The sequence below is a fragment of the Sabethes cyaneus genome, chromosome 3 (genome assembly GCF_943734655.1).
Source record: "Sabethes cyaneus chromosome 3, idSabCyanKW18_F2, whole genome shotgun sequence".
Taxonomy (NCBI): Eukaryota; Metazoa; Arthropoda; class Insecta; order Diptera; family Culicidae; genus Sabethes; species Sabethes cyaneus.
This window is the reverse complement of record NC_071355.1, coordinates 185,527,170-185,647,139: the sequence shown is the minus strand read 5'-3', so window position 1 is coordinate 185,647,139 and position 119,970 is coordinate 185,527,170. Positions and strand designations below refer to the sequence as shown.

General features: G+C 38.6%; 8 protein-coding genes and 1 long non-coding RNA gene across 14 annotated transcripts; 3 read left to right on the top strand and 6 right to left on the bottom strand.

The window, feature by feature from the left end:
• Positions 1-17,905: 17,905 nt before the first annotated feature.
• LOC128741940 (peroxisomal acyl-coenzyme A oxidase 3) lies at positions 17,906-24,303 on the bottom strand. 2 transcript variants are annotated; one of them, XM_053838074.1, is made up of 6 exons: positions 24,209-24,303; positions 23,152-23,247; positions 19,313-20,253; positions 18,661-19,254; positions 18,452-18,606; positions 17,906-18,390 (listed from the first exon to the last, which is right to left on the bottom strand). In XM_053838074.1, the coding sequence occupies exons 2-6, from the start codon at positions 23,175-23,177 to the stop codon at positions 17,992-17,994; spliced, it is 2,115 nt and encodes a 704-aa protein (XP_053694049.1). In that variant the 5' UTR covers positions 23,178-23,247; positions 24,209-24,303; the 3' UTR covers positions 17,906-17,991. The 2 variants fall into 2 exon arrangements, with proteins under 2 accessions (XP_053694049.1, XP_053694048.1); XM_053838073.1 differs by lacking the exon at positions 24,209-24,303 and having other exon boundaries at positions 23,152-23,470.
• Positions 24,304-28,572: 4,269 nt separating this feature from the next.
• On the bottom strand, positions 28,573-52,318 carry LOC128744665 (choline/ethanolamine kinase). Of its 3 annotated transcripts, none has more exons than XM_053841831.1 (8): positions 50,753-52,318; positions 37,254-37,505; positions 31,944-32,096; positions 31,485-31,861; positions 31,235-31,321; positions 30,896-31,157; positions 30,212-30,385; positions 28,573-29,812 (listed from the first exon to the last, which is right to left on the bottom strand). In XM_053841831.1, exons 1-8 carry the CDS (start codon positions 50,774-50,776, stop codon positions 29,714-29,716), a joined length of 1,428 nt encoding a protein of 475 aa, XP_053697806.1. In that variant the 5' UTR covers positions 50,777-52,318; the 3' UTR covers positions 28,573-29,713. The 3 variants fall into 3 exon arrangements, with proteins under 3 accessions (XP_053697806.1, XP_053697805.1, XP_053697807.1); XM_053841830.1 differs by having other exon boundaries at positions 31,235-31,396; positions 50,753-52,317; XM_053841832.1 differs by having other exon boundaries at positions 31,235-31,318; positions 50,753-52,317.
• A 2,041-nt stretch (positions 52,319-54,359) lies between these two features.
• On the bottom strand, positions 54,360-56,691 carry LOC128743289 (zinc finger protein 69 homolog). Its single transcript, XM_053839837.1, has 2 exons — positions 56,455-56,691; positions 54,360-56,396 (listed from the first exon to the last, which is right to left on the bottom strand). The coding sequence occupies exons 1-2, from the start codon at positions 56,581-56,583 to the stop codon at positions 54,525-54,527; spliced, it is 2,001 nt and encodes a 666-aa protein (XP_053695812.1). The 5' UTR covers positions 56,584-56,691; the 3' UTR covers positions 54,360-54,524.
• A 647-nt stretch (positions 56,692-57,338) lies between these two features.
• Positions 57,339-58,854, top strand: LOC128743383 (glutamic acid-rich protein). Its single transcript, XM_053839946.1, has 5 exons — positions 57,339-57,479; positions 57,566-57,694; positions 57,753-57,938; positions 57,991-58,323; positions 58,395-58,854. The coding sequence occupies exons 2-5, from the start codon at positions 57,584-57,586 to the stop codon at positions 58,701-58,703; spliced, it is 939 nt and encodes a 312-aa protein (XP_053695921.1). The 5' UTR covers positions 57,339-57,479; positions 57,566-57,583; the 3' UTR covers positions 58,704-58,854.
• A 1,630-nt stretch (positions 58,855-60,484) lies between these two features.
• Positions 60,485-62,900, bottom strand: LOC128743051 (zinc finger protein 808-like). Of its 2 annotated transcripts, XM_053839564.1 has the most exons (3): positions 62,741-62,900; positions 62,543-62,676; positions 60,485-62,472 (listed from the first exon to the last, which is right to left on the bottom strand). In XM_053839564.1, the coding sequence occupies exons 1-3, from the start codon at positions 62,855-62,857 to the stop codon at positions 60,921-60,923; spliced, it is 1,803 nt and encodes a 600-aa protein (XP_053695539.1). In that variant the 5' UTR covers positions 62,858-62,900; the 3' UTR covers positions 60,485-60,920. The 2 variants fall into 2 exon arrangements, with proteins under 2 accessions (XP_053695539.1, XP_053695540.1); XM_053839565.1 differs by lacking the exon at positions 62,543-62,676 and having other exon boundaries at positions 62,741-62,842.
• A 1,709-nt stretch (positions 62,901-64,609) lies between these two features.
• Positions 64,610-67,743, top strand: LOC128742404 (protein SDA1 homolog). Its single transcript, XM_053838754.1, has 3 exons — positions 64,610-64,851; positions 65,595-66,424; positions 66,481-67,743. The coding sequence occupies exons 1-3, from the start codon at positions 64,660-64,662 to the stop codon at positions 67,721-67,723; spliced, it is 2,265 nt and encodes a 754-aa protein (XP_053694729.1). The 5' UTR covers positions 64,610-64,659; the 3' UTR covers positions 67,724-67,743.
• Positions 67,744-69,774: 2,031 nt separating this feature from the next.
• On the top strand, positions 69,775-73,066 carry LOC128741470 (RING finger protein 10). Of its 2 annotated transcripts, none has more exons than XM_053837310.1 (6): positions 69,775-70,275; positions 70,337-71,494; positions 71,562-71,966; positions 72,024-72,178; positions 72,244-72,360; positions 72,420-73,066. In XM_053837310.1, the coding sequence occupies exons 1-6, from the start codon at positions 70,203-70,205 to the stop codon at positions 72,843-72,845; spliced, it is 2,334 nt and encodes a 777-aa protein (XP_053693285.1). In that variant the 5' UTR covers positions 69,775-70,202; the 3' UTR covers positions 72,846-73,066. The 2 variants fall into 2 exon arrangements, with proteins under 2 accessions (XP_053693285.1, XP_053693284.1); XM_053837309.1 differs by having other exon boundaries at positions 71,559-71,966.
• Positions 73,067-80,568: 7,502 nt separating this feature from the next.
• Positions 80,569-81,547, bottom strand: LOC128743837 (uncharacterized). Its single transcript, XR_008412326.1, has 3 exons — positions 81,482-81,547; positions 81,135-81,421; positions 80,569-81,073 (listed from the first exon to the last, which is right to left on the bottom strand). It is a non-coding gene; the product is annotated as an uncharacterized LOC128743837 (long non-coding RNA).
• A 4,152-nt stretch (positions 81,548-85,699) lies between these two features.
• On the bottom strand, positions 85,700-92,585 carry LOC128740338 (adenylyl cyclase-associated protein 1). The gene is made up of 7 exons (XM_053835876.1): positions 92,248-92,585; positions 90,715-91,375; positions 90,441-90,636; positions 87,520-87,877; positions 87,075-87,454; positions 86,868-87,014; positions 85,700-86,809 (listed from the first exon to the last, which is right to left on the bottom strand). Exons 1-7 carry the CDS (start codon positions 92,318-92,320, stop codon positions 86,726-86,728), a joined length of 1,899 nt encoding a protein of 632 aa, XP_053691851.1. The 5' UTR covers positions 92,321-92,585; the 3' UTR covers positions 85,700-86,725.
• Between the last annotated feature and the right edge of the window lie 27,385 nt (positions 92,586-119,970).

Here is a 119,970-nt window from a genome sequence, read left to right as displayed (position 1 = left end):
GGCCGATTAGATTGAAAACTACGGGCTTTCGGGTGCAACTTGATTCAAAATCAAAATTGAAATTGGACTAGAAATTGTACTTGGAACTGGTTGAAGGAATTTTTGATCCTGCATGGATTCGAATACGCCTGGAACTAGAAATTAACGTTGGAATTTAACGCTACACAGGGCATTTAATTAGACTTGAATTTGGACTAATTTGGGCTTGAAGCTTTTCTACAAATTGGTCTGGAAATTTTATTTGAAATTGGAATGGTATTAAACTTGGAACTTAATTTGAAATCAAAGTTGAAATCTAACTTAAAATCGAAGTTGTAATTAAAATCCAAATTGAATTTAAGTTTGGATTAAAATTGTACTTGAAATTGGACATAAATTGGATTTGAAATAAACTTCAGATTAGACTTGGAATTACATTTGAAATTAGACTTCAAATTGTTAAAATTTGATTCAAAATTGGAATTAAATTAAACTTGAAATTCTGTTTCTGTTTCTGTTTGCAGCACGAGATGGGGCAGTTAAAGCCAAATCTGTCCACCTTCTCTCAGGAAGGTGGTTTTGATAATGATGAAAGAGTCCTTGCGGACAACGCTAGCGCCATAATGCGTTGGTGATTGATAATTGTAATTGTATAAGCAATAACAATGAATGTACTTATCTTGATCTTCTCCTACCTTTTGTTTATTCGCTTCTCTGCCTGTGTTAGTCTTGACGAATAATTCATCATGTGGCACATCAAATCACATTAGCTTGATAAAAAAAACACTAATGAAAGTACAACGGAAAAATTTTGGAGTCCTAATTACCATTTCACCATTGGTTCCGGACTATCCGGTATCCGGTATTTGGGGACATTTTTGGATTGCATGAAACAAATGAAACTGTTTTACTTCCATCAGTCTTATTTTATTAAGCCGATGTGATTTAATATGTCGCATTATGAGTTATCCAAAAATACAAAAATGTCCCCAAAAACTGGGTACCGGATGTTCCAGGACCGATGCTGATGTGGTCATTTGCCTTCAAAATATCTTTATTATACTTTCAATATATACTTTTATACTTTTTTGCTGTGCCTTTCCTAGATGTTGCTGAAAGCTGAAACTCCACCAAAATGCTAGTTTTCCAAAGTTAGGAAAAGTCAGAAAATTTAAAGTCTCTAGCTCGTTTCGTTACTGAGTATCAAGTTTTGTTAATATGCCGATGGGTCGAAAACGACCCCAATGCACTAGGAAGGTTAATATCTACTTTGTTTAAGTAAATACATACATGACACGTATCTAAAAACACAAAAAATGAAGTTAAACTTTTTAAAATTGATTAGGAACTTGATCGAATCGTTGTGGTAGTAGCAATAGTTGCGCTACTGTTCATTATTAATGCATATTTTCGTCACCGTAGCATTTTAAATAAAACAATTACGTTCATTATTAAAAACAAGTTCTTAGGAGTATTGGTAGTTAGACTACACCATTTAAAATTAAAGCATTACTTGCTAAAATGCTGATTTTCTAAAATCTTACGCAACTATAGGCGCAGTTGAAGCGCACAATTATAGGCGCTCATTTCTATAGTTGCGCTACAATGTTTTTCCACCTAGCAACCTAGCAATGTACACGGAATAACACAATTAAAGGAACACCAAACTTAATTAAGGAAACATTAGCGCAACTATTGGTACAATATAAATTGAATCGGAAAATTCATTTCTTTTCTTTATAAAGCTTCTCGTATAATGAAATCAATTGTCTTGCGGGTTGTGACAAATACCTTGTGTTTGAGAAATTTATATCCCACAAGCATTAATTGAAGCATATACCTCAATAAACAAGAAAAAACAAATTACATTGTGCTTGGCTACGCGACTAATGGATCAACTACTCCTATGTTGATGCATATATTGTTACCTGGTATTTTCCACCTGCCACACAGTAATATTCAAATGTGGGTGTGTGCACTGACTCGCCTATACAACAAGAAGCAATGTGAAATTGTGGTAATTGTCATCCATGTGAGTAAAAGGTTGGCTATACTTGTACAGATTTAATTTTTTATTAATCCTCAACTATGATGACTAGCTTGCATTTTTAAATTTTTAGCAAAGAAAACTCACTTGTAACTTACTTAAGAGTATTTTATATTTGACTAAAGCACGAAAGCACTAGTTCGTCGGAATACGCGACACGTCGGCTTTGTTGATTAACAGAACTTTGTGCCATTAGATCTACGCTGTGAAAGATTGATCTCTTGATCTCTTGAAAGATTGACGGATCAGAGTCCGACGAACCCCTTCGGCGTTTTAAACTTCTCTCCTCGTAATTGCAATTTTCTTCACTGCTACTATGCACCTCTACCGGTGACGAAGCGGTGTTTGCTGAAATTCTCTTCTTGTATGGTCCTCTTTGTTTTCGGCGTTGTTTCGGTTTGACGACTGGTGGCTGGTCGGTCATTCCGGGAAGCAATGACTTTTCGAGAATTTTTGCCTGCTGATTTAACGCATATAAAGCGGGCGTCATATGATAATCCAAAACATTGCACGACCTCGGTCCCGGAAACGTGGTTGACGCGGTGTTCATCCTCACTTGGTAATAGGGATTATTCACAAATATCGATGGATCCTGGTGATACGTGTATTCCGTTGAATAACTGTATTGTTGCTGAGAGTATATGTCCGGAGAAAGTACTCTTGGTCCGTATCCCTGTTGGCAATCCATTTCGTCTATGTACATTGATACTTTTTGTTAGCAACTTCTGACACTACGATGTTAACAGTATGTTAGCCAAAGCTTGAATACCGTTTTCCTTTACTGACCCTTATTATTATACCTCAAATGAGTGAACCTACCTGTTCTAAAGACTTGTGGGGGATTGGCTACCGACCCTATTTCTCACTGTAAAAGCACGTTTTTAAATTTTGGCATTGGCTGTAAAGCACAGGTAACAGTGCATTTTTTTGAATACAGAGGCAGTAATAAATGATAAAGTTGTATAGAATGAACTCTAAATAACAAACGATTTATTAAGTCTCGCGTTCACCCGACGTCTGATGAGCATTACTTATCGGACTGACATTGTTAGTTAATCTGTTAATCTGTTCTGGTAATCAATTGAGAGTTCTCAGTTATCACAATTGTTTTTTACTCGTTTGACAATAGGTTTGCTGTTTTTATTACGCTTACTCTGTCGAGCAGAATGCTGTCTGTGAGAGTGTCTATTGTTATAATCTGTTTGCACTTTCTACCTCGCCGATAATTCGGTCAAAAGGGGGCGATTCGCCGTTTTTTATCCAGGCACTCAACGTGGTAGTTAACGACCTGAAATCGGCACAGTTTTTTTACTGTGATTCTTTTTTATCAGATTCTTTTTCACCAGATCTCCCTCCCCCTGGTCTTGCTACCTCGTTCGCTTTACCCCTCTTCATCTTGTTCCTACCGAATTTGATGCGAAAACTATTTTTGCAGAATAGTTATCCGGCGTTCTGCAACATGTCCTGCCCAACGTATCCGTCCAGCTTTAATCACTTGCTGAATACTGGGTTCGTTGTAGAGACACGCGAGCTCGTGGTTCATTATTCGCCTCCATGCACCGTTGTCTTGCACGCCGCCAAAAATGGTTCTTAGCACCCGCCGTTCGAAAACTACGAATGCTCGTAGAACCTACCTAGCAGTGTCCACGTTTCGGACCGGAAAGGACAACCGGTTTAATTAGCGTATTGCACAGTGCGCACGCAAGTGTTTGTGGAGTCCGTAGTAGGCCCGACTTCCGCTGATAATATGCCTTTTAATCACACGTTGTCCTCTGTTGCCAGTGAGCCAAGGTATACGAACTCGTCGCCTACCTCATCCCCGTCGATTACCACGGTACTGCCCAAGCGGGTCCTGTCGCGATAAGTCTGTTCATACTTATAAAAGACGAATTTATGGATGCGGTTAGGATTGGACTGTTTTGTGTTCTGCTGCAAAAAATTATATGATTGCAATATCACTTTTTGAACATAGGCATCACTTTGAGCGCAGAAATGTTTCTAAAAACGCACCGATTTTTTCACCTCAGTAGGAAAATGTAGGGGAACTGTGGGTAAGACGAACAGGGTGGGTAAGACGGACAGGTGGTTGATTCTACCAGTTAAGCATTAAAATTCGTAAATGTTTTGATGGGCATCCAACCATATTGCTATCTCATGATGTCTGAACGTTCCCATCATCATTTAGAACTTTGAAATTTTGATAAAATACAGAAAAACTAAAACTTGGAAGCGATTCTGCGTTTGGATGTAACTTTTTTGCCATCGAAATTAAGCTTTTTGAGTGGTTCAATTCTAAAATGTTACCCATAACATGAAATATTTCGATTTAATACCTTTTCAAGTAACGTCAGCATTGAAAAAATATGTAATTTTATTGCATATGAAAAATTGTGAACGTTTTAAAAAAATGTATAATGATGGGGTGAAATGGACAACTGCTAGTGTGGGTAAGATGGTCAGTGAACATATTATAACAAAATGTTTGATTTTGCTTTTTAGTAATATCTCATGCATATAAATGAAAATTTAACTGGCAAATGTGGACCCCAAATAAATTAGCAGCGGTTAGACATGAAATAGATTTTGAAATGCTGGTTCATATTGCCGCAGTCAACAATTTTCGATTGGCTGCCACTGGTGGGAGGGGGTGGACTGCCCCCTTCACTTTTTGCACGCTAAACCACCATATTTTACGTATTCAATTTGTTAAGGGTCAAAAATAATAATATGCTCTCAGTTGAGGGGATTTACAATACCAGTCCATCTTACCCCCACACATTGTCCGTTTCACCCGCAGCACTAAAAAAGTTCACTTTTTTGGACCATTTTTAATATTCAAAATACATATTGAAAAACATTTTTTACTAAATATTTCACTAGCTGCTTTTGAAAACAATATATTGAACTGAAGTAAACTGTATTTAGGTTTTATAAATCATAAGTTCTCTGTATTATATTAGCTGTTCTTCTTAACCTGTTCGTCTTACCCACAGTTCCCCTAATATTAGATTTGCTAAAAAACTCAGATTTGCAAGAGAATTTTAGAAATCAGTGTCGAACAGTATTACCTAGTTTAGGCTTTATGATATGATATGATATGATATGATATGATATGATATGATATGATATGATATGATATGATATGATATGATATGATATGATATGATATGATATGATATGATATGATATGATATGATATGATATGATATGATATGATATGATATGATATGATATGATATGATATGATATGATATGATATGATATGATATGATATGATATGATATGATATGATATGATATGATATGATATGACATGATATGATATGATATGATATGATATGATATGACATGATATGATATGATATGATATGATATGATATGATATGATGTGATATGAAATGATATGATGATGACGATGATTATGATGGTCCGCCACTCATGCCCGTTCTTGTTTCTCCCTCATTTACGTTCTTGGACTATTTCTAGAATTAGAGTGACTATATACAGAGTGGCGACATGTCATCCCAAATGTATGCAATGCGGTTTTTCCAAGGTTTTTCTTTCTTTTTCCTGCATACGCGTTGGATAGGTCGTCAGCTCGATTGGAATGACACTGACAGATAATTATCATTCCAATTTTGACATTGTCGCCACTCTGTATATAGTCACTCTATCTAGAATAAGTCTTATCCCCATACGTATAGGCGCTTTAAAGGGTTGTACCGCACCCTGATTCGCGTTGCTTCAGCTAAATTTGTTATAGGCGATGCAGAGATATTTATTCTGGCATCATCATCAAGAACAAATGTCATTACAGAAAGTTTCTACATACAACATGAACTCACAAAATAAATATATAATTAATATGTTTGGACACTGTCGAATGGTTCCTGAATAGGGACTTTGTTGCATGGTAAACTTTAAAAAATAATAAACTCTTTCATTCTCCTTCTACTGGCTGACAAATGTTTAACAAAAGATTAGGGATTGCCCATTCGTTTAAAAGATAATTTCATTAATCGTAGGTGTCGATTAAAGATTTTGTGTGAGAAAAACCAAATCAAAAGGAGGATAAAAGAGTGGACTTAGATCTACTTAGTAGATCTAGCGAAACAACGAGGAAGTGAGAAATATGTTCTATTTAAATTTAATCTATTAAAATTAGTGTAGTAGAATTAAATGAAATAATTTTCTCACTTCCTCGTTGATTATACTACAGTGTTTAATTGAAATTGTATAAACTGTCTTAATAAAAAAATTCAATTACGCGCTAAGCCTTAATTTTCATCAAAAGAATTTTATTTGCTTTTTAATTAGGCTTTCAACCGGTGGTTGGTTCTTCCCAATCAAAAGAATAGAAATGTTCGAAACTTAAGACAGTAGTGTTTAAAGTTTGGATCAAACCATAAATGTTTTCGAATTATGAATACATATTAACGTTACCTGTTTGTTCGTTGCGCATAATTGTGACACGTTGTTTACCAGATTGATGAAGATAGTTTCGAAAAAATCTACCCTTCCGTATTTTTTTTTACGTAAACAAACGGCTTTTGGATTGGACGGAGAAGCTATTCTTGAAAACGTTTACCAAATCAAGTTGGATCAAAGACTGGTTCGACTGGTTGCAACAAGAGTTATTTAATGTTACGCGTGATGTTTGCAAACATGTGTTATTCTGATTTTGACAAGCTATTGCTTTGGCTATATCAAGGCTATATCAACATGAAAAGTAGCAGTGATATTTAGCAGACATCTAAGACTGTATTAAATCTCCATTGTTCCCTTTTCAATACCAGCTGAGTAATTGGAAAAATATAGCTTAAAATCAAATACAAAAACCATAGTTTTTTACCTCAGCCGGATTATTTTCTTACTTGATGATAGCCGCTGCCTAGCTTTATTTCTTTATTTGACTTTCAAATTCAGGCAGTTATTTTTTTCGAAAACCAACAACTTCATTTCTTCACAGTTGTATAAGAATTTTAAGCTATATTAGGTTTGCCGTAGCCGACGACGACGAAATAGAGAACAATCGGGTTCCGCCTTAATCTAAACGGCTCCAGCAGTATACCCAACAGACGAGAGAGAAATAATCCTTGGCCCGTTGCCGCCCCGAAAATGCTGTGGAAACGTTAAGCAAATATAAGCAGGATTATCCCGGTACGAAAAAGCGGCCAATGTTTACAGGAAAAATTAACTCTTTAAACCAAGAGGATAACAGCTCTTTAGGTCCGCACTGCAATTAGTCTCGTCGCAGCAACTTGGATGTAACGCCCCCTTCAAATTCAGAGAATCGAGACTGCTAGATACATTCGTACACAGGTAGCGAGACTGACTTATGCAGATTACTAGTTTTTATTAGCACTAGGTAGTAGAATTAGAACCTAAGTAGGAGTGTGCTGTAAAAATGAAAGACAATATACACGGTTGTAGGCATGTCTTGCAGTGACAAAGGACTTTCCAGTATTAGTTGTTGCCATGTCAGCCGTTTTCCCTTAGACATTTGAACACAGGTAATACCGTGCGTACGATTAAGACCAATTGTAAATACAAACTTTCAAGTGTGTCCTACCTCACCATTTACCGAGCATGTAGTTGTCGAAATTTTTTTCCGGTTTTGTTAAACTATAGGATGCCTCGTTCATCAGGGTGAAATTGAGGATGAGGAACATTTCTAGAGCAACATGTTGAAAGGGCCTATGTGCAAATGAGAGATTCTCTTCGCGTCTCCTCTCTTTTGCTTATTACACCTATGCCAATGCACTTGAATGGATTAATTTGGCATGAAATGGTTGAAATGGTTGCTGGCGTTATTTGCTAGCTATTGGTTATGAATAATTGTAATGGAATGCTTCTATGTCGCCGTGGCAAACATAAGAGAGGAGACACAAAGAGCATCTCTCATTTGCACATAGGCCCTTGTTGCGCGAGATATAATAATCCCACTGTAAATTATGCTTTATTCTCCCATGGTTGTGCCCATTTCCATGGCCCGCCCAGGTAGCTTCGGGGTACGATGCTGACCTGACAAGCCAGTCGTTGTATGTTCGAATCTCGACTGGGAGGTGCTGCTATGGAGTCAGCAGGATCGTTGCACTAGCCTCGTAATTGTCCTGTACTCTAATAGCCGACTGCGAAGTCTGTCGATAAAAAAGGGTCAAGTTCTCAACAGGACATTTATATCCATGGCTTTGCTTTTTAATTTAGGTATGAGGAAAACTTTTTAGTAATTTACAAGTAATAGTAATTTTAAGTAATTTTTTTTTTAATTTTACCTTTCGATTTCAAAAATAATGAAAAGGTCATAATAATTCTATTATAAAAATAATTATAAATAAATTTTATTTTTTACCATCTTAAAAATCTTTGTTGTTGTAGAAGTAAAGGATATAGGGCATTGCATAGTATTTTCGGTGTGCTTCGAACTATAGGAACTACTCGTGCCCAGTAAATAAACTTTATGTGCCAAACAGTTATCATTTATGTGCTTTTAACTTCAGTGTCTGTTTTCAAGGAAGCCTGCAAGTCGTAGGCGAAATACGTATCTGTTGTGAATAAAATATACATAGTAGAATTAAATTGGATCAGTTTTCTTTTTATTTAATTTTAGGTTTCGTATTCTACTAAGACGCTCCAAAAATTTCAGGTACAAGAATGTTTGGTTTTTTTCATGAAAAGTACACTGTGCTGCTAAAAAAATTAAGTTCCTTAGCAAACACATCCTTACGAATCATAATCGAAGATCACATTTGCTACATTTGTACTGCTACCGACATTGCTAATTGCAAGGAAAATTGTCCAATCAATAAGTGCGCAATCGCTCATAAAAGCTCTATTTTAGCTTAAATCGTTTCGGTCTCTTCGGCGCACTTATTGCTTGGAATGTAATGAAAAGGTGCACCAAAGATACCGAAAAGATTTAATGTCAAATAGCACTTTTATAAGCGATTGCGAACTTTGGATGGTAGAAATTTTCTTGCAAGCTGTAATATTATTATAAAAAAATTCTTCTGATCTACTTCTGATCAGCTCTATTCGGAATTACTAATAAAATTAAGAATCGGTTAATCCCAATAAGATATAACGAGATGTGGAAGAAGACGACATTTTTGATAACATTAGTATCCAAAAATCAGTAATGAACGTCATACTATCCAGAACAAACCGCACCAAATAATAGAGATTGCTGACATTTATCTTACGCACAGTTCGCCGTGTATACGTATATTGCTGTTGCAGTTGAAAACCGTAATAATCGACTCGCGACATTCGCTTTTATTCTTGTTCTGTGTGTCGCAACTACGTCGCACGTGGTGCGCTGTGATCGCACATTGATGCGCTATACAGCGCACCACGTGCGACGTAGTTGCGACACACAGAACAAGAATGAAACCGAATGTCGCGAGTCGATTATTACAGTTTTCAACTGCAACAGCAATACGCGATTTATTTATCGCGAATTTTTTTTCCATAGCGAAATCATTTACCGATGCACACAAACCACCAATCAGTCACACACTAGCAACCCTTATTGGGGTTTGTTTTTTTGAAGTTTGGCGTCACACGTTGAACTTGATTGATCGATTTTCGATTCCACTAACACCATGATGAAATTTCTTCATTGCACGTTGCCGTTGCCACACGTGTATATGCCTCATCCTATTGTTCTGATGCCCGCACATGGCATACATTGTTTTCATAATAAAAGGCTGTTAGAAACACGAAGAACCGTAGGAAAACTGAACTGTCTAAAATTAGTAAGAATTAACGTTGGATTTGATCATTAAAAAAGAAAACAAAGACCGAGAACCTGATTTTGAGGACTACATTCAAAGTGAAGGTTTCAGAATAAGTTTTCAGAGTATCCACGCGGAAATATCGTTTTGTGGCGCCGGTCCCGATCTGCAATAAAGTGCACCGTAAATATGGGTAAGCCGGATCGCGTTGTTTTAGCTCGCATTGCAGGTGATGCAAAGAGGCTAACCGTTAATTCTGTTTGCGAAATAAACAACGGCATTTGCAAGGTGGACTTTGATCGATTGATCAGGCAACGTTTGGCGGAAATCAATTGTGTGAAGCCGGAACCGGACGTCGAACTACCTACGAACTACGGAGATTATTTTGTTGCTGTGCAACCGCCGAAGATCGAGAGTGAAGAGTTGCCTGAGCAAAAATTTTCCATTTTCAGAAACGTTGATCTGATGGCACAAAGCTCACAGCGTTAAACGTTTGGATGACGTTGAATATCCACCTATTGTTGACTAGTTGTTAAATGAAGCTAATATTCAAAATAAAATATCTTTTCGTTATTTTTTCATAACTTGCAATATCGTTGCAACATATAGCATTTCGAGATATGTAAGCGTTTAAGTACAATCTTACAATATTCTAAATAACTTGAATTTCAACAAAATTTGACTAGGGCTACTTTGTTAGCAGACCTGCAAACAGAGTCAGTTACAAAAATTCTTTTTATTTATCGCCTTCCGATAATAGCCTTTACTTATGTAACATCCAAATTTGTTGTCAGTTCAAGCCTTCCTGGTGGTTTGTTTGATAAACAGTCAAAGATGTCTCATTTCATCACTCTGTATTTTGATGTTTATATTTAGCATTTAGTTTATAAGCAGCATTTGTTATGATTAACTCATCAGTTCTATTATTTATGAGCCTTATCCAGCTCATATAACAATAAATACTTGTATATTTTGACTCATCTTTTATACTTCTTTATTCATATTCACCTGCGCCTGTACATATTTTGCTTCGTTTAAATTGTTCTCAACATGTTCTCTTATTTTTCGAATTACCGCATAATCTTTCTGTGCAACAGATGCATATATCATATCAAATACTTTCTCTTCCGTTTGATATAAGCCATCATTTGCGATTTTCTTGTATTATGTAAGCTCATCGGCTTTAAACTATAGGGGAACTCTGGGTAAGACGAACGGGGTGGGTAAGACGGACTGGTGGTTGATTCTACCAAAGCATTAAAATTCGTAAATCTTTTAATGTGCAACCAAGTTCACTTTTTCAGACCATTTTTAATACTCAAAATACACATTAAAAAACATTTTTTGTTAAATATTTCACTAGCTGCTTTTGAAAACAATATATTGAACTGAAGTAAACTGTATTTAGGGTTTATAAATCATAAGTTCTCTGTATTATATGAGCTGTTCTTCTTAACCTGGTCGTCTTACCCACAGTTCCCCTATGCTTTAACCAATGCAGACCAATTAACCAATGAACTTTTTAACAAAGCCTTGAAGAACGACGTTTACGTTCTAACACTTGACCCTTCTTTATCGACAGACTTTGCAGCTGGCTGTTAGAATACAGGACAATTACGGGGATAGTGCAGCACCGTTCAGCCGAGATGCGAACATACGACTAATGGCTTGTTAGACCAGCATCGTACCTCGAAGCTATCTGGGAGCAGAACTTAGAATAAATAGGAATGAGTTTGTTCAAGAATTTAGAGTTGAGGCGATATTCGGAAATAAGATCAACTCCTAACAAGGGTGGTGATTTTAGATGCGTAGAAACAACCCATACAAACGCGCACACACACACACACGCACACGCACACACACACACACACACACATATACATATATTCAATAGTGCATTTTTGTAAACAATTGCAATTTTTTCAAAGTTGGAACTTTTTTTTCTCGATTTCTTTTACTTTAAAATATTTGTTGATCTTTCTCGAAGAAGCATGCAAAATTTGGAAATGGATAGGGCGTATATATATATACGCCGCGCGCGCAAAAATACAACCACACATACAGGCATATACATCTTGCTGATGACTCATACATTCTTAACTATGTGACCATCCCCAGAGAATTTAAGCGAAACTTATATCTGGGTTGCGCTTACACTAATTAAGTAAAATTAACGCTTGTATGTCTATGAAAAGACGGCTTTGCAATAAGATTCTTTAACACTACAAAATTGAACGTCGCTTACCAACAAGAACAATCCATGTGCTCTACTTTAGATGCCATAAAAATTTTAATTGTCAAATTTCTTTTTGTACAAACATGAACCTTAATTACTCCTCAAAGCAATAAAAAACTCAATCTGTACATGGACAAAGGACTGCAAATTTTTGTTCAACCTTTCATAATGGTTTTCGTAAACAAACCCCGCCCTATTTTACTGGACGGTGCATACCTGAGATTGTAAAAAGTCGTCTCCGATCAGTCGCTGATAGAGAGTCGTTTTATGATTTGTTTATGTAGACTTTTGCAAAATGTTTTGTTTTTTTACAACCGAGGCGACAGTACTGTATTCGAAATATACTTAAGCATGATAATGGTTGTAAAAAGTGTGTTTTTTGACAAAGGAGTGTAATATTTGTAGCTGAACTGTGCCAATTTTTTTACTTCTATAACAACATATTTTTAGTGCAAGCTCGCATCTTTTAGCTTCAGCAAACTACGTTTGTATTTGTATTCATATTTTTCGCTGCAAGAACTATGGGTTGGGTTTGTGAGTTTTATTTATCTTGGATCATATCTTGAACACATTTTAAATCCATTAAATAATGGCTGTGACAAACTTTAAACTAGTTTTAGTTTGAATTATCACAATAAGATAGACTAACTTTACCATTTGCTTGAAATGAAACTTTCGCGCAAAACACACAATAAAATCGTTCGCACAATTTGAAAACTAAAACTTAGTTTCTTCCACAGACATGTGCTCTACATCGGAAGCCATTGAAATGTCCCATTTTGAAGTCCTTTCTTTACAACCATTATAGCAATTGCACTTCAAAACAAAAAAACCTCAATTCGTGTATAGACAAAAGAAATTGCAAACATTGTTCTATCTTTCCTAATGGTTTTCATAAACAAACTCCGCCTTATTTTGCTCGACGAAGCTTACCTGGGATTGTAAACAGTATACTTGGCTGAGGATATGTTTTATGGTTTGTTTATGTAGACTTTTGCTAGAGCTTTTGTTTTTTTACTACAAAGGCGACAGCAGTATTTTTTAAACACAATTAGGGATCCCAATATAATGATTATAAAAAAGGTTCTCATGCTCTTGTTGTGACAAAGACAGTAGTGAGTAATGTGTTTTTCTTATACCCAAAACGGCAAGCGGCCGTTCTGCGTGCGTGTAACTAAATTGTACTTCGTTTCATTAGATTCGCGTACATTTGAAGCATAGTAACGATCTGAGGGCCCAAATCAGTTTAGACATTGTTCTATCGGCGACTATTGTTCAAAATTCAGTAAACCATGGTAATTTCAGTAATTTCATGGCATTTTTCTTAATTGAGCCCTTGAAGGGTCTCAGAATTCATGAAATTTGGCATATAATGATAGTTTATGGACTTATTAATTAGCTAGCTTTAAAAAAACTCGAGGCTTCCTATTTTCCCAGAAAATAGAAACTTTTCCCATTTTCAAAAGTTGCATTGCTCTTGATCCAAGCGTTGTAGAACAATTTTTTTTATGAAAATACAAGATAATTAAAAACCTGAATTAATCCACCTAGCGGGGTGACCTGAAAAATAAAAAAAAAAATAAGAAAACCTATCCAATATAATTCTACTATGTGTATTTTATTCAATGACAGATACGTATTTCGCCTACGACTTGCAGGCTTCCAACTCTCCAGGCTTTCGAACTCTTCGAAAACAGACACTGAGGAAGCCTGCAAGTCGTAGGCGAAATACGTATCTGTCATTAAATAAAATACACATAGTAGAATTAAATTGGATAAGTTTTCTTATTTTTTATTTTTAGGTTTCGTATTCTACTAAGACGCTCCAAAAACTTCAGTCAATCGGGGTGACCTGGCCTTTCTACTGTAACAATATTTTTTTTTAAATTTCACATGATCATTTATAATTAGATGACTATATAAAATATGACTATATTTTCAAATATCAGGTATCAAAATCGTTATTTAACAGTAAGAACGTACTGCGTGCAACAATTATATTTTGTTTCCTGGGGTGTGTAATTATTTGTAAGCGTCATTTAATTTACTTTATTTATATTTAGTTTTATATTATTTACATAAAATTTTGTAAACCCGAATGAATATAAAAGCCATGGATATAAACGTTCTTAAGAACTTGGCCCTTCTTTATCGACAGACTTCGCAGCCGGTTATTAGAGTACAATGGCGGCGCTAGTGTAACGATCCTATTGACTCTATAGCAACACCGCCCAGTAGAGATTCGAACTTGGCTTGCTAGACTAGCAGAATGAATACATGTAGAAAGTTAGAAATTAAAAAAAACGAGAAGAAATCAAAGAAATAGTGCAAAAGCAGCGCCACAAACATGCTTGAGCATGGAAAAAATGACCGTTTTCTCAACGCTAGTCTTTTTTGGTGGCATGAGCGGTCCCAGCTAAATTTGAATTTTGTATAAATTTATATGGGAAAATCAACTTATTAGCATTTTCAAATCTAGACGCCTCTATATATGCTTTACTTTAATTTACTCATCCCAACTTAGATTCATAGGCATGCTAAAAGAAAACAACAGATTTCTCTCAAATACTAGCTCCAAAGTTTATGAAACTTTGTCCACAGATCTTGGTCTGCGGATCAACCATCCAGTAATTTTCCTTATTGCCAGAATCCTGAGATATACCGAGATAAAGCCAACGTTCTACAGTCGTTGTACAAAATATAACAGCGTGAGTATTTTTTCTTAAAAATAAAAAATAAGAAAACTTATCCAATTTAATTCTACTATGTGTATTTTATTCACGACAGATACGTATTTCGCCTACGACTTGCAGGCTTCCTCAGTGTCTGTTTTCGAACTTCAAAACGAAGAATCGCTGTAGAAAACTAACCATTGGGTATTTTCTCTTAAAAACTTTAGTAGAAGTAGTTTAGAGTATATTGTTTACACTTTATTGTTTACATTGAAAATTGGAAAAAATGGCGTCACCCGAAAAGCTACGTCGCAAATTTATTTTGCCCAAGCACCTGGAAAACCGTCAACTCTCTCATCACGAATGATGAGACTTACGTCAAGGCGGAGTTCCGGCAGCTTCCGGGGCTAGTGTACTTCACCGCCTAGCACAAGTTTGAAGTTCCGAAGGAAGTAAGGATGCAGAAACTTTCAAAGTTTGCCCAGAAATACACGATTTGGCAAGCGGTCTGCTCATGTGGCAAACGGACTGCACCGTTCGTGACTACCCGGACTGTAAACAGTCCGGCAGATCTACCTCAAGGAGTGTCTACAGAAGCGTTTGGTTACTCTGTTGACGCAACACGAGGGCCCTATGGTCTTCTGGCCGGATCTAGCTTCGTGCCACTGTTCAAAAGATGTATTGGAGTGGTACGAAGCCAACGGGGTCACTTTCGTACCCAAGCACATGAAACCCTCCCCCAACGCACCGGAACGAAGGCATATCGAAAAATACTGGGGTATTTTCAAGCAGACATTACGGATACATCCCAAGGAGGTCAAACCTGCGGAAGACATGAAGAAAAAGTGGGGTTCCGTACAGATGAAGCTGCAGCCAGGTTGTACAAAACTTTTTGAGTGGAATTAAGCGTTAGGTGCGAGCATACGGTTATGGTATTGAAATAAATGAAACAAATATGCCAAAAGCTTACTAATGGGTTATATGTTGTTGTCTTAAAGTTTGAAAAGGATCGGTCAATTAGGTAATTTTCTACAGCGTTTCTTCTGTGGTGCAATTTGATGTGGGACACCCTTTACATTAAATCCCCCTAAGATCCCCCTAAGTTACGTCAATATTGGATAACAAACGTCAGCTAGCGTAAAACAGTAGAAAAATATAATATTTTCATCAGAGGGATTTTGAAAAAAATGGAAAAGTGTAATACACTTGGCACAGTAAAGCAAAAACGGAAGTGGAAGGCTTCGTAAGACCTCAGTTTATACAGATCGCGTTATTCGACGTGCAGCTCGGTCAGATCCTGACAACTCTTGCACAGAAATCCAGAAACACTTAAGTCTCAACAACAGCAGCATAATTGTAAGCAACCGACTTCAAGAAGCGGGGTTACATAGCTGATTCGTATGAAGGAACATCTGATAAGAAACGTCAATATTAGAAAACGCCAGGATTTCGCTAAAAAGTATGCTTCCCTGCCTACTAGCTATTAGACGACAATCGTTTGGACTAACGAGAGAAAGTTTGAACTGAAAACACCAAGAGGCGTCAGCAAACATGTTATCTGAAGTCAGAACGTCTGGAATCCAAATTTACTCAAACAACAGTTAAGCACGGAGGAGGATCGCTACTTGCTTCTCCTGAAGCGGGCTTGGTAATATTGTCAGGATTGATGTTAAGAATGTTAGGTGAATCATACGCGAAGATCTTGGAGGAAAACTTGAAGCCATCACTCAGAAAAATGAATTTGAGTAAGCATGCTTTCCGAAAGAATAACGACCGTAAACACACGTCGAGGATTGTAAGCACTATTTCTCATCGAAAAATAAGAAAATGCTCGATTGGCCTCTCCAGTCACCAGATCTCAACTCCATTGAGCATCTGTGGATAATACTGGATAACAAAATTCCTGTGAATTCCGGAGAAATCTGAACGATTTCTAGTATGGTATTCAAGCAGGATGGGATGCGATTCATCAACAAATGCTGCAAGCAGCGGGGTGCTATCCTTATCTTAACGAACGGTGTTTGACAGTCGACTTAACGAAGGGCGCTATTTGCAGGAAATAGCGCCCGTCTGACAGGTAAATTTGCTGCCAACCTTGTTGAGATGTGCTGAGGATGTTGGCAACAAAAACATGGCACCCATCGCAAGCCCCTGTGTTTGACAGTCGACTTAACGAAGGGCGCTATTTGCAGGAAATGCAGGAAATAGCGCCCGTCTGACAGGTAAATTTGCTGCCAACCTTGTTGAGATGTGCTGAGGATGTTGGCAACAAAAACATGGCACCCATCGCAAGCCCCTGGCTGCAAGTATCCGTCACAAAAGTATACCTAAACAGCTCATGGCAGTTAAGTTTGAAAAATGAGTCATTTTGAAAAAGTCAAAAAATTAAATAGTTATCGCGGATGTAAATATTATTGTTATATATCATTTTAAAACTGATATTTTAGCCTATTAAAAAATGAAATGAAAACAAATTTAAACTCAATGTGGTGCGCCATAGGCTACTTATAATAAAAATGAAATTTTCACAAACTTTAATCAAAAAAACAACTCTTGTCGCCTCTTGTCGCAGCAATTTCTAACAGTGCGTCTGAAAGCTCGAAGTATGTTGTATCAAAACATGAATTGAAAGTTTGCTATAATTTGACGTTTTCCGAAAAAAAAATAATTTTAAAATTGTCATATTTTTAGCAAGTCTTTGAAATTTTAAGTACTCTTTCAACAAATTTGATTGTCTTTGTTACTAAATTTATTTAGTACCTGAAGAGAGTTTCAATGACAAAATGGGAGAATCCCCGCGTGAAAGAACAAATTTTTTTGTCAAGCAAATATTTATATTGGTAACATTTGATCATTTTTCCCCAAATCACCCATACTTAGTTCTTATATGTTTAAATCATTTCTTTTGTTACAAATATAATCTAGAATCAATTTGAAACTAAAAAATAATTTTGGCCAAAAATCGCAATTTTCCGACTAGTGTGCATTGGTTTAATTAACCATGTAGTACTTAATTGGGGCACAGTCTTATAATAATCCAACTTAACTCCTTCAATGGGTATGAGCAATTCGTAAACTGAGCTGTTTAGTCAACTACAATAGACAATCTTCAAAACTATTGCAGTGGCATTTTGAACTCAGTGCAGTGCCCTTCTGCCACACAAAAAATGAGTGAATTCAGGTAAATTCAATTATAAAAATGATAAACCAGAAACTGTATAAAAATATTTATCCAAGTTTATTCTTTCCTCCGATTTAACCAATAACCAAACATACATTAAACAATAACCAGTTCAAATGACTCTCACCACATGGGCAGTTGTTATAACTTAGCCTTAATATATTCCCTATAAACGGCATCCATCCACCATTTGGGCCGTTCCAAGGCTTCCGGCGCCTGTAGAATGGCGGACTCCATGTGCTTATAAACTTCACCGTCGCTCATACCTAGCGGGGAATTCAATACAAAATCAGGCGGTGCCACAGCATCAACTAGCGAAATGGCTTCAGTCTTTATCAGTGGCAACAGCACGAGGTAACCCTGTTGCAGCAGATTGAGTGCATTCGGAACTTTGCTGAAATAACCACCTTGGTAGAAACTTCCGGTATACTTGAGTACTACGTTGGCACCGTACAGAGAAACCAAGCGTGTCAGAGCCACTTTCTCCGCTCCTTCTTCAAGATTTTTGAGGAACTTATCCGCTACGAATAACATTAGTCGCTGCAAAGATTAAAGCAACATATTAAATTCTTCATTTTGCTGTTCTGTAGCTAATTTTTACCTCTCCGTATGCTATGGACAAAGTTCTAGCATAGAAAGTTTGTATATCATTTCTTGAATCAAAGGAAGATTTTCCGTTTTGTTTGAATGCCACAAGTTTATTGTGAGTTTCCTCTAACAGGTATGCGACCAACCAATCCATTGCCTTGAGCAGACCTGAAACTCAACTGTTATTACTAACAAACAATAATATAAAAGCATTGTTCAAACCTTGAATCTCAACTGCGTCGCTCGGAGTTTTCCACGTTGCTTTAGATTTTTGTATATTCACAGTATCTTTAAGAAATGCTACAGTTCCAAGTGGTGACACTTCTGCAAACTTTTCATAGCCCTTGGATCTAATGTTCAGTATCCAGTTGGAAGTTTGCTGTATGAGCACATTATTTTCACCTTCATAGGTGCAGTTAGGATCGTTGTCATTTCGCAGTTCTCCTATCGTCGACAATTTAAGAAATCCATGGCCGCCGCATGCTTCTCGGCATTCTTGAATACCATCTCTAGCGGCCCACGTGCAAACCGGCTTGGCAGCCGATGACAGCGCGTGGATTTCCATTCCCAATAGCTCGTTTCGCTCACCTTGCATGATTGATTTAATGAAAGCGTCACCGTAGACTTTTGAAAGCCATAGGGTGAAAATCTTAAGTGTGAAGGCAGTTGCTAGATGAGGAAACAATCGATACTGTTGCGATTGATACTCGAGAACGGGATACTCCTCCGAGCTGTCGTCCGGACCGAACTGCTTTCGACTGGCAGAATATCGAGTCGCAATACTGATGGCCTTTGTTAAATACAGATTTGCGATTCCTATAGACATATATAACAATTTAGGTTCTATAGAAAATGCTTATTGAAATTTTCTTACCGCAAATTCCAACTCTCCCACCGGAGAGGGCTGCTAGTGATGCACCGAAACGTCTACTCTCATCCTTATAGGGCGACACGAACTCACCATCTTCAGTAACATCTCCAGTTTTGGCAAGCAAGTAATCCCTTGGAATCCGATAGTTTCGGAACATGACGAAACCGTTGTCTACACCATGCAAACCAGCTTTCTCTCCAAGATCACCGACAATTACTCCAGGATAAGCATTCAATGTTTTCGTATCTCTAATTGGAACTACAAACGCATTTAAGCCATGATGTTTTCCGTCTTCGGTGTACAACTGTGCGTAGCAAACCATATGTGTACAGGTTTTTCCCAAATTTCCAATCCAGCATTTGGCAGCTTCAAAATCTGGCGTGTTCAACACGTATTCCTTGTTTTTGGTATCGTAAGTAGCTGTTGTGCGCATTCCCTTAGCGTTGGTTCCATGTGAAATTTCTGTTAATCCAAAAGCTCCCAAGATCTCTCCTCGCTGGTTTTGCTCAATGAGATGCGTCAGACGACCAACATCAAGTGCTTGAATGACAGCGGAAAACATACCGAATCCCAGCGATAGTTTGATCACAAAACTTGGTTCATATGCCATCAGCACGTGATTGAAAAAACCCATAAAATCCGGTCGCTCGAGTAGTTTATCGATACCGAATAAATTTGCATCATGCATCACGTACATCCGTTTCGTTGCCAAATGTCGACTTTCATCCATCGTAAGCGTACGGTTGGGACGAGTAAACAGTGGGTGGTTCTGAATGAAATCCCAAGCCTTGTGTTGCAGCTCTAGAGAAGCCTCATCGTTTAATGCTAGCCTAACCTTACGCCAGTCGATGGTCGCTTGTTGGCGGTATTTGGCCAGCGGGCCACTACTTGGCATCTTGGGGAAGTAGTCGGCATTATTAAGCAAATCAGCGTGCTTGGAAGGCCTGTTGATTGAAGGAATATAAAAGTTCGATTCAATTCGGTATTTTAAGGTTGTTATGTTTCAGGCAATTGTTTTCTCTATTCTACTCTGATGTAACCTCAATCAAGTTAAGGTTCGGATTAAATATCTAAGCTTAAATAACACCATAATAGATCTAAATACTGGTCGCAGTGCTTCCGCCTGTTATAAACAATGCCCAAAAACCTAGGACATCTACTACTTTACACGCAATGGTCCTTCCACTTACTTACTTGGTTGGCCTTACGTCTTATGACAAGACCTGCGTAACGTAATTTCTCTTCTAATTCGGTCATGGTCTCCAGCTCCACAGGCAACCAGTGCTCGCCAGACATCACTTCACCCGGTTTTGCCACTTTGCTCGCTCGTCTTTTTCCTTCCGGATTCAATGCAAAAACCATTTTTGCAGGATAGTTTCCCGGCATTCTAGCAATATGTAATGCTCTTCCACAGACACAAATGTTCTTTCGACGGCATCGAAGGTTCGGCAAAACAGATAAATGGACTGGATTCCCCGCATGTTGATCGCCGCTCGTCCCTTAACACCTTCAAGCGCAATGTTAAATAGCAGGCAGGAAAGATCACCTCCTTGCCGAAGTCCCCTTCAAGATTCGAATGGCTCCCACAATCCACCCGAAATTCTCACACAGCACTGGATCCCATCTATCGTTGCCATGATAAGTCTAGTAAGGAATCCGCGGCACCCTCGTGTGGCATACGTCCTAATCAAATATATACACATCTTCAATGTAAATAAGCCTTCGATATTGGTAACGGATGTTACTATCGAAGAAAGCATACTTATGCAATAAACGGACGGCAGGACAGTCAGTTCGATTTCTACTCCCAAAGTTGATACTTGAGTTTAGTTTGTCTTTGAAGAAGCCAAGTTTATTTTCTAGTTTCTACCTTTTTCTTGGATCTGCTCCTCAGGTGAGTTCGCAAGTTTCCTGGCGATTTTACCCCAATTGTTACTAGTATAGCTAGTCCAAAAGGACTGATTTATTCTGACTGTTTAGCCAGAACACTTTTACATTTGTTTGCTCAATATTTAGGAGTGTATTTTGTGATCAAGTTACTTCGGAGGATCTGCAGGGTAAAAATTGGTCCGTCTCAGACCGACCCTCAATGAAACCGGTCTGATAACTTCTCGAGAATTTATTGACTGTTGGCGACAATCGATGGGAGTAGACTTGGGAAAGCACTTTCAAGATAGTTCTCAAAATCCAGCTTTTCTAGTAGATAAGGCAAATAACCTCGTAATTCTCCTCCTCCTCCTCAATTTTAACAATCAATTAATTGGTAGACAGCTGGTCAACTTGTCCGGGTCCATTTGGATAAGTTCTGCTCCAGTCCTTTCCTGCTGCTTTGCTGTTCAGTCACTGAATGCCTTCTTCAACTTCACTTATCGATATGGGACGGTACATCTACGTTGCCTGCTGCACCAACAAAGGCACTTCCTTCACTATCGCGGTTTTCCACGTGCACGCCATTCAGGTTTTCACCATAGTGGTGCTTCCACCTTTCGCTCAGCGCAAGGTCGTCGAAATACTTTTTGCACATTTCGGCCCGCGTTACAATGCCCTTGCGAGACTCGTTATCTTTGATAGAACTTTCGCGTATTATGAAAACCGTATTATGTATCAGCTGTTAGAGTTCCTCGCACTCCCGGAAGAGTCGGATTTACCGCTTCCGCTTTTGTTTGTATCGCTCCTTATTTTGACGGAAGGCTCTACGCAGCATTAGTATTTGCGCTGCGTTATTCTCATCCAATATTTTCTGGCACTTTTAATCTAACTCGGTTCATTACAATAGACCAAAGAAGAGGCAGAATTTGTGTCTAAAATTAACTCAGCCCGCCAGTGTTGGTGGAGTTTGCAATACGTCGCCTGTTTAATAAGAGGTTTGTGGAATCTTCCTTTTGTTCAGTCCGCTGTTGTTCAAACCTTCATCACTACCTGCGATCTACAGGGACTGGCAGGAGAAGTGGACTCGAAACCGGTTGTAATCGGCTCCGATTATAGTTTGGTTCGATCCGTGGACCCCCAACTTGGATAAAAAGGAGCGGTACACAACTTCTTAAGTGTTGACCCTCCGTTGACTGTAAAAAACTACCGTTACCGTAAAAAATTAAGTCTGGCTGTTTTCGTTCGTTTGCGGATCTGCGCTGAACCGTCTAATCACCGGTTTAAATTCCTCCTCCTGACCAACCCGAGCATTACAGTCCCCGATGATAATTTTGGCATCGTGTCTTGGGCAGCGTTCGTGTTCACGCTACAACTGCGCGTAAAATTCGTCTTTGCAATCATCGGTACTTCCAAGATAAAGGCTGTGCACGTTAATTATACTAATATTAAAGAATAGGCCCTTAATTCTTAATGGTCATTAAAAAACTTAATATTAATTGCTCAGTAAACGTTCACGATAGCATCGCACATCTGTATCATAGCAACAATATAGCAATTTTCATTATAGTCTAGATTTCACAATTTTAAAAATCAAATGCTTGCGTTATAGACGCGGCAGCATGTTAAAGGTAAGATTACGTTTAACAGGTTTTTGCGACGGGACTTGTACTTAAATCTAAATTTGAACTTATACTTGGGTTTGGCTTAGGAATTAAACTTCAACTTGAACTTGCATTTAGTGCAACTTTGCATTGCGATTGATAAATAATGAGAATCCTAAAATAAATTTGACAACTATCAATACCCGCTTTCACTCTTACCCCACCGCACACCAATAAACGAACACAACCAAACGAAACGATGTTATTCTAAGTGAATTCTGTTTATCATCGGCTTTGATGTTACGAACTAGGCGATTCAATTAATATTCATTCACCTCAAACCATGAACTATTATTGTATTGAAATACTTACTGGTTGATAGTGTTAAACTCGACCATGACGTTGTTTTCCTCTGCTTCTCGCTCTGAATTAACCGATGAACACAGCTTTCGCACTTGTACCAACCTCCTGCAAGTGTAATAGCCGCCGATTAGCTGAACTTTGCTTTTACTGATAACGCGTCTAATGTTATCTCGATTAGTTGCTATTTCTTTTATCAAAATTCTTAAAACCATTGATATAAGATTGTGCTAAGCTTGGTAACAAGACTGAAAATAATAAACCTAATACGCTATTGCACTGGATCAGTCTGCTGAATGAAATACAATGAGAACAAATGAAAGCGTATTCGCGATGATGACGGAGTTAAAGCAACTCGTCATTCCCCACACTACAATTCAAAACATGGTGAGTGAAAATGAACGGAATTTGCTATCACTATCGCTCTATAGTGAAATCTCGTAAAGAACAGGAGAAAGAAAGAAAAAAGTAAAGCTCGAAGCATCGTTCATTGAGTCGTCGTACTACACAGTAGGTACAGGCAATATTCAACAGTGAAATCTTCCTCCCTCATTACATAGTTTGGTTATGTATCTCCGAAATCTTCGCATTTCTAATGTTGAGGTTTTTAATGTTTTTGTTTGTATGATATAAAGAAACCTGAATTTTGTTTTAATCCGTTATAAACAAGTTCGATATTAAGTTAGGAAGGATTAACTGTAGCTGATAATGGCAAAAATGTAATGAACCTAATGAATGAATACCAAAGTGATTTTTTCTTTAATTGTTGCAGCTTTAGCATAGGTATCGTTCTGATGTTCAAACCCGATATTGTTATAGTTTTTCGCGCACTTTTTAAAATGAAATAGGGTTGCTTGTCTATCATTATTAACTATGATCTTTCCAGCGGATCAGAGAAATAATTGTTTGTAATTATCTCACAGCATCGCTATTAAACTGTACTGCTTTCGTTGAAAAATGTATACATATTCAATATTTTCGTATCCGACTTACTTACCCTCACAGAACATTAACCATTATAGCAAAAATAAGTATCGATAAGTTTAGGGTTAAATTCCCTCGTAATTACCTTTGGAATAAGTTACCGTATATTTGATGTATTATCTAAGTATGACTAGCATTTGTTGAACTTAAACTCGTGACCTCCACGTCCAAACGGAACCAGCTCAAAAGCTTAACTACTGAGGTAACAACGAAAGCCGCAACTTCATTTCACGATGAATGATGCGCTGAGTGAAAAGAGGTAAAACGAACTCTAATAAATTTGCTAATTTTAATATAGTGTCGGTTCATGAGCGCGTGTTTAACTATACTTGTTTGTTTGACATATTCTATGCAATAACATAAAATTTTGAACAATTATTACGCTTTCTTCTCGCTTGCCATACTGTTTTTGAGTTAGTGTACCTGCAGGAAACGTGAAACATTCTACCAGTTTTCTTAGGAAACTCCAGGAAAAAGTAAACTCCAAGTGCCGCGCAAAATCCAATAGAGGATAACTAGTCTAACTGGCATTTAATACAAGATGCACTCTGTGCTGCGGCTTGAATAATTATTATTCGACTTTGCTGGATCATCTATCAATTTCTAACAAAAACATACTCGTATGTGGATATACATCTTAAAGTTTATCACCCTCTCAGCCCCATTAACAGCTTTATCGTACACTTATATAGTTTTTAGGATCAAAATTGGTAATAACAACTATCATAAGAGTGTAACAGTTACTCAGGAGCTCTTCAAGATTTCAATTTCTCGCTGAATCTTGTGCAGATCGAGGATTAATGCTCGGTTGTCTATCATCCACTCGTGATACTTCGTGATGAAATTCTATTCCATATTCTTGCATAGGTGAGCGATCCTTAGCATCTGCTTAATTTTCTCATAGAGCTTTTCATATCATTGACACGAAACAGGCTTTCTGACACCTGACTGGCTCTTCCTATTCGTCCTATCTGTGCTTGTCCAAATACAGGTAGTCCGCACATGGACGATTTTTCTCCGCCTTCACATTCCCTATCATAGGTACCGGTCGTTGCTGCTGAACCTACGAAAAATGCCTCCATTTGCGAGGATACCTCTATATAAGACTATTTTTAATTTCAAGACGTTGCACAGTGCGTTGAGCCATAGACAAAAATCGTTTTTCACTTTTTTTTAATCGAGTATACTAAGTATTTAAAATTGTTTATAGATGCCTTCTGCTATATAAACAAGTATTAGTTTGCTTGGGAAAGCGCCACAACCACTATTACAAGCGTTCAAACTGTCAAGTTACAGAGTGGATTGTACTTAAAAATTTTGCTTTGATTTTTGAAGGTTATTCATCACGCTCGTAAAAGTTTCATAGTTTGTGTAATCAAAATCTTTAAAATGGAGAATAACAATCAAGGTTAGTAGAATAAATTTTGGTTATAGAAGGAATTCATTTTGACCTCACTCCTAAAAAATCGTCCCATAGAAACGACATAGATATTGTCCTTCAAAAAAACAGAACGCCAACTTTGATTACTGATTTAAAAAATGTTCCACCGAGTTCCAAGCTAAAATATACACAGAATAATTGTTCAAAGTGTCTTCTACAAGATCGAACAGGTTTTAGCTGCAACTACCTGCAACTCTGCAAGATATTTCAATATTTGTAGATCAACGTCAAGCACTGTTAAACCGTCAGATTTCCGTTGATTCTACTATATTATGTTATCCCTGTTAAAAGAAATCACTGTTTATGAAGCTTTGTACTATTACTGTTCAAAATTAAACTCAAAGCGATTTTATTTCATATAGCGAGTAAATATTTCTTTAAAAAAAACTAATAAAGTTAATACCGGCTGCCGTTTTTTCCCGTTTCTCGGGTTGATAATAATGACGAATAATCAATGATAATGATTTTCCTGCTGGAAATTCGTTTCGTGGATCTAATAAAAGGTTTTCAAAAATTGCCCAACCAAAACAGAACGTCGAGCTGCAGACATTGTCTCAAATTATGCCACAGAAAATTATTAATTACTTTTCCGTTACGGCTGAGAATGGTAAAAAAGAGTTAAGTGTTACTTAAACACTAGCTCTGTTCACAGATATTGATTTGTTAGTGCGAAAGTATATTTTGCTTAGAAATGCTTAAACGTCTTCCATAAACATAGCTTTCCAAGCTTTCATGCACTGAAGAAAAACTTTCGATTACCGAAATTGCAGCCAAGGTTGATCTTCGAGTGCTGCTTAATCTAACACTAGATGGCATTGCTGAATTTACTAGTGTTTCCAGTACAAATGCCGCTTTCACAAATAACTTTGGTAGTTATATAGCCGACGGCAACCCATATAATGATGAAAAACTTTTGCAATGCTTGCGTAAAAATTTGGCGTTTGGGTCATTTTTGCCGTTATATAAATATTTTGAGCCATTTAAGCAAATACTAGCTTCGATTATCACAAACTACTTTTTTCATTACAAAATGTTAAAAAATTGCTTGATAAAATGTCTAAAATTAGCAGTTTTGATTTTTGTCCCGCAGTCCCATACGTTCAACGCACTGTGCGTTGTCTTATATCAAAGTTGTCTAATATCGAATTATGATTTTATCACATTTTTTTGTATTGCAAGTTAAAATTTCATTTTGTGCTGGATGTTTTCATTTTTATTTATTTAGTTATGACAATTTGGGTTTTTACTTTCGTTTGTTTTGATTCGGGCTATAATTTCTATGTTAGCGTTTTTATTGCACGCAATGCGGAACAAATAATCAAACATAGCAAACAAATTAACCAAAAAAAATCAGATTTGGCTAACTTGTCCAATATTCCAATATACCAGTCCACCATTTTCTTCTGCATATCTAATTAGAATTTCTATTTCATACAACACATCTTTATCAGAAGCACCTATGATTTCATTTCTTTGAAAATTATTCCCGGACATTTTGGTTATTGTTATTAAATTTCTTCCATCGTACCTTGTTTCATCAGTAATGAACGGATTAAGAATGCTTTCTGCGATTCCATCGTGTTGCAGTAATTCGTACTCCGCGCTTTTCTCATCAATTCGTTCAATTTTTCAATCAATTTTTCCGATTTAGCTCTCATCCTCCCCCTCTATACTGCTAATGGAAGAGCATTTTTGTCGATCTTGTCTAGATTATACAAAGAATTCCACGATTTTTCGATTGAATCTTCAACTGCCACTTCCCATACTTTTACGATCTGAAAAAGCGCATCCCTAATGTTAATTTTTGCTAACGTGGTCTTTTCAAATGTATTTCAAAGTTGTCATCGAAGTAGAAGCGGCGAAAATGCAAGGAGTTAGGTAATCGAATGCCTAGAAAGCAAAGACGAGCGCTGATTTGGGAAATTTCAAAGCACAAGTTGTGTTAGATTGGACCGAAAAGCAAAATCCGAAAAGAAGGTGAAGCTGAAGGTGGTTGTTTGTGAAAAATTGAAGAATTTTATACCTTGGTTGATCGGCAGTGGGCTCTGGAAGACTGTAAAACAAAATAGAACGGGAAAAGCAGCTACAGACTGAAAAGTGACCCTTTTGTAGTTTATGAATCAATGAGCCAGGAAATTTATCAAAAGGCGTACCGTGCCAGCACCATATTCAAGACAGTTGCTGATTTTTCTTAAATATCGACAAAACTCCAGCTATTTAAATCACATTAGTGATATGAAGTCATCACATGTAATTATTAAATTGTTTAACAAGATAGAATTTGGTCGATATTTAAGAAAAATTTGCAAATATCCAGAATTAGCCACTATCTTAACTATGGTGCTGGCACGGTACCTTCAGAAGAAGGTTGTATTGTCTTCTCCAGGAACAGTATGAAGTATTGCTTTTTCAAGCCCAACTTGATAAGCTTTCTCTATTCAAACTCGGTCAAAGACTGGTATGGTACAACAAATAACAACATCAAGGCTGTGCATTTTTCTGGAGAATCAAAAATCCGTTGCGTTTTGTTGCATTTTATTAAACAATTAGATAAAATAGTCGCATTTAGAGCTTATAAAAGTCTGATCGTATGCATAGTATCATTTAGAAATGGAGTTTCGTAGTTATTTGAATATATAAGCATTAAGCCGCTTGATGTTTCACTTTTTGTGTACTAAAGTTAAGAACAGCATATGGAGCAATTCTCGATAAAGTTTTCTTATAATGATGTTACCTTCTCCCGGAATTTATATGATAGTAAACAAATTTTCACAAAAGAAAATCTCATCTCCGATATTTCCTACAGCGGAAATTTTATATTAAAGTACGCATATAATGTTAAAATACATTTCTTTGAAAGAAAAAATAGTCTTGAAAAAATGAAACGATGGTTCTACAATTGATGAAGGGACGGTAGGGGAAAGAAATGAAAATTTTTTTTTTTTTTTTTTTTTTTTTTTTTTTAAAAAAAAAAAAAAAAAAAAAAAAATTTTCATTTCTTTCCCCTACCGTCCCTTCATCAATTGTAGAACCATCGTTTCAAAAAAATATTAATATATGTATGACCTCATTCCAAGGTCAAGACTAAAATCTTGAGATTAGTCTAGTCTTGAAAAACTTATCTAACTAAAATTTTGTTACAAAACAAAAAAATACATGAATCTAGATTTTGTCGACTTTTAGTATCAAATATTAGTATAACAATTGCAATTTTTATTCTCGACCTATCATAAATTTTGGCTTTCTCCGTTGATTTCATCACATATCATTCCGTTAATCTCTTGTCTCATTAGCTTAATTTACCATGAATAAACTTTAAGGTCAAATTGCCGATATGTGTTGGGTCAGATTTTTTTCTTACATTTATATCGAGATTTAATATACTTATCGCATTTCTACTGCAACGCTTGCTTTTACATAAGACATTAATTTTGTATCAATCGGTATGCTTCCGTTCGCAATCTCACAGCTAAATTTGATTAAAATCTAACTACGATCAGTCAAACCTACACCGTATGTTTTTTCTAGTCTTTGTTTTACCGCAATACGATAACATTTAAACTTTAATAAAAATTACAGCCCTGCAATTTTAGCTTCGGATTTTCATCAACCACCAAGAAACGAACGAAAACATTCACACTTAAACGGTTTTTTTGTTTCTGGTATTTATTACATAAATTTAAAACGCAAAAAAACTTGCGGGAGAGTATCCCACTAATTTTATTTAAATTTAAAAGTAATATTGTATAAATAGTCGTTGCAGCTTGATGGTTGGTGGACTTGCAATCAGTGCTCTACACTGGAAATGCAGCTAAATATGAATAATAAGGGAGCACATTTGCTAAATTACCACGGGAAGTACGTTATGCTAGCCAATATTAATCCATAGTTAGTCGGTAATACTGGTACACATAGTCATGGTTCGTCTAGGAAAATGTCTCCACTTGGTGCTTCAATAGCTTCTTAGGTGTCAATATAAGGAATACTCTTGTTCACTACATCGGTTGACGTGCTCGGTTTTGTGCTGTCAAATAAGCCGATTTCTTTTTTCGTTCAATAAGTGCAAACGGGTGTAGTCTTTAAGTACGCCGTGGGATGTTTTTAAATTCGTAGTGTCCAACGGTGTGGATTTCTAAGCTCAAGAGGGTTTTACGGATTTCCATGTGGCAAATTTCCTGTATTATTTGTCAGCTCCGAGTACAATTTCTTACTCTGAACGTATTGATTCAGCCGACAAATGGCGTATTCCTGTGGAAAGTATATGAGTTTGAATAAAACATCAAAAAAATTGACTTAGGACTACATTCTACAGGATAACAGGTAGATAATCTAAAAATGCGAGTCACGAAATGCGGTTAGTTTTTGAACGTAAATATCCCGTAGATTTCTCAATCGATTTTCAATATTTCTACCCCAAGCAATTGAAAGACCTTTTACGCATCTACGGTGCACTATTGAAGGATTGCCAACTGTCATGTCACGTCTTTGATTAGAGAAAAACGAGATGTTTTATTATCATGCTCTTTGTTTTTGTGACTGGTTGTCTTGCGTCAAAATCGTGAAATGTTTTTTCGTATTCAACATTTTATAGCAAAACCCCATCTGTCGTAGTTCTACGTTTCATATCGTATCGAGAACCATACTTACCCAGTATCCAAATTCTATCTCCTGATACACGTTTACTACGGCCCAAAGGCTCCAAAACAGGTGTGAAGCCATTGTAAAGCATTTCACCTCCTGGTCGATGTCTGCTAAGTCCTGAATTGTTGGCGGGGGTCCTCCCGGGTACGACTGGGCTAAATATTCTGCAGTGAACTTATCCTTAATAAAATGATTAACAATTTGATAAAAACAATTAGTCGCATTCAGTGTCTAGTATGTATAGCAAAGGAAATGTGAATTTTGTTTTTCTTGCAAACAATACAATGCTTCACACAGCAGGTCTAAAAAAAGAAAAGAGAATAATTACTTGAGCTCTCGCAAATGATGTGAATGGTCGAAACAAAAAGCAAAGACCTAACCAAGCGACAACCTAATTGTTTTTCCTTTTGGCGGCCCCTTCTTTGCTACATACACCGAGGTGTATACTGGACTGAGTTCCGTAATGTACTCAACCCGTGCAAAGGCTATCAGGTGACATCAAACATTGATGACGCAAGGGAGAAGGCGCATTTATGGTTTGTGTGACTAAGAAATCTGCACTGTAAAAGGCATTATGATGTAGATCAACGACAATTCTATGATTCATGATGTTTTGATGTCTATTGTAGTAAAAGAACAAGTTCTCAAAAAAACTGTTCTTCTACCATCAGATCCATGTTACACACACACCTTTTGTTCCTTGGTAGGATATTGCTCTGGCTTGTGGTAGAAATATGGTGCTTCAGGCTTAGTGTAGTCGAATGTCCACTCGAGGAAATGGTTTGCCAAATCAAATCCGCGGTAATTGTAGGCACAGTATTCAAAATCTATGATCATCAGTTGCGGTTCACCATCGCAGGGCTGTTCCGAAAGCGCCTGTGAAGTTCCGCTCAGTACGGAATCCCTCGTGCTGTCGAGCTCGTTTTCAAAGTTATCATCCAGGGATCGTTTCCTGTAAGAATGTATAGGATAGAGAGAATAACAAATTACAAATCTTTAAAATGTTAAATTTCACATTGCTGGACTCACCTAGAGTTTTGACCCGAAACGTTCTCCGAACTTCCATTGCCCAAGGATGCACTACTGCCGTTATTACTATTCGAATCGGTTTGGCTGCTAGTGGAATTGGAAATTAGTATTGAGCTAAAATGCGAGTCTAACTGCGCGGATTCGTCAAATTGATCCATGGTGCTGAAAATTTTGAGTAGCTTGTTATAATCTAATGATACAGGCGGGTGCAACCAATAGCGGGTATTATCGGAGCAACTAAAAGTCTTACCAAAAACTATCCATCGATGTTGCTGAAGGAGTGTAATCCTCTCTGAGCAGGATATTACCTTCCTGTAGATCGTTGTGAGAAAACACCACCGGATAATCCTCGGCATCCACTACGGATTTAAGCCATTCCACTTCGGCGCGCAGGTCAAGCTGGGTGATGATTTCAGCGCCGGAAATTTGTTTATTTCCGTTCATTTGATCCTTCTTAAAATCCCTCAGCGTAGTTTCGGCAGACTTCAGCCATCGGTTCATAGTATTCCACAGCCAGGTTGGTTCTTTTGAAACCGGTATGTCCAAGTTATGAACGGCGGCCATTTTCTCTGCTATTTTGAGCGAAATTTTCGTATCACTCAGTTCAGAGGTCAATAACGAACGCGCCTGGTTGTGTTGGTTGGTAAAGAGTAAATTTTTAATAATTCAAAGCACAACATAAGTTGAAATTTACAAAACTACTACCTACCGGTATGTATTGCTCTATTCTACCGCCTGGAAAAATACCATGCAGCTTTGGACCCAATTTGCGTTCACTTAGGAGCGTAAAAACAACCGATTCAGTGAGCATTGTTTCTAGAGCGTGTTCACCATGCGTTTGTCCGTAAATGCGCAGGAGAACCTGAAAATAAATCATAGTTTACTATTGTGATTTGATTATCGGTGATAGTTGATAATGAATCATTCGTATCAGTGCCAACTGGTTTAGAAAGATGTTCAATCGGTCCATGACACTTAATCCAAGGTGAATGAGTAAATATTTTCTTTTCCGTTGTATACGTTGCGCCAACATATTTTCTTTTTATACACTTGAGTGAATAAGCACGAGTTTCTTACAAGGTGCCGTGCAATTAAAGAACACCCGTTTACAAATTTAGTTTTTTGGGATATTATAATGCTAAACATGAAAATCATACCCAATTTGGGGTCTTACATTATCTCAGAAAACTCCAAAGGGAAGATTTTCTCAGAAATCTAGGAATATTGTTATCTGAAAAAAGTTTTCGTTCCGTTTAGAAACCGTTTTTTGTTGTTCTTGAGTTATGGCTGAAAATTTTTGCTTTGCTCAACATGTCCTGAACATGTTTACCTAATTCAAAAATTCATATCTTATAAACTAGGCATCGCAAAGCAACTTTTTTATGACAATGTAAACAAAATGATTTTTGAAATGAATATACAACCACCTTCCAGTTAATCTCGAGGTACAATGCTGGTCTAACAAGCCAGTCGTCGCATGTTCGGACTGAGTGAGACTGTAAGAATCAATAGTATATTAAATACCTGCATCGTAGTCAATAGGCCCGCAATTGTCCCTGTACTCTAACAGCTGAGTGCGAAATCTTCGAAACATTCGAACAGAAGGTTAAGTTCCAAGAACGGTCTGTAGCACCTAGGCTTTTACTATCTGACAATGCAGTAAAATTTGTATTCTCAAGTAATTAGTCCTAGAAATTTATCGTTTCGAAAAAATATAGGCATTGGAGTTTTCAAAATTTCAAATTTTTTTTACAAAGGGTGATTTATGTATTTTGGACAGGCGTTACGCGTACGCTATTTTGGTCATTTCGATTTGAGTTTGCTGTAAATGTCCAAAATAGCTTGCGCGTTACGCCTGTCCACAATACATAAATCACCCTAATTCAATAAGGCTAATAATAATAATAAATATTCATAAAAATATAATTTATCCCTATCAAAATAATCACCAAAGGCGATAGCGAAAAATCACAAATATTTTTTTCACGAATAAAAACAAGTAATAAATCGATTAAAAGAATTACAACGATAGTGACAATATCAGCAATAACCTATGGACCTACCAATGCGTTACTATCATTGGACAGAGTAATTGTCGTATCATTTCAGTTCACTTTAATTTGTTGCTTCACAAGCATCAAATCACTGCACGTCGTTGCATTCGTACATCTTTTAGAGATTAGCGGTTATAATACTTACAAGAGACATGTGATTCATTTTAATTCAAGTATCACCTATATCGTACCATAGCTACGGCCGTATTACGTAATATGGGCGGGTACATTATAACGCAAAAAAAAATCCCCGGCATGTTGTGATAAGGAAACTAAACACCCAAACCCCTTGGGCTTAGACGTCTTTTCAAGACTTGACCCTTCTTTATCCACAGGCTTCGCAGCCGGCTGTTGGAGTACAAGACACTTATGGGGCTAGCGCAACGATACTACGGACTCCCTTTTTGAAGCACTGCCCAGCCGAGATTCGAACATACGACAAGCATCGTATCTTGAAGCTAACTGGGCGGCAAAATTTAGAATAAATAGGAATGAGTTTGGACAAGAATTTAGAGTCGAGGCGACATTCGGAAATAAGATCAACTTCTAACACGAATACTGAAACATCTTTTTACATTCTTTTTAGAGGATTGGGCCTTCTTAGAAGAATATCCTATAAGATCGTGATTTTGATATGCAAACGATGCTTCCAGCGACGTCCGTTTGTGACAACCAGTGCTTTGCTCTTAGCTGCGCTCACTCCGTTGTTACCAATTCGCGTTGACGAACGTAAGCTGCTGCCACCTCAAAAAGTTTACTGTAGGGGTGAAGCGGAATACGAATTTCTTAAAGAGCGCAAGAGATCGAAACATTTTGGCAGATTTTCACCCACACGTACATACGGGCATTTCTATGAGTGTGCAAGAGATCGTTTAATGCCGTCAACGCGAATCGGCAACAAATTATAAATCTGCATTAATTATCCTGACTAATCCTGGCGCGCAAGAACCAAGTTAGTCGACGTAGAATTGCACATCATCGGCATCGGCGTAATTCGAACCGAACAGTACTTCGATACTGTCAATAGGTCATTGATATGGCAGTAGAATAGTAAAGGACCGAGTGCTGAGCCTTGAGGTACACCGCATTGTACTTCCACACTACGGAAACAGCAATCATCCACAAAACACAGTATGGCTTCTTTGATACAGGTACGTTTCTATCACGCTTTTGGTAACGGAATAAGTTATTAAGTTTCTTTTTTTTTAACTAAACTAAGTTTTGATGGAACTTATCCAAAATCTGAAATCGGCTATATGGCCTGGCCTCTGAGAGGCATGAGATAATCGCCAATCGCTAATTTGTCGAGTGCTGACGTTTTTGTGATATGCAATATGACCAATATTGCCGATGTTAAAATATCTCCTTATGGGAGCCGGTTTCAGATTCTTGGTATCCCCCTGGATCGGGATGGCGCATACCACGGCTCCTTACTGCAGCTAAGTAACTGAAATAACAACAGTCGATGATCTGTTTAAAAAAATCAACAGGTTTCATACAAATTTCAAACATATGACAAAATTTCCAAAGAAAGCATGCCGCGGCCGCAAGGAACAACGGAATAATTCCGGGATTATGTGACATGTAGTCACGATCTGTAAGAATTATGAAAATAGAAACAATTTTCGAAAGAATTTCCAAATTTGGTGAAAAAATATTAAAAGATAAAAAAGTTACGGCCATTCACTAAAATTTTGCGGAGATAAAATGATCTTAGAGGGGTTGAATAGATATATAATGCATGGAACAACTAACGGTAAGATTATCTTACGGCGTTAGACTTGATGTCCCAGACTGAGGTCACGACTTCTCAGTAATGCCCTTGTTGAAAAGATAAACTGTGCAACGATTATGTTACGGTGTTCTTCAACTCACGGTTTTTGGTCTGCAGATATTGGTCACGGATTCTGGTGCTGAACTCACGGATGTACGTGAAATTAGCTAAGAATGTACGACTGAAGTTTTTGGAGCACCTTACTGGAATACAAAACCTGAAATTAAAGAAAAGAAAAAACTTTTTCCGATTAAATTCCACTTCCATGACTTGCAGTGTCCACAAGTTCGAAAACAGACACTGATAAAGTTTGCAAGTCGTAGGCGAAATACATATCTGTCACGAATAAATATTAATAGTGGAATTTAATCGGGAAAAGTTTTTTCTTTTCTTTAATTACAAGTAAGAATGTACGATTTACTAGAGCTAGAGCTGGATTGAACTTGCAGGGACCATAGTATCGCAGGGATTATAGTAGCAAGTTTCTCTGAAGCTCTGCTACCCAAAAAACGATTCAGGTAGAGGAACTGTGGGTAAAACTGACACCCTAACAATTCTCACAGATATCCAATATTTTTATTCGATTATCGACTAATAAATCTTACAAAATTTTAATTTAATTCTTCGTTCCACGAGGTCTGTTAGATACCTATTTTGAATGCTTTTGATTTAGGGTTTATTTCTAATTCCCGTCGTAGTAAGTAAAGCCATTCTAATTTCCATCATTTGTTGGATGGATTTAATGTAGGTATACTCCAAAAGTTCTTGTGCTGATTTGACTAAAATACACTTACCTTCCGTGAACTTTTGAATCACTGAAAAGCGATTATTAAAGCATATTTTTTGATATTACGCAACTGACTTTATTTCTTAAATTCGTCGTACCGTTTTAAAATCCGTCCATCAAAATTTTTCATCGTCCGAACTAAAAATCACAACAATGCTTACGAAGCTAACGCGCATGTATTTGTGTAGGAAGGCATGACAAATATTATTCTGCAAAATTTCTGCAGGTCAGGCAAGTTTTCCTGGTTGTAGAATAATGACAATGCCGGGTGAGTTATTTTCATGTATGAATGACGGAAATTGAAACGATTAGTCGACATTTTCTTCTTCGTCGCATGAAAAAACGTAGGAAATTTGGCTGTTAGGAATTCTTTAATGAAAAATGGCATTTAAATAAATCTCAGCTCACTTTAATTGATCGCGTATGATAGTCAACAAACTAAAATATTAGGGAATAACTAGTTTTGCATTGTGTATCATTAAAATCGTTGATATTTTTAATAGTTTGTGTTGGATAGGACGGGAATAGGCAATTACGACGAAGCAGCAACATACCCTATTATAAAAAAGAAATCTGTTTCGTCAGGCGTAACAAACAGCAGTGCGGATAAAACACGGAAAGGAATGCACATTTCATGCACTTTTTTAATGTGTGCCTTAGAGAATTCCATGGAATCGTTCGGGTTTATGACCGATCATGTGCTGTCGTTAATTGGTAGAATCTTTTCATCCAATGTTGTTCTACGATGCTTGGTTTAATAGTAAAGAATGTTCAAAATAAGCAATGTCCAAAGAATTGGAAACTTCCTTTTAAAGTTCTCTAGAAAAATAAAAGACACAAATTTCTTAAATATTGTTTTCGTTCGTAAGGATCGTAGCAACTGGCCCTGCAATTGTCCTGCACTCTAACAGCTGGCTGCGAAGTCTGTCGTGTAAAAACAGAAGGTCAAGTTTCGATAACGGAATGTAGCACACCAAGGCTCGTAAGTATATTTACTATGCACAAGTACAAAATTTCATGAAATTCCGGTACCCTTCGTCCTAAAGCTGTGCGAAAATTTCGAAAACTGCCCATACGTATCATCTCGGTCTGTATGACAACAAAAAAAACACTTTTTTGTCCCAAGGCATATGAGGCATTTAAGCATTTACAATTTTTCTGTTGACTATTTACGCTGAAGCAACCGAAGCATTGTGCAATATGCAACGCCCGAATTACACACTCACGGACTATAGTTAGCTATAGCTAATATCTGGGGCCGTGCAATTCACTTGGCACAAAAATGATATACTTTTTTTTTTGTTTTTCGCGTTAACATTTTCACCGTTTTCTCACCATGCACACCGCACTGCAGTAGAGTGCTAGAATTTTTTTGGCATTATCCAAAATTAAAACATAACTCACCTCTTTCGGTTCCAACATGCTCGAGTAGCTATTTTTCCTATGACGTTTGCAACTGCTGCCCGAAAAGGAGGCTCGAGCGGATCCACCCTTGTGCTGCTCCGGAAGGCTGACGTAATAGAGAAAATTGGAAAGGCCGCCACTGATTCGCTTCATCTGCAGTTCCTCGGCCGGAATGGTTTTCCATGCCCCGGTCAGGTAGTCGCGGCAGATTCGGGCAGCAATATCACGCATTTCGGTTGGCGACCTGGACGCCTTGGGGAAGATTTTGGATAAAAATTTGCAAATTATTAGTAACTTGTTAATGATTGTTGCAATGCAATGAGAAACGTACTCGTATTTTGTTAGTACTCTAATATATATCACTCGATTAAAATTTCTAGCAGGTCCTTGGTAAGGATTAGGGATCTATTTGTGTTAGAAAAGTTACGAAAGGAGTACGATATAAATACTATTAGCGCACGGTGTGTGCTGTGTGTTCTATGCGACGTATTCGTGAAATGAATGTCCACACAAGGAATAAAAATCAATACGCAACTGTTGTTTTTGCTATGGTTGTGTGTTGCTAAGAAGAGTATTGTATTAGGCATCAAAAATTTAAAAAGCTGTTTAATTTTTTGATAATCAAAAGAATAAACATTGTATATTTTTGCATGCATGCAAAGATTTAAATTATAATGAATATATTAAATCCAACAAGAAACCTGTTCAATTGTTGACACAAAATTAAACACGCAATAATGCAACAAAGGAAAAAAACAGTCATTTTATTATCAGATGGTTCCGGTTTGAATAGAGCGCAGATAAGCTTGGCCATAAACAATTCAAAGGTTTCTTCAATCCTTTACCAAATAAGCATATTGGAATACGAGTCTTTCTGCTGTTGTTTACAATCTGCCGCAGTTGACAATCGACAAAACAAACACGCATGCGTCCACCAGGCTTGTTTTCATCCTCAATTTTCTGTGCACCCATTCAGTTACATATTTTGATGAACATAAAACATAAGTTTTAAAGATATTCAGTTTGACGCAGTTCTATTTTTAGTTTGTGTAACGAAGTTGTCAAATAATTAGAAATATCATTAACAGAATGAATAAAAATAGAAAGTCTTGATGGGTTACATCATATGCAAATACTCAATTTTTATTCCAGCATGCTGAACGTGTAACTATTAGAAAAAAGCAGATAAAAATTCTTAATCATTTCTATGCATTACGAAGCAATAACGTTAGTAACATACCAGAAAGGAAGGGCGAAAAGAATGTTACGGCTAAGTCACATGTACCTGTTGCAAAAATTCACAAAATAAATATCGCACTAATTAGATTTTGTGGTCGATTGTTTGGCGTTTGAGATAGGCGAGACCAACAGGTTTATTTGCTGCTGTGACAGTTTACTGTAAAAAAGAGATTTTCTCGTCTTCCAGAGTATGCACTTGATGGAAAATTTTGTTTGGGCGTAATGATATTGTGGGTGGCCGTTATGTGCTGGTGCATGTGCTGGTAAGTCAATGACGCTATCGACATTAAAATTGTTTGCTACACTGTAACTTTAAAACCACTGAAATGATTACATCAAACTGGACCTAGATTTTTCTATGAATGAATTTTTACGACGGGGCATGACCGCTCATTAGTTTTTCGCCAATAACTTAGAAATAACAATAAATAGGGTTACGGACCCGCTTCGTCATACGTAACACGATCCAGACTTTATTGCGAGTTTTTATAAGAATTAATCCACAAGTACTCAAGTTTTTTACACCAGATAAATCTAACACATCTTGCCTGTATATGTATACCCATTTAGCCTGAAAAAATGTTTCAGTGGAACAATATTTCATGCTCCTGCGGGAGTTCGTCATACGCAAATTCGCTTCGTCATAAGTAAGATTTCTTTCGTATTCTTTGAGCCGTGTCCAAGAGCTACCCAACTACTATAAAAAGAGTGGAAATAGTTTGAATGACAGCTCAAAATTTCAAGTAGTTACTCTTCGTTATACTCAAAATTGGTAGAAAAGCCAAGAGGACTTCTATTTTTTTAACGAATATTGTAAAATAGTAATTTTCTAACATAATCTATTCCTCGATAGCGAAGAGACAATCCATAAATATCAATAACAGGTTGGTTTGACTGTAATTCGCATCAAAATTGGTTATAATGCTGGTTTCTCGTCGATATGTCTGGAAAGTAGATGAAAACCCGCCGTAGACGAACCCATCCAGCACCCTACTGTCGTTGAATTTTTATTGTAAATCGGACAAAATCTGTACGATAATTATGAAAAATGCAAAAAATACAATATACACAATAATTCGTATCCTGATGACTTGAACTTCCTCATATAGTGATGAAATATAGCAAAACAAACTTTTGAGAAGTCAAACCTAAACAGGAATGGTGACTGGGGCTAACCAGCAGCAACATACACTGGAGTCTTTTTTTACACGGTTTGTTTTTTTCGATTACTCAAGAACGGTACAATTTAGGGACCATTTACAAAATACGTGACGAATGTCGGGCCTCTCCCAAACGTATTGAGAAATAAATGAATGGTCCCTAAATAGCCCCGTTCTCAATATTCGAAAAAACAACTCGTGTAAAAAAAGTACTCGAGTGTACGCCAACAAAAAATTTTGCCTATTAAGCGCTTGTTCATTAAATATTGGCTATATAACGGGTGAATAATCTAGTATTCAAATAGAATGTTCGTTGGGGTACGTAACGGGAATTGCAAAAAAAGTCGGCGATTTTATTCGACGCCAATCGGGATAATTTTCCAATAGTTTTTTATGAAACTCAAAAATTATTTGAAACAATACGCTAAACTGTATGAGGGGAAAAACCAACGAACGGAAATACCCATGAATGACACATTGCTTGTTATTCAACTGATTATGCAATCTCTCGTTTCTACTTATGCAACGCTGCACTTAAAAATGCAAAGGACGCTCTTATGCAGCTACCAGCTACAATTAAAATGAATCATTCGGGAATCACAATTTGTATTCACACATTTGCGACGCTGTACATATAATTCCTTGTTATCATTTTACAATATTTACCAGAATAAGCCAGATAAGCTTAATATTCTTGCTGACTATGACATTATTATCGTTACGAAATTGCAGATTATAAATACACGTCACAAGTGAAGGTCGAGACCACTTTGTGTCAACTCGCAGATTTTCGAAGGCGTGACATCAAGAATACGGTTATAGTTTGCTGCCTTTTTGAACTTGTAATATTTGAATCTGGACATGCTGGTTCTTACATGAACTAAAATGCTATATTTGTTCGAACAAAAACAAACAAAAATTTCGTCAAAAATTCCTGAATATAAATCTAATTGAGGCAGATATACAAATGAAAGCAAGCGAAATAGTAGCATTAGGTATCATTGCAGTTTCAAAAGGATAAGAAAAAGAGTGGGCTATAGTTACCTCAAAAATGTGTTCCATCAGAAGCTATCAAAATAGTTAATCGAAAAACAAAATCAACATTAGAAAGTTTGCCATTTTGTTCTGTGTAAGTATTTGTTTAAAAAGACCGTGGTTTGCAAATAGGTATATAACACAATTGAATCCACTTAATGATGGGAACAAACCATTGGCGGAACTAGGGGGGGGCTAGGGAGGCTAAGCCCTCCCTAGAAAAGATTTAGCCCCCCCTAGAAAAGTTGACTAAGTTTTTTAATTTTGGAAAAACCAATAGTTAGATAACTATAGGTACGAAAAACTTCAGAGTAAAGTTTATTTGCATGACTGTTATAAGATTCCAGGCATTAATGTGCATTAAATTTTAATATGCCGACGAAATAAAACGGTTGAAAAAAATTCCGGGGGCTATAGCTCCCCCTAGAAATGAGCGCTAGTTCCGCCAATGGAACAAACATATTCTTTTGTTGTTGAATCCAGTTCAACAGTTCCTCAACAAGTTACTGAGCGGAACTTACGATGTTTGTCACCCAATTAGCGTTCTGTTGCAATATTTATCGCGAAAAAAACCGATTCCCAGCTGAATCTACCGAAAAGAGACAAGTCTGCTTACATCCACTCTAATGTTAAGAAAACTCTATATACGCTGTATTTCTGTAATCTGATCAAAATGTGTCCTTCAACAAAGTTGTTGACAACCCGTGTTGACTAAATGTTAGAGAAAAAATTCCAGTTAAAATAACAAATGAAACTTCTTTTTTGTTTTGTATTACACATTTCTTAAAATGCAAGATCTACACTCAAAATATTCTGCACATAACTAATGGTAAATTTCCATATGAAATTCTAGATGATTATCATGTGCCGCATATAAACACAATCCGCCTAGAAATACACATAGAAATTATACGGATATGAATAGTATGTGCAATTATACACATATACGCATATGAATAGTATGTGCAAAAGTTTTGCGTACCCATAAATTATAACTGTGTGGCATATAAAGTTCATTGACTAGGCACATTGCAAAAATCTATGTGTGGGACACATAGAAACTATACGAAACGTTTTCTCAGTGTAGAAGTTCTGAATTCAGCGATACGATACCAGTGGGTGTTTCCTGTCGACCGGCTGCCCAAGACCATAAGATAAATGGTTTAGTCTAGGCAGAATGGGGCTTATTCTGCGAGGCGAGTGACCTACGAAGCCAAATTTTGCTAGGCGATCATTTGCGTTTACTTCGGTGTAATGAGAATCGAGTTGCATGTCGTGAAAATCTCGTCTTAAAACTCTAACGTAATTCGATTTGACTTGACTTAGGTGACAACGATTTAAAATTTACCTTGTGCCGTCACTCTTCTCTCGCAATAAGCACCATTAAATAATTATGCATCATTCGCGGACCACAATTTGCGTTTACATCTTTGCGAGTATGTACATGTGGGGTGCAGTAATTCTTTTACGATGGCTGCAAGCAAAGATAAGCTTGAAAATTCTTGCTCATTGGGGTCATCGCTGTTGTGATGAAATTGCAGATTGCAAATGAATGTTACGAGTGGAGGCCCATAATCGCCAACTTGGTCACATGCAATCGTTACAAACACTTACATACACATAACTGATATTACCGTCCGCGAAGGCATTATGTTAGCTTAGATCAGGATGTCACGCCGTTTGTGCTAACTACTAAAAATAGAGCAATATCTTATTCAACAAAATTGTAGATAATCATTCGTTCTACAAATGACGGATTTCCCACCAACTCGTCTATGGCGCTGGCAGTACCCTCTCAGAATTTTATGAAACTTTGTGTGTGTAAATAAGTACCTTGCATACTCAGTTTTAGTCCAGACTAACTTTTGGAAAGGGCTCAATTTTTTTCTCTTTTTTAATATGACGCGACAATTATATGACCTACAAAAAATTACCTGCGGGTAACTTTTTTAGAAAATATCCTGAATTTTCATAAAAAGCATGGGTTTGAGCCGTCTGCCTCCAAAGAAAAAGGTCGGTAGACCTAAGCACGGGTCATTGCCATTGCACATGTCTTACCTATCTTTCTTCTAGCCTTTACCCGAATCGGGTTTCGCACACTACACTTCGCACGTTGGCTAACTATCTGCTGAGAAATTTAAAAAGAACTTTAGCATCGAACAAACTTCCCTAGCACTATGCCTGCTACCTGTTATGTAGCTGATTCGGAACCGCGCACAATCACTTCCACTTAACTTGACGGTTGGGAATGAAGTGATTGCAAATTTCGTCCTCAGATAAAATAAGGAATCTATGTACTTGTGGAAGTAGGTATACCTGGCCGAAAACTCTTCAGGACTGCTCGTTAACTCGATCTTTCAGATCGAAGCCTTTCCTTTTCTCAACTTGACTCGAACGGATCCTTTTGAACTCGCGCTCGAAGCAATCTCATTCGGGCCACGTTATATATTTTGCTTCGCCTACCTAACGGTTCCATCGACACGGACACATTCTGGCGGCTATTAGCCTGGACAAACACCCAACCCGTAAATTTAGGAGTGGTGAATATTGCATTTAATCGAAGATTCCAGAATTCAAGACTGGGCATAGTAGAAGGTTCGCATATACACAGCAAAGGATGATACTGCTAATGCCATCTCTTATCCCAAGGGAGTTACTACTGCTTGTAAGTATTAGTGATCGCAATCATCTGAAAGAATGTAGAGTAAGGAGGGGTAAAAGTACGATGCGGGTAAAAGTGCGATTCAATGATTTATCAGTGCGGATTCCGAGTAAATTGACTACATTGGCATGGATGGGTGAGTACTTTGACAGCTTAAATCCATCATAAACATTTGTTGTTTACGAATCATAGTTGCTGAGTTATGGGTAAAAGTTATTTTAGAACGGTTTTGATGTAATATTTCGTTGTACGGCAAATACGATATCAACAGGAGGATATTACTTATTCACAAATTGTAGCAGCGTTTTACATCACTCAGATATCTCTCTTGAAATTGCGGTGAGAAGAATTTACAAAATATATGTTGCTTTTCCATAATTTAATCAAACCCCGTCAAGCGCCTAGCGGGGCAAAAGTTCGATTTATTGACGGGGTAAAAGGTCGATTCATGGATCGAGAATCTAACTCATTTTACTGACGGGACGACGACACTATGCAAGTCCTTGCGACTTGCAAGGTACTGCGGGCGACGCTGTTCGTCCGTCAGCGTTATAGCCGCAATTCTCAACGGGGTTGTTCGGGGAAAGGAGTTCTAGTTCTATCACGAAGCGAAAAAATTCGTTTGTTTCAAACGAAATTTTTATAACAACCTAAAAATATTTTTGTTTCGAAACGAAATTCTATTTGAATCAAGAAAATAACAGTTTCGCTTTTCCATAATTTAATCAAACCCCGTCAAGCGCCTAGCCGAGTAAAGGTGCGATTCACGGACGGGGCAAAAATGTATAGCTTATATACAGCTTTTGGCACTATATTACAGATACTAGAAATGGAAGATCTGCAGAAAACTGTGCTCTACAGATGTTGGTCGAAGGAAAACAAACGTTTGGGAAAGTTTCGATCTGTCGGAGGCTGCAATACACCAGCGGAAAATAGAAAAGGTGTAAATTGAGAATATTCCTTACCGAAACATACCGCAGATTGACGATATTATGGTTTTGTTAGCTACTGCTGTGCTAATTTCATGGATTCGAGCTTCGCACTTTTGCCCCGAGGTAATCGAACTTTTACCCCGCTAGTGGGGTAAAAGTGCGAATCGGCACTTTTTCAGAAGAATGAAGAATTTATTTTCAATAACACTACTATTCCAGATGATTTATAGTTGAATGTAAAGACATTGAGTAGCTGCATCACTATAAAATATATTTTGTTGTTGTTCTTCTTTATATCACGCGAAAATTGATGACAACTTCAAACATCGCACTTATGCCCCGCCCTACTCTATGCGTGTGATGTTTATGTACGATGTCTTAGAATGATGTCAGTTAGAGTGATGGCACATATACAACCTAAAAGTTACCACCGTCATCCGTAGAGGGCGTACTGGCCCTGTCCGTCGAAATCGGACAGAATGGCCAGTCTTGAGTTCTGTAGATTTCGTCAAAAAATTATCTTCTTGAAAAATTATTTGTTTAATAAACCAACAAATTGCATGAAAACAACATGCAAACTTTTGTACTAATAATGGGTAAATGAACAAAGACAAATAGAAACCGATTGAGGGTTAAACCCCAATTGACCAACCAAAAAATCAACGCAATCTCAACCGCACTTATCTTATAATTGAAAAGATTCCAGTTTTTTTATTTTTTTCTGAAAGTTTAAGTTTTTTTCAATAACATATCAAAATTTCAGAAACATTTTTTTTTGTGTTTTGGAGATATGTAGGGGAGAGTAGTCAACAGTGAGACAACAGGAACAGTGAGTCAACGGGAATAGCTACGTCATAAAACATTCAAGATCCATGATATTTTCATGCAAAGTCAGGTTTGTGAACCTACATTGCATAATGTAGTTTGAGAAAAATTTGTTGATTTTTTAGCATATTTTTCAACAAAAGCTAGTTTTAGGGGGGTCAAAGTAAATTGTGTTGCAATCATTTTCAAGTGATTTTCAACAACAAAATACATATAAGATTTAAATTAAAATTACTGCATGGTATCACATACTAATAAGAGTAAATATTTGAAAAAAAAATGACAATCGAATTGTTTGCTAACTCCGCTAGTTCACTATTTTTCATAAAACATTCCTATCGGCAACGGTGAGACACAGAGTCGTGGGTGACACTGAGACATAGCTTTTTCCATGCAAATTTTTTAGAAATTTTTTTTTTGTGTTCAATTGCAAATCAATCCATAAGAATTGACTGGAAATGAATTCTGAAGTGTAAGTTAAAAGTCAGATGTCCAGGATTTGTCCTTTATGTGAGCATAAATGTATATGTGAAAATAATCGGAATTTTCAATCATACCCATAATAATGTATGCTTTATAGATACAATAAACAATACGACATAATAAACATGTTCTTTATTATCCAAAAATATGGTTTAAATCGATTTCAAATTACTGTCTCAGTATGCAATACTCGTTGTCTCACTCTTCCCACCTATTGGTTAACAGTGAGACAAAAATACATCTCCACGTTTGTGATTGTAACTAATTTAGCTTATAACCAAAACAACTGAAACGTTTTTTCAAGTAACTAGAAGGACACACCTTTCAAATAGATTAACCTTTACGTCCCCGACATCAAAAATGAAGGTACTTTCAGTTACACTTTTGGCTCTATCTCATCTGATTTTCAATCGATTTTTATGCAACTAGTCTTAAAAGAACCACATTGGATTGGCCTTTAATGAAAAAATATGCTGGTAAATTTTGGTTTCATTTTCCCGGAGATATTCCAGATCGCGGTGGGATTTTTTTTGACGTCATAAGTAGCAGATGAAATAAAACTGGAAATCTACTTAACTGACTGCGCAAAAGTTATCCATTTTATTTGTAGTCACTAATAATGACTTTTACGCTACCCTGTAGAGCGCTGACTTATGCCCCACACTTCAGAACATCCGTTGTAGGTTCTACCGGAACTCAAAAGTGGCCATTTGGAATTCTCTTCAGAAATATGGCAAATGGGGTATCAAATGACAGGATTTTTCAACACGAGCTCTTTAGAGGACATTTGTATGTATTTTGAGCCGATCTGGACATTCCGGCACATCCGGCATCAGTTCTACCGGAACTCAAAAGTGGCCATTTGGAATTCTCTCCGGAAATATGGCAAATGGGGTATCAAATGACAGGACTTTTCAACACGAGCTCTTTAGGGGACATTTGGATGTATTTTGAGCCGATCTGAGTATTCCGGAACATCCGGCATCGGTTCTACCGGAACGCAAAAATAGTCATTTGGAATTCTCTTTGAAAATATGGCAAATGAGGTGCCAAATGACAGGATTTTTCAACACGAGCTCTATAGAGGACATTTCGATGTATTTTGAGCCGATCTGGACATTCCGGTACATCCGGTATCGGTTCTGCCGGAACTCAAAAGTGGCCATTTAGAATTCTCTCCGGGAATATGGCAAATGGGGTATCAAATGACAGGATTTTTCAAGGAGAGCTCTTTAGTGGACATTTGAATGTATTTTGAGCCGATCTGGACATTCCGGTACATCCGGCATCCGTTCTGCCAGAAACCAAAAGTGGCTAATTGGAATTCTCTTCGAAGATATGGCAAATGGGGTGTCAATAGACAGAATTTTTCTACGCGAGCTCTTTAGTGGACATTTCGATGTATTTCGAGCCGATCTGGGCATTCCGGAACATCCCGCGTCGGTTCTACCGGAACTCAAAAATGGTCATTTGGAGTTCTCTTTGAAAATATGGCAAATGGGGTATCAAATGATAGGATTTTTCAAGGAGAGCTCTTTAGTGGACATTTGGCTGTATTTTGAGCCGAACTTGGCATTCCGAAACATCCGGAATTGGTTCTACCGGAAGTCAAAAGTGGTCATTTGGAATTCTCTTCGAAAATATGGCAAATGGAGTATCAAATCACTGAAAAGGAAAACTAAGTCTTTTTTGAACCTCCTCCTTGCCAATGGCCGCCCCCAAACTTTTCCCTATTGTCATCCCTGCCAGTTTTACATCTGCTACCGGTCCGGAAATTCGCGTAATGCCGTAGAAACAAACGTTTGAAACCCTTTCTTTTTCAAACCAAACAATTTTGTAATGTGAAAATGTCTAGATCGGTTCAGAATCCATCCGAATGTCCACTAAAGAGCTCGTGTTGAAAAGTCCTGTCATTTGATACCCCATTTGCCATATTTCCGGAGAGCATTCCAAATGGCCACTTTTGAGTTCCGGTAGAACCGACAACGGATGTTCTGAAGTGTGGGGCATAAGTCAGCGCTCTACAGGGTAGCGTAAAAGTCATTATTAGTGACTACAAATAAAATGGATAACTTTTGCGCAGTCAGTTAAGTAGATTTCCAGTTTTATTTCATCTGCTACTTATGACGTCAAAAAAAATCCCACCGCGATCTGGAATATCTCCGGGAAAATGAAACCAGAATTTACCAGCATATTTTTTCATTAAAGGCCAATCCAATGTGGTTCTTTTAAGACTAGTTGCATAAAAATCGATTGAAAATCAGATGAGATAGAGCCAAAAGTGTAACTGAAAGTACCTTCATTTTTGATGTCGGGGACGTAAAGGTTAAAGAGCGCGCTGGTAGCTATCATCAAAAAAAAATTAAAATTTTTGGAAAAAAAGTGTCTCACTGTAGACGTCTCTCCCCTACTAATTTTAAAAATATAATCTCGATTATTTTTAGAACCACCCTACCTCACTAGGGGGTACCCTAAAGCGCAAAATAAAAAATGCTGATCTCTAAGCTCTAATCTAATCTCACACTAACACAGCCAATTTTTGAAAGCATCCTGGGAAATGACGATTGCCTGAATCAATTATTTTTCTTGTCAACGCCAGGCCAACTGCGCAGCATGTACCGCAGAGAGAATTCCAAGGAATCAAATGAAACCTGAACTAATACCTAATTCCATTAAACTCCTTGAAATCAAGGTGAAGGCAGAAAGCGTGGACCTCCCGTACCAAACGCTTCCGATATACATAGAAAATGATTTATTTACAGTCGTTGGGAATATCTTTGCTAATAATGGTTAAGTGATATTGCGAACCCTCAGGGATGAGCCAGAAGCCCGGCTGCAATTGGCCTAGGATATAGCCTTATTTCGCTCTGTGAAAATAGATTAGTCTGCCAAATATATTAGTTTAAATCATATAGCACTTAAATATAAAGTCGTGTGGTTCACTGGTTGCCTAAAACTGCAGTTGTAAAGTTAGGAACTGAAAATCACACGACCCCGCACCTCCTAGCTTGGCTACTCAATTAGGTATACAAATTATACAATTTACGATTATTTATAACCAGAAGATTGCCATTTCTAACTAATGATTTAGCACAGAAACAGGCGTTATGTGAAAATTCGATAATCAATTAACCATTCCCTCAAAGGATAAACTTCTCAAAAAACTACAAAACTTAACCTATACTTTGAGTACATCCGAAAAATTCAATTTACGCCATTTAATTAAATTGGTGGTAGCACGAAGTTTACCCGGTCAGCTGCTTTTGAAATATAATTAAATACAAAACCTAAATGCTAAATCAATCCAACAAAACAAAACTGAAAACATTTAAGTGACGTTGTCGATTACTTAGAAAATCAGGGAAAGCCTGGTAAGGTCAGGGTAATTTGTTTCAACCTGGAAAAGTCAGGGAATTTCAGAAATTTTTGGCATTGTAAGAAAATATACTAAAAGTCGCAATCATTATACTTATGACAACACATCAAAATATAAAAACTGTAATCGACTTACAACCTTTATCTTTCACAATTAACAAACTACTCGTAAAATAAAATACGTTTTCGTTGAAGTGGTGTGCAAGCGTTTCCAAACATTTTAAGGGTCAACAGGAAAATTACGATTACGTATATCAGTTGCAGCCTATTATATTGTTTAAGCTTACGAATCTGTTGACGTCGGCAAGATTAAAGTTTACTCACTAATGAGCTAACCTTGTAAGTCATAACCAAGGTAGCTTCCGATAAAATTACAAAGTAATTTAATATTTATCTTATTACTAGCTGACCCGACAAACTTCGTATTGCCACAAATTAAACTGTGTTGTACATAAATCGTGAATCTCGGATGACCTTTGTCACAATCTTGAGTTTTGCAAGTTTCTGAGGAGCTCATGGGTGATTTAATATACAAATTTTTCCCACAGTAATGTAGAAAACAACTCTCCCTATTGCTTAGCCGTCTCGCCCTGAATCATCTAGTATTACTATTGGTAGTTTTTGGTGCTCTTGTTATTGGCTTATGTTTTATGGTACAGTAAAATTTCTCGAGTTCGATTAGTTTTTGAGTTAAGCAAAAATTTCTGTTTTATTTGTATGAGAGTCCTTATCCCCCTACCACAGGGTTGAGGGGTCTGAAACCATCATAAAAAAATTCCTGCTTCCAAAACCCCCTCATGCCAAATTTGGTTCCATTTGCTTGATTAGTTCTGGAGTAATGAAAAAATTGTATTTCATTTATATGAGAGCCCCCCTCTTAATGGGGGAAGGGGTCATAATTCCCCTCCTAAATAGGAGAGAGGTCTCAATTCACCATAGAAAAAATTCTTCTAAGGAACATGCCGACAGACAGAAATCCATTTTTATAGGTATAGATTACATTTTTATGCGTACCTTCCCAATCTTGGTACAAGTTTCTGAATGGTGCAATAAAGCAAGTTGAATGGGATTCCCAAAGTTTTCTTGATTACAACCAAAACTAATGGACTTGTCATCCAGGTAGAGACTTATTGCTGCCATCGATTCGCTCTTTCCCCGAGGCGCAGCCGTTACTACATTATTGCGCACGTATAGGTAACAAGGCAGAACCTACATTATGCATTGCTTGAAAACCTGCTTAGCTGACTGGCTGGATTTTATCGTCATAATCAGTTGCTTTGAAACAATAAGTTTGCGGAATGGCACATCAATATTTTGCGACGCAACAGCAACACCTGCGCTGTATGGTGAAGGATGTTTGGTTGTTTACAATAATATAGTAGTATTTTGATTTTATTACTATAAAATAAAAATCATAAAATGCCATATATTTGAAACATCCAACATTTAATAAGAAAAATACGTATATTTTCAACTAAAAATAAGTTAAAATTAAAAATAAGTTGTATAAAATCAATTTAATAAAACATTAAATCTAAAAAACTCAAGATTTTCGTATCGTTATAAAATGTACTTGCTCATTATTTTGATTTACTATTTAACTAACTTTCCTAAATGATTTATCGGAAGCCAAACATATTTCGGTTGACGTCAAAAGCACCAACGACGATTAATACGTAATGAGTGAAGCCGATGCTTATCCTTGAGATTTTTTTCTTTAAGATTTCATTGAAAAATAACCAATTGCATGTCATAGAATTCTCAAGATTGATAGATAACTGGACTTACCTTCATCAGCATTGAATGATGCATTGTAGATCCTGATGGAGAACGTTTCTCTGAACAGTATTCGAATCTTGACTTTTTATTATCAGTGAACGATTACCGGATGATAACAAAGGAGAATGGAATTCTTTGTTGCTAACCTACTATCACAGAATTCTCGTGTGCTTTCGAGATTGCGTCCGGGCTTAGAGTTCGCGAAAATGATAACTTTTTGGCACAATCTATTTTCGTTAAAATTCAACCTATTTTTCATTTACAACTATGAACGCAGTATGCGCTGAACCTTGTGTGATGCGCGAAATCCACACGCAATCGATTGCTAGTCGCGATATGATCCACCGCGCGACGTTTTAAGTTTTCTAGCAATACCCACTAGTATTTTTATACGTTTCTTGCTCTTTCGTGCAATAATGCAAGGAGAATCACTTGAGAGAAAACTCGCATAAGAGCTATGCAATCCTACTTTAGCTTAACGCACAACCAACCACCAAGTGTTAACGACGACAGCTTTGAACCAACTGGTCAGCCGAATGCACAAGGCGTACATCCCCGTCCCCGGTGAACATTCGACGCTGTTTACAGGTTACTACACCACTACAATCCAACGGAGCGGTCGAGCGACAACAAGAAGCACCACATGGCCCAGCCGTGGAGTGCATAGTGATACGTGGAAAATAAATAAATCTCCGCTCAGTTTTCCCGCTGAAAAATTGTATGTAGTGGTGCAATGATAACCATGGAAAATAGCAGTGCTGGCAAAAGAAAGCTTCGTTGAATTAGTATGTAACATTGAATGTTAAATCTAAAACGTAGGGTGTTTGTGGAGGATGCTTTTTAAAAGAAATTAATTTTTTTTGGCGCAGAATTACTCGTTAAGGGAAGTTATGGCGATAAAATGAAAATCTAAAAATGCAATCATCACAAAAACCAGTCAGATCAGGTCGATTTCTGAAAAAATGTGTTAATATTCTCTCGTCCCAAAAGGTAAAAAAGTTTTTGCTTTGTTTGAATCTAGGCAAATTTGATGTCCTGAAAGTAAAAGAAACCGTTCTGTTGAAGTGTGCAATTATTTCGTCCATTTGATCAGTTGTACCGATATGCTATTAGAATTTATTCAAACTAAAATCTAGCTTTAAACCGCAGACGATTGATTAATAACTTTTCGCATCTGCATTGTTATCCCAGAACACTTGCTAGATGCATTTAGCCTTAGTTTCAATTGAACTTTAGCTAGTCGGTTCACTGGCAGTCCGTTTAAAAAGTTAAAAAGACTAGCTAGCGGTATTTTTAAAAAAAGGTCGCTCATGTCCTCTCCCTTAAAGTTCCTTTAAATGTTCCTCACAAATTATCTGGGATTACATTTGCTTCTCATGGCAAGTAATCCAGGTAAACTCAGTAAATCTGTCATGGGTTCCCGGTCATTGCGTCGTGGTTTTGGTCAATTGGGTGGTCGTGCAATGTCTTAACTAATTAAAAAATATTTTAACGCCAAGTATTAAAGTTACTCAAAATATGCTGAGAACAGAACATTTTCCAATCCAAAATCATCTTCGAAATATTTGTTTTGTACAAGGTGACACGGCATTACATTGCTTTTGTAATGCCGAGAGCTAAACCTCGGAGCACTTGTTCTACTTACTAATCTGGTCTGCGTCATCGATCAGGGTAACTAGGTTTCGTGACGTGACTGTGAGAATATGGCCCCAAAACAAAAAATATAGCCGAAAAGAGGAGAGAGCAAACATTTTACATATTCTCAGTTCTCTCTGAGCTCGTTTGTTGTTCAGTGTAGGGGCCTCGAAAAAATTCCAAAATTTTAGTTGTCACCCGTTAGTAAATTATCGGGTTTTGAAGATTTGTCCTAGTGATTCATATCAGTAATGCTTTCTTGAATAAATTTCAAATTTTAAATTTTAAATATCCTTTGACCGGTAAAACCAATTCTTATGAAATTTTGCAGAAATATTCGCAATCTTAAAAACTCTCGATTAATATTAAAATGATTGAAACTTGTTAAATTATCTTGGTTAAAATCATTATAAATTATTGTTAATTTTGATGTGCAGTACACGATTGCTCACAACGTTTAAATTAAGCGTCAAATCAAAAAACAATTTAATAGTGATCTATGAGACTATGTTACCTTTCAAATGTGACTAATTGCACATAAATTGGTTGGGCCATCTTTGAGAAACAGGCGATAAGCCTGTTGTCTTGTCGAAAAGCGTTTTTTAAGCATAACTTTTAAACTACTTATTTGTTTTCAATAAAACTTGCTGAAATTTTTTATGATAGCAAAAGCTTTCATTTGGTATTAGGATCGTTGAAATCGGCTGCGTGGTTCCGGAGAAAACCGTGTCACGTTTTTTCATATTTTTGCTTACAACTTTTGAATGAAAACTATGACCACGAAACAATTCAATAGTGATATACTAGGCAATAATACCTTTCAAACAAAAGCAATATAAGGTTGGAGTCAAAACGACTACTTGTTAAGCATAGCTACCAATATCGCCTCCCCCCCCTCTCCTCACCTTTCCGCGAAACCTTTCACCTCCTCGGAGAAAGTTTTCAGCTTTAAAAACGGTTGCCTTCATGGTAACTTCTCTCAGATGTTCCACAGTGTTCCGCCCGAAGTTGTACATGGTGGGATTCAGCATAAATTGATTCACAAAAAAATAAGTGAGATTAGCTGCTCATAGCTGCTCTCCCTGGATATACACCCCCTTAAAGATTACATGTAAAAATTAAAAAAACCAGTGATAGCTGCTAAAGGGAAAAAGATAGAGCTCTACTGTCTTCGACGAAAATGTGTAATTTAATGTGATTAACAATTTCTTAGAACATTTGAAAAGCATGCGAAGCGTTATTAAAGAGCTAGATCGAAAAACTGTTTTGAAGGGTGTCCCTAAGAGTTTGGCTCCATAACTTCTTTCATGTAAGAGATAGAAATCTTCAAGATTCAACAAAGTTTCTCGAAAATAGTTAAGCTACAACTTTTCTGTTGGTAGTAATCATTTTTGACTTAAAATAGAGAAAATATTTTTTTGTATCTGATTGGGGACACCTTAATGTCCGAATATTTTTTCACCACTAGAAAGTGCTTTTTGAATGAAGAAACTTTTCTGAAGTAACTATTTTGCTGTGTCTTAAGGTTTCGATGCTATTACTTATGTCTCACTATTTTTGAAGCCGTCCCGCTGTGCGTCGGCTACTAGAATACAAGACAATCACGGGGCTAGTGCAAAGACCCTACTGACCCTAGCAGCACCGCCCAGACGAGATTTAAACATGCGACGGCTGGCTTGCGTCGTACCTCCAAGCTATGCGGGTGGTCAATGTTGATGTTTCAAATACGACGTTAAATTCATATTACAATCGTAGGATTGTAGCTCAACAGTAGAACCAACTTATTTGTTACATTTAATGAATATTTTCGGTGGAACTAAATAGCAAGCCTCTCTGATTAGTTTATAACGGCCATAACACATTCATTTATTTTGTCGATTAACTCTACAGAACGTTCTCTTTCCTTGCAAGTCCGAATGTCAAGGTACAATGAAAATTGTCTTCTTATAAAAGTAAGAATTATTTACGAAAAGATGCCAATGATAGATAGCCCACTGCATGGTGGTTAAACAGAAAAGCGCGTAGCCTCCAAATGCAATAAACATTATAAATCACGGAAAATTCGGATACAAAAGAGTAGCCCACTAGGTACTGTGACTTCGAAACTTATTTGGCAAGCCGCTTAAATGCTACTTACAGGCACAACTTACTCGATTTCCACCTCAGCTTCGTAGGATCCCTCATGCAGCGTTTCAATATGTTTCTCAGCATGATGCTTGGCCAAATCTTCCATGGACGGAAAGAGCTCGTCACAAAGATCACAACACAGCGTACTTGACTTTGCACTGGGATCTTCGCAATTCCCCCGATGTGGCGGGCTAGTTTGCCTTTGATTCGCGAAACGTCTGTCACAGGATTCTTTATGCCTTTCGAGTGCTGTTCTTCTGATGAACGGTTTATTGCACAGTTTACATCGGAACGGATAGTTACCTGAGTGAGCGATTTCATGCCTACGTTTATCAGAGAGGTGTGCGAAATTTTTGGGACAAAATGAACATAGATATGGCCGTTGTTTACTGTGAACCTTCATATGGTTTTTTAAATTAACGTCACATTTGAATCGTTTATCACATAATTTACAGTTGAATGGACTTTCAGTAGAATGTGTTCTTAACATATGCACATTATAGTTACTTTTCTTTGAGAATTCTCTTTTGCATATTGTGCATTTGAAGGGTTTATCAATGGTCACATGCAATGACCGATGCGATTTCAAGTTGCCCTTTGTTGAAAAATGTTTCGAACATATATCACATATGAACCGTTGTCTGCCATCAATATTAGTAGTTTGGGCAACAAATTTTCTTTTAGACCTAAGCAACGTCGATGTTTTCTTTAACAGGGGAGGCAAATCTCTTTGGGATTGATGTTTTTCTAATCTTTGTTTGTATCCACAGTCTAAATAGCAGACTTCGCATACAAATTTCGACTGTAGAACTTTATCAGATTGTTTATGAACGTTCTCCACATGAGCGCCAAGTTGCTTGAATGGAACTACTTGATCACAACCACAACAGTTGATTTCATAGTCCTCCGGAACATTTTTATGCAACTGCTCATGCTGTCTCCGTTTGCGTGCACTCTGTAGAACCAGACAACACACAGTACAGGTACGCATTGTTTTGTTATATCTTTTTGTTTTGTGATACTCTAATGCCTTTGAAGAAACGTGTTTTTTGAAGCATATGTCACAACTGTAACAATCTTTCAACGAAGCGTTATCATCTTTTTCTGGTAAATGAACTAACCTAGAATGCTCTTCTAACTCTTGCTTAGTGTTAAAGTCCATTGAACAACCGCAACAACTAGTGTCATCAAATTGTACCTCGTGTGATTGTGGGTCCGAATCTAACTCCTCTTCAATTGCTTCATAATCCTCATATTGCTCCTCGTCTAAAGTTTCAACTTCTAATTTTAAGAAATTGATCTCTATTTGCGGGTTTTCTCTGCCAGCTCCATCCGGACTCTTTATAGCTTGTCCTGAAGCTTCACACTCTGAAGACAATATTGGTGTTTTCACATCATCAACATGTTCGAGAATCTCAGGCGAATCTTTCAACTCTTCTACAAGATACTCCTCATCTGAGCAAGCAGATTCATGCTGTGCATCTTCCTGTTTGATTATAAGTGGAGCAGTGAGATCTTCAGAAACACTATCTTTCCGCAAAGCTGACACTCGTTGGATAGAAATGATTTCTAAACGATCTTCCTCCTGCAAAACCGTTTCTGCTGTAGTGCTCTCAAGTTTATCGGTATTTTCCTCCAAGTTGAGGGCTGTGTCTGTTGTTGCTTTCCTTGCTTCCACATTAGACACAGGCGGGGCATTTTCGAATGTATCCCTTTCTGTCTCAACACTTTCGGATAACTCCAAACCGGTTTTAATTTTTGAACTTAAATTCAAAATTTTACGTAGCTTTCTATCAGTATTGCGGCACTTAAAGCGTATTACGAAGGCATCGTTAATAGCAAAAAGACATTCACTGCATATCACTTCAGGTAAACCGTCACCTTTTTGAATCTGTAATAAAAGCTGCGTTAAACATGTAGTTTTTTTGTATTATGTCCGTTTAGACTACCTGAATTTCGGCAACATCCGCTATCATCTCTGCCGGTGTTAGATCAAGTTTTGCTATCACTTCAAATAATGATTTAAAATTTTCTCGATCATCATCCATACATACACGGCAAATATCCGACGATTCCATCGCACTATAGGTAATAGTTGAACCAAAAGTTTTGCTCTTACCTTATTTTGCTAGGTCTAGAACCTGATACAAACTGTTCGAAATCTGCACAATCGGAATAACATCGTTTAAAAACTTAGAAGAAACTAGCAAAGCTAAATGTTTTATCTGATTTGTTTATGAGTAAACCAAAAAACGCCTAAAACATTAAATTGGCTTTGAAGCCGTTTTTCGGCCAGTAATAAACTGAGTAAAAACTATTCATTATATGAGATAATTTTTACCAGAGTGTATCTGTCGAAGTCGAATCAAATGTCAAAATGACGTTTTGTCATTGCTTTATACGGCTGCTTTCACCTAACAGCCATAAAAAATCTTTACTGTCGGATTTAAATTTTAGAAAATATTTAATTTCAGCAATCAACGAATATCAAATTACACTCAAGTCGCTTTTTACGCGAAGGAAACATCCCGCGTAAATAACCGCGTAAATTCCAAAATTTGCGTAAAAAACCGCGTAAATTCCAAAATTCGCGTAAAAAACCGCGTAATTTCCGGAATTCGCGTAAAAATAGTCGCGTAAAAAAATGCGACTTCAGTGTACAATAATAATAATAAATATTACACAAACTGCAAAGTTGTGACTTCACTTAGTATACGCTTAGGGTACATTACCTAGTTGATTCACCAAGCGTACATCCTGCCATTTTAATACACAGGAATATAATACTTCTTCATGAATAGCAAAATAAAATACGGTTCTGCGCGTTGCTGAAAACGTTCTTAGAACGGCACTCCGGTTCATCTTCATTTGATTGTATTTTTGCAATTTATGCAGAAATATATCCTTTGTACGTAAAAAATCTTTAACAAAAGCCATCGTTTTCAAAAAATTGTGTTCGATTGTTGATTACAAGGTAAGATCACCATTGTTCTCTGCTATTCAACAGAACAACGCTACAACTAATAATAATAACAAATGTCCCGGCATTTTATATTTCAGCACAGGTGAAATTTTACTATGCGTAGTCGAACGGAACTGGTTACAACACAGTTGGAAGGATCCGACTTCGAAGATGAAACGGATTTTGAAGATTCGGAAGAAGACTGGAAGCCCGCAAAAGATGATCCGGTAAAAAATAAATTACTAACCGTGTAACCAAATGCAATACAAAATATTTCTATTGCAGAAAAACAAAACTAAACTCAAAAGCCCACCCAGATCTAGAAAATCGGCAGGAGGAAGCAAAAATGGAGCCAAACGGGGACGAAAATCAGTGAAAAAATCTAAGAAAAAAGCCTCCTCTGAGGAGGAGGAAGAAGATGAACCAACAGACGAAGAAGAAGATATCCCCGTCCCCATCCCTACAAAAAAGGTAACAAAGATTTATATATATTTTTTGAACCTAGTTAACGCATCAATTCCAGGCCAAAAAGACAACGACGGAGTCGTCGGGATCACAGAACAAAGAAGCCAAATCTCCGGAATCGTCTTCTAGTGTCAAGCAGGAACCGAGCACTTCGGCGAACTCGTCGCCAAAGCCACAACCATTGCAGCGCAAAATTGCAAATTCACTGAAAAGTTTTCCGGACAAGTGCGGTTTTTTGAATCTTTATATCTTCAAGGGTGATCTGAAGGAGGGCATTATCAACAACACAGAGGTTTGCTTGTGGCGACGAGATGGATCAAGCTTATTGCAAAAATATCTTCGCGATACTGCTGCTACTACCGATAATCCGCAGTATATATCTTCAATGGTGGTAGGTATACAAAATGTCTATGTCTCTATGTTAAAAAAATTTCAACTGTATCGAATCCAATCCAATTTTAGTACTCATGTTGGGAGGATAAGCGAGCTGACGAATACCTGGAAGTTAAAGTTAAATGCCTGGATCAGGCAAAACAGATTCATGTAGAGTTGGTCAACGCTTCTGAAATAGAAGCCAAATCTGTTTCGGAATATGAAGGCTACGTAGCTGTCCACGGTGTACCACCTCCTCGTAAAAATACGCGAAAAACTGGAAACGACGCAAGTGGAGGAGCATCTGAAGATGAGGAGGACGACGAGGACGTAGATGAAGAGGACTACGATGATGTGGAGGATGAGGAAGAAGACGAGCAACTTAAGGAAGAAGAGTAAAATGTGAACCAATATCCGGTAAAAAGCATTTGGTTCATTTTCACTAAATTTTAATCATAACCATGGGCTTGCTATAGTTTTGCCTATCAGAATTACATTTACCATCTTAAGACATCATTTTATCAAGCTCAGCTGACGAATAAAGTGACAACAAACCATATAAAATAGGTTTTTAGCAGTTTTACATAACGATCCAGCGAGTAACTTAATCGGGTTGCTCGTCAGAACTTACCTTAATTTACTCACAAATAACTATATTTGCCATTCTCTGTCGACTTTCATTAAAACTGTATTACCTTATCACCAACTACGATTTTTAATGTGCGTAGTAAGGCTGGATAATGCGTAACATAGACCCCATAGTGGTTCCTTAGTCTCTTATCCAGCAACTCCTATACCTACCTCCTCGTTGTAGTAACCTTAGCGTAGATCGGGTAACCAACCCCGGAGGAAACTAAGATCGTATGCCGACAGGGAATGATGCCCTCATGTGCGCAGTTGTAGTGCAGGTTAGGAGCGGCCCACGACAGTGTTTGATCCGGTGCGAGCGTCTGAATTAAGAAATGTATTGCACCTACGATGGCAGTTCCATCACAAAATTCGGTAGCTTGACCCTTGTAAGGCATCCTTCCTAAACCAGTTTTACCAGAACGGTGGAGCGACCAACGAGCTGGGAACGGGTTTTGTAGTGATGAGCAGAATGCAGGATTGCGTGAAAGCGGTCAACGAGAGGATATATATGTTAAAGATACAAGAGCGTTTCTTCAACTCGCCATCATAAACATGCACTGTCCACACGAAGGTAAATCCAACGACGAAAAGGAAGTGTTCTATACACAACTAGCGGCAACCTACGACAGCTGTTCACCACAGGACTTCAAGATCGTCACCAGGGATATGAACGCCCAGATCGGCAGCGAAGCGATGTATAACCTGCACACCGACACAAACGATAACGGCTAGCGATGCATCAACCTGGCAACTTCGCAGTCTGGTGGTCAGAAACACATTTCCCCATAAAGCCACCTGGAGATCTTCTCATCAACAAACATTTAGCCAAATCGGTCATATTCTCATCGATGGCCGGTTTTTCTTGAACATCACCAACATACGCTCCCTACAGCGTGCGGATATCGATTTGGATATTATCTAGTAGCAGTGTATGTTTACTCAAAACTATCAACGGTATATGCCTCGCGACAAAGCCGCTCTCTTCGGTTAAACATGCGGCAATTAGGTAACCCGCGAGGTGCCGAGAACCACTACGTGCGTGTTTCGGGGGCACTCTCGAGTCCCTTCGAATGATACGAGTTAGGAGATTCAACGACGTATTCAAGCTGGCAGTCGAGCCTACTTTTTCCTCCGCAAGACGCTTCGATCAAGGAGCATACGCCGCCACACAAAGCTGACGATGTACAAAACGCTAATCAGACAGACCGGTAGTTCTCTACGGACTTGAGACTGTAATTTTGCTTACGGAAGATATACGTGCACTAGCCGTATTTGAAAGAACGTGTTGCGTATTATTTTTTGCGGAGTACAAACGGAAAAGTAAGAGCGGCGGTTATGACCATAAGCTACAGATTGGAGAGACTTCCATCGTGCACCTGGCGAATGTTGAGAGACGGAGATGACTGTGCACTGTGCAGTGAAATCCGTGCTCTTAAAAAACCCCATCGGCACCAGGGATAAAGGGACCCAGCGTTCTAGATGGCTTGACTAGGTTGAACTTTTCACAATTAATAATAAAATATAAAAGAATTGCTTTTTTTCTTCACAACATATTTATTGTTCTAATGGAAGAAACAGTATCAACGCTTCAATTTTAGTATATTGAAACTATCATGAAGCATCAAATAAAATTTGTCACTAGCATGGAGTTATGCCGTCCTCTTTTGCTAATTTTAACGGCATACTTAATTGATGAGTTTGACGATTTGATTTGAATATCCTAAATTAAATTATAGAAATATTTAGTAATATGTTATCGCTTTATGTGACAATATTGTCCTTAGTATTTTAAAAAGCAAAGTCCGGGGAATTTGGTCTAATTTGTTTGTCTAAATGTTCGACAAACTTCGCAGTCAACTGTTAGTGTACAAGACAATTGCGGGGTTAGCGCTAGCTAAGCTACGAACCTTTTGACTCTAACAATCTCTCCCAGTCGAGATTCGACTCTTCGTGATTTTATTTTGGCTGGTTTTAGCTGGTCTCAGTTCAAACTGAGTTGACCACCTTTTCCCGTTCTGCTACATGACGAGCCTGATGTCGGTTGCGTTGATCCAGCCGCGTGAACGTTCTATCGCAGAACTGGCATGCGAGCGGATACTCCTCACCGTGCTGATGGAGTTCTTCGTGGCGTTCCAACTGCTGGCGCCTTCCAGCAGGGAACCCCTTGCTGCACATCGAACAGCGAAGCGGAAATTCAAGCTTATGGATAGTAGTTTCGTGACGATTTTTATCCGTCAGCTGGGTGAAAGTTCGTGGGCAGTACGAACAGGAGTATGGCTGCTCTTTGGTGTGTACACGCAGATGATTTTGCAGGGTGTGTTTTCGCTTGAACGCCTTGGAACATAAACTGCAACTAAACGGTTTCTCATGTGAATGGCAGGAATCCTGATGAGATTTAAGGCAAAACCTGTTTTTAAACGTTTTTCCGCACTCCTCGCATTGAGCGCTTTTTTCGTAGCAAACCTGAACTGACGGATTCTTTTTCAAAGCTTTGTGATATCGCATATGTTTTTCGAGGAGATTTGAAGTGAGAAACAATTTATCGCAGTTGTCACATTTGTACTTGCGCATGTAAGGCACTAATCGGTGCTGTTCCAGTCTGATTAAAGTTGGAAACTTTTTAAAGCAAATTTCACATTCAAACTGGTCCGCATCTGCCTTACTACGGTACAGTTCATGGTGCATCCGAGAATGCTGCTTGAGCGAATCCAACGAACGAAATTCCGCAGAGCAACCGCAACATTTCCTACTGCTAGTTTGACTTTCGATTGAAGTTCGTTTTTTCAGTGCTCTACATCCACGTCTTTTTGCAATTAGCTGTTTTTTGTAGCTGTAACTAAATTTCTGATGAAAACTAAGCGATTGTTTTTCTTTGTATCGTTTAAAACAAAATTGGCACTCGAAAGGTTTGGAAGGATCATGTCCGGCACGTTTATCTGCGTGGTGCTTTGAATGTTGTAGCATTTCTTCTCTTTTAGTTGTTTTAAAATCGCATGAGCAACATTGTACTACTTCTGGAAAACCTACAGACACGATTCGATTTTTGAAAGCATTAATTCTATGCATAGCGTCAACATAAGAAACACCAGAAAACATTTTGTAACAAATGCTACACTCAATGAGATTCTCAGGAACTGGACCACATATCGCTTTGTCTGCCAGGTGACAAACTTTTGAATGCTCCTGCAGTTTTTCATGACAGGAAAAATGTTGGATGCATCCGCAACATTGCGTGTAATTGGGTTCGTGATCTTCTGCTACTTGAGCAGTCAGATCGCTAACGATCAACTCATTCAAATACGTTGGTTCGCCATAAGCAGGTTGTTGATCATTTTCAACAGTTTCAGTGTCGACTTCAATAGGATCGAACTCAACGGATTCTACAATTAAATCATCTACGTTGATTACTTCTAACTCAGCTCCGGTTGTTTCCAGTTCCAAGTTACACTCCTCATCAAAAACTTCTACCAAATGGACGTTTTGTGGTTCATCGCTTTCTTGTGTGCTTTTGCCTTCATGCATTTTTTGTGAAGATCCACTGAAAAATAGATTTAAACATTTTATTTAACAGGATTAATGTAATAAATAAAGTCATAAACGATACACACGCTTCACTATGTAAAAACTGATTTTTCAAAAAATCATTCGATTTTTTGCATCGTTCGATGAGATTCTTGGAAGTCTCGAGATCTTTGAAACATTTACTGCAAATTGATTTCGGTAAGTGATCATCTGGTGTAACCTGTGATATAAACATACGCGTAACAACTATACGATATGAAAAACAAAGCATAAATTTGAATTACCATAATTCCCGTCATCTGATGAATTAGTTCTACAAAACACGCTGTACTTTTCGTTCCAAAGAGTGAGAACAAGAATCGGCCTGATTCTGTACATATTCGGCACAAATCGTTAGCCATATTTAGCGCAGTTACATCTAACGAGACATGTGGTGGACCGGATCACCGGATGGACAAGACCAGCAGGAACAGCAGACAACTTGACAAAAAACTGGAGAAAAATTTTATGTTTATGTTTTCATTTTCATTTTTATCTAATATACAGAAAAAATAGTAAACCCAAATCGACGTGATTTTTACGCAAATCCTAACAAAGTCAGTTTTACACATCAAAGAATGTATTATACAAGGGGTTACCATCGTTTCCATCAGCTGTGATTACAACGCACCGTTGAAGTTACTAATGATTACCTCTTTACTGATTTACTGATTACCTCTAATTTTGTGAAACGCATGTGAATACTAAACATTAATAATTATCAGCGATTATTGTTAATAGTATACTATTACTATTGATTATGTAATTAATATTGAAGCAGTCAAACTCATAAGTTGATTAAACTAAAAATCACTCAAGTGTTAGATTAACAGCACAGAACAGAAGTGGAAGTAGAAATCCAAACACGTACATGCTACTTTCTGCAGATACTAGCGAACCTGGCGGTAGCGAATCACTTTTTTCCACAAAAATACACGAACGCATACGAATGCACACGAAAGCATGTGAAAGCTGCTATGTGATTGGCAGCGAGCGTTCTGCTTATATTGCTGTTATTTGCTTCTATGCGAAAACCTTCCCAAAGAAAAATAAAAACAAAAAAGACTGTTACCAGTTTTGATCACCGAATCGTTCGGAATTCCATTTCTGTTCTGTGTTAACAGTGCAAAATGTGATATTTTTCATTAAATTATCTTCTTCTTCTTTCATCTGTTCGGAGCTGACAGCGGTCTGTCATTATAGCGCGTAAGAAGCTGGATACGCTTGATAGTTATACAACAACAATCAAGTATGGAAATGTTAAATTAACGCGAATTAAGTTTCCAAAGGCATGCTAATATTTTCCGAAGGTTGTACCCACCGCCATTGCGCACGCGAAAAGGTGGATATCGAGGTATCCCTGTATATAGACAATAGACTTCATAGTCCCTGTTCACAAGTAGTGGTACTGGTGTGCTCGCTGTATTCAAGGTAAATTATCGAACATGTTGGCCAAAAATGTTGATGAATTCATATTCGACCAACACGCTCGGTTGTGCGTGAGTGCCACGAACCTAACTGAAAAAAGAAGTTGTTGGGTTCGGCGCTCGACCTGAATGACCCGCCAACACTTTGTTCATTTCCAACCCAACATATGCGTACGAATATGGGGGCCTTATAAAACTAAAGGAACATAATCATATACCGTTTTTGTTTTCAACCTGGGTAGCAGGTATAAATAGAAATAGAAAAACATTTTCGGAAAAATAAACAAACGTTTTAGGGTTGTCAGTTTATTGCTAATTGCGGGGTTGAAACGGTTGAAACTGTAGAAAAACCCAGAGCGAATCCGACGTCTATAGAAAGTACAAATTAGAGCGAAAGTAAGTTTAACCTGATGAGTGCAAAAAAAAACTTTTTAACAGCCATTTGATTGGAGCTATAGGGCGACCCTAGGTTGGACTTAAAACAAAAACGTTAATAGACTGATTTTTTCTGCAGTGGATTGTAATCACTGCTATTGGAAACCCCTTGATTTTCATTATAAAGCATATGGGGATTAAACAGCCCTGCCTTATGGGTTATTTTCAACATTCGATATTTTTCACCTAAAGAATGCGTAATGCCATATTAGCGTGTGCTTATTTACATGTCAAAAACTGTTCGCTGTTCGGTCCGCATGTTTCATTTTTAAATTTTAGTAAGTTCGTATATTTTTGTAAAAATGGTGCGGCATAGCAACCAGTTGCCGGAAAATCTTCCGCAACTGCAAAACCTGATCAAGCGGGATCCGGAATCGTACAGAGAAGAATTTCTTCAACAATATCAGTACTTTTTGGGCATTCTGGAAGTCTTCCGTTCAGAGCCAGGCAAGGAAAATAAGAGTCTCTGTGAATCTATTATGTTCTTGGCTCAGGTAAGTGAACAAATGGTGTAGATAATGTGTAGTTTTTTGACTTCTTGGGGAAATATAAACCCCGAAATAAACTGCTAGCGGATTCCCCAGTAATAATCGTTCTATAGAAAACCAAACTGCAAAAGTCTATTAACCTTGAAAATACTAATTCCTAGAAGTACCTAATAATAATTGTTAACAGAAAGAAGTTAGCATAAACGAATCATTATTCAGAAATATATTCTTGTTTGCAAGTTTTCTAATAAAGAGTGTAATGAATAGTAAAATGTTTACTGCCTAAACGTACCATCCTAAAGGATAAGTGAATTGTTACAAGATATAAGATTCCAACAATGCATTTTCGTAATATATGTACGTATGGGGTTAGCCACCATCACCTCAAGGGTATCCGTGTCAGAATCGAATTTATCTACCCAGGACCAAAAGCGGCTGGGTGAATCTATAAGCAATGTCGCTTACATGGTTCCATGGGAATATAAAACACTCTTTCCAGTATAGACCTCCGGATTGGTCCGCATTTGAGATCAGGCAACTGGGAACCACCCAGCATCGCACCTCCTAGCTTGGCTACTCAATAGATCATTGCCGGGAAAGGCCACGTGGAGGCGTAGGTAGGGGCTTGGGGTGGCTGGCGCTATGTTGGGCGCTTCCTCACTTGCCTTCCCCATTTCATACCCAATAATGCATTTTCTGTAAATTGTCATATAATCCATCATCATTCTTAATGATCCTGCTTCTTTCAGGTGGCCCAATGTTACGTTGAAGAGCTAAAAACGTTCCCTCAAACGATTGTTGATATGCTGAAGACACACTCAACAAATTTGGATCCGGAAATGAGGAACACATTTTGTCGAGCGTTAATTTTGTTACGCAACAAGAACTTGATTTCGCCGCTAAATTTATTGGAACTGTTTTTTCAACTATTGCGTTGTCCAGATAAAGCACTAAGAGTGTTTTTAGAGAATCACATAATTACGGATATCAAAAATATGAATGCCAAACACAAGGATATGAAACTGAATTCTACGCTGCAAAGCTTTATGTATACAATGTTAAAGGATGCTAACCCTAAAGCCGCCAAAATGTCTATCGACATAATGGTCGAATTGTATAGAAAACGGATTTGGAATGACGCAAAAACCGTCAATGTGATTGCAACGGTTGGATGTTTTTCTAAAGTAACCAAAGTAATGGTGGCCTCCCTGAAGTTCTTCCTCGGAACCGACGAACAAAACGAGAAAGATTCTGAAGAGGATAGCGATAAAGAAGTTGATTTAAAAGGTATAATGATGGTAAATCGGATAAACAAGAAAACTAAAAAACGCAAAAAGCAGCTGGAAGCAGCGAAAAAGTTATATAATCAAGCACAGAAGAAGAAATCCAAAGCCGTTTCTTTCAATTTTTCGGCTATTCACTTAATACACAACCCGCAGGGAATGGCCGAGAATCTGTTCAAACAACTGCAGGACGGCAACGAACGTTTCGAGGTCAAATTGATGCACTTGGATGTCATTTCTAGACTAATTGGTATACATGAGCTGTTTCTGTTTAGTTTTTATCCATATATTACAAGGTATGATTTGATGTGGTGAAGTATTGTTTGACATTTTAGTTTGTGGTTCTTTTTAGATTTATTCAACCGCATCAGAGACAGGTAACAAGAATACTACAGTTTGCTGCCCAAGCCTCACACGAGTTGGTCCCGCCTGAACTGATTGAATCTGTTATCAAAACTTTAGTTAACAACTTTGTAACCGAGCGTAACTCAAGTGACGTAATGGCAATTGGTTTGAATGCAGCGAGAGAGATATGCTTGCGCTGTCCACTTGCAATGAACGAGGATCTTCTGCGGGATCTTACCATGTACAAAAATTATAAAGAAAAATCAGTCATGATGGCTGCAAAGTCATTGATTTTGCTATACCGCGAGAAAATTCCAACACTGCTAGCTAGAAAAGACCGCGGACGGCCAACAGAAGCTAGCATTGAAATTAAGGCAAAGAGATATGGTGAAGTTCAGGCTCTTGATCATATTCCTGGCGCTGAGGCACTGTTAGAAGCTGCACCAGCACTTGAAGTAAGTGAGAACGATTCTGAGTCGTCAGACTCGGAAGGTGGGTGGGTCGATGTGGATAGTGATGATGATGATCCTGGTGAAGAGAAGAGTAAAAAGATTACAATGATTAAAAAATCTTCGCTAGAAGATGAAAACGACGACGATGAACAGCAGTCGGATGAAGAAGACGATGAGGATGATGAAGGTGAATGGGAAACCGATTCTGAAGCGGAAAGCGAGAGCATAGAAGATGATGAAACAGAAGCTACACCTTCCAAAAACGAACAGCCAGTAAAAGAGCGTAAAACGATTAAAGCTTCTAAAGCGAAAATAAATAAAAATAAATCAATATCAAGTAAGCAAAACAATACAACATCCTCGGATGTTACTACTTTAACATCCAAGGAAGCTATCCAGGAGCTGGCGCGGACAAAGTTATTTACCGATGCTGATTTTGCAAGAATCGAGCAGGAGCAAGTTAAGAAAAAGATGACGCATAACAACCGAAAGCGTCAGCTCGAGAAGGAAAAAAGTGAGTTCGTCAAGCTCGATGATATCGAGATGATCTACAAGAAACGTAAGACGGACAAAGAGGCCCGTATTGAAAGTATGCAGAAAGGACGCGAAGGGCGGGAGAAATTCGGCTACAAGGACAACCGGCACGATCCATTCTGCTCCAAAACCAATCGGGAGAAGCGTAAAACTAAGAACTTCAATATGATCCGCCACAAGGCTCGTGGCAAGGTTAAGAAGTCGTTCCGCGATAAGCAGCTGGCTTTGCGAAAACATCTGATGAATATGAAAAAAATGAAATGAAACCTGAATAAAATTTGTATATTCCTTGAAGAGGAAGGGTATAAATTGACTCTGTGGCGAAGCTGGATTCGCCCGTTCTACAAAGAACTGCTACCAACATAACTTCAAATATTTTTTTCTCTTCTGCCTTTTTACAATGTGTTTCATACTTGCTAATGAAATCGCTAACACGTGTTTTTTCATGCGATGGAAAATTCGAGAAGATGCGTAAATTTGCTTTACTTCGGTCTATTGCGGATGTATCATTTTAACGATTATGCTTCGTCCACCTCCGCACGGTTTTACCTCGAACAATCACGTTAGATAGGTTTTTGCGATATAGCTTGGTGTTGGGTTCGAAAAGACCAAAATATTAGCCAGTTCATTCGAATCGACCACCAGCCAACTTGGTTCGCGGCTTCACAGCCCAGGTGAACATGTTTGCTGAGCCTAGATTTCATAAATTTACCAACATGGTCGTATATACGTAACCCAGTCCGCTGTAGTTTGAAAGTTCGCCAATATTACCTGCAAGTCAAAGGGACTGGGAGAAAAGTTGGGTTCAATTCCAATCCGGTAATAAATGGCTTCCATTATGGCTTGGTTTAATCCGCGGACAACCCAGCTTCGGTAAAAAAGGAGCTTATACAAACTTAATAAGCGTCGCTTCAATGAGCCTCTCATATCTAATTTTCCACTCTTTCCCCTTCATGTCTTGTCACGCCCTGGAGATACTACATATCAACTTGACTATCGACACCTTTGTTTCATTACTTTCTTTTATACACTGATAAAACTTTTCATGTTCCTCACAACCGACGAGGCGGTAACGTAGACCTTCGGCAAAGAAATTACCTTGACAGAATTGTTATTTTTCTGGTGTATTATTTTTTTGTGTGAAAAAAGGACAATTTTTTAATATTAATTGCTAGGTTAAATTGAATCGTCTTGGTGTCTTTGGCGCACTTATTGTTTGGAATACTTATAATGAAAAAGTGCACCGAAAATACCGATGCAAAGTGAAAAAGTATTTTGTTTTAATTTCTATTTCAATGTGGTTTTAACCAGATGGAATGTAAAATAGTACTTTTATGAGCGAATGTGCAATTTTTATGATAAAAATTTGCTTGCAATCGTCAATATTATTTTCAACGGTGGCAAAAAACTCCCGAGAAAAGTCGGAAAAACTATGCACATGCACGTGATATCCACCTTATCGCGCGCTTAATGGCGGCTAGTGGGTACACTTTTCGACAATGTTTATTTGCTTTTGGGAACTCCGCTCGGCTATGTTCGAAACTTCTGCAACAACAATTAAGGCTGAAAATATCAACTTGACGTGAATAAAGTTGCCAAAGGCATGCTAACGTTTTCCGAAAGTTGTTCCCACTACCCAGGTAACAAATAAGCATTAGTATAAGCAGTAAATCAACCATTTACTAGCATCCCTGGCGTTTTATGCAGCAGGTTGCTGTTTATCAGCCTTTTGACTGCATATCTGTTGTAAATTGGCATTCACAATTTATTTAAATTCTTCTTGTCGGTAATTAGCTGCAAATAAGCATTGTCAGCACTATAAGAGGGCTAGCAGCAAAGTAGCCGCATATTTTGCCAAAAATAGCATTTAAGCAGCATTTAAGGCAACTTAAATGCTTATTGGCTTGCATTTAAGTCGCATTGGAAATGCTTATTAGTTACCTGGGTAGTCGCCATTACGTACGTGAAAAGTTCGATAGGTATCAAACGATTTTTTACTAAACTTTTCACATTGCAAGGAATGGACTGGGTCAACCGAAATGAATGCTATGAATGCTGATGAATGACTAGTCTAATGCATGTCCGAATAAAATATAACTTTATATTTTGTAAAGGACTTTGGTGTGATGTTATTTTGTTGTAAATAAATAAATATCAAAAACTTATTTTGTCCGTTTCGTCTGATCTAAAATTGGACGACCTTTGATCATGCTCTTAAATGCTGAAATGCAGATTGTTATTTTATAAAAAAAATAAAATATTTCAAATGAAACTGGCAGCCCGGCACGTGATACGTCATTTTCGTCGCCATTTGCACAGCGACGGTCCGTGTGTGAAATTTCTTCTGGTGGTTTTTGCGTGTTTTCGCGTGTGCCGTCGAACGGTTCCAGGCCTTTACCGTTGAAATCTGGGGCCTCAGGGATTGGCAACGAAGCCATCCATTTTTTGATTCGTTTCATTCGCATTTCAACCCTTTTTCAATCGCAAAGAAAAATTGTGGAAGATTTTTCTCTTTTTCTAATTCGTGTACAATCATGGCCAACTAGAAAAATGTCTGAACGCAAGGTATTGTTTGCTAGCAGCAGCAGCAGCAGCGCTCCATTTCGTGGAGGACGTTCTCGTTGTTTGAAACCGGTGCAGTCTCATCGGCTCCGGAAATCGGTAGCGGACCAACTCGACTGCACATACAGTTCTACTTCAGTGTCCTTTTTTAACCTAGCATTAAGTTATAATTACGTTTTCAATGGAGAAGAGCCATCGATTTTCCAATCAGAATCTGTCCAAGGGACCGATTACTGATCCGAAGAAGAATCCAGGTAAAATTAAATGGTTTTTCAGATTTGTTTTTAGTGTGTATATTATTTTGTATTATTTCAGACGCATCAACTAAGTGGCCTCGCCATTCTAAACGACGAGAGCAAACCGCATCGAGTGGTTATAAACCGGAAAACAATCGTAACAGCGGAGGAAAACTTTCTACGACTGGCAAAACTCGAAACCAAACCAACTTCAATTATGATAAACGATCAAGGCAACGCCCAGACTTGTCGGCCGACTCCGGGGCGTTTCATGAAAATGAAACTTCTGAACAATTCGAAGAACAGCATCAGGGAACCGGACTAGCGGTGACGTATCAGAGGAGTGCCTCAGCCCCTATGAAGCATGAACTCTATTCGTTGTTCGCGCCTGGTTCAAAGAAACAAAGTTTGAATCACTTGTTGAACTTCCATTGCTCGCCGCGAGATCGCGATGGGCCTATGCGTTTTAGCAAAACGGGTAACAATCGGAGTTACATCAAGAAGCCAACTTATAACAAGGAACAGTTCCTTCAGGCTAATTGTCAGTTTGTCGTTCGTGCTGGTTCGGATTATACGGCATATATGGCATCCCCAGATCATTTGGTAGAATGGGACAAGATAGAACAGATCCACATTTTCAGCTATGAAGAATCACAATGTCCGATCTGTTTGTACCCTCCGGTAGCAGCTAAAATGACAAAATGTGGTCATGTTTATTGCTGGCCTTGTATATTGCATTATTTAGCTCTGTCGGACAAAACTTGGCGCAAGTGTCCCATCTGTTATGACGCCATTCACTTGCCGGATTTGCGAAGTGCTGTGTCGAAACCGTTTCATTCGTTTACCGTCGGAGAAACTGTAACATTTCAACTGATGCGTCGTGAAAAGATGTCCTTGAGCGCTACCAGCATGGCAAAGATCAGCGAGGAGCCTGGAACAGGAGTACCGCAGTTTCGTTCGAGCGCTGAAAATACTACCCTTACTAAGCTGCTCCTGGCGGACAGCAATGAAATTTTAAACATTATAAGTCGAGAGCGGCTTGAACTCGAGAATCAAATTGTCGTTGATGGCATTGACTGTCCAGAAAACATCTTTGTGCAGCAGTCTCTACAAGAGTTGATCAAACGTGAAGAGGCCGTTTTAAACGGAAAATTTATTACGATTCCCGTTGAGTTGCAGCCGGTAAATGCTTCTCAGCAGCAGACATGCGAAAAAGATTCTGACGAGCTGCTTGACGGTTAGTAGTTGAAAGAACATAGAATATATTTTATATATGTATTAATTTTTAATTCATATTTAAGAAGCAAGAGCGGTTTGCATACTAGAAGAGGAAAATCAAGCAGAAAGCAAGCGACAAGATTTCATGATTGACGAAGAGAGCAACTTCTTGCTAAGCGATATCGACATTGTCCCGACAGCGAAATGTGCTTCGTCGAATTGCTTTTACTTCTATCAAGCAATCGATGGTCAGCCACTATACTTACATTCGTTGAACACTCGAATGTTGCAGACCATGTACGGAAGCTTGGATAAAAGTCCACTGAAAATCACAGGAAGAATTGTTCATAAGGACAGCTGCTCGATGTCGGAGGATCTTCGGAAACGATTGAGATATTTGCAACATCTGCCAGTGTGCACATCTTTCGAGGTTGTTGAAATTGAGTTCGAGAAGGAAGTGATATCCAACGAAGTTTTAGCTCAGTTCAAAGGTATGTAAATCAATACCTTTTCCTCAGAAAAAGGCTTACTATCGTGAATGTTTTCAGAGGAAATTAATGCTCGGCGCAAGAAAAGACAGAAAATAGCACGCGCGGAACGCGTCCGAGAGAAGCAGATTTATGAATACAACGAGCGCCAGCTGGGGAAATCTCTTGCTCGGTCTGCCAAAATACCTATTGATTCTATTAAACATTTTCCTTCGGTATGTCATGCTTTTAAAATTAATCAGTTGTTTAAATTTTGATTGCTTTTTTACATTCATTTCAGTGTGGAAGCGTTCAACCATACGACTTTAGTCAAGAACCAACTCTTTCAGAAATTTCTCCATCAAACGATATGTCTCCATCATCAAGCCAAGCTAGTTCAGGACCGTCCTGGTCCACGGTAGGTTATCGTAATTGAGTTATCCAAATCTTGAGGTTATGTAAATGCTTTAACTCTAGATGCTATGTACTTCCCCGTCGAGCACTTTTTGGCCTTCACTCTCGGCTGGAACAGCAGGAGGCAGCTCTGTTAATGCGTTCGCTCCACTGGCTGCTCCAGCACCAAAGCTAATTCCCGTAACCGGTTCGAAAATGATGTCTAACACGCCGGCAAGATACCGTTCTTCCAGTGAAAAGAACAATGAAGATGAAACTGCACAAGAACATGAAAACCGTGCGTCTTGTTTTGGTGAAGATTTAAGCATTGCGATTGGTGTTGCTCTCGAAAAAGCAACACTCAATTGCGAGATTGTCGCCGCCGAAGAAGGCTGCACAGGGAAAGCGAAAGGATCGGCTGCCCATGGCGGTGGCAATGGCGGCGGAGGTGCAAAGAAAAAGAAAAATAAGAAAACACTTTTGTTTGCTTCCGGAATGAATTTATATTAACCATCGTATGGTGATGGTGTTCTCGTTATTTGTTTTGGCAAAAGTCACCAACGTTTGAAAAACAAACTATTAAATAATTTATCCAGTAATTCTAGACTTCAGGTTTTTGTTCAATTTGGAATGAGTTTCTTTATACCCCTAAATATTTTATGTATTGCGAAAACCAGCAGTGTAACCTTAGTAATCGATAACAATGCGTAAATAAATTTAACATGGGCACACGTTAATTCAGATTTCTTTTAAAAACTCAAGGTTCCTCGTGGCTAATTGCACCTAAGTAACTGTACAGTTTCAGTGAAAAAAAGAGAAACTCGAATGCAGCGTGGTCTAAGGAAGTTCAGTTGCTCAGACAAACAGATACCGGTTAAACGCTACTAAAACTTCAGAACTGTAAAACGGGCGGTTCTTTACGTAATCAAAGGACTTTTTAAATGCTGTTCAAGGCCTCCAACCGTGGGCAGTGATGAGAATAGTTTCTACCGGTGCGGCTTTTTCAAAATTATTGTACAAATTTAGATCCAGAAGACTTAGAATTTAATGAAATATTGTTTGGGCTTAGTTTATGCACTTATTAATGAACACAATATTTAAAAAATCGATGTCTTTCCGCAGAACTACAATGGAAATTTTCGTATTTCTGTATTTTCGACGGACAGCACTTATTTTAATAGTTCATAACTCTACCAAGCATTGGAAAACAAATTTTTTATATTTCTTATAGTATAAGAATGGTTGGTAAACGGCTTGGTAATGCGTACCATCGGTGCCTTGTGCACTGGGCATAAAATAGACCCCACAGTGGTCCACAGCCTCTTATCTAGCAACTCCCACCCCTACCTCCTCGTGGTACCAGCCGGGATACGAGCAACCTCGGTGGAGATCGGGTAACCAACCCCGGTGGATACCAAGGTCGTATGCTGACAGTGGAGGAGAGCTCCTTCGAGCTACGTTGGCCCTCCGGCGATACTGTGGGGTTAATTGCGGGCTTTGCAAGCCTGAACCACTAAAAAAATTAAAGCAATGGACTCTGTAAGTAGTAATAATAACTCTAATCGGAACAATCGGCAAAGACCCAGGCGACAAAAACGGACTAACAATTGGAAATTAGGAACAGGGAACTGTCGGTCTCTAAATTTCCTCGGAAGTACCCACGTGCTTTCTAAAGAAGTGAAGAACCGCAAGTTCGACATCGTAGCGCTGCAGCAGGTATACTGGAAAGGAACAATGGTACGTACGTATAGAGATGGTCGATGGTCTTTTATAGTGATGGGCGAGATGCAGAAGCGATGGATCGGGTGGTGGCCGATCAACCCCCGAATGTGCAGATTAAGTATCAAGGGCCGATTCTTCAATATAAGCATAATTAACGGATATAAGCATAATCACCTCGGAAGTACCGATGATGACAAAGACGAATTCTACGCGCAGTTGGAGCGGGAATACGACCGCTGCCCAAGACATGATGTCAAAATTGTCATCGGGGACTGTAACGCTCAGGTTGGTCAGGAGGAGGAATTCAAACCGGTGATTGGACGGTTCAGCGCTCACCCGCAAACTAACGAAAACGGTCTAAGACTTGTCGACTTCGCCGCCTCCAAGAACATGGCCATACGTAGTACCTTCTTCCAGCATAACCTCTACCATCGGTACACTTGGAGATCACCCAACCAGACAGAATCACAAATCGACCACGTTCTGATAGATGGTCGGCACTTTTCAGGCATTATCGACGTCAGAACCTATCCGGGCGCTAACATTGATTCGGATCACTACCTAGTGATGGTAAGGATACGTCAAAAACTATCTGTTGTAAACAACATACGTTACCGGCGCCCGCCACGGTATAATCTAGCGCGACTGAAGCAATCAGAGGTCGCCGAAAACTACGCGTTATCTCTCAAAATCGCGCTGCCGGAAGAGGGTGAGCTGGATGAAGCCCCTCTTGAGGACTTTTGGAATGCCGTGAAAACAGCCATTAACAGTGTAGTGGAGAACGTCCTAGGCCGTGTGGCACCGAATCGACGTAACGAATGGTTTGACGAGGAATGCCAGCAGATATTGGCTGAGAAGAACGCAGCGCGGGTACAAATGCTGCGTAGAGACACCCGTCAGAATGTGGAGCGCTACAAACAGAAGCGGAGGCAGCAAACCCAACTCTTCAAGGATAAGAAGCGCCACCAAGAAGAGGAATGCGAAGAACTCGAACAGCTGTACCGCTTTCACGACACACGGAAGTTATATCAGAGACTCAACAGATCTCGCAAAGGCTTCGTGCCGCGGGCCGAAATGTGCAGAGATAAAGATGGAGGTAGCTTGACTGACGACCGTGCGGTGATCGAAAGGTGGAAGCAGCACTACGATGAACACCTGAATGGCGTGCAGGCGGAAGACCATTGTTGCCAACATTATACACACGAATAATACAAACGTGCCAAACCTCGTAACCCTGGTTACCGCTTGATTTGGAAAATAACAAATCAAAGCATTCGGGGGTAAAAATTTTCACTAATTTTTTCAAGCACTTTCGTTGAGATAGTTTTATTGTAAATTCGCTCTTGTGCCTATATTTTTGGCCCTTCTCTGCTAGGTAAGGGAAGACTTCGTCCTGCTGCTAACTGTGCCTACATTTTTGGCCCTTCTCTCCCAGGTAAGGGAAGACTTCGTCCTGCTAACTGTGCCTACAACCATGATAGCGGAGGAAGTGACCGCGTTGGTGTAGCAAGCAACGAAGATGTGCCAGCCCCATCGATAAGGGAAGTTAAAGAAGCCATCCAGCGGCTGAAGAACGACAAAGCAGCGGAACTTATTAAAATGGGCCTGGACAAGTTGACCGGCTGTCTGCATCAACTGATTGTCAAGATTTGGGATACGGAACGACTACCGGAGAAGTGGAAAGACGGGGTTATCTGCCCTATCTACAAGAAAGGTGATAAGCTAGATTGTGAGAACTACCGAGCAATCACTATCTTGAATGCCGCCTACAAAGTGCTGTCCCAAGTCATCTTTCATCGACTATCGCCAAAATAGATTTGTGGGAAGTAACCAGGCCGGCTTCATGAAGGGTCGGTCTACAACGGACCAAATCTGCGGCAGATCCTCCAGAAGTGCCGCGAATTCCGAGTCCTCACGCACCACCTGTTCATCGATTTCAAAGCCGCATATGATAGCGTAAACCGACAAGAGCTGTGGAAAATTTTGGACGAAAACGGCTTTCGCGGTAAGCTTACTAGACTTATCATGGCTACGATGGATGGGATCCAGTGCGGTGTGAGAATCTCGGGTGGATTGTCGGACCCATTCGAATCTCGCAGGGGACTTCGACATGGAGATGGCCTTTCCTGCCTGCTATTCAACATTGCGCTTGAAGGTGTTATAAGACGAGCGGCGATTGAAATGCGGGGCACGATTTTCAATAAATTCAGTCAATTTATCTGCTTTGCTGACGATGTGGATGCTGTCGGCAGAACATATGAGGCGGTGGAAGATCAGTACACCAGACGCGAAGCAGAGAAGATTGGATTGAAGATAAATACGTCTAAAACGAAGTATATGCTGGCTGGCGGGACCGAGCGCGACAGGGCCCGCTTGGGCAGTACCGTGGTAATCGACGGGAATGAGTTTGAGGTAGTCGAAGAGTTCGTATATCTTGGCTCACTGGCAACAGAGGACAACAACACCAGCCGTAAGATTAAAAGACGTATTATCAGGGGAAGTCGGGCCTACCACGGACTCCACAAACACTTGCGGTCGAACAATTTGAGCCCCCGTACAAAGTGCACACTATACAAAACGCTAATTAGACCGGTTGTCCTCTACGGGTACGAAACGTGGACACTGCTAGAAGAGGACCTACGAGCACTCGGAGTTTTCGAACGACGGGTGCTAAGAACCATCTTTGGCGGAGTGCAAGAGAACGGTGTATGGAGGCGAAGAATGAACCACGAGCTTGCGCGTCTCTATGGCGAACCAAGTATTCAGAAAGTGGTTAAAGCTGGACGGATACGTTGGGCAGGACATGTTGCTAGAATGCCGGACAACTATCCTGCAAAAATGGTTTTCGCATCAAATCCGGTAGGAACAAGACGAAGAGGGGCACAGCGAGCGAACTGGCAAGACCAGGTGGAGCGAGATCTGGCGAGCACTGGGTGCCCGCGGAACTGGAGATTCGTGGAGAACTGTGTCATTCGATTCGATCGCCCTCTACCAATTGGATGCAGCTTTGGTTGTTCTCAAATACGGTGATGGACCACCGATTTCTTCCATCAATGGTTTAGTCTAGACGAGCTCCTGGCAATGTCTGGCCTTGTGTGTACTGCTATGTACAGGAGACTCTCAGTCAGATTCAGTTAGATAATCGTGGATATCTGGATATCTGGTAGTTGATCCATCTCCTGCTATAGATAACTGATGTAGAGAATTTTTGAATGTTTAGCTTTGTCCGAGTCGAAGCGTTGTGCCGATTACCGGATAAACGTGGTTTTGTTGACCCTACCTGAGTACGGATACACTTCTATATCTCTATTACAAGGTAATGACAAACGTCTCCTAAATTCTTGGCGTTAAACTGGGCCAATCACCGTTCCTCCGTCGTACGTACATGCATGGATACAATGTCATTCGCTGGTCGCCAGTCTCTTGCTAGCCGTGAGTCCTTACTGGACGACACTCAGACCAGCTTTGTCAGGTTGAATTGGAGAATTATGGAATAGAAAGGCTTTGTTCGTTTACACAAAGTCATGCTACTTGGCTGGAATATCGCGCTTCTAGCCGCTGCGCCTCAACACTCAACTCGGAGTCGCGCCCGATTATTCGACACCCATGGTCGTGCATTGCCTGCTATAGCAGGTCTCGATCCACTGTGTCGTGTACTGATTTGAAATCAATAAAAATGTGATGCGTTCGGAAGCTGTACTCTCGACATTTTTGCAAGATCCGACGGATGGTAAAAATTTGGTTCGTAGTTGTGCTAGCCCCCATCAAGCTAGCCTGATAATTCCCTGTGCTATGGTTGACAGCCGACGTAACAGGATCTGGGAGATTACCTTGCAGACGTTTAACAACGTTATGTCGCGATAATTGCAGCGGTCGAGCTGCCCAGATAACCAGATATCGTATATCGATGCATACATTAAATCGCATTAAAATGAACATTAAATCAAAATTGTATATCCTTTCAACTGAAGTTGATGCAATGTAATGAAAAAGTCAAACTTACGATCAAAACCGATTTCAGGAGTATTTCATACATTCTCTCGCATTAATGTACATTTTTAGTTTAGGTATGTTCTCATTAAGTCATAAATCAATCGTTTAATGTTTGATATACAGCCATAGCTTAAATAGTACTCAAATTCTTATTGCAATATAGTGGTTGTCGCAACTAAGTTTACGTATTGTCTTATATTATATTGATTGAAATCTATACCTATAAAGAAGGATTTCTGTCTGTCTGTCTGTCTGTCTGTCTGTCTGTCTGTCCTGTGTTCCTTATAGAATCAAAAACTACTGAACCAATCGGCGTGAATCGGCGTTTTTGGGGCCAGGAAAGGTTTTAGTGATGGTTAGAGACCCCTCCCCCCACTAAGAGGGGGGGCTCCCATACAAATGAAACACAAATTTCTGCATAACTCGAGAACTAATCAAGCAAATAGAACCAAATTTGGCATGTGGGTGTTTTCGGTGACAAGAATTTATTCTAGGGTAATTTGAGACCCCTCCCCTCTTTATAAGGGGAATTATAACTCCTCTCCCCTTTAAGAGGGGGGGTTTTCATACAAATTTCCTCATAACTCGAGAACTAATCAAGCAAATGGAACCAAATTTGGCATGTGAAAGTTTTCGAGGGCAAGAAAATTTTCTATGTTGAATTAGGACCCCTCCTCACTTTAAGAGGGGGGGCTCCTGTACAAATGAAATACCAATTTCCTCATAACTCGAGAACTAATCAAGCAAATGGAACCAAATTTGGCATATGTGTATTTTTGGAGACAAAATTTTTTTATATGATGAATTGGGATCCCTCCCCACTTTAAGTGGGGGGGGGGGCTCCTATACAAATGAAATACAAATTTCCTTATAACTCGAGAACTAATCAAGCAAATAGAACCAAATTTGGCATGTGGGTGTTTTCGGTGACAAGAATTTATTCTATGGTAAATTGAGACCCCTCCCTCTTTATAAGGGGAATTGTAACTCCTCTCCCCTTTAAGAGGGGGGGCTTCCATACAAATTTCCTCATAACTCGAGAACTAATCAAGCAAATGCAACCAAATTTGGCATGTGAAGGTTTTCGAGAGCAAGAAAATTTTCTATGGTGAATTAGGACCCCTCCCCACTTTAAGAGGAGGGGCTCCTGTACAAATGAAATACAAATTTCCTCATAACTCGAGAACTAATCAAGCGAATTGAACCAAATTTGGCGTGTAGGTGTTTTTGGAGGCAAGAATTTTTTCTGTGATGAATTAGGACCTCTTCCCACATTAGGAGGGGGGCTCCAATACAAATGAAATACAAATTTCCCCATAACTCGAGAACTAATCAAGCAAATAGAACCAAATTCGGCATGTGGAGGTTTTTGGAGGCAAAAATATTTTCTACGGTGAATTAGGATCCTTCCACACTTCAAGAGGGGGGGCTTCTACACAAATGAAATACAATTTTCCTCATAATTCGAGAACTAATCAAGCAAATGGAACCATATTTGGCAAGTGGGTGTTTTTGGAGGCAACCATTTTTTCCATTATGAATTAGGACTTCTTACCTTTTTAGGAGGGGGGGGGGCTCCCATTCAAACGAAATACAAATTTGCTCATAACTTTAGAACTAATCAAGCAAATGGAACCAAATTTGGCATGTGAGAGTTTTAGATGGCAGAATTTTTTTTCTGTGGTGTATTACGACCCCTTTCCCTTTTAAGAGGGTGGGCTCCCATACAAATGAAATACAAATTTCCTTATAATTTGAGTACTAATCAAGCAAATGGAACCAAATTTAGCATGTAGGAGATTTTTGAGTCTTGAATTTATTTTATGATAGTTAGAGACCTCTCACCCCTGTGGTAGGGGGATATGGACTCTCATACAAATAAAACAGAAATTTTTGCGAAACTCAAAAACTAATCCAACTCGAGAAATTCGAGACTCTTCCATAAAACATTAATCAATAACAAGACCACAAAAACTATCTATAGTAACACTAGATCATTCAGGACGAGCCGGTCGCGAGTGTTGCCGGTGACCCGCCGTCGGAAGCGCCGCCCACTGGGGGGCTTGCAAAATTCGAGATAGTGACAAAGATCATCCGAGATTCATGATTTATGTACAACACAGGTTAATTTGTGGCAATACGAAGTTTGTCGGGTCAGCTAGTCTGTTATAAAATAAACTTCAATGTCGGCAACAATACTCATTATCTGTCGTCGTGTCGATAACTGTTTAAATCCCACTACATGCACTCTTTAAGAAATTGGTACAATCAGAACCTAGTTCTTTTGCAGCTGCAACGAAGCGGGATCCAGAAAGCATCTCAAAATCGCGAAGTTGTTTCATACAAGCTAGTTTCACTTACCAGGAAAGAACGAGTAGTTTGTGTCTCTAATTTATAGTATGAATAAAATTTGCTAAATTATTTATATCAAATAAATGATTAAAACAGTGTATTTATTATTTCTTGTTTGTTTTTCTTTGTTTCATTTCAATAACTAACATATAACAAAAGAGGCACTTGTATCAATAAATACAAAAACTGTTAATTTCAAACATAGCATGCGTAATAGTTTAAAAATAGTAATGATGTAAATGTAAACATAACCTAAAAATATAGATAGAATCTTAAAATTTTACGAGGAAGTATTCAAAATCAGCTAAATATGTGAAATAAAGAACTAGTCAATCGTATTTGCAATTTGTGCATTTGCATATTTTGCGTCGGATCGGCACCGAATTTGTATTTTTTCTGAATTGCTCGATTCATCTCCGCTATCTCTGCTAAGTTGAGCATCCTTTTCCATACCTTCGGATATGATATGGAGACGCAATCTGCGCAATACTGCAATGAAGTTGGGTCACATTTCCTTATTCACGGTATACACGGTTTTGCTATATGATCACTACTAATTCCGGTCCACATCGTCCAAAAGTCACACGGCGCAAACTAAAACCAGGTGTCCCAAGCGTTATCATTTTTCTTGAGGAATTTAAGATGGTATTTTTTTAAAAAACTTGCTGTAACTGAAGTATACACACAATCATAACTTGATGGTGATTTTTCTCCCAGAATGTGACTACTTACAGATTTTTGATGTAATTCGTTGTTGTTCAGTTTTATGATTCACTCAGATCTTTTTCGGTGCTGATATGACTGTCTTTTTACATTCACTGCAGGAAGAGCTGGGTTTCGTTCGAGTTTTAGATTTTTTAGAAGCAGTCTGCTTCGTGGGACATAACAATTTTCACTGACGTGTAAAGGCTTCGGTTTAAACATCCGGAAGTTTGGCCCAAAACAGAAAACATTTTCTCACTCATTCAGACATACATTTTAGCACTTTAAACTTTTGAGTTTTGCGAATTGTACTACATCTGAAATGAACAGAATTCAATTGATTTCACATTTCAATAATAATCAGTGTCATTACTTACCTTATTTTATTTGAAGACGTAGAATTCAATTAGAATTATGAGACTCGTAAAACTTAAGCAACCGCGGTGTGGAACTTGGTTTGTTTACTTTGATGCAAAAGTGATGCCATTGCAATTTATTGTCAATAACATTAATAGTTGTTTGGACATAGTTTGGTTGAGTTCGTTTTGTAATTTTTGATAAATTTGATAGTAGAACAATTGATAAAAAATAAAATGATATTCGTTCATAATGTTTTATAATGTTTTATAATGCAATAAAATTATTCAAAGTTTGAAAGTGAAAATGTTCTATTGATAACTGGCATCAGTGTGAGTACTGGCGCGAACATGCCACAATTATGTTTAATTTACATCATATTTAATCGTGGATACGACTGAACATAATCGCATTGACAACAATTGACAATTTTATATTGGAATACGATTGTATATGTAGTTTTGAGCTAATTTGTTCCGATTGTATGACAAAGGCATTATATTTAACGCTGTTGAGAGTACAACAAGGATCATATAAGAATAACGATGAGTTATTTTTAGATCAAGTAATGTCAGTAGGCTATTTTTAGATCAAACGATGCTACTGTGCTTTATGAAACGTATCTAAGGGTAGAAGTTGTGCCTGATAATATTTCAGATTTGGCGCAGCGGTACGATGTGGAACCAACATTCATGATGGTAAGAGTTCGGATCGAGATGTAACCCCACTATATAAAATTAAAAATTAAAATACTATGATTTCTTCTGAAGGAAATCTTGACTACTGCTGATCCAACTTATCTATGATAAATATTTTGACAAATATATACTTCATTTTATGCAAAATAAATTCAACCTAAGTCATAAACCATATCGCAGCAATGGAGGTTCGATCACCGTGCAAATAAAAAACAAACCGAATCGTATTTTATGTGACTTCGTATCATTTTGGAAATGTTTAAAAGACATCACATATGACAACACATGGAATCAATATATTTGTACTTTAGAATGCATTGTACGCATATGGCCTCCAAATTGGTACGCATATAAGCTTTAGCTGCATTTCATGCGATAGTGGGATGTTGTATATACAGCCGCTTATCTTTGAATATACAGACCAAATTGTTAACTGGGTGTAGATGGGATAAACCACCATAATAAAATAACCTCAAGTAATAAAGAAATAACCCAGTGTAGGGCCGTTATTAGCGTTTTTCGGCCATGTTTAGAACGCTCTGCCGGTAGGCGATCATTACCAGCGGTCTTGTTGGTCTTCAGCAACCCCATTTCACGTTTGAATTCTTGGAGATCAGGTGCTGGGATATTATTATCCATTGGCACTACTAGGTTGACTTCCGTTCCACCTCCTTCTACAACTTCGCCATTGAGGTGTCCATCGAAGAGGTTCCACAGAAAGCAACGCTTACTTCCTGCGGACAGTGACTATTGACGGCAATGAATTGGAATTGGTTGATGAATTCTTATATTTTGGATCTCTGGTCACCGCCGACAATAATACGAGATTCAACGTATTCAAGCGAAAAGTCGAGCCTACTTTTCCTACCGCAAGACGCTTCGATCAAGGAACATACGCCGCCGCACAATGACGATGTACAAAATGCTAATCAGACCCAGATCAGAGCTTGTAGATAATCCCCTACAGGCTTCAGACAGTAACTTTGCTTACGAAATACGTATTTGAACGAAAATTGTCGTGGACTATTTTTGGCGGAGTACAAATGAATAGCGAAGAGTGCCGGAGGCGTATGAAGTATAAACCACGAGTTGCACTACTTGGAAAGATTCCCATCCTACACTTGGCGAAATATGGGAGACTACGGTGGGCCGGCCACGTCGCAAGGATACCGGACGACTGTGCAGTGATATCCATTCTCTTCAAGAGCCCCCCCCCCCCCCACGAATAGAGGGGGCTAACGTGCTAGATGGCTCGACAAGGTTGACACCGACTTGCGTGTGTCGAGACGCGCAACGAATTGGCGGCGAGTAGCCCAGGACCTAGTACAGTGGAGAGGTATTTTTGATACTGCAAGGCCCATCCGGGCTCTCAACTGGTAGAAGAAGAAGCGCGTAACTTTTCAAAAGGACCTTAGTAACAATGAGAGATTCCTTTGTGCTTCTTCTCTTTCATCTCCCACGGCAATGCAAATGCACTTTAAAACACCAGCTTTGCATGAATCGGTTGCTAGCGTCACTAGCTAACTAAACGTAAGGAAAATTTTTGTTGAAATGCATTTATGTTGCCGTAATAATCAGAAGAGAGGGACGCCAAAGAGGGTCTCTCAATGCTACTTAGGTCTTTTTGAAAAGTTACGCGAGAAGTGTTCATTGAAAAACTGTTTCCATCTGTTGACTACAGACGGTAGATAATCTACAGACGCGCAAAGAGCGTGGCATAAAACACCAATCGAACCGTCAAATCGAGACACCAAATGAGCAAAGTAAACAAACTTGTGTTTCGTATAGGCAGGGAAGACTAAGTTTTGTAATCTACCTGAAATGTTAAAACTTAAACTATTGATTTGCTAACAACATGTGGATTAGTTACCCTCGATATATCATATAATGCTTTAAAAAATTCAATTGTCTTGTTCAATTTGCAAAATATGCGTCGTAATTCGCGAAATTCCACGGAACATACCTCGCGATTCGCGCAACTTCTTGCTGATTATAGGAAGATTGATGCAATTCTGACTGGTTGCCAAAACTGTTTAAATAAAATAAACAAAAAAAGTGTTGCCGAATTGGTAATTTTTCTCTTTGCGCGTCTGTAGATTATCTACCGTCTGTACTGTTGACCACCTCGCGCTCGCTTGTGATTAGATTCCCTCCCTCGTCCCTACACGTCAGGTTTCGGTGTTTGGTCCCTACGAGTTTGATTCACTTTCTTGTAAAACTTACCGTGTCATACAAACATGTACAATACAAAATTAGCATCGGCCAACAGGGGACTATCCCGTTTTGATTCAAACGGCGAGTGTCTTGTCGCCTCTGTAATCCTTAGTGTCTCTACACTCAAAATAATTTTCACGTCAAATAAATTACGGAAAAAGTTATGTGAATATTTTCATCCACGTGGAAAGGACGTGTTGATTATTTTGCGTGTACATAAAGGCCCAAAATATCTAATGTAAAAGGTTAAACAGAAGGTGAGGCACATTACATACCTACCCGTAACAGAGCCTAAAACAAATGAACCTATTAACATTGATTAACACTGATAAAAATTTAAAACGGTCTCACCAAAATTCGATTTTTCTTTCCTCTCGCATTGCGCAGGATTTCAATATGACTTCTCTGACTGTTGTTAATAATCCTTGCAAATCGATTTCTCCTCCACACCAGCTACGAACGTTCCAGTTTTGTTTCTCTGCACAGTGTTAACGTTAACTTCCTGTTTCCCTCGTGAATCAATCCAACACTTCCACTAGGTAAATTAAATTAAATTCATCCAAAAAAATCTTTGAAACCAAAAGATTTCGAATAGGTAAAACGGTAAAAATTTTGGAGATAAATTTTTCCACGTCCGATTGCGTTCGCGGTTTACTTCAATCTCCTAAATATTCATTTATGAAAAATTATATATTTTTTTTAGTTTGGCTAGAAAAAATATTATTGAAAAAAAGTTAACCATTCAACTCCAAAGAATTTCTTGAGAAAAGTTTTAAATATTTTTTTCATGTTTAGGTGCTAGGTTTTATTGATATACATTTTACGATAGCCCCATGTTTTATTAAATTTGGTCATTAAAAGACTATAAAATGACACAGAAAAAAACTATTTTTTAAAATTTTCCAAGAATTAAAATATGTTTTTTCATCATTTGTTTAGAGTTTTTCAACGCGGTGGAATTTTTTTTTTCAACTGATATTTTTTCTTGACTGTTGAGTTTTTTTGCATTTTCACAATTTGTTCTACGATGCATGGTTCAACAGTTGTGAGCTTTTAAAATAAACAATATCCGAAAAAATCGGCAAATGGGAAAGCAGGAGATGTCAGATTTTTTTAATATTGTTTTCAATAGGCCGTATGAATAAAACAGTTTGCCTCGCTTTTTCCGTGTAAATCTTATGGGAGAACTTTCAACTCTTTTATCCATACGGTCTAAGTAGTCTTAAAACTATGCCCACAAACACAAAATTTCATAGCGATATTGTACGGTTTTGATTCGGAACGATTCGGATAACAAGAATTCTATTTTTACACATTGGCATAATGTTGTATCATTGTAGTTTACTGCATTAAAATACAAATCAGTTTCAAAAAAACTCTTCTTTCTTTTAATATTTATCCATTACAACTTAAAACACTCGCCTTTGATGACCGGTGCCGCGCCGCACATGCACAGGCGCATGCCGCATTGAATACTTTTATAATCATATTCTATCTTCATAATTATTTTTGCTAAATATTTTTTTTTGTTCAGTGTTAATAAAAATCGGTTAGCTACGTCTAAATGTATGTAATGTATGTAGGTATGCATGTATGTATTTTCTGTGCCGAAAATTCTATACCAACGTATCGACGCTAGCTAGCTAGTATTGCGGGCTGAATAAAACGTTTGGTAAAAGAGCACAGTACAGGAACAACCTAATAATCTGCAAAGCATTGATTGCATTGAACTTTTGCTGTTAAGAACAGTTGGAAATTAAAAAAAATTAAAGAAACGGTAGAAATTTTACCTGAAGAATTTTACTAACTTTCCATTAACATTTAAATGCTTGCACCCTACCAAGGGACAAACCAGTTTTAGGATTTATTTTAGTACATTTTGTTGGATATATAATTCGTTATATCTATTATGGTTATTTGAAATTTGTAGCCGTTTTGGGATATTAAATGCGATTTGTTTGAATAAGCATCCTTTGCGTTGGGTGAATTTATAAGAAGATTTGGGAGAATTGAAGTTGAACTTTAATATTTGTGAAGTGAGGAGAAAAGAGAAAGCGTTCGCATTTTCGATCGAAAGCGGATATGGTGCTGTGACTGACTCGATCGAATATAAGTTTTCGAAGTTTGTAAACATAAAGAAAGATGACTAGTGACAGCATCTCGAAGAGGAGTTATGGAAATTTTAGTGAGCTTTTGATTCCTATGTTTGGATTTATTTTGTATAAAATCTGCTTTTTTACTGTTGATTCTTATTAGTGAGCTATTTCCAAATGATGTGCAGTGTTTTTGCTTACTGTTTTTTGTTTATTTTGTAGATAAGTTCTAAGTTCCAATAATGCCGCCATTTTTCGTCTAACCGAGACTTTCCACGAAGGTAGTGGTCAAGTTTTGCCCCTTGATTGTAGTCTTAAATTGCTCTGGGATTGGTTGTTCAGTCTGCATAAGAAAAAACAATGAACTTTTTTCTCAAGTTTTTAGTGCCGAAAAAACTTACATAATCTCCGCTGGTGCCTTTCGGAATCATAACGTTCATCTCCGACGACTTGGAACTGACAATTTCAACATCAAGACTGTCCGCAGACAGATACATTTGGCAGCCATCAGTCTTGTCAATGGAGATTGTTGGAACTTTGCCTAAAACCTACATCATCGGTTGAAAATTTAGAAAAACAAACTTCGACAGATATAACAGTGAGCTTACCTGCATCTGCACGCTCTGACAGTTGACGAATTCGGCCGAAGCAACCAAAGAGTCGAACACTAGAGAACATTTCTTGCATGAATCCATTACAACGCTGTTAATTTTACCCTTAATCTGCAGGGTAGAGTTCTCGCATCGGAACATGTACACCACGTTGTTCATTTCGGCATTTTCCACTACCAGATTGGAGTTACCTTTCTGATATTCTATCAGCCATTTTTTACCATCCCGGGTGAAAGAAGGTGGCTTGGCAACAGATGCCGGAGCCGAAACCGTTTTCGTTCCATTGGTAATACCTGCGGGTGCTTTATAAGGAGCTGGTCCCGAACGAATTCCGGGGTTCTTGTGGGTTTGCATGTCTGAGGTTACCTTCTTAAGTCCTGAATAGATAAGTTAAATTCATAAAATTTGTTTTTAATAAAAATAGCGTTCATTTCGAGCACACCTTTGGTGATATCTTCTCCTTGGTTGATTTGGGCAAAGAGAGCACTTCTGTCATCACCTACACCAGCACCGGACAGATCACCCAGTGGCATCATTGGGGGCGGTGGTGGCAAACCTCCGGGTGGTGGTGGTGGTGGAATAGCCGATCCACCTGTCGCTGGTTTGTTCTTGCCGGCCCACACCAGACCAGTGGTGTGGTGCTGCTTGATGTACTGCTGTAGTTCGGTCAACGTTTGAATCCATGCGCGAGCCCACTCGACATGAGTGGAGTCTTTCTCCTTCCAATCCTTCAGGACACGGTTCGTGTAGAACTGACCGGCATCGTTCATCTCTTTGACGTACGGACCGGGCGTCGGGGCCTATGGAATGGCAATTTAATATTATTAGAAGTGCGCAAATGCTGATAAAATTGTGATTCGCCGTCGAATTAGTTTTATTGTAAGACCGTGATAGCGCGAAATTGTAATTTTTCCAAATCCCCGGATGTGCGAACTGAGAATTAACGGCCGATTCTTCGACAAAAGCATCATCACCGTGTGCTGTGACTCTACCGATTACGATTGCATTTGAAGATGGAAAAGGTGCTTTCGAACAATTGTAGAGTGAATCTAATTTCCGTTAAGGCGGATGGAAGTCCGAATCTGCCACAGCAGATCAAGAATCGACGATATTGCTTCGTTTACCACGCACGTTTTGGTAGTAAATCAGCAGCGGCTTGAAAGAGTTTTGTTGTGCATCACGCACGGAATTGAATGCGGGGCAAGCGTTAAAGGAGGAATTACTGAAGGTCACAATCCCGCGAACTTAGATTTTGGGATGCACCCACGCAGGACCGGGGCGACTATGGTTCTCTGACAGAAATAGTGCGACTATTTTTATAAAACGTGAAGGAGCGTTTGGTGGGAAGAATGACAGACTGGATGAAACTGCGAAACTTCGATATGGGGCCAAACATATATTGCGTAGTTCAATTGTTGAGTGGGACTCTAACTCACATTCTCTCGCATTGCGCCCAAGCGTTTTGACAATTAAACTACCGGCACACGACACCCTATATTAGATAGTCTTACATCTAGTTTCAATCATTCCAGTCACACACACGCTCCACCCGCCGACGGTAATTATTTTTTGTATTTATGATTGCTCTCTTCGCTTCTACTACCGAGAAGTGCGACTGAAATGAAGAATTCTGGAGCTACCATGATTCCGAGGTTATTGCAATGATGGCATACTATTCGATATCGGTATGGTAAATATGTGGTTTTGATGTGAAGTTGAATGCAGTATCAAGCAAGTCAGCATTTTTGGAGATTAGAGATTTTTGTAAAGAGGGAACTCAAAGCATAGCACAACCCATGTGCTACATTCATTATGCATGTGCGCGCGTTTGTGTCGCCTCATTTTTTTAGTCGTCTGTTGCTCGGAGATGGTCGAATTGTTTGCTATTACGCTTCTTTAGAACGTGCTATCGCCTTGTAGATCACTATTGAATTGTTATGCGGGGCGACGTTTCGTTTAAAAGTTATTAGCTAAAATTTCACGACACGATTTTCTCCGGAACCATCCAGCCGATTTCAGCAATTTTAGTATCAAATGTTTGTTTCATTTGAAAGGAAAGATAGCCTCATAGATCACTATTGATTTGTTTTTAGATTAAACGTTTAAATGTTTCAATTTGAAAAAAAAATAGCACAATAAAAGTTTGATTTGATTTTAATCAACGTGATTTAACTACCTGTTTCAAATTTCTTAGTATCAAACGAGAGGACATAACGCTACGACTATATCTACGAAACATTATAAGAATCGGTCTTACTGGACAAAAGTTATTTATGTAATAAAAGTTTGATGAATTCGAATCTATCGAATCTACATTCGTAAATCTACGTCAACTTAGCGTTCGTGCCTTTAGGCTTTATTTTACGGCTAGGAAATGAAGAGCTCATGCCCCTCTAAGTTAATACACTGGTAGCCGTGGAGCGCTTAGTCATAAAATCTTGTTAATCTTGCTACAGTGCAAATGTTGCTACATAAATAAAGTCAAATAGTTTCGATATTAAATTTAGAGCATACATTGGTAGATGTCAATGTTTCTCCTATTTCCTATTTATGTACAGAAAATATACACACCAATTCCGATGCTGTAGAAAATAGACCTGATAGATAGAGTAAAGAAGCGCCGGAACGCTGGTGCAGTTGTTCAGAAAAATAGATGAAATATCATCCGACCCGATTGAACGAGAAAGTTTTAGCACCGCGGCAGTCGATGTTACCAACGTTTCCTCAACAATAAAGGTGAGTCGGTGAATGGCCACGAAAAAAAAACACTCGTCGACTGCGTTTCCATCTACATTTCGTTAGCAAAGTCATTCGAGAATTTCCACGAGAATAGTTAGCATATCTGTCAGTGTTATCAATTCCATGTTACTCGTCGTTCTGCTAGCGAGAAATATAACCGAAAGCATACCGTTGCAGCGGCCTCATTCTCTGGATCCTTAATTTTCAAATAATTATCATTTCATTAGGTCAAGTATTAATCGAGCTATCAACTTATAAAATAAATTGATATTGTAGAAAGCATTAACAGAAAGAAAAACTCGCGGTAATTATCTTAATTTCTTGGGTGTCAGATTCATTTCGTTTCTGTGGAAGCGAGTAAGGATAAAATAACGCTGTTGTAGTAGATTGGCTGCAACAAGCTATTGTAGCGAAGCGATGACTAACATCATTGAATTGCATTCTTCAATTTTCTGGAGCTCGCTGGCTTTACCACACAAAAAAGCAATACTTTTTTCGGATTTCTTGAGCTGATATTCTCGGAGTCATGAGCAAGATAAAATAATAGGATATGACATCATAAATTCTGGCTTTTCACTAAAGAACTCACAAATAAGTTATAATTTTGATAAACTAAGTACTCACCACGCAGACCCAACCTAGGGCAGGAATGCTCTCGCTGATGGCGGAAAGGTGATTGAAGTACTGTGACGTGCGGTGCTTTTCACGGTAGCTCTGGATGGCGGCAATCTGATCCGAGGTCGGCTTGAGCAGGCTCTGCAGGTCATTGTTGGACGGTGCACTGCATTCGGCTGCAGTCCGCACAAACGAGAACTGGGCACTGCGCGTGAAAGTAATTAGATTGGAATAGAAATTTAGTTCATTAACTGTAGACTGTGAAGTGGTTTAAAGTAATTACTTAAACGCTTGTTTAACCAGTTCAGCTTGGGCAGCAACGTCGCCTCCGATTTTGTTGGACAACGCTAAGAAGTTGGCAAGCGAACCCAGTATGATGTCTTCGTAGGCGTTAACACTCATCTTGTCTTTATTAGCGGTTTCTTTCGGGTGGCCGAAATCGTCGTCCGGTGGTAAGTAGTTGGTTGTTTCTAATACTGAATTTTGCTCTTGATCGTTACTATTATTACTACTATTTGAATTATCTAATACTACTTGCGAAATAACTGTTGGTAGTGAGTCTTCGATCGAGGGTTGGCGCTCGACAGCAGCAGTTTGCTCGGGGGTCAGCTCGGGGAAGAGGGTAGCTTCGAGACTGTCCAACTGCTGGTGCAGATATGATGCTGATGGAGGCGGTGTCGATGGAAGAACCGTTGGCAAATCACTGTTCGAGGTTAGTTCAAACAATCTAGTATCTTCGTCCGCGGCTACGTTGTCCTCCGTATGGGTGACAGTGTCAGATACTATAATCTTTCCGGCGTCGCAAACGTCTTTCAGAATACGGCGAGTTTCTTCCAACTCACGGGCCGACACGGTACGTTCCAGGCGGTCTACTATTCGTTCTAGCCTATCGATGAGGTGTTCTAGTTCACGAGCGGATGAGGGTTTTAGGTCAGGGTCACAATCTGATTTGAAAAATAAATCAACAATTAGACAGGTTTACAAGTAAGGTAATCATTTATCTTGGATTATGTATTATTTGGCCATTTTCCCGGAAACATGTGAGCAACAGTACCTCTGTATATGTCTATGACATGAAAAATAATCCTTCAGCGCCAGATGAGATATTGAAATCAGCAGTACAACACATCCCGATTGATTAAGTACTGTGGGAAACGGGGTTTTGCAGATGACATGTGTGTGACAAATCATCTTATATAACTAACCGAGGCGTGACTTTGGATACAGTTGTTAGTATTGTTTGGCCACGAAAGTCTGTCTTACGGTAATACAGCCCCGACCGTAGTTGAATAAACAGACTAGTCTTTGATATTTGAGATATTATGAGAAAAAAAAACATAAATTGAATTAATAACCGCCTAATGAAACCAGAAATGCTTCAAAGCTCTCCAGTTCGGAATTAAAGCATCCATATAAGCAGAAAGACAACACTCGCAAACAGCGCACCGGAAAGTTATGTTTGTTTTTCTTCCCCTTCTTCTTCGCATATGCCGTCATTAGTCCACCATCGGTGATGATAAGGGCAGTCCGGAGAGCACACAGAGGGCTAATTCGGTAGTACACAAACCGTTTAGCTGTAAGATGATATTTAGTCGCAGTCCATAGCACGTACTACACACGGGTTGTAAGTGGGAGATTTTAGGAAGGATACATATACGTCATTGAGGTGGGCATTGCTTTTCTTGTTATGAATTTTCCCACCCACAAAGAAACAACTGGCACTTTTCTATGCTCCCTTCGGCATCGTATAGGTAAGAGCACCGCAAACAGAACAGAACTGATGATGACATGCACTAATCCGCTTATCACGAATTACCTGGGTTGGAGCAGTTTTTCACATCGTGTATGACTAACGTTCGCCCAAAGCAGACACTCATTGAATGACCCATCCGGTGGTCTTCACGAGTTTGTGTGGTTGGTCACAGCTCTAATCAACAAATACATGTACGCAAACGGTGGGTACACATTTGTGATTATTTTTCACTTTTTAAAAAAACAACTTTCTACGATTTTTTTCAGAAAAAATAATAACATCAACACTACACGAACATCTTGGATAAGCCCGGAATTTCACGTGGGTTGTGGTCAGCTCACCAAAATTTACTACAACTGTGTGAGCGCTAACTGGGGCGACTTTTCGGTGTATAAATTTATTAAATTAAATTACACTCCGCTCATCGGGCGGCATCGCACTATTCTTGGGATGAGCTAAGTAGAGGACATACATGTATACTGTAGTAGTAAGCGAAGAGTATGAAGAATGACTGTTTGCTGTAGGCCGCCCGATCGGTGAGAAGTTGTAAATTTCGTAATTTAGCAGAAAGAATAATCTCCGAAGGTAACAGCCAAACGGTTTTAGAAAGGGACGCGACGTTTTTTGTTTATTAACTATACAAACATACAAAGTATTTCTGGCTGAATTCACCTAAACTAAAAGTTGACTACGAGTTAAGCTCTGTTAAGAAATAAATAAATAATGATAACTCTAAAAAATGAAAATGAGCCGCTCGTTCCTTCAACATTTTTTAAAAACGCTATTCACAAAAAATTAACAAGGACTGGTAATAGTATATATTATGTCGTAAATTTTTAAAACAATTTTATGACCCTTAACATTTAATAATTACGTTTTATGTCAAAGTGGCCTCCAAATCCGGAGATAAGGATGAAAATTTGACAGTAGGACAGATGACTACAATCTTCGTTATCTCTAAGAGATCATTTTTATCAACATAAAGATAATAGAATGTATTTCAGATCGTACATCCTATATACTTTTTTGTCGAAGTGACAGAATTTAAGCCTATAGTTTGATGGTAAGGCGGCGGATTCGTCTACTTTGGACGAGCTGAAGAAACAAGCGAAATGGAAGCTATAACTAAAAGATGGCAGATCCCTCAGTGGGATGTAAGTAACGCGACCCCGGTAAGGTAGCATACCGAAGCTCTTATATACCATGAACAACGAAAATGGAAATACGAAACGAAACTTATCAGTCCGTATAGGACACGGTAAAGAACAAGGAAACGAATTAGGGGTAATGATTGGAAACTTGATACCTGGAAGGTCCTAACTCTCCATGAAATGGCACGAGCTGGTTTACTTATTCGAGAGCTGCTAACTCGGAATAGATACCGCTGCTATTCCCGAAGTTCAGCGGCCAAATTCCGGAGCAAGGGAGTTTTGTGCAGTAGACCCTATTACAGGTACTTCTTTCAAGTACCACATTTTCTACCCCTGGCGGTAAAAAGGCAGAGCATGCAGTCGGTTTCGTAGTGTTGGGAAAGCAAAAACAAGGAGTTATCCGATAGAAGCCCGTAGAGATCGCGAGGGAGTAATTCTTCCGTTCTGCCATTGGAAGCCATAACCTTCATCTATCGACCTATGATAGCGGTCTAAGGCTTCACACTTCACCCACATCAGAAAGAAAGGGAAGAAAATATAAGTGAGCTGTAGAGAAACCTCCATACCTACTCTCCGCCGTAGAGGAGCAATTCGCCTGCAACGACACATGGAGCTTCTACAAAACGGGGAGGTGTAGGAGTTTCGCCAAGCCTGTGGCGAGACCAAATTGTGGAGTCACCAACACAGAAAGAGGATAAAAAGGCAATCAGCGGGTCGAAAACGGTCGCTGGGAAAGATGGTGACCTGACTGAACCTTTAACCGTGTTTATCGTGCGTCAGTTCATCTGTTTGTGGACTTTAAGGCGGCGTACGATTCAGTCAAAAAATGAGCTGTGGCGAATAATACTATAACATGAGTTTCCGATGAAACTAGTTACACTGATTCATGGAACGCTGGATGAGTCAAAATCATGCTTCATAATAGCGGGTAAGACGTCCTTCGTGGCCGCTATCGTGACGTTGGATGGACTGAAACAACTCTCTAACCCGCTAATCAACATCGCCTTGGAAGGTGCGATACGAAGAGCAAACGTGGAAAGAAACCGGGAAATCTCACTTGCTTCTTGGTTTTGCGGATGACGTCGATACCTTCGGAATCAACCGTGGAGCAGCGGAAGAAGTCTTTACGCCTTTTAAATGGGAAGCAGCAAAATTAGGATTTACCATTAACGCCATCAAAACGAAGTACATGGTTGCTGGCAGGGAACGTGGGAGTCCAAACAATGTTGGTGCCGAAATTATATACCTTGGTACGCTCGTGACATGTGACGTAAGCCGCGAAGTGAAAAGACGAATTGCAGCCGCGAATCGGGCTTTCTACGAATTAAGTAGCTAGCAGAAGTCACGTGAAATTCGCAGAAAACTGGCGCTTTACAGAACAATAATCCTCCCGGTGGCCTTTCACGGACATGAAGCATGAACGCTAAAGGAAGCTGATCGACGAGTGCTTGGGGGTTTTGAGCGTAAACTTTTGGAGGTAAAATGGACGCAGGAACCACGAGCTGTATCAAGTATACAAATATTCTGATACAGTGAAAAAAGTACAATGTGGCAAGGCTGCGGTGGGCTATAGGCACGTGGTCAGAATGCTTGACGAAAAAGTAGCCAAAACTATTTTCTGCCGAGAACCAGAAAGACCCGATGAATCTGCACTGTCGAGGACGATGCAGGTGCAGCTGGTGTTCGAGGGGATTGGAGAACGGCAGGCCAGGACCGACAGTACTGTAGGACCATAATTCGTTCGGCGGAGGATCGATGACGGACCGTCGCATATCGCTCACTCAATAACGATTATAGCAAAAAGAAGTGCAGTGAAGGTTATACAGCAAACACCTGGGCGATATCACAATGGATCAACGATACTGGTCGCAGTGATGAGGAAAAACTAAAGACCAATCTTGCCTGTAACTGTTTTGAATATCATTAGAATAGCAAAAGTGAAAATAGTTGGTCCTACCCAATCGGTAAACAGTTTATCTGGTTTATCTGAGAATAGGACAAACCATGATTGTATCAAAAACATTCTTGTTTTCGTCGCGCAACATTTATTAACCTAGCTTTTTGAATGGCAATGTACGTTCACCTAACAACTTCCGCTTAATTTGAAATTTTTCATCCTGGAATTTCACTATCTTATTACGATCGATGCTTTTGGGTGAATTATTTTTTATGAAAACCTTTCACGTTTCTGCCTACTTGTTTCGGTTATCATCAGAATTATATATTAAAAAGAAAATACAGAAAATAAGGGAATTGGTTCGCTGTCAGCCCTGGGTGATGGACTACCGAATCAACTGTTCAACATACCATTGGAAGCAGTTATTCGCAGGGCAAGTGTCATATGCTACTAGGGTTTGCAGACGAAATCGAACGGCGACGATGCTCATCGTAGAGCAGTGTGAGAGGTTTTAGGCCTCTTAAAGAGGCAGCGAAAGTTGAGCTCGTCGTTTCCACCACCACGAAAATTTCCTCGAATTTAAAAAAAGTTATTTTTGTTTATAAGTCCATCTATTATGCCTGTGTATAAAATTCGTAGACCATTTGGTGCATTTAGTACGATGATAATCTTGGAAAATGTGTAATATTTTTGTAAAAGGCAAGAAAATATTAAATGTTTAAAGACTACAAAGTAAAATAAAAGTTTTAATCTTCCGTTACTCGCGCCAACTTTTGTAACACAGATACTCGCGCGTTGTATTTTGTACAACACTCTTTATCTCGGAATCCTGGCTGTATAGAAAATTACTGTCTTCAGCAAAGTTAATCAGTAGATTAAGACCTTTCGTTTGGGGGATAAAATTTTATAAGTTTGTCACCAGGCGGCGCCAAAACGCGCTTTAAATTGTACATCTTACAATTGCGGCCATATACAAGTTGTTGCATTCGGAAAGATCCTTTTATCGTTCCTAAATGATGTAGCATTCTATTGATTAAATTTTTTTCTAGCAGTTATCATGTTTTCTTAGATATTTTTTACATAAAACATCTCATCACATAAAGTATGATAACATTTCTGCTGTTGGCTGAAAGTAGGGCATCTGTGGTTAGAAAGTAGGGCTGATGTGGTGTTTTGATTTACTTGGGCAGGATGTTTAGAAAGTTTTTTGCACAGTGATGATACATAGTGTGAAAATTGGATACTTCCGTTCATCAGCCTAGCATTTTTGGTCCACTAAAACATTTTTTTGAAAACAGGATCATACAAATAAACAGATTCCGTAGATAGAACACATTCAGAAAACTAGCCGTGAAACGTGAAGTCACGAAATTATGAACTTTTGCACACCTGCGGAATGACCATCAACTGCTGAATAACTTTGCTGTATTCAGAAACCATTTTCCCTTATGAAGAAATAAGAGAAAATTCCAGTAGGGATCAAGTGCGGTACCCCTCACACGCGGCTTGCATCGTTTCTGCGATTTCGGTTTATGCTCATCTATTTTGCAGAACAGTTTAAAGCATTAATGTATTAAATAATTATGTCATTTTGTTCATAATAAGTTTATTGAAGAATGCATTTTGGTTTGACATCGATTAAAACATTAAAACAAAATGGCTTCTAAAAATCTACAAGTGTTGCACAACATACAATAGCGCGAGTAACGGAAGGTTAAGGGACCAAGAAAATCATTTAATAAGAAAAATAAAATTAACTATAAACTATTTAAATCATTTTATAAAATTATCATTCAGATTATAGAGCCCTAGAATTTTGTGAATTTTTTTACTCGAGCTACTAAGTCTTCTACTAAGGTTATGCACTATGACATACGAACGAAAACAACATTTAAAAAATGAAGGTCTCCCATTTTACTAGGAAGCTCCTAGGTCCTAGCGAGATTTTCTTATTTTCGCGGATAGTGCTTATTTTTATAATTCATCATTTTTTAACCGACATTTTTTATGAAAATGTGAGCAATTTTTTTCAGCAGCTCAAGAAAAATATTTTCTAGATTCGCAAAGCCCAATCGAACTCGGGACTCTTCATCCCGATGTCAGTATATGCGTCGAGAGAGCGCAAATTTATCATTTTTCACTGGGTAGTAGAACACGGCACCAAACAAACTCTCTGTCAGTGTTGGTATAGAAATAGTCACCGCATTTCAGAAATAACAATCACATCGCTTGTGTGGCGTCCCTCTGCTTCAGAACAGTGAGCTGGTTGTAACTTTCATGGACGGATTTCTGTTATCGTTCAACCGTACAGTTACTCGCAGTCCGTTGTGGCTCTTATCAGGCCTGCAGACGAAATCGCACCACAAAAAGCACATAATATGCAATCACGTGAAAGATTATTTATGGGAGTGTCCTGCTAGTAGCCAGCAGGATTGATGTTTATTTCAGGATGTTAAAATTTATTAAATCAGATTATCCCGTATAGATTGTTTGCAGATTGACTAAAAAGGTACGTGTTTGGGTTTCGTTTCCTACACATTGACCTAGTTCAATATGCCACTCACGTTATCCTATACCTTGGAGCTTTCACAGCCGGCTATCTTATAGTCGGCTAAATTTATCTCTCGCCGAAACATTTATGTCAGAGCCGTTTCACAACGCGTGATGCCCGAAGGAAACGATGAGAGATGGGAAAATAATATGAATGGGGAGATTTATTTTTAGTCTACTCTATGGGATTTTACTGCTGGCCGTCACCTCTATGCGGATCAGCAAAGGGCCGGAGGGCCCTTGAAATATGCCGGGTCTGGGTTGACGAAACACTGAAAAGAATCTGCCGTAACTGAAACGTATTAAGAGGACACTATTTTCCCGCCCGCCGATTGAGTACAATAGGGGCGAGAATGAATTTCCGGAAGATTGCCTCTTTATGTGAACTAGGTTGATTAATTCAAATGAATAGATTTAATTGACGATTGCGCCATGGAACTTATGAGCAGAGTCTAAATTAGCGAAGGAGAAATATATTTTTTAAAAAAAGTTACCGTGTTGCTGGTTTGGTCATGGTTGACCACGGCTGGTATAGATTTAAATAATTTTAATTTATGGATTTGGGGGATCATCGAGATAATACTTCAGCTGGCGCAAAATCTATATTTTGGATTTAGATTGGAATTTTCAAATGTGGTTGAATGTACGTTATTACTCATACGTAACACATAAGTGAAATAAGGAGCAAACTTCGAGCTTTTCGCGAATGTAAAGATCATACTTAAAGTTTTATTGTGAACTGGCAAAAGAAACATAATGTTGATCCAAAAATGGTACTGAACCATTTGCGAGAAATGGATAAAGCGGAAAAACGTAGCTGCTGCCAGACAAAGCAATATATTACGATTAATTCCAGCCTTCTCAAAAAATATTTCGCTGCTTACTCGGATTATAAATGTGTGATGGATGAAGGGGCCTTTTTACGGCACAGGAAAATGAATGGCAAGGCAACCAAAATATTTTTATGAGTCTGGAGATGGTAACGGAGCAGGATAGGATGTCAAATTTATTCATAAGTCGAAGTTTTTGCTTAAGGTCATGTTACGGATGCCTATCAGTGATAGTGGGATAAGTGAGCCTGTGTTATTCATGAAGCGGTTAGTTCACATACCTATCTGACGAAATGTGCGCTTCAGTTTTTCGTCCTAAAAGCATCATGATGTAAATGTAAATGCGGCATTTCACCACATTACCCTGGCGGAACCCCGTCAACATTTACCACGGATGAAAATAACCTTCAAACCATTTCACAATTGCAATCTCTCGAGTCGTTATAAGTAAATTGAAAGGTTTTATGGTGGATGTCCATTATAAATGCAAAAAAAAACAGCCTAAGTTAAACAACCCGCGCATTCTCACAAAGGTAGAATATGCCAACTGATAATCGAACTATTCAACACCGCATTGCTGAACAAATTTTTAGCGTCGTTTCGATAAGGAGAACTTTCCTACAGCTTCAATTTTTGAAAGGGAAAAGAGGAACAAAAGCACTGGACTTCCCCGTAATGTGCTGTCTGGTTCGGTTGAATCAAAGCTTGAATCGTGCAATGGAAATGATTTTAACCTGAAAAATAACGGAAGAGAAGATTACGGTTTGATGTTGTTTCTCGTGGTTTCTATCTGGAACAACATGAAAACTTATTCGGTATTTCACTTTCTACTATTCATAGTATACTGTACACGATACACGACCTACATTTACTAAATACGATTTAACCAATCTAATGCTGAAAGAAACTTTTGTTGTACCATCATTGCTTTTATCATTTAAGATAAAAATTCACACATCTTCAGAACAGAATTCAACTGTTTGTTTGACAAAAATTTATCGTGTAACACTTTTATTGTTAAAGAACGGTCAATAACGTAGTGTAAATGAATGAATTACTATTTAAGTTAGAAAAATTTGGCAAAACTTGTTGAATCGTTGTAGTTACACAACAAAGCTTGAACAAATAGACCCCGAGGTACTCACCTGGACCATTTTCTATTCATGTTATATATGTTATCATGTCTCTTTTTCAGAGGTTGGAGAATTCGCAAATTGAATATATACACCAAGCATCGGGAAGCAACTTTATCACGAGTATTGTCCAAAATGAATGGTTTAATTCACCACATCGAATGAGCCGCATACATTCACGCTTCATAGCATCGCTGAATATACGAATGTCGTATACATACAACGCAAAAGTGCGTTCAAACGTTCTGTTGCTTCAAAAGCCACTAACACTACTTTAAACCATTCTCTATTCACGGTAATACTATTTAGGACACTTTTTGGCATTCTCGGGTGTATTATATTAATTAAATTGGCCGCGTTCAAAGTTCAATATTCAATTTTTGAACGAACTTGCGATTTTCATGATGAGCTATTACCTACTTGTAATAAAGTCAAATGCCGATAAATGCATCATCGGCAAACGGCAACAGAAGCGAATAGTGTATGTTCATGAGGGAGATTCATAGATTCAAATGTTCATTTTTTCGTGAATTCTCCAACCACTGCTCTTTTTACATCTTCTATCTATTCATATGCTTTTGTAAAAAAGCAAATCCCTGGGTGCTACATTCCGTTATCGAAACTTGACCTTCTGTTTTATACGACAGACTTCGCTGCCAGCTGTTAGAGTACAGGACAATTGCAGGGCCAATTGCTGCCTCTCCCAGCCGAGATTCGAACATACGACGGTTGGCTTATTAGGCCAGCATTATACCTCGAGTCCAACTGGGAAGCAAGCCAGTTCACATTTAAACTTCAATTTCAAGCCTAATTTCAAATAAAATTTCATGCCCCACTTTGAGTTTCAGTTCAGGTCTAATTTAATTACAATTTTAGCTCTGATTGCATATCCAATTTCAAATCCAGTTTCAAGATCAATTCAATTATATTTTAGATCTAACCTCATTCAAATTTCAACGACGGATTCATGGGTAATAATTTCGATTTCAAGTTCAATTTAGTTCTAATTTCAAGCCGAATTTCAAGTCCCATTTTAGGTCCAATTTTGATTGATGATTTAATTCCAATTTATGTCCCATTTTCAATCCAATTTCAATTCTAATTTAATTCCAATACTTATTTTAGGTCCAACTTCCAATTCCATGATAAATTTTAAGTGCAATTTCAAGTTTAATTTAATTTTGATTTCAAACCTTGCTTCAAGTATAATTTCAAGTGAAATTTTAAGCCCAATTCAAATCCAATTTCAAATCTAATGTCAAGTACGTCAAGTGAGCCCTGTTTCAAGTCTAATTAGACCTCTCAGTTAGCTTCGAGATACGATGCTAGTCTAACATGTCAGTCGTAGTATGTTCCAATATCTGCTGGATAGAGTCAGTTGGATCGGTGCACTAAAAGCGTTTAAGCCCCAGGTTTTGATTTTTTTTCATGTCTAATTTCAAGTCCAATTCGAAATCCAATTTTAAACCCAATTCCAAATAAAACTTCAAATCCAGGTTAAAGCCCGAATTCATATTTAAATCCAAATTCTAAGCTAATGTCAAGTCCAACTTTAAGTTTAGTTGCAAATCCAATTTCAAGTTCACTGTAAGGCCCAAGCTAGGACACATTTTCTCCCTTTTCTAAAAAAATTAATGCAGAAACAGACTTGGAAATCCACAGCTTTCAACTTATTTGGCCGGCGCTTTTGCAATAAGTAAATTATTTGCTCAAAATTAAATCCGCCATCTTACGATTATTTGATTTTCCCAGCCCAAAGCATGCTTTTGAATGTCAGTGGCTCGCTTTCTGAGGTGGTGTGGGTAGTAAGCTAATAACGATTTGTTTGAATTTTAGATTATAGTCGCCGTTACTTTCGGACTTTGAAGAAATCAACTTACTTTCTTATCACATAATTTTGTAACCAAACAAAATCTACGACGAACAATGTAGTTAGGGATTAAAAAAGGAAATCCATTTCAGATCCTTTTCAAGTTATTTTCCTGGCTTTAATCGCTTATTTCGAATGCCATTGCCACCTCTAATAATCCTTAGTACTCGTACGGCAGCATTTGGCACAGTTGCTTGAAACCCACATCGGAACTAAACAAACCTTGTTCTAAAAAAAGTGTTGTTCTGATGATAAACGAATCTACTACATTTCATTCAAAATAAATTTATCTGAAAACTCACTGTTGACAAGCTTCAGTAGGTTCGTCGGGAAAGTTTTGTTACAAATTTCATTTTTGGTATAGTTTTCACAGGAAAATATGGATCATTTGCTATGAGATTTGTTATGACAGTTCAACAACTGGATACCAGCAGACTGTAGCATGATGTTGTTGACAAATTTATTAAGCGACAGTGCTGATAGCGAAATAGTTTACGGTCCTACTGGGAGTCATTAATTATGCAAGCTCGTTATTATGGCGTACACTTTTTATGGAATGTCGTTTCGTTCATGGAAGTGAAACTTTACTACCGTGTCAAAACGAGAGTGGATAAAAAGGATGTCAGGTACAGTGGATTCAGCATATTCACTACTCGCACCGTTCTCTCGCCTTGTTTGTGAAAACAGGGTTGATAGTATATTGCGACTGACACTAATAAACCTCGCTGATCGGAACTCGAACCCGGGGTTAACAATATCAACGTAAAAAGTTGAATAGGGAGTACAGAGATGTGTATATCTGCAAAATCGAACCTGCTGCTGCGAGCGATGGCTCATCTTCCTTCGCTACGATGGGTCCGAGAGGATCAAAGCGCACCCGATGCTCGACGGCGGCGTGGGCCGCATTGAGCAGATCCGAGAAGAAACGATGCCGTCGTAAGGCCAATTCGTCACGCCCGATTGGCGTGGTGGGTGGTTCCATGATACCGCCATCCTCCCTGTGCAGCGGTCAAGCAAAAAGTACGACAAAATGACACAAAAAACATCAGAATGTGACAATAAACGTAAACTGGAAAACGGTCTAGTTAGTACCTATGAGGCTTCATGCGACTATGCATGCACGTGATTTTTATACGAAAATGATATCTGATATTTATATCGCTCGAAAGCAAATCAACAAAAGGAATGCATTGTAAATAAATGATGACATTCAATGTTATCTACTTTACGTAACAAAAAAGTAATAATAACAAAGGTTGATCAGAAGGAGAATGCTATCTGCTGGTTTATCCGCACAAAATGCGAACCAGAATCGAACGGTAAGCGTAACTGTGATGCAACACAGAAATTCACGTCTGCTTTCAACCATCCACATCATTAAAAGAACGAATAAATGAAAAATCGAGCGCATTTTGTTGACCTCATTTCACCGTGCACCCTTCAACAACACTGTTTAACCGGTCAATAATTTCTATTGAACTACAGAAACAGATTCTCAGTCGCTGCTGAGCCTCTCGAAAACGTAGTCAACAAAGATATTATTATGTCTGTTGTTTGTAATACCGTCCTTTCGGGATCTACTTCCCACCGCAATACTGTGACTTTTTCCTTTAAGTCCACCCTCATCAGAATGTGGGTTTAAAAACTCCAGGATAGAATTCCCAATCACTCTCTTCGCTTCGCTCTGCTAGAAAATATTTATGCATCGCTAGATGAGGCGTAGGCTTCCTTTTATATGCTTCAGTTCGCCGCATGGCGAGACACTGACGGCGCTAATGGTACAGCGAAATCCGGCAGCAGACCGTGCTCTATCACAAAGGCATGCCATAGCTTCGCTGGCTGTGGATCGCGCTGCCAGGCCAGCCAACAATGGTTTCTGGTTCTAGTTTATCACTTCGTAAACTGATGTTGTACCTGTCAAGTGGTTACGTTCACTGCGGCAGGTGAATCAAGCGAAAGCAAGCAAGCTCAAAAGCAGACATAATTTTCTGTTGTTATTCGCTTCGGGTTCATTTGGCGGCATTACGTGATTGCTTCTGTTAATCAGATCCTTTCAATTACATTTCACAAGGAAAGAACATTAAATGATTAAATAAATTGCGCTTTCCGTTCCGCAACCGCTATTTGCGCTAAACGACCCGGTGGTAGCGGGTTTTTCTGTGTACTTCAACTTAATGGAACCGCATGGTATTTTGATTGCAAAAAATCTGTTGCTGCTAGCAATTAAAAACAAACATTGTGTTTTTGTTTTACAGACTCTCAACCTGGAATAAATTAGTTTTAATGGAAATGTATTGTTCCTTTGGAAACGAGTTTGAAATTATTGAAACACTCATGTTTTGAATTGTGGAAAACTACGATTACATAATTTTCGTTGGTTGAGTATCAAACAGGAAACTTTACCAGCCTTATCGTTTGCTACGTAAGGAGGTGGAAGCTAGCATGTTTCTGAAAATGATTTGCAGATTGAATAAACTCCTTCTTGATATAAAAAACTAGAACTTTTAACAAATTGTGAACTAAACCATGCAAAACAAGAAGTACAACAAGTAAGCTTAAATAGATAACTGTAATGAGAATACTAACATTATTAGCCGTTCTTCGGCGAACCAATCGGGCAGTGCCACTAGACCCGGTATGGATCCCCGCTTCATACTATACGGGGCACACATATTGCCCCGTGGAAGCCGAGGAGGTATCGAATCGGAAAACACTTCGTCATCATCGTTTACGACCGTCGTATAATCCGGTGGCGGTATAATTTCGGTGCTATCGTTGTAGGCCACCTTTTTCTTAATGGATGATTTGGACGACGATCTCCTAGACAGACAGCTCCCACGATGGGAAAGTTGCGTGCTGATAGGCGTGTCGTCACTGTTGGCAGATTGTTTCCTATTGCCTGCTGGAGAACATTGCTCGTTGGGCTCCCAATCGTTGGGGATGCAACTGCCGTCGCCGTTATCTGTACCTGTATCAAGAGTAGGCTTTTCATTACCATTAGCAGCTTCGGCCGCGGCAGTTTCAGGCACATGATTGTCTTCGCTAAATATTTCACTATTATTGCTGCCACTATTATTACTAGCTTCGTATTCCCCGCTCCGATTTAACTTTTCCTGTTCGGTTCCATTTTCTGTTGACAAATAGCTTTGTATGTCAATAGTTTCCTCAATCGTTGCTTGACTGTAGCTGGTGTCGCTTTTCAATCGTCGAATTTGATCCAAACCGGTCATACACTCGTCCGGATTTTCACTGCTTTGTTGTAAAGTTTCCTGTACGGCCACGGGAAGAATTTCAATTTCCGATACTGGTTCGAGACTTTCCGATGGCATGTTGTCCGTGTCGGATGAACGGGAAACATCTGAAAATAAAGCAACAAGTCTGTTTGTGCTGTGTCCAGCAGCGGTTTCGTGCTGTGTTTGTTCTAGTCTATCGTCCATTTGGAATGCTATTGCTTTACGAGGAAATCAGAAAAGTTATAACCTTTGTTTAAACCCCCTAAAGTGAAGAATAATTGAAGATAGAGGTACCCGAAGGATGAAATATAAAAACGAGGAAACAGGGGAAAATGGTGAGCCAATCCGAATAAGCGCATTTTCCGCTTCCAATGTTACCTTTGAGACTAATTTATTCCTGAGTATGTTTTCAACTTTTAACCTTTAACTTCGGTGCAATCGTTGTGGGCTACCTTTGTCTTAATGGATCTGGATGATTTGGAAAATAACTTCCTGAATCAGGGTTTTACATAAAATATTGTGTAACTTGACGAAATTATTATTTTTTTAATTTATTAAAGAGATAATTGACGAAATTATGAATTGAAGCGAAACTAGCATTCGTTGTGAATTTGAACATTGAAAGAAACGGTTCTGGAAATTACTATTACATTTAAGATACTCGTTAATCTGATAAAATACGTGTAATATATTCTTAGGTGTCGTTATTTGATATACCTAGCTTAAAAAGTGACCTGTCGTGTTCATTATAACTATAATTTGTGCATTAGCATTTACCCTAGCTTATACTGCATGAGTAAGCTAAATTTAAAGTACGACGATTTTGAAATAACGCGGTTTTTTACATTTTTCGAATTGACGCGGTTTTCTTAAACGGTTTATTTTGACGCGCCACGTATCCTCCGTGTAAAAAAAGAGTTGAGTGTAAACTAAAATTAAATATTCTTTATTTGACAAAAAAAAGTTGAAATAAAGTAAGGGTTATTCCTTCTCAAGTGACCAAGAAAATCAGAAAAATTGCAGTTGATCATCAGCAATTTTTAATAAAATTGGCACAATTCTTCATTCAGCCTCCACAACCAATTTTACAAAGTTTTAAAGGTAACATTTATGCATAAAATCACTCATCAAGAAAAACTGGGTTGCGGCAAAAAAGTTCAACTGTTCCCCCCAGTACATCTGCAAAACATTGAAAAGAGTTGGAATAAAGTACCGTAAGAAGACAAGAGTCCCGAAAGACACTGACGACTGCCAATGAATCCCAATGCCACTGGTTGATACAAAAAATTATTCTGGAAAATGCTTTGTTTTGGACGACGAAAGTTACTTCCCTCTTTCGAAGGTGCACATTCCTGGAAACGATCGATACTATTCCATGGATAGTTCTTCTACATCTCCGAACATAAAATACAAGTTTAAACATAAGTTTGAACCGAAAGTGATGTTGTGCATTGCCATTTCCGAGAGAGATATTTCTAAGCTATGGTTTAAGTCCTCTGGTTTGGCTATCAATCAAGATGTGTACCAGAACGAAAGTTTGAAGAAAATTTTGATCCCGTTTCTACAAAAACATCATGCAGATGGACAATATGTATTTTGGCCGGATAAAGCATCATCGCATTACAGTTGATTGGTAGAATCAAGAGAATTCGCAAAGTTGGCTTGACGGCCGTACAACGCTCCTGTTATACGACATCAAACAGAAATTTCGCTGAACAGCCGATTCCCAAGCAGCACATTTTACGCACTTATGGTGGCAGAAACTTATTTACGACTAAAATTAGTCATAATTCGGTTGCCACAACTGTTTTGTAACAACTGTGCTAGTACCGTTTTCAAATGTTCACTAATTTTTTTTCAACAATGGACAATGAATCTTTAATGTCAGTGAATCGGATCTTCTTCAAGTATCTTTGTCTTTTTTTGGCAGCTTGAGAAATAAATTCCAAAATTTTAGTTGTCACCCGTTATATGTGGTATGGGATAACACGATGTCGTCTCAACAAGTACGGAGAATCAGGACCTGGTTGTGGCGTCCGCATACTTTCTGGGTGACAAGAACGACATACCGCCATCCGTGGTTGCCGCTCTCTTGCCGTACTGCAGGGCCATCAACGTGCCGTTCCTGATCGGCTGCGATGCCAACGCCCACCACACGATTTGGGGCGATTTGTAAATAACAGGGGTGAGTATCTACTTGAATACTTAACTGCGAACTGCAATTTCAAAGTATGCAATGTAGGGAACGTCCCCACTTTTGCAAATGCTATCAGAGACGAGGTCCTAAACCTCACTCTGTGTAGCGCTTCTATAGCTGTGAAGGTCTCTGATGAACCTAGCTTATCATTTTTGATATTGAAACAAGCTCTCTCAAGATACCAGTACAGATTTCCGAAGAAAACCAACTGGAGTTCGTTCAGCGAACATCTGGGTAACTCTCGAAACTTCTGTCATATTAATATACGCACACCAGTTGAGCTGGATGTTGCAGCCAATGACCTACAGAGTAGGATCATTGATGCTTACACCGCTAACTGCCCGTTAATCACGCGGACTTAATTATCAATGGATAGTCAGCACTTAAATTTACCAAGTTTCAAAAGTACCGGTATGAAGTAAATAAGATCTCTATAGGCCTGAAGTTTCAGAACTTCAAAAATCCTAATAAAGCTAGCGACTCCTAAATAACATCGGACATGTGCTTTCACAGAATGGTCTAAGGGACACCAACTAGCAACGGCTAACAAGCCTTTTGGTAGAGTAAAAAACCGTTCGACCAAACGAATCCAAAACGTTTAGTTAGAGGCCAAGAAAAGCGCTCTGAAACTGGAATGGAATGGATGGAAAATGGAAAATAATTGACGGAGAAAAAACTGGCCACTTGACCTGACTCTACTACCCATTGGACCAATTACAGAAATGAATTTTGATTGGGTGGAGCCAAGATTCAATTTGTACATCCATTACAGGATGAACAAACTCCCCCGTTCCGTGTGGAATGAGAGAGAACCCTGCCCTTCAATTAATTTAAGCAAGTGCGTAGATAATCACAACTTTATTTATACTGAATGGATAAGTTGGTCAAATGAGAAAACATTAAGATCTTATGTGTAAATCATGTGGCAAAAAGTTTGATCTAGAGGTGCAGCGGGCGGCGGGGCATAAGTGCGATGTTTGAAGTTGTCATCGATGTTAGTGAGATATAAAGAAGGACAACAACAAAATATATTTTATAGTTATGCAGTAACACAATGTCTACACATTCAACTATAAATCATCTGGAATAATAGGGTTATGCAAAATAAATTCTTCATTCTTTTGATCAAGTGCCGCACTTGCGGGGCAAAAGTGTGAAGCTCGAATCCATGAAATTAGCTTGTAAATAATTAGCTCTATATTTTTACCTCGCACTTTTGCCCCGTCCGTGAATCGTACTTTTACCCCGCTAGGCGCTTGACGGAGTTTGATTAAATTATGGAAAAGCGAAATATATTTTATAAATTCTTTTCACCGTATTTTCAAAACAGATATGAGTTATGTAAAACGCTGCTACAAATTTTCAACAAGTAATATCCTCCTGTTGATATCGTATTTGCCGTATAACGAAAAATTACATCAAACCCGTCTTAAAATAACATTTGCACATAACTCAGCAAATATGCTTCGTAAGCAACCAAAGTTTACGTTAGATTGAAGCTGTCAAAGTAGTCACCCATCTATGCCAATGTAGTCAATTTACTCGGAATCTGCACCGATACATAATTGAATCGCACTTTTACCCCCATCATACTTTTACCCCTCCTTACTCTATATAAAAGTTAAAAATCTGCATTACGTACAGATATGCATGATAATAAATCGTTTATGATGCGCAAAACTGGCATATCCGTACCACAGACAAACAGACATAACACTCGATTTCCATTCTTCGTACCGATTAAACAGTCATTTGAAATTTGTTCTTAGTTGGGAATGTCTACGTTTTGGTCAAAGTGGCGCTTTTTGACGAAAGAAGGGAAATTCCCCATAAAAAATACTTGCTACTTCGTGGGATATCCATGTTGCTATTTGATATTTGGGAATGTCGATCATAGATGGTGCTAGTGTTCAGGCTAAATGTGAGGTACGATAATTTTTGTTGATTTTTCTTCCAAGAGTTATGTCTGTTTGTCTGTGTGTACTATTGTCTGTGTACTATTTTGGAGGCGTGATGTTTTATTATCATTATATACGGTAAAATCCATTTAGGCGCACTTTATTAAACTTTAGTTACGATTCCAAATTTATTAACAGTTATTTACGGTAATTTTCGTGCATTTCGTACCCATACCTTGCAATTGTGAAAAACAATTGAGAGGGCACAATAAAGCCTCAAGCCATGGGAACTTGAAGAAAAAAAAATCAAACGCAAACTCTGAAAGGATATTTCCAATTATAAATTTTAAATAAATTCGTAACAAAAGCTAACAACCTTCTCCAACATAAAACTCCTTAGCTCGGGTCAGCAAGTTCAAGTGCCCTGCCATCTTCTCTTACTAAACTTTATTGAAATTTATAACAGAGTCCTCTCCTCCCCCCAAAAGCAACATGTTCCGCACTCAAGTGTACGAAAATCAACTTTCGAGCTTGTTCAAACAAGGCAAAATTGGCTGCAAATGCAAATCAAACAAACTGAAATCAAAAATGTAACGTTAAAATCCAACCGAACGAGAAAGTAAGGACAAAGGACGGAAAGTTGATAGGATGGAAACAACAATAGCATCACAGCAAGACGATCGAATTCCCTACTTTTGACTCTCGTATTAGCCTTACCATTTCCTTCGCTTTCCACGGGTATTTCACCGTGCATTGATTCGCTGTTAGTCGGACTGTTTGCGGAATCCTTAATTGGTTCTATTATGATATTACACTTTTCATTTTCCAACACCTCCGTGTTAGGATCGATGGTGGTTGTTGGGGTTTCAGCATTTTCTATCGTCTCGGCTATGGTGGTGGGAATTTTTTCCGTCGATGAGTCTTCCGTACAGTCGGGGCAAGTGGGCTTAACCATGTTAATGTTAGTCTCGGAGGCTTCTGCCGTTGATTGCTGATGCTCACTCGACGTTGAGCTTCTCTCGGGCGACGTCCCCGGGCAATGCTGCTGCTGCAACTGATGATTTTCGTCCGCACTTTCCACTGGCACAGCGGATGCAGGAAATGTGTCGGTCTCATCCACGGTTTCCATTACGTAATCGCATTTCTCCGCCCCAGCTTCCAGCCCAACAGGTTTCCCATCCGTTTCAATTATTTCCACTTTGATTTCTTCCTCGCTCGAAGGATTGTCGTCGGGACAAAGATCTTTCGTGCTGTGGTCCGGGGAGTCATCGTCCTTCTCGTTTTTCCTCTTGTACTTTGGCGATTTGGGATTTACACAGCGGCAACAGGAAAACATATTTATTCTTCTCACTCAACTTTTTGTATAACAATCAATCAACAAACTTTGGTTGGATATAATACTCTTAATATAGTGAAACACGCATAAACTAACGATTATTCGATGCTTCGTTTAATGTTATAAATTCCATCTTATATTTATCACATACATCGGCAAGTATCGTTGAAAAAGCTGCTAGTACATCGTAATCACGTTAATATTCTTTAAATAGAAACACCTTCACAAATGTGCTTTTTCATCAGAGTATCTTCAATATTGATTCAAATCCTGCCGACCACATCAATAATACTATTCGTGTCAAGCTGTCATAATTATAATCCAACATTACCAGATGTGTTATTCAATAAGATTAAGACCCGAGCTTCAATAAGCCTATTCCACCAGGAACGCAGCTGGAAATGTTTTTTTTTTTCGAGTAGGTTGCCTTCTTCGTATTTCCTACCTACCGCTAGGAAAGGTATTCGCAGAAAATGAGTGCTTTTTCACGCTACGCTGTACATATTAAACGCCTGAGGCTCCAAGTGGGCGTCGTTTCATTGCGTGGTTTCAAAGAGCCTGGCGGAGGCGAAAGAGCACAAAATTGAAGAATTTTCAAAGTAAATATTCGGCATGATTACTTTGAAGTCTCGAGACAATTGAAACTATGAGTAAAATAACAAATTTTGACACAGACCACCAACATTGGTCGATATCGAAAAGAAGTTTAGTCTTGTTGATAATAAGTAGAATATCTAATTGTAAATGTATAAAATAGATAGAGCTAATGATAACGAGTTGATGTACCTAAACAGAAATGTAAATATTTCGTGTGCAATTTTGCGAATTGCGTTTAGCTCGCGAATTGAAATGAAAAAAATTTATGTACCTATGTACCAATGTGCCCGCCCAGTTAGCTCCGGGGTACGAGGCTGGTCCTATAAGCCAATCGTCGAAGGTTCGAATCTCAACTGGGCAGTGCCGCTATTGAGTCAATAATATCTTTACACTAGCCGCGTAGTTTTCCTGTACCCAAATAACAAAAGTCTGTCGATAAAGAAGGGTCAAGTTCTTAAGGACGTTTATACCCATGGCTTTGCCAAAAAAGCAAATTAAGAAAGTTCGTACGACAAAGTTTGAAAGGTCAAGTAAGCAAGAACTTATCCATCCGGAATAGTTTACAATAACCATTTTCCATAATACCCAATTAGAATTACCAGGATAGATTATCTTTCAATAATTTCTAAATTCAGCTTCCTTGAGAAATGTCTCGTGAACAATTCTAAATGCAAAGAAAAGCTTTCCGTACCAGTAGAACGGGATGCAAAGTTCACGATCGTGCCACCCAATAATATGAAATCCATCATTTTAAAACACAGCACATTTATTGATGCTTCTTTTAATGGAACTGGGAGGTTATGCTTCCATAAAATACCCATAATTACCAAACTACCAACAGTGAATCCATGTGCATAGTGCAGCTGGTCGTGGAAATTTGCTGACGCAAACACGACTGCGCAGTTCACAAATGCACTGCAAGATAGACTAAAAAACAGAACAACTGTAGGTAACCATCTCTCGATGCAAAAAGGTTTATATTTGAAAAAAAAAAAAAAAAAAAAAAAAAAACAATTAGAGCTAATAAAAATGCAATTGGTCACATTTAGTGCCCTCTGCTCAAGGAGAGCAACGAACGCTATACGGACAGTTGCTGAAGACTGGTTTACGATGCAGTATCATGCTTCGAGTACTATCGAGAGACAACTATCAACGAGAAGCGTCTGCTAAATTTTCACAAGTACTATCATAGTGGCAGGATGGCTTAAAATATATATATGTAGTATTAAAAATCCATATTAATATTAACTATATATAAAAATGAAATGCTGTTCGTGTGTCCGGTATAGACTCGCAAACCGCTCGACGGATTTTGATGAAACTTGGCATACACATTGCGTTTGAGGTGAGGAATGTTGTTAGCATGGTTTAAGACCCCTCCCCCTCTAGAAGGGAGGGGGGGGGGCTCCCATACAAATGAAACACAAATTTCTCTATAACTCGGGAACTAATCAAGCAAATGGAACCAAATTTGGCCTGTGAAGGTTTTTGGAGGTAGAATTTTTTCCTCTATGGTAGATTGAGAAACCCCCTTCCTCTAAGAGGGGGGGCTCCCATACAAATAAAACACAAATTTCCCCATAACTCGACTATTAATCAAGCAAATGAATTTGGAAGTTATTGGAGGCAGAATTTTTTTCTATGGCGTATTGAGGTTCCTCTCCCCTCTGGAAGGGGGGAGGGCTCTCATACAAATTAAACAGAATTTTTTGCAATATTCGTAAAGTAATCGAACTCGCGAGTGTTGCCGTCCATACTAAAATATAAGATAAATTTGGAACAAAATTGTTAAGAGTGAATCGGTGAAGTCTAGATAATGGGTCAAATTAAATAAAAGTAAGATAATATAATACTTATTTTGAAAAGAAAATTGAAGAGAAAATACATTGTTGAAATGAAAATATGAAGAAAATAATGTTGTGATTACACTAAGTTTATGGTTTCCGACCAGTTTTCAACTGATTTCAATCGAACTGCACTGAAGTTTTATTACGATTTTGCCAACATTACCATTTTAAGGGTTGGTAATAAAACCCAAATTGTTACGTTGGGCTGCTCGAGTCACAAATGCTGATGCGTTGGATTAGAAATTTGCTGCATGATTTAGGAATATCTTGGGTAGTCAAAAAGAAAGCTCTTGGTTGCAAGATTACAATTAATCAAATCTTCAGGACTATGCATGTACCTCCTTTTTAGAATGGCGTAGCAACGTGCGCCGGGTCCTCTAGTTAACTATATTATTTTTTGTTAAGATTCCATGAAAAGTTTAAATAAACAAAAGGGAACTTGGATTACCAACCAAATCAACTATCGTTAAAGGAAGCAGCGCTCTGTCTCCACCTCCACCTTAAAAAAATAAACTGACGAAAACTGACACTTTGGTAACCCCTGGTATCATGAGCCGGGAAAATAATTGAAAGGAGTGCCTTCAGAAGAGGTTGCTGTATTTGCTAGAGTAGTATATGAGGTTGATTGCTTTCTCTGGTCTGATTAAAGTGATTAGTATTCAAATACGACAAAACGGTGGTACAATGACAATGGCGTCATGTGGTTTCCAAAGAGCGGAATCTGACCAATATATCGAAACTATGGTCGATTGTGATAGGCAAACTAAAGACGAATTGTCCTTGCATACAGCAACAATGCACTATTTGGTGCGGTTTATGGACCGGCGAAGTCAACGGTACGTATTTTTTTTAAAAAACACAAACATGGCTAATCAAGCATTGGATCTGACGAATATTTAGATTTAAAAAGACGGCACTGCTTGCTCCACATAGTGAAGTGGTTTCACAGAAGATCAATAAAGAACGATTTTCTTCAATGTGCAATAACAGCTAAACTTAGTTGTTCTGGTATCCACTTGGATATCACGAGGCGGCCTTAGATAAAGTGCTTTAGTTTCGACTCGTAATGAATCTTCCTCGATCAGCCTAAATAGTAACAAATAGCCGGGGAGGATCGTACTGTATCAAAAATTTGTCTCCATTGTACTCAGACCTTGTCCCTTCATCATCAATTCGTTGAGCGCCTCGAAGTCGGAAATCGGCTTCAACCAGGCCTAGTCATCTAACCTGTTGGGCCGCTTAATTTCTGGTGCCGGTGAGGTTCTTGAAAAGGAGAGATTTCGTTATACAGTCGACCGGAGTCCTTGTGACATGGTCGGACTACCGTAGCCCACCGACTTTCGTTAGGTGTACGATGAAAATCTTTCTAAATAGGTCCGAGTTCCAGCTTGCCAAGCATTATCATGGCTAAACAATTTCATGAAGTCAAACAAATCCTAACAACGAAATTTTATACGCGTAGTTAACTTTTAAAATGTAATCAATGTTGAGACTGTAATTATCAAGCAATTATTTTATTGCGCTATGGCGACAAAAAAATTGCTTCTTGGAAAAATCTCATTGTTATTCGTAAAAAAAATGTCCTATCATTAATTTTCGCCAGATAATTGCGTTCGAGGAAGAACTCCGCTTCTGTGAGCTTGTTCGAACAAGCCTTCAGGCTAGCGGAACACTATCGGAGAGCAATCTAAGCCGAATTACATTTCAAGTTTCTCAGAAATGTTCCAATTAATTTGAAAAAATGCTCGAAATAAACAATTTATATTTTTTCGGTGCAAATGTACATTCGTATGGAAAAGTAAAAACTTTGCAGCCGTGAATTATTCACGGCCCAAAATATAAACAACCAATGAATTGCACTTGCTCTTGCTCAATGTTTACTCTGCTAGCACGTTTATTAAGACATACGAAGACATACGGCGCACAGCGTTTGTGAAGAAACCGGTGTCAGATTCAGGCAAAATTCCTCAAAAAGATTATAACTAAAGAAAATACACATAATGATTTCATTCTGCAGTGGGAGTGAAAACCATGGTAAATTAAATGCCATAGCTTAGAAGCAAGCTTTAGGGTCAGACAGTTCGCTGGCATTTATAATCTGATTTAGCAGTCGCTAATTACACGGATTGAATTACGAGCTGCAGCATGCGGGAAGCTCCTTTCTCTTTACAGACGAATAAACAGGACGTTAGCATTGAAGCATCGCAATGAAGAAAGATGAAGCATCACGGGTGGTGTTATCTTCTTCTCCTGGGGCGGTTTTCAGTTTCGAACAAAAACAAAATCAGAAGCTGTATAGCTTAATACACAATATTTTACAAGTTGGAGATGACGAATATAATTGTGACAGCTGGTCATTTGTCCGTACTATTGATTATATAAATTTAAATTGTACGATTTAAATTTACAAATGTTTTTATTTTATATTTTATTTTAGTTTAGCACATTTCTAAAGATTTTTTCTACTGAGAATAGACAAATCAACCGCTGATATTCTATGTGAACTTTCAGAGCAACGCCATTAATGTATGTATCAACACAGTCTGACCTAAATATTTGGCAAACTATCCAGTCGCACAAGCACCGTCAGCAGAATTTGCCCGTTTCCACTAACCTAACAGGTGTGCAAAAACAATTCCACTTTTCCAGTGAACTACTCGGTGAGTTTGCCCCACTTCACTTTAGGAAAAACTATTCATTCAATCACAACCATGAGGCGATTAGTTGCAGACGAGACGAGCGTTAAATGTTTCATGAATCAGAACTCTTGCATGCTTTGTAGTGGCAATCCCATATTGTTCAGCGTTTTTCTTCGGGTTTTATCCAGAAAAAAATTGTGCTGCCACAGCTCTGCAGGCTGCAATGTGTCTGCCACTCTGGTAAGTTGTAGTCCGGTGGGTGGGAGGCGGCGGGTGGCAATGGTTGGGTGAGAACCAAAAGCAAACTAGAACACATGCACAGAGAAACACACAAAGCTTTTAGCTTTCAACGGAAAAGCTACCGACGGTTGCGAACCACGAAACTCAACTGGAGTCTGCAAGTTATTCCGCAACCGGGAGAAGCTGGCTTGTCTCTGGTATCTATCCGAAATCCGAACCTGAAGGTGTTATCGGTAAACTCTCCCCTCGCATTCGGCTCTAACGGTCGGTCTGTGTTTTTCTTCTCGTGGTAAATTTTCGCACCGGTTAAACTACTAGCTGAGAGGAAGTATGAATGGAACAAAGCATCCTGCGGCATGCAGGAGAAAATTTTCGGCTTTCTCCGCTTTTCATTGACACGCTGCCTGAATCCTCCGGCAGGGTTGCTAGTTAGATAAGTTGAACAGTGGTTTACTTTGTGAGACTGGTTGGACTTAATCTTTAAGCCCAACTTCAAGTTTAGTTTCAAATCTAATTTGAAAATGAATTTTTAGTCCAATTTCAAGTCGGATTTCATGATCGATTTCAAGTAAAATTTCAAATAGAATTTTAGTTCCTGTTTTAAGTCCAAGTTCGTATCCTATTTCAAGTCCTATTTCAAGACGAGTTTCAAGTTTAATTCAAAGTCCAACTCAATATTCAATTTGAAGAAAAACTTTTAATCTAAATTAGTCCAGTTTCATGCCAATTTCAACTTTGATTTTAGGTTAAATTTGAAGTTCAATATCAAGTCCAATTTTAATTCAGTTCTAAGTAACATTCAGCATTTTTAAATCCAAATAAAGCCCCATTTCAGGTCTAATTTTATGCCTATTGCACGTGTCCCTTGAAAAGTCCTATTGCACGTGAAGTTTCAAAGTTCAATTTAAGGTAAAATTAAAGGTTTGATATCACTTTACTTACAAGTCTAATTTAATTTCAATTTCACGCTTCATTTCAAATCCAATTTCCAGTCCAATTGCAAATCCTGTTTTATATCTAATTTTGAGTTCAACCTGAAGTCTAATTTTAATTAAAAATTCCAGTTCAATTTCTTCAATTTTGTTCAATTTATGTAACCTACACGGATTTACAGGCTGCGTTCGATCGTGTAAATGATGAAATATTGCTGCAGAAAATTTCGCGATTTGGCGCATCTCGGAATATTACGAAACGCCTCTGTTCCTACCTAAGTGGCAGAGTTCTACGTGTGCAGCCTGACTCCTGCTTCTCTTACCAGTTTACCAACCTCTCGGTTGTACCACAAGGCAGCAACACGCGACCACTTCTGGTTTTGCTGTTTGTGAATAATATTGCTTCGCTGCTTGGAGTTGGATGCAAGCTGATGTATGCTGATGATTTGAAATTATATTCAGTAGTTTGTTCCATAAACGATTGTATCCTGTAGTTTTAAGGGCTTTTGGATGTGTTTCTTGGCAGGTGCAAGGAAAATTGGCTTGTTATCAGCGTTATAAAATGTCAAGTGATAACTTTCCATCGAATTGCCAGTCCGGTTGTTTTCAGCTACCAAATAAATGAGCGTGTATTCACAAGAATCGATCAAGTCAATGGCCTTGGGGTACCACTTGATACCAAACTAACGTTCAACTAACATTGTACCACGACAATATCGAAAGCCTCCCGACAGTTCGGTTTCATCGCTAAAATTACACTTCAGTAATCCCTACTGCATGAAGGCGCAGTACTGTTCGTTGGTACGCCCGCTGATTGAAAATGCTTGCTTGACGTGGTGTTCCTATCCGTTCGTCAGGCGTATCGAACGGCCGCAAAAACGTTTCTTGAAGCTTGCGTTGAAAGACTTAGCATGGCGCGACCGAATGAATCTACCACTGTATATGCCGACCGTTGTCGTTTATTGGGTCTTCAGATACTTGAACAGCGTAGGAAGGTTCAGTATGCAGTGTGTGTTGCACAGATCTTAAATGGCAAAATCGATTCACCGACCACCCTGTCTTTTATGAACTTTCGTGCATCGCAACGTGCCCTGCGCTCAACCGAACTACTGCAACCAACATTCTATTGGACCACCTTTGGAACCTAACTGTCTGCAACCGGACTTTTTCTACTGTTGAAAGCTTACTTGAATTCAATGAGGAATAGTGTATTGTCCCAAGTATGCTTTTTCCAGCCATCATTTTGCAATTTTCATCGGTCCTGGTCAATCACGGAGTAGCAGCACACGGGCGGTATCCTATGCTTATGTTATGTTGAAAGCTTACTTGAATTTAATGAACCGTCACACAAATTTGCTCAAAAATTGTATAGCGTTAGCTTTTTAAAAACCGACCAGAAACATTCAATAAGACAATCCATGTTTTTACAAATAAACAAATCCTATTTTAAGTATAATTACAGGTTTGATTCCCAGTTTCAGTTCCCATTTCCGGACAATTTGAGTCCAATGTAAAGTTATGTTAATTCCAATTTTGACTACAATTTTAGGGTATTTTCCAAGTCCAACTTAATACAATTTTTAGTCAAAATTCGTGTTTAATTTCAAGTTAAGCTTCGTATCTTATTTCAGGCCCAGCATGAGCTCCGATTTTAAGGTCAATTTTAAGTGCGATTTCAAATCCAATTTCAAGTCCATTTGTCCCATTTCTATTTCATGCCTGATTTCAATTGGAATTTGATGTTTAAACTTCCAATTTCCAGCTTGATTTATGGCCGGGCATCAAGTCTAAATTGGCTAAATTTAAGTCAAATTTCATATCCATTCAAGTTCATTTTCGAATCCCATTTAATTTCGGGTCCATGTTCAAATTTATATACAAAATCTAATCTAAAGTCAACCTCAACTTGATGTCGAATTTCAAATTTAATTTCAACTCCACTAGAATGCCCAAATTTCTCGTTTTCTCTAAGAAATTTAACGATAAAAAATGCTTATGTATCCCGGAAATCTAAAGTTTTCAGTTTACTCTACCGATATTTTTTCATAAGTAAATTAATTGCATAAAAATAGATCCGCCATCCTATTTTTTTAACCAAATTTCGATTCTACAGACTTTTCCAATTATTTTGATGCTTTTGTAATCATCCGATTACGGGAAGTGGATGAAAAATGCGCGGCGCTGGAGTACTTAGCTGTATAATCGTTTTTCATATTTGGCAATATATTTTAGTTCTGCGCTGCAAGGAATGTCCCATCATACGGTTAAGCTCTAAGTAATCCGGGGAAAAACACCGAGATGATCTCCATTGCCGCTACGCAACTGAAGTCCTCCTTTAATCCCGGTCCTGATGGAATTCCGTCCGCTCTCCTGAAGAAGCACATCTCTTGTTTTAGAAGTCCTGGAGCTCCTGGAGGTTGTTCCTGGAGCTCGTATTCCAGAAGTCCATCTCCAGCGGTATTTTTCCGTCTTGCTGGAAATTTGCTTATATGTTTCCTGTGCACAAAAAAGGCAACAAGCGAGATGTGGACAGTTACCGAGGAATTACATCGTTGAGTGCTATCTCGAAATTGTTTGAGCTAATCATCTTGGAGTCACGTTTGTCACATTGCAAGCAATATTTGAGCGCGGATCAGCATGCATTCCTCCATGGTCGATCCACTACTACTAATTTGCTGTACCTTACAACGCACATCGTCGACAACATGTCTGTAGTGACGCAAACCGACGTCATATATACCGACCTGTCAGCCGCCTTTGATAAGCTCAATCACGTACCCGCAATCGCTAAATTCGCAAGGCTTGGGATAGGCGGAACTTTCCTGCGATGATTTCGTTCTTATCTAACAGATCGTCGGTTGATGGTTGCCATCGATGATTGTAGATCCAGCACATTCTGCGCCACCTCAGGTATTCCGCAGAGTAGTCTGCTCGGACCACTCATATTCCTGCTCTATTTCAACGACGTGTACCTCGTGCTTGAAGGACCAAGGTTGTCATATCCCGATGATCTAAAAATATTCTCCCGTATCCGCTCAACTGAAGATTGCATCGCTCTCCAACGCCAGCTGGATGTCTTCGCTAAATGGTGTACCTTAATGCGGAACCGAAAGTGGCTAACGTTATTGTGTTAGTGCGACAAACACTGTACTGTGCATCTCATGTGTTCGTTAAAAACCTAAACGTTTATTTGAATATTGCATTAGTATTGGTAATATATGTCAAATAGCGGAGCTTGCAAACATAAACAGCTGATCCGCAGCCAACCGCACTGACTACAAACATCCCGAAAAAGGGTTTGTTTTCTTTATCAAGGCATTCCGATTCAATCAAAATTAACAGCAGCAACTGAATAATGCGAAGGATCACTAGGATGTTTAATTAATCCGCTTGCATCGGATTGCGTTTTTGATTCCTGCGTTTGCGTTTTGTTTGT

Excerpts from the sequence above, each read along its gene's own strand:
- LOC128741940 (XM_053838073.1), bottom strand. The coding sequence starts at position 23,354 with ATGGTTTTAAGAATTTTGATAAAAGAAATAGCAACTAATCGAGATAAC. Across the intron at positions 19,255-19,312 it reads TGGGAGAGTTGGAATTTGCG|GAATCGCAAATCTGTATTTA; the intron begins GTAAGAAAATTT and ends ATATGTCTATAG. Across the intron at positions 18,607-18,660 it reads CGACGCAGTTGAGATTCAAG|GTCTGCTCAAGGCAATGGAT; the intron begins GTTTGAACAATG and ends GTTGAGTTTCAG.
- LOC128744665 (XM_053841830.1), bottom strand. The coding sequence starts at position 50,776 with ATGCATCATTCAATGCTGATGAAG. Across the intron at positions 31,862-31,943 it reads GAATAGAGCAATACATACCG|GCGCGTTCGTTATTGACCTC; the intron begins GTAGGTAGTAGT and ends CAACACAACCAG. Across the intron at positions 29,813-30,211 it reads AGATAGAATTTGGATACTGG|GAATACGCCATTTGTCGGCT; the intron begins GTAAGTATGGTT and ends TACTTTCCACAG.
- LOC128743289 (XM_053839837.1), bottom strand. The coding sequence starts at position 56,583 with ATGGAATCGTCGGATATTTGCCGTGTATGTATGGATGATGATCGAGAA. Across the intron at positions 56,397-56,454 it reads CGGATGTTGCCGAAATTCAG|ATTCAAAAAGGTGACGGTTT; the intron begins GTAGTCTAAACG and ends CTTTTATTACAG.
- LOC128743383 (XM_053839946.1), top strand. The coding sequence starts at position 57,584 with ATGCGTAGTCGAACGGAACTGGTTACAACACAGTTGGAAGGATCCGAC. Across the intron at positions 57,695-57,752 it reads AGCCCGCAAAAGATGATCCG|AAAAACAAAACTAAACTCAA; the intron begins GTAAAAAATAAA and ends TTTCTATTGCAG. Across the intron at positions 57,939-57,990 it reads TCCCCATCCCTACAAAAAAG|GCCAAAAAGACAACGACGGA; the intron begins GTAACAAAGATT and ends CATCAATTCCAG.
- LOC128743051 (XM_053839564.1), bottom strand. The coding sequence starts at position 62,857 with ATGGCTAACGATTTGTGCCGAATATGTACAGAATCAGGCCGATTCTTG. Across the intron at positions 62,677-62,740 it reads ATCAGATGACGGGAATTATG|GTTACACCAGATGATCACTT; the intron begins GTAATTCAAATT and ends TTTATATCACAG. Across the intron at positions 62,473-62,542 it reads CAGTTTTTACATAGTGAAGC|TGGATCTTCACAAAAAATGC; the intron begins GTGTGTATCGTT and ends TCTATTTTTCAG.
- LOC128742404 (XM_053838754.1), top strand. The coding sequence starts at position 64,660 with ATGGTGCGGCATAGCAACCAGTTGCCGGAAAATCTTCCGCAACTGCAA. Across the intron at positions 64,852-65,594 it reads CTATTATGTTCTTGGCTCAG|GTGGCCCAATGTTACGTTGA; the intron begins GTAAGTGAACAA and ends TGCTTCTTTCAG. Across the intron at positions 66,425-66,480 it reads TTTTATCCATATATTACAAG|ATTTATTCAACCGCATCAGA; the intron begins GTATGATTTGAT and ends GGTTCTTTTTAG.
- LOC128741470 (XM_053837309.1), top strand. The coding sequence starts at position 70,203 with ATGGAGAAGAGCCATCGATTTTCCAATCAGAATCTGTCCAAGGGACCG. Across the intron at positions 72,179-72,243 it reads CTATTAAACATTTTCCTTCG|TGTGGAAGCGTTCAACCATA; the intron begins GTATGTCATGCT and ends CATTCATTTCAG. Across the intron at positions 72,361-72,419 it reads CAGGACCGTCCTGGTCCACG|ATGCTATGTACTTCCCCGTC; the intron begins GTAGGTTATCGT and ends CTTTAACTCTAG.
- LOC128740338 (XM_053835876.1), bottom strand. The coding sequence starts at position 92,320 with ATGGGTCATTCAATGAGTGTCTGCTTTGGGCGAACGTTAGTCATACAC. Across the intron at positions 87,878-90,440 it reads CCCTAGGTTGGGTCTGCGTG|GCCCCGACGCCCGGTCCGTA; the intron begins GTGAGTACTTAG and ends GCCATTCCATAG. Across the intron at positions 87,015-87,074 it reads GTCAGAGCGTGCAGATGCAG|GTTTTAGGCAAAGTTCCAAC; the intron begins GTAAGCTCACTG and ends CCGATGATGTAG.